We start from the raw sequence: 143,148 nt of genomic DNA, 5'->3' as shown, positions 1-143,148 counted from the left end.
AATTTCCAGGATTCTTTGAGGAGAGCCATGACAGTTAAAATAGTATAAAACTAATATAAGTTTATAGTATAAATATGCTGCGATTCCAGTGGTGATTACAAGCAACTGGAAGTCAAGAACAACAAAGAATGGAGGTTATAAATCTCAAAGAGAAAGAGAAATGGGAAAACCTGGTGGAGTGGTTCAAACTCAACCTATGAAATGTATCCTGTTCAGATTTTTTATGGATAAAGGAGGAAATTATATCAGCTCAGGATTTTTACCACTCAGAATGCAACACTCTTATATCTCAACAGTATTTAATCAACACTCTGTTTGGATTTAGTCTCTTCACTGTGGTTTGGCACTTTATTGAAACAGACTACTGAAAATGCTGAAGTGAAGATGATTAAAAGATGTTAGTAAAATAGGCTTTATTCCAGCTTGCTGCTTGTTGCAGCTAGACAACCAAGCTGTACTGTCCACTTATATCGGAGGTTTCTTGGACCATTTTGGGTGAATCCATTACGTGGAATAGGCCTGTTCTTTCCCATCCTTACACATCCACACAAAGATGACTCATCTGAAGTTGGCTTACACCAGGAGCGGGCAACATGTAGGCTGCATGCAGCATCCACCACCCCCTGCTACCCTCTAAACAACTTTTTTAAAAGAAAGATTCCCCCAACCAACCGCCAAAAGAAAAGTAAAACGGCGTCCATATTGGCTATGGAGTGCTCAAACAGCCAAATTTGCCTTGGCGCTCCGTAGTCACCACGGAGCTCCAAAAGGGTTAAATTTAACTTGAAAATAAGTCAGATTTAACAATCATAGCACTATGTAGCACTGTGGAGCATTTTGCCACTAAAATTTTGGTGGCACACTGGCAATTTCCGCACTTGTGTGTGTGTGTGTGTGTGTCTGTGTGTGGGTGCTCAGTGGACTGTGTGTGCCCCACAGCAGCTCGCACCAGGGTCTGAGGGGTGAAAATGGCCCCCAGACTTCTGGATGCTGTCCACCCCTGGCCTACACACCCATAATAATGCATATAGGCCTCAGTTGTGTGGTCAGCTCTCCAGAAAATTGAGGGTACAATTCAAGCCTATGTGTTTTGCATATTTGCAGATGGTAGAGGTGGGGCCAGTATGAGGGGAGTGGGGGAAGGAAGAAGATAGACACCCTTGCTCAGCTCCATGGGATGGGTTGATCAGCCTATTGTCTGAACCAGCGCCTCTCATTGGTCCTTTTCAGGAGACAGAACATATTGTGCCAAACTCAGTAAAAAGGAGCAGAGTTAAGGCTAGGGATGGAAACAGAGGACAATGTGAGGGAAAGGAAAAAAGGCAGAGTTAAGAAATGAGATGCAGAGAGACCAAGGCTGCTTCCACAGAGAGGGCTCCTAGTGCTAACAATCAAAAGTCCTAGTGCAGTCTTTTCCCCCTTAATGGATTTTTTTTCTGGTAAGAAAAAAGATGGAAGATGCTGTGGGAAAACACGGGAGGGCTGCACACTGAAGATGATGAGATCTCCCTCATCCCATAAAATTCTGTGAATGTGGCGGGGTGACTGCACAATCAAAGCCTCACCTGGAAGCACCCAAAGAGAGGGCAACAGAACCGAGGGTGATGCAGAGAGAAGCATTATGCAGCGGGTAACATGGGATACAGAGAGACTGGTAGCGTGAAACAAGAGGGGGGAAAGAGAAAACAGAGATGGGGTGGAGAGATACCTGTGGGGTGCAAGAGAAGAGAGTGTCATGGGGTGCAGAGAAACAAAGGACAGTGCCCAAGAGATTGGGATGCAGACAGACCTGTGGGTGGAGAAACAGAAAAAGAGTGCTAAAACTGTGGATGCTGAGAGAGAGAGAGAGAGAGAGAGAGAGAGAGAGAATGAGCTATGGGGTGGAGAGAGAAAAGGAAGAAGAGTTAACAGAAGGGTTCAGACAGAACTGTGGCAATGAGAGTACAGAGAGAGAGAGAGAAGAGAAGAGAAGAGAAGAGAAGAGAAGAGAAGAGAAGAGAAGAGAAGAGAAGAGAAGAGAGAGCACACTATGGATGCAGACTAAGAAGGCGGGTTAACGGAGAATGGATTAAAAAGAAAACATGTTTAAAATTGTAGCAAAAAATATGTTCCATAGTAAATGTAGTGATGTGGCTCCCCTGAGTTAGTGAAAGTTAAATTGTGGCTCACAAAGTGTTTTGAATTGTGCACCTTTGCATTATAGGAAAGGTTTGGCTATGACATTCTCTCTCTCTCTCTCTCTCTCTCTCTCTCTCTCTCTCTCAATCTTTCTCATTCTCACAAGCTCCCCACCCCACCCCACCCCACCCCCATAACTCCTCCAGTGGTATCAGTTAAACAGTACAACCCGCCAGAGCTGGTAACCAGCATTTGGTTAAGGTGCGCCTGGCTTCCAGAACAGCCCTTTTCCTGAAGTGTTGTTTACAGGTGAAATAGGAACGGCATTGTTGGGAGTGCTGCTTGCTTAATTGACTGAAGGCAGCTAAGATCAAATGAAACAGAAACATGGCAATATTTGGTTTGATGCTGCCTGTCTTCCTGATTTGCTTTAATATCGGTCAGTCTTGTTGGAGTCCTGATGACTTTGTGGGTGCCAGCTCTCCTGGAGATATTGTCATCGGAGGCTTGTTTGCAATTCATAGCAAAATGTTACATTCTGAAGAAAAGCCCCTGAAACCAGTGATTGGCAATTGTGCTGGGTAAGTAAGAACAATTATGTAATAAGAACGTAAGAGCAAGATGACATGAAAATGAAATGCGGCCACTCAAAACTAAAGGAAAAAAAACCTCTACATTTATTGCATTTTGAATTACTGTTTCTTAAAAGGTTAGTTCTATATAGCAGCCAAATATAGTGTATATATGTGTGAAGTGGGGTGTGGGGTGGGATTTTCCACAGCAATAATATGCATGGATAAAATCTACTGTGACAGATCGTGTGCGATTCATATGTTATGAAATAAAATAAATACTGCCAGTCTCTTTAAAAACAAACATTCTAAGGCTGTGATCCTATACCCAATTTCCTTTGAGAACTCAATGGGACATACATTTGAGTACACATTTTAGGATCATGCTGTAAGAGAGTTAATCCCACTGAATTTAATGGGACTTACATTGAGAAGACCTGGATAGGATTGCACAGTAAGTATCTTTATTAGCTTAGACCTCTTTTAGTATATGATTAACCACTACGTTTTGATTACTTCCCTAGAAGATATACTAATACGGCATGAAACATATTACATACCTGGAATTAGCCTGTATTGGATATCCTCTGTCTGGTACCAAGTATTCAACATTTTCACTTGAAGTGTACTAAAGCCTAACAGTGCAATCCTCTACATGTCTACTCAGAAGTAAACTCCATTGAGTTACATGGGACTTACTCTCACGCTAAGTGTGCATAGGATTGCAGTCTAGATGACTTCACAATTGTTACTCAGAGGACCTACATAAAGGACATTTTTGACACAGAATGATAAGGTTTTAGAAAATGCAGTCATACATTACTTACTGGGATCTTTTTTATCATATGTAAAAGACAAAGGAGATCTTATATTGCAAACCCCTACTATTTGTTTTATGTATGTTAACATTTTAAAAGTGCAAACCAAAAGGCAGTTTAACTGTCTTCCTCAGACTCTTTACATCAATGAAGATCCATTGCAGTTAATATGACTACTTCAGAAGGAAGCGATGTCAGGAGGACTGCAGTGTAACTGCTATTAAAATAGCTGTGTAAGTTATCTGGAAAGATATTAAAGTCATAGTCACATCTAACTAGAGTTTCCACTGCATAGAGAACTTTTAGTGTCATCTGCCTTTCAACAATTACAATTGATTAAGTTACTGATTAATTGCTTTTTAATTGAATTACCAATCAATTGTTTGAATTACTGATCAGAATTTGAGATGACAACATTATAATTTATTACAACTCAATGAACAAATGCTTCCGCTCATTTTTTTAGAAGGAATGGGCATTTCTTATGTTTCTTTGCACAGTAAAACATCAGTACAAAAAATAGACTAAAAAATAAACAGGTGTACACTTGACACTCAACCCCACTGATGAAAATTTGTCCTCAGTGATTGAAATTATTTTTCCCTATTGAAATCAGTGAAAACTTTAAATGGATTGATTAACTACTTAAGGGTGCAATCCTATGGCTGCTAGACAGCGGCTAGACAGCCATAGGATTTTTCCGTTTTCAGGAACCAACCTCAGAGCCAGTGCTCTGAGGTTGGTTCCCAGAAAACCGCCTGCCCTCCCTCGCCTCCTTGTAGGAGGCATGGTTCGTCCCTGGCTCCACGCTCAGAAGAGCAGCGTGGAGCAGGGGAAAGGGGGGCATTCCTGGGGGTGGGGATGGCGGAAGCGCTGGTATGATGCTTCCTATGCGCTGTCCGGCCTCCCCCACCCCCACTTCGAGCTGCCCTGGCTAGACAGCCAAAATTGGCCATCAAGCTACAAATGCAAGGCAGCTGGAGCATGGAGGAGAAGATCCCCTCCACGCTCTCCAGCATTGGTTAGATGGTCACCTCCAAGTTCAGAGGCGGCCGACTATCCCCACAGGATTGTGCCCTAAACCACTTAAGCCGGCAGCCTTAGTTCTAATATATTCTTAATTATGTACTGTATGGGGAGTTGGAAGGATATGTCAGCCACCCTGAGCTTTGCAGAGGTAAAGAAGCATACAAATGAAATAAATAAAAGTGAATTGTAACATTCTAGGAAACAGACAAAGGGCTGGTGCACCATCTAGTCATGTTAAGGATACCTTTCAGCTTGTGCAACCTGAGGATGTGGACAAACTTCTCAGAGGACTGAGGCCTACTACTTGCCCTTTAGATCCTTGCCATCCTGGCTTGTGAAATCAGCCAGAGCTGGGCTGGATATCTGGCCCTCTGAGGTGGTAAATACCTCCTTGAGGGACAGTGAGGTCCTTGCAGCTTTGAAAGAAGCTGTAGTGAGGCCCTTGCTGAAGAAACCAAATTTAGATCCTATGGTTCCAGATAATTACTGCCCTGTGTCAAATTTGCCATTCTTGGGCAAGGTGCTGGAGCATGTGGTACCCTCACAACTCCAAGCCATTTTGGATGAAACTGATTATTTAGATCCATTCCAATCAGGTTTCAGGCCTGGTTATGGGATGGAAACAGCTGTATAAGGCAGCTTCCTAGGCCCCTTCTATTTCATGTCCCCTCCCTTTTTCCAAATGCAGGGTGGGAGCCAAGCAGCTACAAGCTGCATCAGAACCATGGGCAGCATCACGGGTAGGCGTGGTTGGGCACACTGTAGCAAGGGCCCACTGAGAAGAGTCCTCTGGACTCGCTCCTCCTCTTTACCCTTGCAGCCTGCTTGTTGACCTGCCTCTTGTTCTGGCCCAGACAACGGCCAGGTAGTGAGAAGGGGGCAGTAGATACCACGTACTCACTGGCTCTCTACCTGTCAAGCAAGCAGAAAAGTGGTAGTAATAATGAGAAAGAAGATGAGAAGCAATAGCAGCTGAGGACAATGGGGATGAGAAGGCAGACTCACTGAGGACAGTGGTGACTGCCCATGAACGCACTGCCCCCCAAGGCATTGTGCAACTGATTTTGTTGCACAAGCGGCATCCACCACTTGCACAACAGAGATCTAGTGTTTCCGGGGGAAACCTGAAATGAGAAGCAACTCTCATTTCTGGAATGGAGCAGGTTGGTGGAGCTCACCTAAGGGAGTTTGGCCAGCCCGCCCCATTCCAGAAATGAACATTTCCTTTCATTTCAGGGCATGCCCCCAGAAGCACTAAATCTCCATTGTCCAAGTGGTGGGTGCTGCTTGCACAACGGAATCGGTGGGGCTCGCCACTCGAGGAACAGAAGCAGCGGTGGGCCTGGCTTGTGGATGGGCAGCATTGGACACTGCCCATTGGCAAGAATACCTTCAACAATAGCTTTCAGTTTTGGATCTTTCCCTATTGTGAAAAGCAGAAGGGCAAAAGCAAAGGTCGTCACCTTCATTGGGGCCGGCCCTTCCATGAGGCAGGGTGGATCCCCTGCTTCAGGCATGGGTCTGGAAGGGCAGCAGACCCCATGCACCCTGCCATCAGCAGGTCTGTGGATCCCGATGCTGCTGTGGCTGCCCTATGCCTCTCAAAGGGAGAGCCCCACTGGCCACTCTCCTGCTGCGGCAAATGCTGCCACAGGAAAGCAGCCGTTATGCCTCTCCAGGGTACCCGTTACCACCCTATGGCTCACTTTGAGTAAGGCATTGGTGGGCGCCCCCCCCCCCCCGCTGCAGCAAAGGCTGTGAAAGACAGCATTCAGCCATGCCCTGGAGCACTGCCCACCAAACGCCTTGCTCAGGATGAGCTATGGGGCGGGCGGCAGTAGCTGCTCTGTCCCTCATTCTGAGGGCTCCTTCATGAGAGCGAGGCACTGGCAGGAAGGTGGCCCTGGAAATCATCTGTGCTGCCATGTCACAGGTGGTCTCCAGGGCCACCTCCCCGCCAGTGCCTCACTCTCATGAAGGAGCCTTCAGAGCGAGGTACTGAGGGGAAGGGAGGTGGCTGGCAGGTAGGAATGAGGGAAAGGGGGAAGATGGCAGCAGTGGTGGCTCACACTCTAGTTTCTGCCCCTGCACACGTGGCTCCTTCTCTTCTTCCCCACCCCACAACTCATGCATCTCCCCTCCCCACACAACTCATGCTCCCCTTCCCTCTCCCCATGCGGCAGATTGTGCCCCTTCCCCCCCCAGCACAGCTTGCGCTCCCCCCGCCACACTCTCTCCCCTCACAGTTCACGCTCTCTCCCCTCATGTCTTGCATCGGCCCTGTCCACCATCAGCTTGTTGAAAATGAGCCAGTAAAGGCCTTTTGTGGATTGCTAGGAATTTTGTTCATCCCACTCTTTTGGTGATACGATGCCTATTTTTCTGCATCTGCTCAGTGGCTAATAGGGTGTGCAAATCACTTTCCCCAGTGCTGACTTCTGCTTCTGTTCTTCCCATGGCCACATCGCTATAATGTGAGGCTTGGAAGTGCAATGTATGGAAATCTAGAGCAAAACCACTGACAGAGAAAGGTGGTTTCCAGGTCTTCCTCCTCCTTTGTATATATTCTGCAAGGGTAGCAGAACACATTGTCCCTGGGAACAGCCAGGGCGCTCCTCATAACAATTGCTATCGAAGCATAGCTCCCAGTCTCCAGCTTTGGATTTTGGATAGCTGGGGAAATGTTGTTGTGCAGGCTGTGTGCCGCCTAGGCCCTTGCGGTACTTTGCAACATTTTTCCTATGAACTTGGTCTGTGGAAGGACCCTCCACCATCCCTGTATGTGCTTCAGTTTGGGACCATGCTTTATGCCAGTGACCAAGAAGATGGGCAAAAAGGAGGAATTACTGCTGCCAAACTGAGTAGGCTAGCCCAGTTAGTCCTGAAAAATATCCCCCCAGATAAAGACATGAGTGGGCAATTTTGATCAGGGTGGTGGTGGATTCGATTGGTAGGGGAACCCATTCCAGAGTAGCAAGAGGGAGAAAGAGGGATCCATTCTACAGCTGGCCATAGAAAGGCAATGTGATTGGACTTTTCAGTTGACTTCCTTGGAGATGAGCCTTGAAATCTTTTGTGCAACAGCAGGAACCACAGCAGACCTAGAGCCCAAGTCAGAAAGCCGAGTAACAGAACTACTCACTGCACCTAAGCAAGGTGGCCCTGCTCAACAATATGAGGAAAGAACTTGAAGAAACAGGAAGGCACTCCAGACACTAGACCTCTGAATTTGTTTCAAGACTAAATTGTTGCTCTTTAGAATGTTTGCACCACTATTTTTGTGAAAGAGAGAGAGAATGACTGGATTCAGATAACACACGGTGGGTTATTTAATCCATGACAAGCCATGGGTGCCAGGTTGAATATCCAATCCCTGCTTGGGGGTTGTCATGTCATGCCAACCCGGTGAGCGTGGGTTATGTGAGGGCTCTTTAACCCTCAGATCACCCTAAAATAGACCGCATACTTGCCAGGCTCGCACGACATGACAACCCGCAAGGGTTGGGGGTTGTACATTCAGAATGGTGTCTGCATGCATCCCACATATGCCACAGCCTCATGGTGGGCTGTTGTGTCATGTGAACAGCCCCACTGAATGGATGTGTGTGGGTGTGTGCCCATGTGTCCTGGCCTCACCTACTGCCACACCTCTCTCACCACCAGCCCCATCTACTCATTCAGCCCCGAAGGTTTCCGCTGGGGCCAGTGCAACCGCTGACTCCAAAAAGGTTGCCTACTCCTTAAGGTTTCCCAATCATAAGTGAATATGTTTTCCGGTAATGTGGGCATTAGGTCACAAATGGTGCTTCTACATCAAGGTCTCCCAGTGTTCCCAGCCAAGAGGCCATGTGTAGTTATTCTGTCTTTTCCTCCTTAATGGATTTTTGTGGGAATAAAAGAGGTGGAAGAAAGGCTAGAAAAACGTGGGAGGGTTACAAGGATATCATCTGGACCCCCCTTTCCATAAAACTCTGTGTATGGGGCAGGGTGATAGCACAATAAAAGTATCTGAAAACACCTAAAGTGGAACTCATCCCTCATTGCTTATACATGTTAGTGAAACTCATAATCTTAGGAATTTGCCAAGTTATGGGAACTCTTAAACTGTTTGGATTGAGCGAAAAATAGCTTTTCCCCCCAAGAAAGAGGATAGAGGCCTGAAGAGACCTTGCCTTTTATATGAGACATTGAGGTTTTTGAATAAAAACTGCAAAAAAAAAAGAGCAGGGAGGGTTGTTTGGTGAAAGGGGAAATGGCTGTGTAATCTTGTGTTTTGATTTAGCTAACTGTGTATGTGTTTTAAAGTCTTTCTTAACCTATTCACTTCTGTCTTTCACAGGAAAAGCTATTATTCTTTTAAGAAAGGTCTGGAGAAGACCATGTTACTGAGAAGGGGCTGGTTTTGTGAGATGATTGGGGAATTTGGACAGGACAGAGTTAATGGGACCAGAATGACTGAAAAGGTTCCTTAATAGCCAAGGGCAAAGTTGCAAATCACATCTAGCTTAGGGAAGCTACCACTAAATGGTCCAAGAAGACTAGGAGATGGTTAGAGAAGATGACTCATCCATATTTCCCATCCCATGTCCAGAGGAAGGGTTGAGTCCACTGTGAGTGGAAAACAATAGAAGCCGTCAGGGAGAGAATCAGAAACCTAAGTTTTGGGACCATGTAAGCTAGCAGTGTTTTGGGATAATGATGCCTGACTTTCTCTGGAGATCTCATGTGGGGCAGTGGATATACGTTAGAGCAGCTGTCCCCAACCTGCTGCCCTCCAGATGTTTTGGACTACAACTGCCAGCATTTCTGAACATTGCCCATGCTAGCTGGGGCTGATAGGAGTTGAAGCTACTAGTCATGATGGCTATATGCTACCTCCAGTATCTGAGGCAGTTTACCAGTTGCTGGGGAAAACAAGCAGGATGGTGCTGTTGCAATTACATCTTACTTGTGGGTTTCCTACAGGCAGCTGTTTAGCCACTGTGTGAACTGAATGATGACTGGGTGGACCCTTGCTCTGATCCAGCATGGCTGTTTTTATGAAGTCCAAAATATCTGGAGGGCACCAGATTGCAGGAGGCTGTGTTAGAGTGTTGGAGCATAGGTGGAGGCCCAGATTAATCTGTAAATTTGTAAATACACTCAAATATTACCAAATGCTGTCAGCTCCAGTGACCTCCTTCCCAAAGAAGCCAAACCTTGGTAAACACTGCACCCATGGACCTTCCAAACCACTTGGAGAAGTGGGGCAAGTGCAAGAAAACCTATATAGGAGGAAAGTTCAAATAATGTTGATAAAAAGGTGCCAGATATGTGTACATCTTGCAGAAGCTGCAAATGGTCCTGGCTCCACACAGCAGTATATGCTGTGGAACAAGGTACTTCTCCGCCTTACAGGTTACAGGGGACTCTTCAGGTACACTGCAGGCACACAAGGAGTATACATGCTAATTCCGTACTGTGAGATGTGTGGCCCAGTGGAATAACTATGAATGACCTGTCTGTTTCTTGACAGCTTTGAAGTTCAAGTGTTTCTTCAGAGCCTTGCAATGGTACATGCTATTGAAATAATCAACAACTCTACACTCTTGCCTGGAATTAAACTGGGGTATGAAATCTACGACACTTGTGCTGAGGTCACCAGGGCGATGGCTGCCGCTCTGCGGTTCCTGTCCAAGTTCAATGCTTCCAAAGACCTAGTCGAATTCAGATGTAACTATTCAGACTATACACCCAGAGTAAAAGCTGTTATAGGTGCCACCTATTCAGAAGTATCCATGTCTGTTGCAAGAATATTGAATTTGCAGCTAATACCACAGGTAGGTCACTTTGAAAAGTTATTCTCCTTTTCAACCATAGGACCACATTTAGCAATGTCTAAGTGGGTGAGTAATTGGGAGCTGCGTGAGCTGGGCTGGCTGTTATGACAACAGCCTGAACCTGGGAAAGGGACAGTACTATAAAGACAGAATTAACAATATTCTTACTTTTGGATTATTATATTTCTATGTGGCATATATTTTCATTAATATTTTTTTTCATGTGCATGGGATTGCAGATTTACTGTGCAATCCTAGACATGTCTACTCAGAAGTAAGCCCACTGAGTTCAGTTGGGCTTACTGCCAGGTAAGGAGATATAGGATTGCACCTCAGTCTTTAGAATGCCAAGAGGGTTATTACCCTTGTAGAAAAGACCTAATCCAAACAAGCATAAAAAGCACGTGGTACTACGTCAGACTGCAAGTAGGGGTTTATCATGTTTGAATATTTGTCCATGTAAAAACTCCTTGTAAACTGAAAGCTTATATGTAGAAAATATGTAGCATGGTCACAAAGCTGCCAAAGAGGATAACAAACACACATAAAGGCAAAAAAAAAAACACAAGTAGGGATTAGCAGTAAGCAAGGTTTACATGCAACTTCCCCACATATTAATATCGTATTTACAGTTATCAGCATGCCAGCTGATTTTGAAAAGAAGTTTTCATTTCTTTAGTTGGTGGCTATTGGTGTTTCAGGAAATTACAGTTTAAAAATGTAACACCCTGGATTTAAAGACTAAACAAAACTATATAAAGACTTGTGAATATAAAAATGTTTTAAGTTTCTCAAGGGGGGTGCACACATCTCAGCCTGCACACATGGAGGCTACTCTAAGAGCTTTTCTACACGAGGCTGTTACATGTCTAATTTCACTTTTACAATTTCCCACAATTTCCCACATTTTCCCTGCTGTAAAAAAAAGTGCTGTTTAGACACAGAAGCAAAACTGGAGGGTCACAACTGTAAACAACTGTGAATAGGGGCTGATGAGCATATGACAAATGCCTCATGTGGAAAAGCCCTTAATCATTCCACATCATGTTTGTCTCATGCACTGAGCTGTTTATATGCAACAGCCCACTGTTGCAGAACAGGAGATCAGGAGACTTTCCCACACAACAAAAATGGCACAACCCCTAGAAAAGTTCTGTGGCAGATTTGAAAAAGTCGTCCAGCCTGCTATCCTATTACCTACTAAGAAGGGCTTACTTCTGAGTAAACATGGATAGAATTCCATCAACCTGCAAGGTGAGCCACTGTACAAGGACATCTTGCTATGTAGTCAACTTTCTCCACCTGGCAGCTGTAATGTGTGCCTCAGCCTTAAGTAGTAGAGTGAATCTAACCCTTACATTTAATAGAAATTAGGCAAATTGTTGTGACAGTTCAAATGGCATTTTGAATAGTTGGGACTCACCATCTAAACTGATGTCCCTACATAAAAACAAAACACTGCATTAGCCCAGAAGCTTTCATTCATTAGAATGAATGTTTTTCAGATGACTTATCCTCAGGTAACTCTTTCCACATCTCTTTCTCAGCCAGATAATCCCTTTGTGTTGTAGAGGATTTTGGGATGTGTTCCAGGGGCCATGCAGGGAATTGGTCTGTCATGTTTAGGCTCACTATGACCCTGCCCAAATTGAGAGTGGAATCCCAGGATTCCAAGGAACAGAGTTAGAAATCTTCTCTCAGATTAAGGATTTTCAAACTGAAAAAAAATTACATTGTTCACCTAGCAAGATTTTCCTAATCACAAAGTGAGACAATCTGTCTTTAGTTCTTTGTTACTTCCATGCAAATACAAAGTCTTAGTAACACCCCTAAAATATAAGTGAATTTCATTTAGCATGGAAGGAACTTCTCTTGAATTCACCCCACCAAGTATATTGTGGGCAGACAAGGGGAGCAGTGCACGATTTGTAGGAAATCCTCTGGTATGCACTTGGAGGAGAACTTGGCTTGAAAACAATGGGGTGGCTGGACAATCCCCATCTTGGAATGGTAACAGTGGATTGGGGGACCTTCCAAAGACAAATGTGTTGCAGCAGTTCAGCCTTCCCCAACCTGGTGCCCTCCAGATGTTTTGGACTAGAATTCTCATGTTCCCTAACAATTGGCCATGCTGGCTGGTGCTGATAACAGTTGTAGTCCAAAACGTCTGGAGAGCACCAGGGTGGAGAAGGCCATAGTAGCTCATACATGGAACAGGCTATTTGAGGTAGCTTCTAATGCAGCCTGTAGCAATGTGCAGGGTTATTTGTTTGTTTGAATTCAGTAAATAGTCCCGGTGCATTTCACTCTAAAGGAACCAGAGCATCTCAGTAATAAAGCACCAGGGAGGGACACTAGCTCATAATGCACCAGGATTGTGTATAGTGAGTCATCTAGGCTTCTCAGCAGCGTTGGGCTCATGCTGATTTGGTGCTGTTGAGAACTCAGCCCTTAAAGGATGAACAATCACGGTTCCCTTGGTGCTCTTCTCAGAGTTTAATTTCTGTAAACTGAACTGTTTTGTCACCTCCGTAGGTGAGTCATGCATCAACTGCAGAAATCCTTAGTGATAAAGTACGCTTCCCTTCTTTTCTGCGCACTGTGCCTAGCGATTCCTATCAGACAAAAGCCATGGCACGACTGATCCACAGGTCAGGATGGAACTGGATTGGAATCATCGCCACTGACGATGACTTTGGGCGCCTTGCTGTGGAGAGTTTTGGGTTACAGGCCGTGGCAAACAACGTCTGCATTGCGTTTAAAGAAATGTTGCCAGCTTATCTCTCAGACAGCACCATTCATGGCAAAATTAATCAAGCCCTTGAGAAGATTGTCAAGGAAACCAGGGTAAATGTCATTGTTGTCTTTCTGAGGCAATTCCACGTAATGAGACTTTTCAGAAAAGCAATTGAGAGGAACATAAATAAGACCTGGATTGCAAGTGATAACTGGTCAGCAGCTGTCAAGATTAGCACTATTCCAAATATCAGTCGCCTGGGGAAAGTGGTTGGATTTACGTTCAAAAGTGGCAACATGTCATCTTTCCATGAATTCTTGAGCAATCTACATACAACCCCCACTGGAAACAACACTTTCTCAAGGGAATACGCCACCCTAATGTCAACCTGCTCACATATAAATGATCAAGATCTGAGCAAGTGCATTTCTAATTATTCTATTGAAAGATTACCACAAAACTGCACGAGACCAAATAGCCAGCTTTGGAGGGAAGAATTTCTAATTGCCAACATCGAACCAGGATTTATCCATAGCACAATGCTTGCAGTACATGCAATTGCAAACGCCATTCGGAATCAGTGCAAGAACAGAAACTGTGAAGACCCATATGCTTTCGCCCCATGGGAGGTAGGGTTTTATAATACTTCTGTGTTCATTACATGCATTTCCCCCCATTCTCTGCATTTCTTCCTGCCTTATAGCTTATACACAAGCTAGTGGCCAAGTGGGTATTGACTGACCAATGCTGATATTTACATTGCTCTGGATGGCTTCCAACAAATTTATGATATTATACATAAAACATATCAAAATCATATAAACCATTACCAAAAGTCCCAGCAAGATTAAAATATCCCAGCTGAAACCTATACAAATGTAACCTCTGACATTAAAAGTGGGCTCCACTAAAAAGGACTATAACTTCTTATTGACAAACTATCTGCTCAGGAATGAAAAACATTAATAACAACCTTAAAAAGGCATTATATCACTAGTTATGAAGCTAATGGGGTTGTTGGGAGTGGTGGGGGCAACTATTATTTCTACTTTTATTCATGGGAGAGCTGAGGCTGAGAGAAAGTGATGCACCCAAGTCTACACACAATGAATACAAAACTACAAAAGGATTCGGATCATATCTCCCAAGTACAAATCCAGGTACAGCCAGCACTAAGAAACATTGGGTCTTTTGCCTACAGGGCTGATAAACAACCAAGGGGTTTCTTTGGGTATTTTTCCCTCTTAAAACCTTTTCAGCCAATGTTTGACACTATTAAATTACTTCTTTTGTGGTAATGTTGATACTGCATGTTGTAGTATAGTGTATGCCAAATGTCTGGGTATCTGAGTCTTCCTCAATGCTGGTGAGTCACTTGACTCCTAGTGGAGTCTGGGACCAGATATTGCTGTAGTGCTGAAAGGTACCTGACCATATTATGGTGATCACTGGGCAAAATATAACATTGTGCAAGCAGACTTCTGCTCATACAAACAGGACTTTCCACTCCTATCTTCCCCTGAAGTACCCAAACCTGCCCCAGATGGTTCTCTAACCCTCTGGAGCAGAAGTTGAGGGTGATCAGGGGAGAGGGGAAATGGCACTCCTTCCAGGTGACAGAAGCCAGTGGGAGGGATTAATTTGAGTATTTTGGTCTAATGTACATTTAATAACAAAACTAACTCTGTTCTTCTGGCTGAGGCTTTTCCTGACAATCCAGACAACAGCCAAAACACATCACAACAACACTTATATTAGTTGTATGAAAAATTAACTGTCATGACTTTCCCCAAAGAATTCTGGGTATTATATTATGGTGAGGGTGCTGATAAGTTTTTTAAAGAGATTGCCTAGCTCCACAACTCACCCCTCAGAAAATAACACTTCCCAATGCAAATTACCTATGTATAACTTTGTCCCTCAGCATTGTATAGTATCGCAGATCTGCTCTTCAGCTTAAATCTACCGTGTTGCTGCACTTTCACCTAGCTAAAGAGTTCCAAGGCATACATGACACAAAGACACCAAATGTGAATTTTTCAAAAGGTGAAAGAGTGAAGGACTAAGGTGGTTCTTCAATGGCAGAGACCCTTGAGATTGTCAAAAGCTGATTATTAGCATATATACCCAGGTTCCTCAAGCAATTTAAATGAAACTAATTTTCATGCAAGCACTTGGCTATGCTGACTCTAAATAATTTGTCTGTTTACTTAGTTAATATATAGCCACCACTAGCATAATACCTAACCATCTCCTAGCAAGCCGGCATAATGTTCTTCTGGAGAAAGCCTTTCAGAGAGGGAAAAGGCATTGCTGGTCACTCCTCCACAGTGTCATCCCACTCAGTGAGGCGTCAGCTGGCTTCCCTTGAGCCTCAACTTTACACTAGAAGTTGAAGGTAACGAAACCATAATTTTGCCCAAGAGTGAACTGAAGCTTTGTGCCTTTGAGATGGGTGAACTATAACTGCTTGCAAGCCATTTATTTTCCCATCAATTAGGAAAGACACAGAATTGGAGGGCTAGGGGTTGGGTGGGAGGGGGCAGAGATCAGGCAACTAAACTGGAATTGACCTTTTAATGCATAAATATTCTCTTCTGTACTTTTCTGTGAACATGTTTTTTTTAAGCAAACACTGAAGCTCCCTGACCACATGTGACCCTCTATCTTTCTTTGACCTTCTGTCACCGAAGAAAGATCTTTGTTGTTGTTTAAGTGTGTGTGTGTATGTGTGTGTAAACACTATGGTCACAATCCTAGGCAGTCAATGCACATTGGAGATATAAGTGAATGTGTGTATCCAAACAAGTTTGGGAAATGTTTACTGTAGACCAGCTTTCCCCATCCTGGTGCCCTCCAGAGGAGTTGTACTACAGCTCCCAGCAGGGCTGACTGGGGGATGCTTGGAGTCGTAGTCTAACACATCTGGAGGGCACCAGGTTGGGAAAGGCTGCTGTAGACAGTCATCCAGCTGTAGACAGTCATCCAGTTTGAAATGGAAAACAGTTTGCCAGGTCCACTGGGCAATCAGCTGCAGAAAAGGTTTCCAAATAGCTGCACACGCAATTCTGCCCTGCCCATTCTTGGGCTGTTTTAGATTGCGGCTTAGGACTACAGTCTTGAGCACATTTCCTAGGGAGTAAGTTCCTTTCCACTCAGTGGGACATACAGAGTGATCCTAAGTGGGGGATGGGGGAGGGTACAAAGTGGCAGATCATCCAAAGTCCTGACAGCTTAAAACGTCCTGACATGAACTTGAGCATGCTCCGGGACAGAGCGGAGGAGAGCTCATATGACACCATATCCCTATATGTGGGAAGTGTGGAGGGCAGGGTTTCACTTCCCTGTCCTACATGCTTGTGGTTTTTTCTAGATTACAATGGGGGGACTGGTTATGCAAGCTGCAGGCTGGCATGCGTGGGCAATTCTGGGGCCTCTCCACCAAATGAACGGGCTCTGGATCCAGCAGATCCAAGGCCGCCTCCATCCTGCTCCTGCCATGCCCCCAGAACATCCTATTTGGGGTTCCAGTGCCAGCTACCATGAATGGTAGATCACCCACAGAGGATTCTGGGGGCAATTCCAGGGGCCTCTGCAGCAGATGGGTTCCCCACCAGTGAAGATCTTCTCTGTCTCCTCCTAACCCTCTCCAGCCAGTGGATCTGGGGGTCAGGATTCCTCTGTCCCTTCTCAGGAAATTTGCTTATCATTCTGCTGCAAGTGAATGGGATTATTCACTGTATCACCGCTTTTAATCATGCTGTCTAAATGGAACCTCCATATTTAGAGGCAGTATATTTCTGATGCTTGAGACAAACAACATCAACAACAATCACAGACCTTCATGACCTGCTTGTGAATTTCTAGAGGCATGCCAAAAAGGATACTGTAAAGCTGGAAGAAAAGGGCAGCCAAAATTATAAAGAGTTAGAGCATCATCCCTATGAGGAAAGGCCAAAGAGTTTAGAGGACACGATAGAGGTTTATAAAATTATGCATAGTGTGGAGAAAGTGGATAGAAATTTTTCTCCCTTTCCAGAATGGTAGAATTTCATTGGGGTTATCCAATGAAGTTGATTGACAACTGTTTCAGGATCGACAAAAAACATATTTCTTCACATAATGCATAATTAACTGATGATAATGATGGTGGAGTTAAGATGGTGTTCACCAGTTAAGATGGTGAACTTAAGGAATTCACTTGCACAAGTTGTCGTGATCAGCACTGATTTAGATGGCTTTATAAAAGCCTTAAGACAGATTAATGGAGAATGAAGATATCAAAGGCTGTCTCTCCCTCTAACAGTGAACTCAGCTGGTGAGTGCTGGCAACGATTGCAGCCAAACCAGGGCCACTGAAAAACAAGATGGAGGCATGATCAGAGGAATCCTTAGAAAAAAAATCTTTAGGGCAAAACAAAAACAAAGAAACAAGCCCAATACAGCCCAATGGGGACTGAATGTGTTTGGTTACTATGGAATGCTGAGTGTCTATTGTAGGGGGAAGGGGAATGGATGGAATATCCCGGAAGAGGGCATGGCTGGCTGGAACCCTAAGCAGGAGCGCTCTACACTGCAGACATTTTGTTGCTGGTCCCACTTGTTATCCATCATAGTTTAATGGATATATTGCTGAATATCAGTTGTTGGGGCATAGAAAACAGAGGAAGGTTGTTGCCTCCATGGCCTGCTTGTAAGCTTCCACCCTGGAGGCATCTTGCTGGCCACACCTAAAAACAGGATTCTGGACTAGGTGGCCCTTTCTTCTGATCCAGCAAACCTCTTCAGATGCTTTTAATGGGCTATCTGCTCTTTGAAAGAGCAGTCCTTGAAAAGGACTAAACAGACCTTTGGGCTGATCCGATAAGGTAACATTTATGTTCTCATTTATGTTATTGGATTTGCACTCATTTATGCCATTTTAGCCAAAACTTGAAATCTGTCAATGCTGAGCTGCTTCGCATATTCACGTACGTTAACCAGTGTTTTGTCATTCAATGACTCGCAGCGTTGCCCGTGAACTGCTTTCATTGGGGAACATTGTGTCTGAAGTGATAGGAATAGCGTGTCTGTAGTGAGTCATCCATTTCACAAATACATAATTTCATTTGATACTGCAGTCATCCAGTGAGGCAATATGATACATGAACTCTCCCTTAGTGAGCTTTATGTGGAGTCTGAAAACAAATGCAGGCAGTTTTGTTAAGACTTGCCAGATTTTCTACAGGACAGAGCTCTCTTGCCTTTGTTGCATTTGTTCACCTTAGACAGGTTCCCATTCCCTGTCTGATAAATTTGGCACAGGCCAGGAGAAGTGGCTGTCCTCAGAGGGGAGGCTCTGTCTCCCAAAACCAATTCAAAGGAACACACAGAAGTACTCTCCGAGGCTGGATGGAAGGCAAAACTGCCTTTTATACCATTACTCCTATGGCAGTTATTATGCCGATTGCCATACGTGGAAACTAATATGTTTTGAGCCCCTTCCGCTAAAACTAAATACCACTCACCTGCTAGCGTCACCAATTACATCTTGTTTATTCAAAAATTCTCCAGAAAGTCCTCAACTTCTCCCCAAGCATCCTGTGGCTGTACCTTACCGTTTGTCTGTTAGTTAGCTGGAACAACCACCACAAGCTATTCCCTTGTACTTCTTTCTTTCTCCACATCAACATGACCCTTTTAATTAATAACCACTTCCTGAAATACGCTATAGCTCAAGTAGGCCTATAGAACCAATCTTCAACTAGGCCTATAGAACCAAACTTTGGTATGCTTAGATATTCCACTATACTATCTATACTATCTATGCTGCTCCTACTTGTAAGCAAAAACCTTATGGCAGGTGCATGGGTCTACATGAGCAAAGATTCATCCCAAACTTTTGCTTTTGTATGAAGACCAATTTTCATATTATGTTATGTGTGCAAAATAGCAAATCTGAGAATCGTGCCTTTGCTTCTCCACTGACCTCTGAGAGATAAAATATTACCCATAGTTGAATATGTGTCTTCTGGGCAACTAGAACTAACCGTGTGTTAGTATTATGTGGGAATCGGTAGGTCAAAGCCCGGTGTTGGTGATTCTAAGGTATTTTTTAATATTTAATTTTTTAAATGTTTAAAATGTTTAATATGGTGTTATACTGATACTTTTATTGTTGTTTTGTTGTTGTTGCTTTGGGTTTTATGATTGTAAATTATAAATTATTTTATATTATTAATTAGATGTGTATACTGCCCAACGGGCCAATGTACTTGACCAGTTGGGCATTATACAAATCTAATTAATAATAATATAAAGCAATTCTGTAACATTTTCAGTACCGGTGAAATGAAATCTCACACATTTGCAATTTTGTAAACATTTGGAATTCAGATTTTTCAGTTTGAATTTGTTGGGTTTTTGTTTTTTTAAAAAAAGATGTTTATGAAATTAGATTTCGGGAAACTGTTAAAAATACATCTTGAAGTCTTCTTAATTAATTTTAAGGCAATAACATTAGACTGCTAGATGCAAACATTCAACAATTTGACAATGTATTACTCCCTCCCCCCCAAAAAACAGCACATGTGGTGCACTGGTGCCCTTCAGCTGTGTGGGACTGCATCTCCCATTGTTTTCAGCCAACATGACCATTGGCTACTAGCCAATGATGGGGGTTCACACATCTGGAGGGCACCAGGTTGGGCAAGGCTGGGCTAGAGCGTTGGACAAAGACTGGGGAGACCTGGTCTCAAATTTCTCCTCGGCCATGAAGCTCCAAGTGGGTGATCTTGGGTCAGTCACTATCTCTGGGTCTAACCTAGTTTGCAAAGGTATTGTTAGACTAAAATAGTGGAAGGAGGACCATGTATGCCACTCAGAGCTTCTTAGAGGAAGGGTGGGATCCATAATAAATGACTTGATCAAATCCATCAAGATCCATTAGTGGGAATGTAAGGGGTGGGTCAAATAAAGAGAATGTGAATTTGACCTTTTGGAGGTAAATTTGAATTTCTCTGAGAATTTCCCTTAATTTCCCCCCCCCCCAAGCTATAATGAATTAATGGGGAAGCACATTCACAAGTGATTCTTGGGTCTGCTACTCATGCTCATAATGGATATGAACCTGAGCTAGAAAGGGGTTCAGACATGACCCTAGGCCCAAATCTACATTAGCACTGGATGAGACCAACCAGATCAAGGTCTCTTCAGAACAAGTCATTATAGAAAGAAAGCCTTTGTCATTTCCATTTCTATCAGCAATATTTTCTTCAAAATGATGCAATTCAAGTTGTCCAGACAATACCATGAGTGCAGTGGCTTCAATAAGCATTTCTGTCTTATCTGTAACCATAGAAATCCTGAACACTGAAATTACATTGGTCTGTAAATGCAAGTGTACAGTGTTCATCTTCTGGAAGTGCCACTGTTTTCATCACTGTTTGCTTTCATCGCTGCAGTTGCTTGAAGAACTTAAAGAAATACGGTTCACTGATAATGAACGGGAAGTCTATTTCGACTCTCAAGGAGACATTACCACGGGCTATGATGTTCTACTCTGGAAGGAAATCGATGGACGGATGGTGATTACCAACATGGCAGAGTATGATCTAGAGAAAGATGACTTCATCTTTGCAGATGAGGAAGATGAAATCGAGTTCATGAATCTAAAGGTATTTGGAGGCACATAAGTAAATCCAATGGGACTTACACCAAAGGTGATCTATTGTTTTCATAGATAGAACTGAGTCCAGGAGGTCTCCCAAGTTATGCATACGGCCCTTCAGGGGGAGTGCAGTCCCATACAACACTGATCTCATATCTCCATCCAGATCAACTAGTTTCTCCACCTCAGTACTTCTGTCTTATCTGAAGGAAGCCTTAGCTTGCTTGCCGTCATCCATCCCAAAACTACCTCCAGACATCTGTTCAGGATTTCCACAGCCGCCCTGGGACTAGTTGGAGGAAAAGTAAGGTAGAGCTGTGTATCATCTGCGTATTGCTGACACTTTAGCCCAAACCTCCAGATGATTTCTCCCAGTGCCCTCATGTATACATATTCATGTATATGTTAAAAAGAGTGCAGGACAAAGACCATGGGGTGGAATAGGAGTTCCCCAGCACCACCTTCTGGGCATGTCCCTCCAGAAGGAACTGAAGCCATGGTAATACCAGCCCCTCCCCCAGCCCCGTCCTATCATGGCAATACATCCCAGAACAATACCATGGTAGATGGTATTGAAGACTATTGAGATGTTCAGGAGAACTAGGGTTGCAGTCCCCCTGTCCATTCCCTGATGAAAATCACCCACCAAGGTGACAAAGGCTGTATTTGTCCCCCAAAACCAGGACAGACACCAGACTGGAACAGATTCAGATAATCGGTATCATCCAAGACCTTCATCTCTTTACCAAAAAACTATGGGTTAGTTAGCTGAATTTAATTCCTATTGAGATCAGTGGGACTTAACTTACATCATGTCTGATTGATTTCAAAGGAACCTACACTCAACTAACTTAGCCTGGATCCAACACTTTGGTTTGTCTCTAACATAAAGCATATAAAATGTTCCTTAGTTTGTGCCCAATGCATTGTATCTAATATTTACACCAGAGGCATACATTTCAACCAAAATATTATGCAAGGAGGATACTACTCACATTAGACAATGTAAATGTATCACAGCACAGGTACAAATTTAAAAACAGATTTAAGCGTTGCCCCAAAGGTGTGGCTGGAAGGGACCATAACTTAATGGTAGAGCTCTAAGGAGAGGGCCTTCTCAGTGGTGGTACCCCAGTTGTGGAATGACTACCCCAGAGCGGCTCACCTATTCCTACATCATGGTAGGAATGGGGGGTTGTGCCAGGTGAAGATTTCTTTATTTAAGGCATTTCAGTCGTAAAAACATGATTTAATGCTTTTTAGACGTTGGGCACTACTGTTGCTGCTTTTTGTTTATTTTGATGCTGTTTTAACTAGTTTTTAATTTTATGTTAGTTTTGCATTGGAAGATGCAATTAGTAATTGATTAGGGTTTGGGCTTCAGGTTTTGTTTGTCTCTAAGTTGGACTAACATTGGATGCAACTCAATATTGGGCTAAATAGATGGACAAATAGTCTGGCAACTTATGTTGTTTGATTATTTAAACTAATGGGATTGGATGACAGAATAACATTGTTTATTATTTTAAAATGGAAGCTGTAATTAGGAATTGATTATGGTTGGGACTTGAGGTTTTGTCTCTTTGACCTTGCAGAATGTTCAGTCCAAATGCTCCAGGAAATGCAGCCCGGGACAGGTGAAGAAAGTTTCCGCAAGCCCACATACCTGTTGCTATGAGTGTATAAGTTGCCCTGAAAACTACTACACTAATCAGTCAGGTGCGGAATCCACATATGAAAATTAATCAAAGTTTTAGAAGAGCAGAACATTTGCCTTTAAAATACATAACAATAAAAAGAAATAACATTCCAAAACCCATATCAGTGTAATACCTTTATTAGACCAAGCAAAGGATCACAAAAATGTGCACGCTTTCAAGATTTCCAGATCTCTAGTTTTCTCTTCATCAGGCAAGATGTTATATAAAGCAGGTTGGCAGTGCTGGGGGTGGGGGGAAAGCTGGGGGACAAAATCTGACTTGACGGTGAAGTCACATTGTCTGCATGTTCAGAATCCAAAGATGGAATTGGGTGGGGGTGGGGGTGGGGGTGGAGGAGGGGTCTGCAGACATTCAAATTAGGCCATGTGGGTCATGTAATGATTGCTAGACAAACTTGCTTCTGGGATGAAGAAAGGGGGAAATATTGCAAGACAAACATGTGCTTATGAACGGATGCTGGATTCCTTTCTACTCCTCAGGATATAGCCAGGGAGAAGGGGATAGGCTGGGTAGAAGTCAGAGGGTGAGGAAATAGCAACCATCATGTTTATTTCAGAGGGCTTTTGCTTGAATTCTAGCTGCTAACTTTAAGAAATGTTGGTTTAAATTCTTGCCTATATATTGGATATAATAGTTTTGTATGATTGTATTATTGCTGTGTTTAAAGTGTTATTGTAAATTGCTCAGAAAGCTATGCTATTGAGCAGTTAAAACATATGATTATATTATTATTATTATTGTTGTTCCTTAAAGCCAAAAATGCCCCCCCCCCCCGGCTTATTATAATGGATCAAGATTGCGGATTAAATTTCCCTAAGCTGGTGAATAAGACTTATACCACTGATAAGAGCTAATTTTCAAGAAATCTCTGTTTCTCTATGTATAGATATGGATTACTGCATTTTGTGCAACAACAGAACCCACTGGGCTCCTGTGAACAGTTCAACCTGCTACAGGAAGATGGTTCAGTACCTCAACTGGAATGACTGGTTTGCTGTTTTGTTACTGGTTCTCTCTGCTCTTGGAATTGTGTTGATTTGTGCCATTATCATAATATTTACTAGAAACGTGGACACTCCTGTTGTAAAGGCATCAGGTGGCTTAACTGTATGCTATGTTATCCTCCTCTGTCACTTCCTCACTTTTGTCAGCACGGGTTTTTTCATTGGCAAACCCAAACCATACAAATGTAAAACCCGGCAAGCTCTCTTTGGCATCAGCTTTGCCCTTTGCGTTTCGTGCATTTTGATTAAGTCCCTGAAAATTTTGCTGGCCTTCAGTTTTGATCCCAAGTTACAAAAATTACTGAAGGGCCTCTACAGACCTGTTCCCATCGTGTCATTTTGCACTGGGATACAGGTCTTGATCTGTGCAGTCTGGATAACAGCGAGAAGCCCTTTTCTCGAGGAGAACTTCTCCATCCGGAGAGTTATTATCCTGGAATGCAACGAGGGTTCGGCTGTGGCCTTGGGGATCATGTTAGGATATATAGCACTTTTGGCCTTCATATGCTTTATATGTGCCTTTAAAGGCAGGAAGCTCCCCGAGAACTACAATGAAGCCAAATTCATCACCTTTGGCATGCTCATCTACTTCATTGCCTGGATTATCTTTATCCCTGTTTACACAACTACTTTCGGCAAGTACTTGCCAGCCGTTGAAATCATTGTCATTTTAATATCCAACTATGGGATCCTGTGCTGTACATTCTTCCCAAAGTGCTATATCATCCTGTATAAGCAGGAGGCAAATACCAAATCGGCCTTCCTGAAAATGCTTTACAACTATTCATCCAAGAGCGCAGGGAGCCTCAGTGTCAACCAAGGTTCTTTGGACTCTAAGAGCGCGACCCCTCCGGTTTCCAACACCGATGCTGGTAATGCGAAGGGCGAGCAAAACTGGGTGAATGGTAGCTGCCATTTCCAGGCATCTGGATATAGGGAGATAAGAGGGGAAATATGGCCCACGAACATAGCAGGGCCCACAATACCAAGAAGAAGACTCTCTAGCATATGATGAGGAGCTCATTCCAGGACAAGACCTCTAGGCTAGATGTCTCCTCTTCTGATCTCCCTGGTAAGCACTGTTATCAGCATACAAGAGATGCAGGCCTGGTGGAAATGTCATGCCGGCTCCCTGTAAACAATGGTTTGCAAAGTGGGAGTCAGCCTCAGGGCTGCATGCTACTTCCCTTCCCTTCTCCTTGCGCTCTCCAGAACAAATCCCTCCCCTTGTTTGCCTTAGCTATGGTTTAGTACAGGCACAGGCAACCTGGTACTCTCCAGATGTTTTGCACTGCAACTCCCACTAGGCCTTGCTAGTATGGCCAATTGTCAGAGGTTATGGGAGTCGTCGTCCAAAACATCTGGAGAGCACCAGGTTGGCTGTGCCTGGTTTAGTGTTACATCTGCACCACAATTAACCATGGGTAATGCTACCCATGATTTCCAACTTAACCAGTATTTGAAACCAGAGCTTGAAGTTGGTTTGTAAACCCTGGCTAAGAAGGAAACTGGTTAGCATCAGTATGGACATGATACTAGACTATGTTTAAGAAGGAAGAAAAAGAAAAACAATGGAAAGGAAGGGGAATTTGTGTTGGAGATGGGATGACAGAATGCACATTCCCAAGGCTGATTCCAGTTTGCAAAATGCCTTTGGAAATCATGTTCCAACTGTGGGCAGGAATGGGCTACAGAGTAATCAGATAAAGACCTAAAGAACCAGTGTTTCAGACATTTCCCAAAAGACAGCTCTGCTGTTGCATTACTGTTTGCTTTCACACAGATCTTTCACTAGCAGTCCTTCCACAGCAGGGAGTCAAAGCCACTGCGCAGTGACCACAGCACAGAGTTAAGCACACTGATTTCTGTGGGTTTAACGTGAGCTTAACTCTGTTTTGGATTGCAACCACTGAAAGTAAGGAAATGTCCAAAGAAAACCTGCCCATTTGGGTTTTTTAGATGGGCATGTTAAAGGCACAGCCTCCAACAACAAAGACATATCCTACATCCTTACATGTCACTGGCTGAGATGAATGACAGAAATTAAAGGAATGCACACTGCATCATACAAAAAGAGAGGGAGATTGCTCTTAAAGGGAAAATGACAGTTCAGCAGTCCAGACACCTTGGAGTAGTAACTCCAAACTCCTAGGAGATAAATACCTAGTAGTAGCATTTCAGATACTTAATAGTAACTCCGAAGAGTCTCATTAGGAACAATAATGTATGAGGTACTTCGTTTGAATTGCTCTTACCATTAGCCAGCACAGCCTTCCCCAGCCTAGTGCTCTCCAGATGTGTTGAACGACAACTCCCATAATTCCCAGCCAGCATGGCCATGCTGGCTGGGAATTATGGGAGTTGTAGTCCAACACATCTGGAGGGAATCAGGTGGGGGAAGGCTGGTCTACATTATTGCTTGTTGATCACTTTCCATACAAAGTTTCCGCATAACTGCACTTTTGGACATTAATCCTGATTTTCCTTTTGTGTGTGTAAAGCAGGAGTGCATCTAAATCGGGTGTAGTCAAACTTAAAAAACAAACAAAGATGTTATTCAAATCTATATCTAATTAGTTTTACAGTAATTCCATTTATAGTCAGTTGGGAAGTAATTCTACGATAACACATATATTTAAAAATGCCTAGCAGGTTGTCTCTGTTTAAACAGACATCTGATTTTGTTAGTGAATTTGTGCCAACATGGCTTGAATCACATATTACGACACTGATATTTTCTTCATCAGTAGCCCTAGATATGCAACAATAGGGTGAAGTAGTGACCTCATTGAAGCAAATGAGAAAACTTCTGATGACCCTTTTAGGGACCAGCTTTTCATTATTCTTGTTGTAAAACCATACATTATATACACTATATGTAATTTAGGCTTATAATGTAATTCATGCAAATTTAATTTGTGTTTAGAAGATAAGTTGTGAGATTGCTGTTGCAATCCTATACCTCAGAGGTGGGCAACCCCTAAAGGTCGCATTCCTTCATGGATAATCTATCGTGGGCTACATGTGGGTGGCACCAAAGTCAGCAGTGAGTAGGACCAGAGAAAAAGTCAGTGGGTCACCCCTTTTCTCAGTCTCAATCTCTCTCTCTCTCCTTCTCTGGCCCCTTTTCCCTCTCCTTCTTCCTTTGCACCCAGCAGGCTGGCAGGGAAGGGACAGATCGCTTTTGCCACAGGCCTGAACTGATCACATGCAGAGGGCTTTTGAAAGTAAGCCAAGGGTCCCATGACACTAGCCCAAGGGCCACCGGTTGCCCACCCCTGCTATATGTGGGATTAAGCCCCATTGAATTCAACAGGCCTTACTTCTGAATGGATATGTATAGGATTGCACTGTAACTGTGTGTGTAATTTCTGAGCCTTTGAAAAGGAATGTATGTGTATATATACATATGTTTGTAAATATTTGTTTGTAAATACTGTTACCAATACCTCACAAATCCTCAGTGTTAAGAATTTTGCCATTGAAAGTTGGACTACGTGAAGTCTGGCAGTGTTTGTGGGTTCAGATACCTCTGAAAGTAACCAGCCCCCAATATTTTAGTTAAATGCCTACTCTTCCAGCAGTGGGCTACCTACAGCAATGTTGGAATGGATGTTATGTGTACAGAGATCTTCTCGTTATAAAAAGAGTGTAACTACACTGTTGTTACCAATAAAGGTTTAAGTGTATGTTTCTCCAGGACCCCTTTCACGAGCATTCAAACATCTCATTTGATTGGACAGAAAGGTTTCCATCCACAGATTTCAAACAGCTTTATAGTCATTTCAGGTGAAATATCTCTTCAGTCATGAAAAGTAGAATGTCCCACTCAGTGGACTAGGTACTGCCTTGGTGGGATGCGGTGGGAGAAACACGATGCTTCTGAAAAACAAGGCTATTGAAGAACTAAGGAACTGCAAGAGGCCATAGACGTGAAAGTTCAGCAGAGGAATTCAGCGAGATAAAATGACTGATGAGAAGGCCCAGAAGCATCTGCATATAGGCAAATGGACCTACAGCTGAGGAGACATGGGGGCATGGATTGGGGTGGATGGGAAATTGTGCTGAAAGTAGAAGGGCACAGGCAGCTTTATTTTGGGGTCCCAGGGAACGTTCCACCCACATCCATCACTCGCTTGCAGTACTGGCAGTTGGATGGTGGGAGCGCCATAAGAACATATGGAGCTTTCCCTCTGGAGACAAAAAAGGATGATAGTCTTTGATGAGTTTCGGGGAGCCTGAGCTACTCATTATAGACATCACATAGGTGGGCTCAGGTTTCATAGTCAATTCTGCCTGTGTGTGTGTGTGTGTGTGTGTGTGTGTGTGTATGTTCTGCCTGTATGTTCTAACTCTGCCTGCAATTCATAACAGCTCACATGATTCCACAGGGAACACAGCCTTTGTACAGTGCACATAGAAATCAGAGTTTTTCAGGTGTTTTCGCTTCACGGAACCTTTTCACATCCCTTCTTCACCTCTCCTACGGAATCCCTGTATGCTACTTGCAGGGGATGCTGGGAGGTGTTCACACCATTCTAAATACCCTGCTGGGCATGCAACTAAAATAATGGCATGTTCTTTACCCCTGGCTCCATTGCCCTCCCATTTGTTGCCTCCCTTATGTCGTTTTCTAGATTGTAAGCTCCTTGGGGAGCAAGGACCTGTCCTTTCATTCTTTCCAATGTGCCATGTTCATGGATGGCACCATATCATAAATAAATGTTCATGCCACACACAGGCTGCTTCATGTGACTTGAGAGTGGACCCTACTCCAACTCTCTTCTGTGGCTAGGCAATGCAGGGGAAGATTAATAGAGCTGGGTAACATTTCCTGCAGGGAAGCTTGCTGGTTATTATTATTGATCATGCTGAGCAACCCCTGACGTTTTGGAGGTGCCCATTCTTTCCCCAGAACACAGTTTGAACATCAGTGTGTTAGGTTAACAATATAACGAAAATAGCAGGGTCCACTATAAAAATAGTCCACTACGCTATTTGTGGCCCTGTTTTTTCATGCGATGATGCAGCTCCTCTCAAAGTATTTCTATCACATGAAAAAAAAGCAGGGACGCAAATGGCATCCAGTACGCCATTTACAGTTGTAAAGGTCTTAGTTTACGCTAAATGCAGCCATTTATGGCTGCATTTACCTTAAACTAAGACCTTTACGGCTGCAAATGGCATATTGAACGCCATTTGCATCCCCAGTCAATCCCCCTCAGCCAGTGATACGGCAATGGCAGCCATATCGCTGGCGTTTTGGAGCCGGCTGGCGGCTCCACAGAATTGCTGCGGAGCGGAGCCGGCCGAAGAGGATTCCGGGGGGAGGAATGGATCGCTTCCCCCCAAGGGTGGACTCCCAGCTGGAATGACAGGCAGGGAATCCGCCTATCCCTAATAGCTAATACCTTGGAAGACAGAAACAAAATTCAAAGTGTTCTTGATAGACTGCAGCACTGGGCAGAAAACAACAGAATGACATTTAATAGGGATAAATGCCAAATTCTGCCCCTAGGAAAAAGAAACCAAAACACAGTTACAAGATGGGGGATACTTGGCTCAACAATACTACAAGTGAGAAGGATCTTGGAATTGTTGTAGATCACAAGCTGAATATGAGCCAACAGTGTGATGTGGCTGCAAAAAAGGCAAATGCTATTTTGGGCTGCATTAATAGTATAGCTTCCAAATCACGTGAAGTACTAGTTCCCCTCTACTCAGCACTGGTTAGGCCTCATCTGGAGTACTGTGTCCAGTTCTGGGCACCACACTTGAAGAAGGATGCAGACAAACTGGAGAGGTTCAGAGGAGGGCAGCAAAGATGATCAGGGGACTGGAAACAAAGCCCTGTGAGGAGAAACTGAAAGAAGTGGGCATGTTTAGCCTTGAGAAGAGAAGACTGAGGGGGAGATATGATAGCGCTCTTCAAGTAATTGAAAGGCTGTGACAGAGAGGAAGGCCAGGCTCTCTTCTCGATCATCCCCGAGTGCAGGACACGGAATACTGGGCTCAAGTTACAAGAAGCCAGATTCTGGCTGAACATCAGGAAAAATTTCCTGTTAGAGCAATACGACAATGGAACCAGTTACCTAGGGAGGTGAGGGCTCTCCCACACTGGAGGCATTCAAGACGAGGCTGGACAGCCATCTGTCAGGGATGCTTTGACTTGGATTCCTGCATTGAGAAGGGAGTTGGACTAGATGGCCTTGTAGGCCCCTTCCAATCCTACTATTATATGATTCTATAGTTCTATGATTTGAAGTAATCGTATAGTAGCTTATGCTAATATACATCAAGCTGTCCCAGATGCATTGCAAGCCCAAGGGTCTTTGTCAGTGGGATAAAAAGTGTTACCATAACTATAACCCTAAAACATTCAGTTTTGTTAAATTAATTTTCAAAATTGGACCAGAAAATCACTCTTGTCTAGCTTGTCTGTTTCATCTACTTCAGTTGGTTACTGGATGCAACAGGAAGGGAGGAGCACCATTCCCTTCTATCTTATAACCAATGGCTTGCATATGCAGACCTGAAGCATAAATCAAATTTTAGATAAAATCCTGCATATGAAAAGTCTATAAACTGCAGGCTATGGCACTCAAATATTGAGCAATATTATTATTATTATTATTATTATTAAATTTATTAATCGCCCATCTGGCTGGTCACCCAGCCACTCTGGGCGATGTACAGCATACAATAAAACAGTTTAAAACAATAAAATTCTACAATAAAAACATTTTCTAAAATACCCTAACCCACCCCAAATGCCTGCCTGAACAACCACGTTTTTAATGCACGACGGAAGCTCATTAAAGAGGGGGCATGACGGAGTTCCCTAGGGAGGGAGTTCCACAGAGTGGAGGCCACCACAGAAAAGGCCCTCTCCCTCGTCCCCACCAGTCTAGCTGTCCTGGCTGATGGGACACAGAGAAGGCCATCCGAGGCTGATCTTGTTAAGCGGCCTGTCTGGTGCTGCTGGAGGCGCTCCTTAAGATAGGCTGGGCCGGAACCATATAGGGTTTTAAAGGTCAAAACCAACACCTTGAATTTGGCCCGGAAAACAACTGGTAACCAGTGCAACTCCTTCAGCACTGGAATGATGTGATCTCGCCGGCGGCTGCCTTTAATCAGGTGAGCCGCCGCATTTTGTACCAGCTGCAGCTTCCGAACCGTCTTCAAGGGTAACCCCACGTAGAGCGCATTACAGTAGTCTAAACGACAGGAGACCAGGGCACATACTACCGATGGGAGCAGATGGTCGGGAAGGAAGGGGCGCAGCCGCCGTATCAGATGGCGTTGATACAGCGCTGTCCGGCTCACAGCTGACACCTGAGCCTCCATGGACAGCTGGGAGTCCAAAATGACCCCCAGGCTGTGGACCTGGTCTTTCAAGGGTAGCCGTACCCCATTCAACACCAGGTCAACATCCCCCAACCTCCTCTTGTCTCCTACCAAAAGTACCTCGGTCTTGTCAGGGTTCAGCTTCAGCTTATTCCTCCCCATCCAGCCACTCACCGTCTCCAGACATTTGGACAGGGATTCTACGGCCAACCTTGGTGAAGATTTGAACGAGAGGTAGAGCTGCGTGTCATCCGCATATTGATGACACCGCACCCCAAACCTCCTGATGATAGCCCCCAGCGGCTTCACATAGATAGTAAATAGCATCGGGGAGAGGATGGAACCCTGTGGCACCCCACAAGTGAGTGGCCACGGGTCCGAAACCTCCTCTCCCAGTGCTACCCTCTATTTCATTCTAGATACTGCTTTCAGTAGCTTATTTGGCGCAATATTGCCTTGTAATGGTGTATTTATTTTGAATGCTGAGTGATTTTACACAGGAGTGGGTAATCTGTGGCCCTAGGCCCTCATGCGGTCCTAGGCCCAATTTCATGTGGACCACTGTCTAATTTCAAAAATCCTTGCATGCGGGAAGGAACAGATCAGGCAAGAGTGATCTGTCCCTTCCATGACAGTCCACTGGATGGGAAGGAAAAGAGGGTGGAAGAAAGAAAAAGAGAAAGGTATGACCCACCCACTTTTGACTTTGGCCCTGCCCATCCCTAGCTTTAGCCTCACCCACTGCCGATGGGTGGCCCCCAATGACTTACCCACCAGGGAATGTGGCCCTTGGCAGAAGAAAGGTTCTCCACCCCTGCTTTACAGGGCTCTTCCAGGCAATTTACACATACATTTTATTCTTAGCACAGATAAGTTCATGTTGTCTATTCTACACATGTTCATATTTGACTTATTGCTAGCATATTGACAATGCAGTCCTACACATGTCTAGTCAAAAAGTAATGCCCATTGAATTTGGTGGGGCTTACTCCCAGGTAAGCGGGAATACAGTGGGGTAAGTGGGTATAGGACTGCAGGTTCACATTTAAGGTCCATATTTAAACTGAAATGAAACTGCTGTAGGATTTTTGTTTTCTGTGGAGAAGAGCTAGGCACCTCATGAAGAACAGGTTATGCATGTGGTTCCTCTCTTCTTCAGGAAGTTAGAATTATACACAATCAAATCAAATTTAAAGAGCATTACAAATGTAAAAATAACAATGCCATCGTTTAATTTAAACCAGAAAAAAATGAAATCATTAAAAGCCTTCTGGAAAAGAAATCTTGCAAACTTGTCTAAAAACAGGCAGAAATAAACTTAGGAAGGGCCTTTGGAAAGGGAGTTCAATAACAAAGGGGCCACCACAGTAAAGACCCTGCTGTTTACCCTAGCTGGGCGTTTTTAATATTTCAAACTTGGAGCTGTTCCCACAAGGAAACTGGTGACAGCATACTACACCAGCTGAATGGAAACACTGTTTAAGGGCAGCACCATATGAAATGTGTTGAAACAGTGAATCCTCAAGGTTATGAACATATTGGTGGTGGTTACTAACTGGAAAACAAGTCTCAAAGGGCATGTCATTTAGCTGTTGATGGAAATACCATACTGAACTGCTATGCTACAGGATTTCTCCATGTTTTGTTCATCAGCAACTCTTAAAATAGTAGCCTGTGGCTACCAACGGTCCACATCTGGTCACCAAATGGCTTTCAGTAGGTCACTGAGAACATGACAGAAACAGTGAGAGAAAATGAATGCAGAAGGTCTTTCAAGAGCAGCCAAAATGACTGGGGGATGGCGAGGAGAGGCCCAAGGGGCCTAGGCAGCAGTGCAGAATATTATTCGCCTTCCAATTCCCATCAGCCAGCCAGCCAGCCAGCCAGCCTGGTCTGTGGTGAGGGATGATGGGCATAGTAGTTAATCAACATTTGGATGACAGCACATTTCTCACACCTGTCCTGAGGACAACAGGGACCTTGCTGGGGGTGGGGGGCGGTTGACTGGCCTCACTGGCCATTTCTGGGGATTCAGCCTTCCCCCTATGCTAACAAATGGATACATTTTAGCAACACGCTTCGTTTCTAATGAAACATGTCTGATCCAAAACAAATGTTGAACACTTTGTTTTTGGACATTTCACAGGCACCAATCAGGCAATCATGCTTACATGAATAAGCACTTTGGCACTCATTAAGTAATTGCTTTTTTTTTTTAAGGATTTCTTTGAATTTTTAAAAAATGGTTGTGTTAGTTTGTTTATTACATTTATATCCCTCCTTTTTTCCTCCTTAAGGAACCCAAGGCAGCGTACATAATCCTCCTCACCTCCATTTTATCCTCACAACAACAATCCTGTGAGGTAGGTTGGACTGAGAGTCTGTGACTGGCCCAAGCCACCCAGTGAGCTTCTGTGGCCAAGTGGGGACTAGAACCCGGATCTCTCAACTCCCAATCCAACACTCTCACCACTGCACCACACTGGCTCTTGTGTGGTGAATTGGACCTTCCCTTCTGCACCCACAGTAGCTATGTCATGTCCATTGGTGTGGATGGAACATAGCAAGGTATAGGCACAGTAAAACCACAATACCTCGAATAGTGGGGAAAGTCACTTGCAATTCCACTTGTAGCTTACATTGGAAGAGCAACGATTCACATCTAAAAGCGGCTCAGCCTTGACTCACAGACATCTACAGACATGATGCATATGCAGACCTGGAGCATGGTAATGCTACCCGCTACCTAGCACTGTTTCCCCTTTCTTTCTCCTATCTGGCCTGGCCAGTATGTGACCAGAGCTGAGGTTTAATTTGGAAGCCTTTACACAGCCTCCTTAATGGCAGAAAGCAAAGAGGATCTAAAGAGCCTCTTGTTGAGGGTGAAAGAGGAGAGTGCAAAAGCTGGTTTGAAACTCAACATTCAAAAAACGAAGATCATGGCATCTGGCCCCATTACTTCCTGGCATATAGAAGGGGAAGAAATGGAAGCAGTGACAGATTTTACTTTCTCGGGCTCCAAGATCACCGCAGACGGTGACTGTAGCCATAAAATTAAAAGACGCTTGCTCCTTGGGAGGAAAGCTATGGCAAACCTAGACAGCATAGTAAGAAGCAGAGACATCACCTTGCTGACAAAGGTCCGTCTAATCAAAGCTATGGTTTTCCCAGTAGTAATGTATGGCTGTGAGAGCTGGACTATAAGGAAGGCTGAGCGCCAAAGAATTGATGCTTTCGAACTGTGGTACTGGAGAAGACTCTTACGAGTCCCCTGGACTGCAAGGAGGTCACATCAGTCAATCCTAAAGGAAATCAACCCCGAGTGCTCATTGGAAGGACAGATACTGAAGCTGATGCTCAAATATTTTGGCCACCTAATGCGAAGAGAAAACTCTCTGGAAAAGACCCTGATGTTGGGAAAGACTGAAGGCAAAAGGAGAAGGGGACGGCAGAGGATGAGATGGCTAGATAGCATCATGGATGCAATGAATATGAACTTGAGCACGCTCCGGGAGAGAGCGCAGGACAGGAAGGCCTGGCGTGCTATGGTCCATGGGGTCACGAAGAGTCGGACACGACTTAACGACTGAACAACAACAACAACACAGCCTCCTACGCAGGTCGTGAAATGTAAGACAGTGTTGGCCTGCAAAGAATAAAGCAAACTGGGGTCTACCAGACAACACTGAAGAACTGCTGTAAGCAGAGTAGCAGACAAAAGCCAAGATTTGTTGAACGATGCCCCCTTGTGGCATGAGACCATCATTGCTGCTACTTTGGATATAGTCCTCCCCACATGCAAGCAAACTACAGCTAGAAGAATCGAGCCTTTTATAGTGCAATGGACCTGCCTCGTTCATGGCATTTTATGGAGGGTCCAGATGACATTGTCATTTTCCAGTTGTAACCCTCCTGCATTTTCCCACCACTTCTTCTGTCTTTTCCCCCCACAGAAATTCCATTAAGGTGGGAAAGACAGGATAGCAGCACAATGCCTTTTGACTGGGAGTGCTAGAGAAGCCATCTGTCTGCAAGCACCCCCTTGTCACACTCAGCAGCAGTCATTTTCTTTTTCCACTACAGACAGATTTGGTCCAGGCACCAGAGTTCCCCCTAGAAGTCCATATGGGGTGGTACATAATGTCAATTTCCTATACCTTTTCACAATATCTCAAGTCTCCGCTATCATTACGGACTCCAAAATATGCCATTGTCCCTTTTAGCTTTAAAATAAAGATTAGCAAAGATATTCTATAACAGAATCGATATCATGTCCATAAATGAGAGGTTCTGAATTTTTTCTGGGCTGAACAATGGAAACCAAGCAAGTGAATCAAAACATGGCTTCATGTTCTTGAGATTTTTAACCCTCTGTGGAAATTTCGTAACTTCTGAAGAACGCCCTTCTTTCCTTCTCCAGGCCCTAGAGGGATTGTCTTTGTCTTGCACTAACCAAAGCGTGTGAGTCAGCGGGCACTGTATTTGTGCATGTTCCCACACACACACGTCTATTTCTTCAGCATTTACGGTTTCCCTTTGGTTCTTGCTGCCCTCCCCACAAAGTTGTGTTGTGTCAGGAGACACAAACGGAAATACTTCTTCACACTGCGCATATTTAAACTATGGAATTCACTACCACAAGATGTAGTGATGGCCACCAAGTTGGACATCTTTAAAAGTGGATTAGGCAAATCCATGGAGGATAAAGCTATCAGTGGCTACTGCAGTATGCCTCTGTATAACAGTTGCTGGGGAACATGGGCAGGAGAGTCCTATTGTGCTCATGCCCTGCTTGTGGGATTCTCATGAGCATCTGGTTGGCCACCGTGAGAACATAATGTTGGACTAGATGGACTTTTGGTCTGATCCAGCAGGGCTCTTTTTATGTTCTTACCTTAAGATGATGATGTGCAGGCAGAGTGAAGGTTCAGAGTAAGAGTCTCTTTTAAAAAAAGTAGGGTTGAAGAATCCCAGGGAGTAGTATGAGCATGTTGCTTTGCATCTTAGGAGAGTCCAGTGTGAAATGGGAGAATTTTGTGTCGAAGTTCAAACATCCCTTTCCTTTCAGCACCCCTTTCTGGAGCAGGAGCATCCTGAGTATAATAGTTTCCAGGTGAGTAGGTTTCAGATCTCTGTCTGGAGAAGCGAGTGCCCTTACGGGGCCACCCACACCTCCAGAACCAGGAATGGAGGCCAGGGAGGTTGACCATCCCTGGCCTACATCATCCATAAGAAACAGCAATAATAGATCAGAGACTTTTTAGCAGTACTGTTTTAGGTTGTTCGGCCATAGAATGAGTTCACTGCTTTTGCTGAATATGTGATGTTTTTATTGCTTTGAATTTGGCAAGCCGCCTTGTAAAGGCTTATGCTAAAAGATGGGATGATGATAATGTGCATCTCTAAACAAGGCTTCTTTAGGACTTAGCCACACTCATCCAGCAGTCCACATACACTTGTGGCTCTTCAGATGGCAGGACTGGTTCCGGGGGGGGGGGGGATCTAATATGTCATCACAGTGGTGCCCAGGGCCACATTATCTGTGGTGATGTTTTTTCCCCCAAACTTCCAATTTCGCACTAACAGCGTGATCCTGTGCATGTCCATGCTGAGGTAAATCCCACGTTGTTCAATGGTGCTTACTCTCTCGTAAGTATTAAGAATTGCCACCTAAAGCAAGAGAGGCTTCAGTGTAGCAGTTCTTGAGGAGGAGGAGGAGAGCTTCCTGAGGGTGCCCCCCCCCCCCAGCTTAGCCACCCATCTGAAAATCTTTCAAGTGAAGACAAATGCAGGTAGTAACACAGTTTATGAGATTCCTTTTCTTTTGAGCTGGGCGTAAGGGTAGCTGAAAGAAAACCATAAGACACAGTGCTCTGCTGGCATAGAAAGGAAGCACTTCTTGGTGTCACTTTGTAAGGAGGAGAAACACAGGAAAGGAGGAAGGGGGAGGAAGCGCTGGCAAATGATCAAGGCGACTGGAAAGAGCTGCTCCTGTTCCCAGGCATGGAGAGGCGGACACAGAGATGATAAAAGCAGGATGCTGGGGATCTGGGCGTGATTTCTGTTCTCCTGCAGTTTAGACACCGGCTGGCTGTGGTAACTGAGGGGTTTTGTGGCTTGGGTTTGATGCCTGGCTTGCTGCCCTTACCATGATGGCTGCAACTGGGTCCTGCATCCGTCTCAGGGTTGGACGGCTCCTGGCTGAAGGGCAGCAGCTCCGTGCTCCTCTGCGCCGGCCTCTAGTACCTGGGATCTTGGGCTCCGCAGCTTTGTCCTGCACTGGTCAAAACAGAACCTCGGGAGAAAGGGGCTCAGGTGAGTGGCTGGAAAGGACTCTGAAGTCTTAGCAAAGGAAAAAGTTTTTAATGTTGTAAAGTCACCTTGAGTCCCAGTAGTGAGGGAAAGGCGGGATATAAATATAATAACAATAACAATAATAGAAAATCCCTTCAGTGTGGCCCAGGAAGCCTTCCCAAGTGTCAGCCATCACTGTTGACCCCTGCCCCTTAGCTCAAAGACACCACCACCTTCTTGTCCCATAACAGGTCTGTGCCCATAAATTTAAAAACCGCTGCAACCCTATCTTTCCATTCATGTTTTTTGCTGCCTTTAGTGTTTCCAAAGAACGTCACCTAGGGAGAACATCAGACAATCATACGCTGGTGGAAGAAAGGAGCATGCTGATTTAGTTGCCCGCCTTGTGGGTCATATCCAATAGTCTAACTTAAGTCTCATACATTTCAGTGGGTCTGCTCTAAGTAGGACTAACATTGGTTTCAACCCTGTGTCTTGTTGTGACAATGCCACATCAAATGATCAAGAATTGACCAAGTTAGGGCACAATCCTATGCATGTTTAGTCAGAGAAAAGCATGGCTGGCTGGGGAATGCTGTAGACCTTTTCTCTGTCTAAACATGCATAGGATTGCACCCTTACTGTTTTTCTCATTTAATTTCAGTAACTTAACTATCTCACTATCGTGTATCACAGTTAATACCAATAACATGTTCTGATTTATTAACAACAACAACAACAACAACAAACAGCAACAGAAATGAAAAAAGAATGGTTAAGATAACTAACATTAGAACAGAAACTTTGAATTTTGGAAAGCAGATTTGTACTGTGTGGTGCAAAACTATCAGAAACAAAAGAGGCATCTAATAAATTATGTCTGTGTTGTTAAAGTGTTTGACCTCCTTTGAATGACAGAAAATCCAGTATTTTGTTTTCAGCAAGTTAAGTAGAAAAATAATGCCAAAGCAGACATGGCTAGAAAGGAACCAAGAGATGGGGACTGCATCAATTAATATGCATCCCTTGGAATGCAGGGGCTATCACCCAGCTGAAGATGCTGTCTGCTAAACTGCCCTCATGTGTTTTCTCCCAAAGGGTATAATAGACAGTGGCTCTCTCTTGAGGTATGTACCCTTGGAACTCCGCCCACCCCCAGGTGGTTGTCTAGTTTGCCTTGATGGTTAGGCCAGCCTTGGGAACAGCACTGGATCCCAGTGAATCCTGATTTGGGGATTTAAATTGCTAACTCATGACAGAACAATGCCTGTAATCTGAGCAATGTCTGCAATTTAGAGCTGACACTTATTCCTCTAAAGCTATGGATATGCATATGGGCCACATTTTATTTGATGGAAAACCATGCATAGAACGTATTTGCATTTGTCACCAGCAGTTGATAATAGATAATTTTATTTGTAATTGAAATTTTGAGTTGTAAAATTATTTTTATCATTTTAAAAATAATTTTTAAAGTCATTTTTATCAGCACAGATTAGAAGAAAACCTGTAGTGGTCAGTTTGTTCCTGTTATAGTGTCCAATTGGTTTCTCATTTGAAAAATTAGATGGGGACCCCTCAGGGCCTAGAGTCTAGATTGTAGCCTGATTAAGGCTGCAATCCTATACCTATACACCTGAAAGTAAGCCCCATTTAACTCAGTTGGGGCTGGGCTTAAAGTCTGAGAAGACATATATAGGATTGCACTGTAAGCATGTTATTTCTTTGGCTTCTGTATTTTGGCTGAGTGAAGGAGAAAATGTGGATTTATTGATTAGTTATACGCATGAAAGCACTGACACCTGGGTCTTTTCATTTTAATAAGGTGTAAATGTAGACTTAAATGTGCTTAAGTCCGTTGCCTTTATAATAGGTGAAAGGATTTGGAATCAAGATCCAACAAATGGTTCTGTGCCGCTGAAATACTTCTGCTTGGATGAGATGTAACCCAATGGCATACAATAGAACCTCATGTCACCTGTGCCACTTCAAGTCATGTGCAAGGAATGGACCAGGGCAGTGAACAGAAATTATTAAATTAAATTATTAAAAAATAGCATTGTTGTATTCTGCTATAAGTTTGTTATAGTGCTATACCTCTCTTTTATGAAAAAGGAGGTATCGTGCTATAACATAATTATGCTGTTTATTTAAAAAAAAAACTTTCTGGAGGAAGGAGATTTTTGAGTGTGTGTGTGTGTGTGTGTGTGTTTGGTGGTGGCAATGAAGCTGTTACATATATCTGCAAGTGCCACGGGGAAGTCAGACTATAATGGATGACATATCTAAACGTGTGATGACAGATCTAAATGAAAGTGGTGGGGATGAGATTAACCTTTGTTTGGAAAACAAAGTCTGACTATGCCTAGATATTTCTTTCCTTCCCCTTTCCTCCATGCTGTGATTATACAAATTGATGTGATGCTTTGTCTACTGGATCTTTAAGCTGAGAAGATGTACAAAGTGCCGGATGGCTACAAACTCTCAACATTTGACAAGAAAATCCTTTTGTGGACTGGCCGCTTCAAGACAGAAGATGACATCCCTCCAAGGATCCCGTAAGTTCTTCATTTTAGCAGACCACTAGAACTGGGGTCCCCAATATGGTGCCCATGGGCCCCAATGTTCCCATGGACACCTTCCATGATGATCTCCAGGCTCCCAGCCCCTCAAGATTTTTATTTTTGAAGATTTTTTGTAATTAATATTTTATTACTGCCTCCCCAAGCTATCTCCGCTCACCCCCAGAATGTCTATGTGGGCCTGAGAGGCATTCTTAGAAAATAAAAACTATAGGTGTCTAGAGCCCAGACAGTCAGGAAAATAAAGAAGGTAGGCTGAAGGTTATGGGGAGCTGCTCGGAGGGCTAGCGGGTAGGGGCAGCATCCTGGGGGGTTAGAGGGGATGACAGCAAGTGAAAGGGATATTTTACCGGTTTGGTGTCTCTCTCTCTCTGTGTTAAAGGGCTTGTTTGCTTTGGTATGGTGTGTGTTTTGCCTGTTTGTGTTTCTCTGAGCATCACCTGTTTACCTTCTGTGAAATGGGTATTTTGTTGTGCTTTCTGGGAGCAAATATATGATCTGGCATTTTGTACTCACTTTCTTGACCAAGTTACTTGCCTCTGAGTCTCCTCAGTTTGCCTTCTCTGAAATGGGTGTTGGAGCAGAAAACAGTGGGTTCAGGAGAGTGGTTTTGTGTTTTCGACCTCAGACCAAACCTCTGCCTTGTATTTGGGAATGTTACTTTTCTTTTAGCCTCACCCATTTATTTTTGGAAAGCGGGTGTTTTGTAACACCTACCAGGGAGGCCATTTTGATCACGGGCAAGCCTCCCATGGCAGCCATTTTGTGAGAGCACCCAAAGAGAGCACTCTTAAAATTCCAAATATGCCATTAGCCCAGCAAGATTGGGGTCCCCTGCACTAGGAATACTAAGCTGAGGAAGAGCTGTTCCCATATTGCGAAGCAGTCACAAGCTGGTATTAATATATCTTTTGGAGGGGAGAGAAATGGAACTCTTGAGAAAACAATGGTGTCTACCTAGCTTAAAGTTAAGTGTCTTGTCCTACTGATTTCAGTTGGAGAGTTAAATACAACCATTAGGAGGCTCAGCTTGGAGCTAAGAGGAAAACAAACTCCAGGAAAGAGAGGGGATGGAAAATAACATAGCTGAGAGAAGAGTGGGCGGCGGAAACACGATGGCGGGGGGGGGGGGGCGGAGAGCAACCACCAGCAACAGCTGAGAAAAGCAGGTCAGCTAAGCAGCATCTCACAATTAGGAAGCCGGGAGTAAACAACCCCCAAAGATCCTGAGGCAACAACGTTTCTGAGGGTCAAACTAGATGTGATGTCAAAGGTGCATGTTTGGGCTCATCTGGTTCTTTTACCAAACGCAGCCACAGGGACCACTGATCCAGATCAGGACCAGGGCACAGGGGATGTTATCCCTGCTGACGCCAACCCTCAAACCAGGCGAAGCTGCTGTTTTTCCCACTTGGAAAAACTCATACAGATGTAGCTGTGCCTGTAAGCATATCCAATTGGAACAAAACAGTGCGGGGGTGGGGAACAATTTGCAGAGGAAAGTGGCATGTTAGGAAAGGGTTCAGACCCCCAGCTAGCAGATTACATCACAGAGGAGGACCAGAGCCCCCGGTAACCGCCAGTGCTAAGGAACCACCCATGACAGTGGTCCAGGAGAAGCCTGGGCCTTCAGGGGAGACTGCTGAGGGTCCCCCCCACCACCACCCTAGGAAGAAGCAGGTTTCAGTTCAGAGGCAGAGGCAGAACAACCACTGAGTCCCTGGGAATGGGAATGCCTGAAGGGACAGGCTAGAGTCCTCACACTCAGGAAAAATGTACCGTTGCAGCAAGACACTCCTCATGAACAAAGGGCTCCTCATGTGTAGGGTTCTCCTCACAAGGAGGACCTTCCAGAAGTGTCCGATGAGCTACTGCTGAACGATGGTGGGGTGCTGGCAGCTCCTGCTTAGAAGCCTCAGTTCCATTCTGGGAGAGCTGCTGGAACAATGTCTCCTCCCCAACTCTGGACCCATTATACCTCTCCTCCCCAGCTTCCTCTGACAGAACTCCTGTAAGTATCCTGGGCTGCCTTTGGTCACTCCTCTTGCTGAATCACTGTCTGCCACTGTGCTCTGAGAACTTTGCTGGCCTTGACCTTAGACTGGCCTTGACCTTGTTACTTGCCTGCTCCTTACCTGTACTAGACTTCGGAGGGGGGGGGGGTCGGGTCAATTAGCCAATACCCTAGCGCCTCCCCAAGCCCCTGTAAACAGGGCACTAATCCAGATTGGGGGACCACAGCTGCTTTTGTATAATCAAAAAGATGTTGGGAATTTCAGTCATAGACCTCCACCATCACAACCATTTTGATCCTTAAATTTACTCTGGTTTGGTTGATGGTGCCATCATGTTTCTTTCATTCAGTTGGCTCCAGTGCAATTGGCTCTGTGCTGAATTGTGCCCAGTTTTGTTGGTATTGGTCTCAATAGTAAGGAGTACCAAACACATAACTTGTGTTCCCTCAGTTCTGAAAGGCAAGTAGCTCAGTACTTCAAGAAGATAAACCTTGGAATCAAAACGACTAAAGATGGCTGCTGGCTTTAAGAGTTGGTCATACTAAATTTCCACCATGTGTATATTTTGTTTCCTGTATGGATGATATGAGTCTGTAGTCAATCACAGCTTCCCACTGTGTGTACATACAGCAAAATATAAACAATTGTGATGGTCACACATGACTATCTATATACAGGTTGCATGTTATTTCCCACATGGCTGTGCTCTGTGTGTGTGTGTGTAAATATAATGTATGAAGTGCCCATTAGGAAAATTAAAATTCTAGTCAGAAAAAAACAGGATATGGTCTGAAAGATTTTGATACATGTACAAAACAACTTAATTTTGCTTGGGGGGAAATTTTAACATGAAATTGTGATGGAAACTGGATGGTATCAGTATTTGTTTATAAAGCACATAAACAATGTGTTCTCATCAACTACATATTAGATGTTAAGGCTAATATCTTGGTTACAACAACAAAGAAAGGCAGATGAGAAGGAATGTGTGTGGGAAAGGCAGCTAACAAAACATGTTTTCTTGCTTTTTTATGACAGCTTTTAAAAAATGACAAACACTTATGTGAATGTTTAGATTTGGTATCTCATGCTTTCTACTCTGTAAGTGCCATGCACATTGATGGTGCTAAATAAATAAATAAATAAATGCTTAAATGACTTTGCAAGCCAGCACATTTAAATAATGTATATAGGCTGGATATGTGCGGACACAGCATGAGGCAGTTTAGCATAGGTTATGTACCAATGTGCAACTGAATCATACAGTATACGCTGTGTTTCCACCTGACTGCACAGTGTTTGTGTGTCTGGTGTACAACTGAGGACCATATTAAACATTATGCTAGAGAACATGAATCATTCTCTAAACTACTGCTGCCAAAAATGGCCACTGCATGTCCCGTCCCTCCATCCTGTACTTCTTGTAGAAATTACCTTGTGGCATGGTGTTACAACATTTTGTGTTTCCCTACCCCACAGCACTGGCTAGTGCTGACAGGAAGCAGGGGTATGTGGAACATTGATACAATATAGCATGAGGTAAATTCTACTAGTCTATATAGGGCACACAGGTGGGCAACTTGTGGTCCTCCAGATGCTTTGGCCTACAAATCCCATGAGGCCTAGCCAGCATAGCCAATGGTAAGAGATGATGGGAGTTGCAGGCCAAAACATCTGGACAACCACCAGTAGCCCACCCCAGATATAGATGCTACTAGATGACGGTGGCCATTTTTTGTGGCAGCCATGTGTTTACCATAATGTCTAGGCTGGCTGTGTTCAGGGTGATCTCTGATGTAATTGCTCATCTGTGGGGGATCTTCACAATAGAATGAGAAGCTCATTGGAGTATTTTCTGGATTTTCATGGAAACGGCTTTGGTCTGTCAGGGACACACAAAGCAAGATAAGCCAAGTGTACCGTACCTTTAAAATCCGGTTTTCATGGGTCACACAGTGCTTGAAAGGACCATACTTCTGGGTTAGGTGGGCGAGTAGAACTGAATGTCATCAACTCAGCAGGGACTGCTCAACAAATGAGAGAGCCTTGTTTCCCGGCCCATGTTCGGGCTCCCCCCTGCTACTCCATTATTATGAATGGAGAGTAACTAATTCACAATTCTCTAGAAACAACCCAATTACCCAGTGCAGCATCTGAAGGCTCCCCCTGAGAGCATCCCACCTACTCCAGTTTTGCCCCATTCCAGCAAACTGTCATGGAGTTATAACTTCCACCCCTCCCCCTGTTTCCTTCTCTGGGCACTTTCTCCCTGCTCGCAATGACAGGCTCTCCTGATCCTGAGACCTTGCCAGATCGCCCCTCTGATAAAGCTCTTATGCATCAGCGACTTTACACAATATTGGGGACACGATTTAACACAACATCAGGGAAGAGAAGTAATGCAAACATCAGAGAAGTGCATAATCACTGAGGCTAATTACTCCCACTGGGGAAATGGAAGAGCAGGATGATTCTGAAGGCATGAAAGAGTGCTCTAGGGCTTTGATGTGCTGGAAAGGCAGGTGAGTTACTTTAGTTACTGACGTTACCGAGGGCAAAGTCAGGTGAAAGACACACCCCTAGGAACACCTCGATCATATGGAATTTAAAGCAGAGGGATGAGCACACAGCAGCTGAACTGCAGGGGAGCCAAATAAAAGAAAAACAACAGAGTAAAAGTACTCTGCAAAAATGTGGCTTCCTCACAGGTAAATTTTGGGGTGGCTGCAGAGTGGCCACGACATCACGTGCCCCTAATGACTTCAAGCCACAGCAGCATCAAAGAAAACCTCACATGTAGACGGGCCCCTGGTGGCTGCATCCTTGTACAATTCTTAGCTGTGCAGAGCATTGCATTACATTATCTCCCCCATTACCTCTGCTTCACAGCAGGAGCAGTAAAAGTGTAACCAGCAGTACCAGGGAAGTCATCTATAGCTAGAACGAGTTTAAAGCTCACATTTGCCTGAGTTCCACATGGCTGAGAATAATAACGAGCAAAAGTTCAATCCTATGCATGTCTACACAAAAGGAAGCCCCACTGAATTCAGTGGGACTTACTCCCAGGTAAGTGTGTATAGGATTGCAGCCCAAAGGGCATTTATTCATGTATACGAATCCCAACCTCCAACATTCTTTTCCTTGAAAAAATATTGTTTCTATCCTGTAGTTAATATACAAACACTTGCTAGGCTCATGTAACATTTGCTGGTGCTCAGTACTTACTGCTGTACCTTTTATCTGCTTGTGTTCCGGTTTGCATGAAGAGATCTTTGTAACTTTCTGAACTCTGATAATGAAGAATTGTTCTAGCATAGTACTTCCCACGACCTTTAAAAAAAAATGATGAAAGTAACAAATACTTCTACAGTGACAAATATTTTCTTTTCTAACAATGTTAGTCAATATTACTCCCCCCATTTTTCTTCTTTGGGCCAGAACTAGTTCCATTTGTTTTCTACATGACAAAAAATTACAAGGAATACTGAAAATATCACAACAATCATGAAAGAGAACCATTTTATATTTGCCAAGAGGATTACAATATTAGCAACAGGGCTGGCCCATGGCATTTTGCTGCCTGAGGCAAAGGACAAGATGGCGTCCCCTCCATTCTATGTACAGAAGCCAACTGGATCTTACTAACATGTTGGCAATGGGACAGCATCCTCCACTGCAGCTCTGGACAGCAGTCTAGCTTAGGGGGTGGCACATATAGCTCTGTCCTCCCAGCTTCTCAATGCCACTCCCTGTCCCTCAGTCACCTCATTCTGCCTAACAGTAGGACTGATGCTGATGAGTAGTAAACGCAGGCAAAAAACAAGGACTTTGTTTTTTGGAACAAGGACTTTGGAACTTGCTGACAGACTACCATAGCTGCATGAACTTTGATAAAGGCTGTGTTCCATAGCGTGCGCGTGCCAGTGAAGAAAGCCCTGCAAATCTTATTTGGGTGAAATATGGAATTAGAGCATTGCTAGACCTGGGCCCATGGCAGGGCCAGCCCAAGAAATTTTGTTGCCTGAGGCAGAGCAACAAATGGTGCCCCACTCACCCAGTGCCAGCTCCAGGTTTTGGAGGCCCCTTGGGCAAGACACCCCCTCCCTCAGTGAACCTAGCTTCTCGCCACCATTGTCACCAGCTGCTCTTGCTCCTTATTCTGTTTCTCATTGTTGCTACCACTCTGCATGATGTCAATAGCTCCTCCTTATCACCACTGTTGTCTGGGCCAGAGTGAGAGGCAGGTGAACAAAGTAGGTTGCAACGGTGAAGAGGAGCAGCATATCCAGGGGGTTTTTATCAGTGGGCCCCTGTTGTGGTGTGACCAGGCCTATGACACCAGCCCTGCACCTGCCCATGTCAGTGCACCCAAAACCAAACAAGTTATTTTGACGCATAAGGCAGAAAATCTCAAAAGCACTTCTCCAAATCTCTGGCAATAAAAAGCCCATAACATATTTTAAAAAACAAGGAATTTGCCACTTTCATGACACCCAAAATCTGCTGCCTGAAGCAGCCGCCTCACTCTGCCTAATGGTAGGGCTAGCCCTGGCCATAGGCCCCAACCCTGAATCTATTTCCCAGGACTCTGGATCTATTCTCCAGAGCCCTGAGTGTCCATTGGTGCCAATAGAGGGGTTTTTTTTAATTGACAGTTTAATTGTTCTGCAAGGGGTGATTTTCAAGGGGGTTGCAGCTGAGGAAGGAAGGGTTAATTCTCCCCTACCCAGATGGTGCAACACACCCCACAAAATGCCCCTGCATGGTAAATAAGCTTAGAAAAATGCTTCCATTGGTGCTAATGGGAGTTTTCCCCATACGGTTAATTGCCAATCAGGGGATTTCCAGGAGGATCACAGTTGGGAAATGAAGGGTTACGCCTCCCCTCCCAGCACACTATGCCAACCATGGCAATGGAAAAAAACCCTTCCATTGGTGTTAATTGAAGCTTTTTTCTAAGCTTAATTGCTTGGGGTGGGGGCAATTTTCCCCCAGAAGGGAAAGAGAGATCCAATTTGCACTATTAAACAACCCATGGTTTGCTAACTATGGCTTGTTTGGAAGTGAGTGAGCATACTGGCTTCTACCCGTTTCTGCTTTGCTCAACAACCCAGTAACACCCCATTCCTGGGTTGTTCTCCATGATGTCTGAACCTAAGAACAAACCATGGGGTAAAACCCTGGGTTGTTTCTCCCTCAACAATCCAGAATTCTGGGTTCGGGCATCATGGAGTACAACCCAGGTCGTTTAGCAAAGTGAACGCAAGCAAATGGGTGAGAGCCAGCTCACTCCTGCATGCTCCAAAACAATCCATGGTTAACAAAACATGGGTTGTGTAATTGTGTGAACTGGGTCAGAGAGAGAGAGAGAGAGAAGCAGGGGTAAGGGACAGAGAGAGATGAATGGGGAAGAAAGAGAAAAAGATGTCCCTGTGTGTTTGTTATGTCTCCTCTTGATCTTTATGTCTCCCCCTACCTTATACTGTGGTGCCCAGAGAGGTGATACTTAGCCTGCTCTGCTTATGTCATCTTCTGTGTGCATGTGTCTTTGTGCATGTGTTGAAATTTGGGGGGAAAGCCACAAGTCCCCACCACGTTGACAGACAACTCCAGAAACTGCAGAACAGAGAAAGGGAGAGAGCCACCCTTCCACACACTTCTTTCTGCAGTTCTTTCTTTTTAATGTAATGTTGGACGACCTTGAGCATCCCCCTCCTGAAAATCGTTCTAGGGTCCCTGGGACTGGGATATCCTGCACTTTGTAAAAGATTACAGGGAATTGTAACAAGGTCTGTTTTCCTGTTTGTTTTGTGCCTCTGGTTTAAGGAACTGTTCCAATTAGTGTGTTGTAAAATACAATTAGTTGATTTAACCAAACAAGCCCATGTTTTGTTCCTCTCACTAAAAGTGACTTAGATATTAATTGGTTTAATGTGCTTGCCTGGTTTTGATTTGCTCATGTTTAAATGCATTTAGCCTCAATAGCATGAAATCCAGCTGTCCTCAGATTAACTATTATTTCCCTACCAGGAGAAAGCTGGAACTCTGAACCCTCAGTCTTAGTGTTCAAGCCTGCTTTTGCAAGTTTGGCTTGCAAGGCATTACAAAACTGAACAGGGATACAGTAGTCCTAAAACTTCATTGGGAATGCAGCCAACACAAATGTACATCCATAGTCTTGCATTTTCTATTCACTTCAGTGAGGTTTATCATAGGATGAACTCTACGGAAGCAGTTGTTTACTCAAAAGCAAGTCTCTGTGAATTCAACAGAATTCACTCCTAAGTAAGTGCACATAGGATTGTATCCAGCCAGCCCAATCCTATGCATGTTTACTTGCAAGTTCCACAGTGTCCAGTGGGGCTTAACTCCTACTCGTCGTTGTCTGTGTGTTTTAGACTTTTTCTACAATATTCAGAGGACTAGAGGCGTATTTCACACACACGGCTTCTCTACATGAGCAATTTATTGCACACTTGTGATTGGCCATGCGCAAATGTTTGTGGGCCCTTTACATGACATCATCGACCTCCAGGACGTCTCCTGCACTTTTCTCCATTTATCCCACTTTCAAAAAGATCGGGGCTGGAATTTTTTTAAAAAACAGGATATTGTCAGTGTGTAAATTTGGCAGTGCTATAATTCAGCCACTAGATAGCGGTGTTTCATTGAACATATAGCGCATTGCCGAGAGGTGAAGTTTTCAATTCCACATCACATGCTCGCTGTCTGAAGGAGCCTGTGGTAACCCAGCAAAGAAAATGGAAGCAGAAAGTCCTGGTAAAGTTGCTGGATTTTAGCCTGGTGTAGAAATGCTCACACACTTACATATAAAGAAAAGTAGTGTCTTAGAATTCTGTGGAAAACATCAGATTCATCCATTAAGGATAGCATTGCCTTTTGGCTTGTATCCAATGTAGAATAAACTGAAAATAGTTTCATTGTTAAAAGAAACTCCGTCTTCATTCCGGAACCTTAAAAAGAGCACTTTTTTGCCCCATAAAGTTTGGTTTAAATTTTGAGAGGGGTAGCCATGCTAGTCTATGGCAGCAAAACCAACACAGTGTCTTATAAGGTGTTACAAGACTCTTGGTTGTTGATTTCAGTGTAAACAACAAAACTGATTCCTCACTTAAAAGCCAGTTAATTGAATAAAAAAAGTTTAATACGTTGGACAGTCCTAGGGTTAACAAATGTGTCTGAAACATGCAGGCAAAAAATATATGCTTACCCCAACCTATATTATGTTTTATTGTATACGTGTCAAACCTAACATGATCAAATTACTAGACAAATGAAAATTAAAGTCCTAATGTATATTTGTTTCTGCTACAAGCAAGTAAATATACAGCTACTGAAAGCATTTGAAGATATCTCACATTAATTGGGTCCAACCCAATTTCTGTCATAGGCCGGAGATGCTGGATGCTGCAAGGAACAAAGCTCGAGTAAAGGCCTGTTACATCATGATTGGCCTCACAATAGTGGCTTGCTTTTCTGTGATTGTCTCAGCTAAAAGAGTAAGTACTGTCCCATGGGAAACTCCTGGATTTTGATAGGTGTTTCTTTAAAAAACAAACCAACTGCTAGACTTCTATTCTAGCGACCCCCACCCCACGCCTCCGCTGTAATTAGGATTTAAAAGCCTCATTTGCACAGGAAGAGGAAGGGAAATTCTTTATTTCTGATCTCTTCTTGGAAATGCAGGGGGCAAAATGGGGACCCCCTGAAGGCTGTATCTGGTGTGTGGGCCTGATATTTTGCTTCCAGTTTACGATCAAGCCTACATGTTTAGGATGGAGACCCACGGCCTTAGAACCAACTTAAGGTTCTAAGCCATTGCATTATACTCTGTTAGGAGAAGGCTTGTCAGCACTGCTAGGCTGGTAATATGACACAAAAATGGGTGGAGCTGGGTGCAAGCAGCACAGGATTCACCTACCTGCCATCCTAAAGGCATCTTGATCACCACATATCCTCCTCTGTTGGTACAACCAATAGCCTGCATTGCCTTGGGATCCATTGCAACACAACTCGTCCTGTGACACAAATGTCAGAAACTTTGGGTCATATGGAAGGCATCCAAGTTGAGCCCCATCCCTTCACCAGCATTGCCCGAGACATTATAAGCTCGTAGTACAGTAACAGTGCTGTAGGACCATGTAACACAGTGGTACTCAGCTTTTTCTGCATGGGCTACATACAATAGCCCAAATACTACAATAATGTTGAAGTACAAAGCTTGTATGAGTCAACCACGTTCTCCTGTGCCCTATCTCCTTCCCCTATAATCATTTCTCCTCCAGGCAGGATGAGACAATTGCCTCAGATGCTGTGGAGGGCAGCATTGGCAGCCCCCCATCCATTTCCCTGCCTTGGAGGACAGTCTATCCTGAACCTCCTAAACTAGCCTGCTGCCTTCAGGTGTGATGGCCGTTACTCTTGATTCAACTGCCGGCCCAGTTAGCTTCTATATGCGGAACAGAGTTGGGCACCATTTTGTCCTTTGGCTCAGGCAGCAAATTGAATTGGGCTAGCCCTGCCTCCGGGCCTCTTGTATCAACTCAGATGAGTTTATTCACAGCTCCGCCTTTTTGACTATCACTTCTGGTATGAAAGGAGGAGAGCCTGAGCTCTCTAGTAACCCAGAAGGAAATAGGCAATGCAGGGTGACTAATTAGACTGCCCAACCATTGCCTTCTGAAGGAACTTTCTTGAGCTACTATCTGTCCTTGAAAGGGAACTAAGGAAGTGGTGAAGAAAGGTGCCCAAGTGGTCAGATATACTAATCTAGCCCTCCCAGATCCCTGACAGAAGCTATCTAAGAAGAGTCAGGCCCAAGTGGAATTATGCTACCCTTGATCCTTTTGCCTCAATTGGCAGATCACCTCAGCAATAGAAAGGGACCTCTGGGGCCTGAAGCAAAATGTTGTAGTGCGGAGTGCACCTGCTCATGGCTGGCTGGCTCCTTTGCCCTCTTCTAGGATACTCCATTTCCCCTCCTGCCAGGTTATCAATTTCCTCCCTTCCAATAGCCAGTCAGCATTCCATGCCTACTTGGCATGTTCATTTCTTCAGTTTGGGGTTTTTTTGAGGGTGGGGGATGTCCTGCCCCACAAAGATTTTTCCCCTAAACTTTGTGTATTTCAGCAAACCTTGGGGTTCTCTCAAGCCTGTTGGTACTTCCCTCTTGTGTGTGGAGGGTACTGTTTTGGCTACACAAGGACTAGCACTTGAAGAACTGAGATTGTTTTTACTTTAAATTATGATTTTGAAAATAGTGCAGTTTGGTAGAGAGGGGAGTTGGGGGGGGGGCGGATTTACCCATGCCAACTTAAGAAACCTCTCAAGATGTGCTAAAGTGTATAATAAAAGGTTTGGAGGCAACTTAAGTTATTAGGGGGGGTCACCATTTGATTATGTATTGCATTTATACACTGCCCTTCTTCCTAGGTCAGGGTGGCGTACATGGCTCTCTCCCTTTATCCCAGGGATGGGGAAGCTCAGACCCAGGAGCCTGGGGTCCAGGCTGGCCCCTAGGGTTCCCCAAATGATCACACCCCTTTCCTTCAGCCATTGATTGTTTGGTGGTTTCCTGGCTTTTGTGCACTTTTTCCCCATTCTAAGAGGCTGAAGTGCCTCTCCTAAGGCTGTGTTACCCATGGTAAGAGGTTGAAGCTACACTATGCTGGTATAGTTTGTATTTTTGCCCCCACCATTTTCCCCTTGGCCCCGCCCCATTTGCCTTCAGCCCCACCCACTACAGGAATGCAGCCCCCAAGAGCTTCACTGAAACTGAATTTGGCCCTTGGGCTGAAGGAGGGTCCCCACCCCTGTTTTAGCCTCACAACAATCCTTGTGTTAGTTGGAGAGCGACAGGCTGAAGATAAGCTTTGTAGCCATTTGAACACAGATTGCCCCAGTCCTCATCCAGGACTTGAACCACTGCACCACATTGGCATTTGTGAATTGGCAGAATAGGACAGGTGGGCCCTGCTTGCCAGCACATAGCCACACTACAGGGAACCCTGCCTGGCTCTCAGTTGCTTGTTTTGCAATCACACTGCACTACTATGAAGTGGGTGCTGTACCTTTGCAGGCTGCTGACCGCCATGAGTCCCTTACAAGCTGGAACCTGGCAAAGAAAGCCAAGTGGCGTGAAGAGGCTGCAACAACATCAGAGTCAAAGGCCAAATAGAGGTGCACACTACTGGAACTGGAGGTGTGCTGGGAAGGAAGAAAAAAAGCAGCATAGTTGATGAAAACCAGCTTCCTGGGGAAAATTCTGAAGAAAAACTAAATGTGACTTCCTATGAACAACCTTTATTTGCACTTATGTAACAAATACCAAGTGAGATTATCTATTTCAATGTCACAAGTAAGGGACTGAGTAAATTAAAGTCTGTTGAAAGTTTGTTCTGAAAGGTTTCATTCACCATCTGCCTGAGTTTGATTAAATAGCTGTTTATGTAGAAGATAACACAATTCCAGCTACCCTAACACTACGTTTTCTGGTTGGTATTTACTGACCGTTGTCCAACAAACTTTGCCCTAAAGAAACAGTGTTACATATCATTGTTCCTTAGAAAAAAACTTGACAAGCTTGCGTCTTACCAAGGATGAAGATTTTTATTTATTGTTTTATTTCTTAAATAAAAAGCAGGACACGTGTGAGATGGTTTTTATTTTCTCCCATAATTCAAGTAAAGACTTGCAGCTTGTATGGAAAACAATGAATAGCAGGACAAGAACAATATGATGCCTTGGGCATTTCAAGGTCCTCGCCAATCTGTTTGGTAGTATCAGATATTAAGGACCCTAGTGTAGATTATAGTTGGTTCCAGCAGAAAATTCAAGGCGATTCATCCTACTAAATGAGATTATACTGCATTGGAAAATGTTATCACATCATTCAAGTGCAAATTATTTCACTTCCAACACCAAAAACGTATTTCAGGTGTATGTTGTATACATATAAGAGGTTTGCATATCACCCAGGAATCACTCTTACATATTCTAGATGCAACAAGTCCTACTGAAATGATGGGGCTCATTCACAAGTACATTTGCATAGGACTGTGTCTTTGGTGAAAGACCAAACCTGATACGCATCTAACATGTTCATGTAGCATATTTGCTGCACAAGCTAGTAATATCCTATCCATGATGGCGTTATTTTCACAGGCATGTGCATGACACTGAAGATATTCCCTTCAAATATAAGCACCATCTCTCAGTCTACTTTATCATCATGGCTACCTGGAATGAATGCAAAAAGTTGTTCTTTCCACCGAGTTCATAACTGGTATCTTCAAATCCACGAACCTCCAGACTATGAACAAGGTTAACATCATGAAGGCAGACACTGTACATGACTTACAGACAGCTGACACCTGACCCATATGCAATTTAAGAACTATTTCTACATTCATGGTTTTGCCTTGCTTGCACTTCCCAATTTTGTTAAGTGACATGAAAGTTGTTCTCAAATTGAGTTTTACTGCTTTTGTTTAAACTTATTCTAGTTTAAGGAACTTTTTAAAAATTATCCTTCATTACGCCTAATCAATCTCTCCCCCGTAACTCTGTTAATAAAGAAAATGGATGTAATTTTGTTTAATTTACTATTAGTAGGAACTATTCATAAGAGAAGGTCTGATTGAGTGAAGTCAAATGATGCAAGTGCTTGCTCTTCTTTCCTTTCTCTTACTGAAATGGATTCCCCAGATTCATAAGCCACTGAAATATAAATTGAGTTATTTACTGAGAACTGCGGGTTGGATCCAAAGCTCCAGTGTGCAGAGTTCCTCTAATCTTTATAGTTATTGTGTTGTGTGTATTTGGGGGACAGGGTTGAAGTGTATGGTGGATATTTTTACAAATATTTGTATACTTATGTGCAACACTGTTAAATGCCTGAGAGCGTACAAATTCTGTTGGAAAATAGGCCCTATATTGTATTTTTTTCTCTTTAAAATTCTTATCGAATTTATAGTATTTAGCAATGTCATATCAAACTACTATTCAACAAGAAGACTACCTACCCTGAGAGGAATTGTCAAAATTGAGAGTGAATTAAAACTCTAATCATGTGCACAGTTACCTGTGAGTGAGAGCCAATAAACACGGTCGAGTTTATTTCTGAGTAAGCAAGCACTGGATTGGGCTGTAAGTCTTCCATTAGCAATTCCCAACATGGCTTGTACAACCTTCTAAAAAAATTCCTTTTGAAAAAAATATTGCTAGCACTAATGTCAGAAGACACATGCTATGTTTTTGTAAAATGCCTTTATTAGTCTCGTATTGTAGTTTTATAGTAGTAACATTCTCTAATATTGCATACTGTTCGCATTTGTAGGTTTGTTCAGTTAGAGCTTCCAGTTTGTTTTTAAAGATGCAACAAATTACAGATGATCATTTGAAAACACAGTAACAAGAATGAGTAAGAAGAATTGTTATAGGAGATCTCAGTCTTTCTAGTTTTATAATATGCATTTTAGTTTTCCAAATAAATTTGAGGAGAATTTAAAGTAATACCAAAAAGGTAAATAAGGCTTAAGCAAATAAATCCAACTGAGATAATGTGTTAAAATTGTAATTTTCTTTTAAGACATTAACCCATCTAATAATAGCTTTCTAAATGTAAACCTGTTTGAATGAAAGCCCATTACAGCTTTGTATCTGAAATACATACTTGGCATGGTTGCATAGATTAAAAAGTCATGTTAAATTCAGGCAATTATGTGAGAGTCTCACATCCTGTACTAAGAAAACACTGAACTTGCTTAATTTTAAATATTCTGAAAGCTTTCTCAAAACAATTTACAATTTAGCATTGGCTACTTTGTTCTAGAACCCTGTACAGACTGCAGATGCCATTCATACCTGTTCTACTAAAAGGGTAATACCTGGAACCTCACTATATAAGCATGCAAGGCTTTTCAGTCTCATGTGTAAGAATGTTATGGTAAACCAAATATTGATATTTTAAAGTTCAAAATTAACCACAACATTACACAATATGAAGAGTATTCTGGAGTTTTCATATTCATGATATATACTAGATGAAGATATCCTATCAAAACAATTAGATGCATTTTAAATTTGTTTACCTCTGATCTTTTTATTACTTCTAAGATTTGTACATAGTCTTGGATTTGGTTCGGATGAAAATATTTAGATGACAGCATCTACTAGATTTTCAAATTAAGAGCAGGCACAACTGGTACATTTTTTGATACAACAAAACAATGGAATACCCTGTCAACCTGGATATTTTTGTTTACATAATAGAGTAATTCTGATTAATTCAGTTTTCATGGACCATTTTCATTAAACTGTATTTGGAATGAAATATAACATTCAAACACCAAAATTCCCAACTAAAATCATTAATAAGGGGACAAAATCACTCTTAACATTAGGTGTCATCTGTTCAAAGCTACAGAATTCAGAGCTAACTTCACTATTATGCACACTCTTTTACCTTAAGGTACATTTGAATTCCAGCAAGTATTCAAGTGAGGTTGCATTTCTTTCACTTATGTTCCACTATTTATATATAATCTGCAGCTAACTATTAATCTTAAAACATCTTCAAAGGCAAATTTCAACTCCATGGATTGTATATAATGTTAGTTCTACTTAAAGTAGACCCACTGAAATGAATGGGACATAAATGAGACCAACACTGGATACACTCCCACAACCTCACAAAAGTAAATATTGTTATTGCATTGCCTTTATGAAGACTATGGCCATACCGCAATGATCCATGTCCATAGTAGAAGGCTGTGTGTTATTTTCCACACTTCTGTTTTTCACAACTGAGGCTGCGCAGACATCTCTCAGTCTCCACTCTGGTAGGTTTAGAGCAGGAAATGCCTGAATTTGGGCACTATGTGTTCTTGCTCCTGACCTGCATAACATCTGATAAGTACTAAGTGATTTCATTCAGAAATCTCTTAAGGGAGCAATCCTATGGGGAGAGGTGGCCATCTCCGAACTTGGATAGGCGACTGCCTGTCCAATGCATGGCGGGAGGAGCGTAGAGGGGATCATCTCCTCCATGCTCCAGCTGCCCTGCATTCGCGGCTAGACGGCTGATTTCGGCTGGAGTATGGGCTGTGGAGTCCGGACAACACTTATGAACTCCCAGCCCCACCCTTGAGAACACTCCCTTTCCCCCGCTCTGTGCTGCTCTTGCGAACGCCGAGTGCAGGGACGATCTGCACCACCTACAAGGCATAAGCACAGGCTCCAAGGTCAGTTCCCGGGAACCAACCAATCCTATGGCCATCTAGCTGCTGCCTAGTGGCCATAGGATTGCGCTCTAAATTACTGATTTCACATTGAAAAAAACTGGCATTTTGTCAATAGCTATGCAGTATGCACAGGCACATTGCCAGCTATGGCTTTTTTCTTCAGTAGCCTTGTTATGGCAAGTCCTTGCATAGATCATTCACAGGATTGGAAATATGATTGAAAGATCAGTGTTTCAACTTTAAAATTTGAATTTGCTGGCGGATACAAGATATATAGGATTTTTTGGAGTGCATCAATTTTTAAAGCTACACAATACTATGAAAAAGGCAATCAATTGCAATTATACACAACGTTGAAAAAAAGTCGCATAGGTCAGGACATTTTTAGTAAGCAAAATTATTCAGATTACTTTAATGGTCCTACAAAGGGGAAAAAACTATATGGATTCAAATACTGCAACAAAATTGGCTTCAGGTTCTCATTTTAGTTTTTTAAAAAATTGCTTGGCATTATAGTCTTAAACCTTTTGCATACATTGGCAGAGAAATGTCCATACTCAACCACCTACTAGTATTTACAACAAAACCATGTTCTTTTTTCTTCGATTAGCTGGAAAATGTATTTTCCTAATGCAGCATTACTACGAAGTTGTTAAAAGAAATACTTTTGGTGGCCTGTTCAAAATAAAGGTTGTTTTTTTTAAAATGGACAAACCTTGTCAAATAAAATAAAATGATACGCATTAGTGTATTTGGTCAAACACAATACACTGACTATGTGTAAATAAAACATGTAATCAGTGTTTCAAGAAAAGGGAATATTGTGGTTTCACACACTTTGGTAGCATTTAAGTTAAATATGAACATTTCTATTCACAATCCCTCGTAGGTAACTATAGAAACCTTCCCTCATGCTCACAAGAATCCAGTACTCATTATAAGGTAATTATAAATAATTCCCTTCCCCCTCAATTTATCATCAGGTCTGTTAACTGAACACAAAACACAGCTTGGCCTGCTCTTGTGCTTTTAACAGCAATTTGATGGGCTAAAACCAGCAGATAATGCTTTTCATAGAATGGAGATGAACATTAACCTGCTGCACATCAACCTGCTATTAAAGGTACACCTACAGTGGCAAGTAAAAAATTGGCAACCCTATCTGCAATACCACTGAAGAAATAAAGGAGAGGGAACTTTCCTTACATGGCTAGGCAGCAAGGCCTATATAGAATATAAATTGAAATTAGCTACCATCTCTTTTCACGCAGCAGAAAAACATTTTTTTGGCTATATTTTTAATGTTATATCATGTAACAAGCAGTCCACTCCAATAAGTGTTATGCTTTAAAATATAAATATATTTCACCAGTTATCGCAAAGTATCACGCATAAAACTATACTTTCACTATTTCAATAAATAATTTTCACATTCTAAGTTTAGCTTTTAATAGGAGCTTATATGTCACACTTTAGTCTGAAACATCATTTTTGCTCCAATGTAAAGAGGTAGATTTAATGTCAATTGGGCACATGAACCCTACTGCCAGAATTCAAAATATCAACAGCTGTTTATGCATAATGATGCATTTTTAGCAACTGCTTGAAAAACTTAGTATCTGATGTATTACTGAGGTCATTATTCAAGCTTTGTAATATTTTTTAGTCGTGATTCATCGGTATTTCTGGACAAAAGACAATGGAAAACACACACGTATAAAAATAATGAAACACGTAAGTGCATGAGCTGCTTCTTTATCTGTCTTCAGCAAAACATTCCCACCTTTCCTGACTTCGGCCAGCAAGAGGAGGCCACTACCACAATGTACTACTGATTTTGCATTTGTCTGAATAGTTACAACTGGAATCCCTCCATTGGAGCTTCCTGTTGCTGAAACAGAAATTGCTGCTCACTTTCATCCACTTGTGGTACAATATTTGCATCCTCCTCTTCCACACCAAAATAATGTTCAATAAGATCAAACGCTTTTTGGTAGATCTCCTGGTTTTCATGACTTTGAAGAATTTCAATTTTATCTAGTCCTGAATTTAAGAGAGAGAACATGAATTTAAGATATACTTTATTCAATACAAAGCAATTAACTCAATAAACTGGCTTTAATTTAATACATTAAAACCCACCATGTGCATAGGCCACAGGAAGAAATCTGCCTGTCCAACCATCTGCCTCTTGACTCTTGCCCTTCTTGGCTGATTACAGCCAACATCTGAAGACCTGGATCTAGGAAGTTATCAACACTTCTTTGAGAGATGCTGACTATCGATCTCTTTAAAATAGACGATGGTTTAGCCTCTCCTAAAGAAGCTGGGGCTGGATCCAGAGGACCTTAATAACTTTAGACCAGTGGCCAATTTTTCATTTTGGGGCAAGGTGACTGAGTGGTGCTTTTTGGCCAACTTCAGGCATTTCTGGATGATACTGATTATGTGGACTCATTTCAATCGGGTTTTAGGCCTGGTTTCGGGGTGGAGATTGCCTTGGTCGCCCTGTGGGATGACCTTTGCTGGGAGAAAGACAGGGGAAGTGCATCCCTGTTGGTTCTCCTAGACCTCTCAGCGGCTTCTGATACCATCAACCATGGTATCCTTCTGGGTAAACTATCTGAATTGGGAATTGGAGTCACCGTTGTACAGTGGTGTCATTCCTGCTTGTATGGATGGTTCCAGAAGGTGGTGCTGGATGACTACAGTTCTGCTTTGTGAAGGCTGTTGTGGCATCTCTCGGGGCTCTATTTGTCCTCCTTGCTAAACGAAACCGCTGGGAGGTGTTGTCTGCAAGGAAGTGTCATGAAGATGTGGATGATGACCAAACTCTACCTCTCCTTTTCATCAAATGCAGGTGAGGCAGTGGCCATCCTGAACCACTTCTTGGACTCAGTAATAGACTGGATGGCCAATTAACCGAGTTGCAATCCAGACAAGACAAAACCTCTGTTAGAAGGTGGTTCATCTGTCCAATTAAGTGGCATTCAGCCTGCTCTAAATGGGGTTGCACTCCCCCAGAAGGAACACGTTTGTAGTTTAGGGGTACTCATAGATCCAGCTCTGTCACTTGAGGCCCAGGTAACTTCAGTGGCACGAAGTGCTATTTATCAGCTTTGCCTGATATACCAGCTACAACCCTACCTGGACAGAGAGAGCCTGGCTACAGTTATCCATGCACTGGTAACCTCCCACCTGGATGATTGCAACGTGTTATATGTGGAGCTACTGCTGAAGACAGTTCGGAAACTTCCGTTAGTGCAGAGTAGAGCAGTGAGGCTGCTTACTGGGACTGGCCATTTTGAACATATTAGTCCAGTGCTATGTTAACTGCGCTGGTTGCCAGTCAGTTTCTGGGGGCCCAATTCAAAGTGTTGGTGTTGACCTTTAAAGCCCTAAACATCTTAGGACCAGTCTACCTGAAGGAGCCCTTTCTCCCATATGTTCCTGCCCAATTGCTAAAATAGTCTTTGGAGGCTCTTCTCTGGGTTCCACCACTCACAATGGTGCGACCACTGGATACCAGGGAATAACCCTTCTCTGTAGTGGTCCCATCTATAGAATGACCTTCTCAGAGGGATCTGCCTGGCATCCTCATTGAATACATTTAGACACCAGGTTAAGACCATCCTCTTTAAGCAGGCATTTAACCTCTAATCTGTCACTTCATTAATTTTAGTGCTGGCTACTCAATACTCTCAATGTATTAATTGTTTAATATTTTTAATGTTTAAAGTTGTATTTTTGACACTTGTATTGCTATATTATCATCACCATCATCATCTTACGTTATTTTGTTGTTGGTTTGGTTTTAGGATTGTAAACCACCCTGGGGACACTTGCCAGTTGTGGGGCATACAAATCTAATTAATCAATTAATCAATCAATCAATCAATCAATCCATACTTCTAAATACATCTCTAATATTTATACAAAATAATCCCAATACAAAATAACCCCACTGACTTTAGCTAGATTGCTTGGAGTCTGCTTGTTGTGGACTGCAGGAAGTGTGTGTGTGTGTGTGCGCGCACACGCGCGCACATGCATGTATGTTTCCTTGTATATAAAATAGAACACTGCTTAAATAGGAGTAGGAAGCTCAAGGTTTAGTGGCTGCTTACATAAAGAGAAAATCATTAGTCTGCTTGTTGTGGACTGCAGGAAGTGTGTGTGCGCGCGCTTATGTGTGCGCGCACGTGTGCGTGCACATGCATGTATGTTTCCTTGTATATAGAATAGCACACTGCTTAAATAGGAGTAGGAAGCTCAAGGTTTAGTGGCTGCTTACATAAAGAGAAAATCATTAGTCACAGCAAATTCCAACATTTCTAAATTTGAAATGTTAACATGTCAGTACATTATCAGGCTTCCAGATTTTTCGATGAACACACTGCTACCATTTGATGAGCATGACAAGGGAGAAGCAACTAAGTTTCCTCCCAACATTGGAGCTGCAGAGGTGGACAGGGACCATCTCTCACCTCTTCTCCAGCTCCAAGGTTGTGAGAAAAGCTGGGGGATGGCGGTTTGGCTGCTTCACTGCTGAGGCACCTTGGCTGTGGAGCAGACAAACTGACAAGCTCCCTGCCAAGCTTTCCTACATGGAAGGGTGATGGAGTGCTTACTTGACTGCTCCTACGTGATGTCCTGGTACTGCTCATCTCAGAGCAGCCAAACTGGCAAGTGCCTCACCAGCCCTTCTGCTGGGGTCTGCCGTGCAGGGTTAAAGCAGATCCCACCAACCAAAGTGTTTGGTTTGACTAGCAAGGCCAGCCAAAAACTGTGGACCTCTTGATTATGATATGTCTTTAGCAGACATGAGAACTCACACATATACTAAGAACTCTCTTCAGGGACTTGTTAGTAGATTTGCAATTCCTGTCCTCAGATTTACAAATGTTTGTGTAACAGACTGTCACAGAATCTACAAACAGAAACTTGTTTGCATTCTTGAAATAGCAACCACATCAAAGCTTTTCTTAAATCATTTAAAACACATTTCTGGCCAAAAATGTAGATCTCCCCACCCCCGCTACAGAATTCAGAGCCCTACACCCCAATACTAACTACATATATTTCCTGATCCGTAAGTCCCACTCTGTTCAATGGGGCTTACTCCAACGTAAAAGTGCATAGTACTGAAGTCCTATTTCTAAACAAGGGGCAATAGCCAAGACTGCCACTGCACTCCCACTGTTTATGCTGAGCTAGCAGGACCCACTACTTGTATAACAGGAACTAATGGTTCTGACAGTAATCTTGAAAACATTGATTTCTTGAACTGGGCAGGTCAGTGGAGCTCCTTCTGAACATTCAGATGACCTGCCCCATTCCAATCACTGCATGATCCACTCACTTCCTGTTGTGCCAGCGGTGGGTCCTGCTAGCACACAGGCAGCACTGGACACTGCCCAATAATTTCAGCACTACAGAGATAACTTAATTTTTTAATTGAAGTCTGTTCATATTGGTAACTTGGTGGCAGCATTAACAACACAATTTCTTACCATATGCTTCCTCTATACGGGCACAGTACGGATTAACACCAATTCCATTTTGCTTAGATTCTTGCTCTCCATGTCGTAGAATGTTTTCAAGTCCATTCAAGGCCACCTGGACTATTTTAGAATCCATCACAGTCAGAAGATCACAGAGAGGCTTGGTACAACCTAATGCCACCAAGTAACTTTGATACAACAGGAGAAAAGAAGGGAAAGACTCAGATCAGCACATTTTTTGTTGTAACACTGTCCCAAGACTGGTATTTGAGAATGCTTTCACGAGCAACATAAGAGGACAGAATTCTGTCTCCAATACATTAAACACACATAATCCTTGTATAATTAATGTAGCACACGTAAAAGTAAATAAGCCAATGTTAATCTGAACAACATAACTCAAGTACACATCTATTTAAACTGAATTAAATGGTAAACACTGTTTTTCCTTTCCTGTGCACAAGCTTGCCATAAAGATGCATATATTGATCAATCTCCATTTTTTGCTGTAGAAATAGTGTGTTCACACTTTTCCATAGTAGTTAAGGGTGGAGGTGCCATTTCTATTAATGTGAAACCACTAACAGCATTGCTCAATGTGAGTCAACACAGTGCCAGATGTGAGAAATTTAAAAATGTGCTCCAATCTCTTGTGAAGACAGATGCTTTGCTAAATTATTGCTCATGAAAATTTGAGGAGAAAAGTGGGACCCCAACTCCAAATATACACCTTTTCTTTTCTTTGGTGGCTGTTCACACTGATAGTGTTTCCCCCTTTGCTCCCTCTCCAGTGCCATTTTGTCTTCTCAGTCACTGCATGATCCTAGGCAGTCAGGGATCCCTTAGTGAGAGGATGTCACCTACATAGTGGTGTGGAGCCATCAGATCACCTACATAATAGTGTGGAGAGGGGAAGTGCTCAGGTAAGCCACAGGGCCAGCTCAACCATCTTTTTTTCCCCCTCTGCATGTCATTGGGAGTCACACTATATAGCAATGTTCCCAGCACCATTCTTAAAATATTTTAAAGCAATAGGCAGCAGCTAGCTTTTCCTTAAAAGTGAAAAAGAAAGACCACCTCGCTCATCCATCTGAAAGACCTGTGATTTTCACAGGAACCCTGGAAGGGTTGCAGATACGCTTCCTGGACCTTTGCTGCAGGACAAAGGTCCAATGAAGGTGGAGTCGTGTGCAGCCCTAATATGTACTACTCTCTTCTGGTGCTGCCACCATATGGCTTCCCCCTCCTGCCACATTATTATAGCTTTGTTCCTTTCTTAGCAGTGTGGCAGAAGAGACGGTCAGCTAGGCAAACACTTTGCCCTCTTTGCAGGTCCCCTGCAACGTACTGCCAAAAAAGGGAGCCCCTTTTGCAGTAAAAAAAGGCTGCAAAGTCAGGGGGGGGCCTTCTGGCTCAGTCCTAAAAAACATGCAATAAAAATAATAATGTAGCAAGCCTTATTCTGAAAAGCAAATCATGATTAATACAAACACATTAAAGACTCGTTTCAAAGTATGTGGGACCTTTTTCAATCACTTGGAAACATGGAAGATCCTTAACTATGCATTTTAGATAGAAACATTTTATCTAGGAAAGAGACACGGCCGGAGATTTCAATAACCCTTGTGTTAAACTGAACTGAAACTAAAGTTAATGTATGAGGTAACAGTATTAACAGAAGACATTAGCATATATGCAGGTTTCAATGAGCTCCCTTTCCTTGGGTGTTACAGAAACCAGGCTCTGGCAAGCAAGATGAGCCCGAGGCTTCCTCCAAACATGGCGCTGAAGAGGAGGAGGAACCCCGCCCACTCCATAGCCCCAGTGTTCAACTGTAGCCTGGGATCTGTTTTGGCTCAGGGCTTGCCATACAAGCAGAGCTACAACAATCCCCCATCCTGGACTTGCAGGAGGGAGGCAGAGGCATGTGAGATGCCCTCTGCACATGACAGCGCCCGTCAGGTGAAAGAGGCAAAGCAAGCCATCATGCCTCCACTGACCTTGTGCTGCATCTGGGACATGTAGCATGATGTCAGGGACACGATGCTGCCCCTTGGGGGACGGTGGCCCTGGCAACAAGTTTTTGGTCAGTCAGCAAGGCCAGCCAAAATCTGTTGACCCCACCATATGAGAATACTATATTTAAACACATCGAGCATTACCAGGTATACATGCGGAGTGTTGCACTGTGACAAACGGAAAGCACCAATATTTGAATTACCTTTCCACAGCCAACTTTTTCTCTGTCTTTTTTGGTCTCTTTCATCCTCAGCAGCTACTCTTGCTGAACCACAAATTCATTTTTTTCAGACTTTTACATACCTTGGTGCATGCACATATCTGGAACACACAGCGCTATGTATTGCAGCCTACTGGTTTTAGGTCTATGAAATCCCACTGCATCTGTAAGATTTTTGCCAGCTTTGGCTAGCTTGCCAGCTGAGACCTTTCCTCGAGAAGGACTTGCTATTAGTCATTCATGCTTAGGTTGGACTAGTGCAATTTTCCCTCTGTTGAGTTGCCTTCAGAATGGTTTAGAAACTACAATTGGCTCCAAAATACAATTGCAACACTGCTGGCTGAAGCCTGACAGCCACAGCCTATAATTCCCATTCCTTACCAACTACATTGGCTATTTATTTCTAGGATCAATTTAAGCCCCTGGTATTGACCTTTAAACCTTTAAGGGTGCAATCCTATGTATGTTTAGATGGAAAAAGTCCTACAACTCCCAGCATTCCTGAGCCAGCTATGCTGGTTTAGGACTTTTTTCTGTCTAAACTTGCATAGGAGTGCACCTCGAATTGCCTAGTTTACCTCAAAAATGGTCTTCTCTTTTGAAAACCTGCACAAGTTTTAAGATCAAGTTTCGAGGCTTGCCATCTGTTCTGTCTTTGTGGGAAGTCAGACAGACAGGTACAAGCAACAGGCCTTCTTGGTGATCAGTGTCACCAGAAATGCCTTCCCTGGGATGCCCTCCCTGGGGAAAATGCTCTGGCTGCCTCCTGTGTTTAGATACATCTTGAAAAGGTTTTCCCCCCCCAGCAAGCTTTTAACATGTAATGACAAGCTGGTTTGAGATAATGACTGTTTACTGCTATTTTATTTTACTGCCTTGTTTACTTTGTTTTTTTTTAACAATATTTTAATTGTGATGTCATAGAACTGTTCTTTACATTGTAAGTCACTTTGATTTTATTAATACAGAAAAGAATATAAATAATAAACTTGATAATAAACTTAGTAATTTTAAGTACTAGAAATTCAGAATGATTCATGGCATCATACAACTGCTTAGCAAATTAAAAAGCTTATTTTAATATTTTCATTGCTTTGAATCAAGTGTGATCTATTACCTAATCTGTTCAGGAGTCCCTCCTGATGTTGCATTAGTGATGGCCCATGCTGCTTCCTTTATAGTCCGAAATTCAGCTTTCTGAAGAATTTCAATCAATACTGGAAATATATTTGCATCTATAACAGCCTAGGGGGAAAAATGCGGAACACTAACTTAATTCAACCAACCAATGAATGTAATTGAAATGTACGTTTTCAAGGGTATTATGAGAAAGGACACAATGATCAAGGTTGCATGTAATGACAACCCAGAGCATGGGTTGAGTATGGGTTGTTGAATCCTGGGTGGTCGTTACACGTGAACCTGGAATTATGGGTTAGTCATGGGTTGTTAAGTACGAACAACCCAGGAAGAGAACCCATGGTTTCTTGTTCAGTTGTGAACTCTGGATTGTTTTAACTATGGGTTGTCATTCCATGCAAACCTGTAACCCTGGGTTGTTCATGGGCTGTTTTGTCAGGACACAGAGGCAGCGGGCAAGAGTGGTTAAAAAAAAACCCCTGACTGCTCTACATGCCAGTACTACATCACTGCAAAGGCATTTGGGATACAGGGAGGGAGTGGGCAAAGGAGGAGGAAATCAAACAACACAGGAATTGAAAAAAAGCAACCTGAGTTTTACATGATCATCTGACAAACAAATCATGGGTAAACTCTGGATAAGACAACAAACCAAACTCTGGGTTGTCGTTATGTGCGAACCAGGACGATGTTCGGTTTCATGGAAAGTGAAAGCAATCTTCAGTACTTTACTGAAATTGGTAATGTATGCTTAGCAAGTAATCAGCAAAGCTTTGCTAACTTTTCCAAGAGCAGAAGGAAGTTCAGAATGGTCTTTATATAAATCTCCTTTGATAACAGGACACAGAAAGTCTATAGCTGCTTTAGAGAAATTGCCAAATTGTTATCTTGCTCAGGAATACTTCTATTTGTTTGACAAGTAGTGACCCAAGTTCTGTATGCTGTCTACCTTTGGCCAATGGACAAGTGACTTTGAAATAAAGGCTAGTCCTGAGCTGGACTAGAAGTTCAACCCTTTCCCATCAGACCCTGATCAGAGATAAAGCAGAGGAAAGACAAGCCACAGCCCTATTTTGAGAGTTTTGCGGAACTGATGCTTCCCACTTCACAGAGACCAATGGAAATTCCTTGCTGCCTGCTGATGTTGTGTGTCCCTTCAGACACTATACCATGCAACACCCCCGCAAAGCTTAGCAAATAGATTAAAGCCAGGACAGCAGGCGCTCATAAGGCTATACAAGGACTGCTTACGCTGTGGGCCAACTTGCTGGGCAGAAGTTGTGGGAGAAGAGATTTCCCTGTCTTTGTGTAGTCCTCAACATACTAAAGCCTTGACCTTGCCCAAAGCTACTGCACAGGACAAAATATAGAACTTTGGGGAAGGAATCCAGTCAAGCATAAAAAGGAAAGGGAGCCTGATCGAGACACAGTGGCCCTACAACAGTGACAAATCCACACGGAGTGTGCAATTCCTGCCACTTTCCTGAAGCTATCTTTGATCACATTAAAAAAGAATTAAGTTATCTTTCTGGACCTGATTTAAGAATGGTTTTACTGCTGTAGTTAGAGAACAACCAAGTATTCCTGAAACATTTGGATTAATCTTGAACTGGACACCGGCACATACAGGTAGAGCCAGGTGCATCTTCCCACTTGGCAGCTCCTCTGCTGTTTTTGTCCACTCTCATTTCCAGAAGCAATGAAAATATGCAAGTGGTTTATAGTCTTGATTGTTTGCTGTGCAACTATAGCTGGGCACACTGGCTGCAAGTGCATAAACCGGAGCTATGCCAATACGATCGTTCAGAAGAATCATGAGCACACTAACCTGACACGATGCAAAAACATAATTGTTTAACTCTTCTGAGTTAATGAATAAAGTATCTATTTAGGAAAGAGACAAGACCACCTTTCACATACATTCTGAAGCATAGCCCAGGTATTCAGTATAATGCAGTGTGTGGAACAGCCAAAGACAAAAAAAAATTGAGATACAGGAACAGAAGGAGTAGCAGTTAAGTAAAGGCCAACATGGTACAGACCAACACTGAAGTATATAGGACAGGAAGACCAAGTGTTACCTGAATCTGAGCTCTGTTTCCTGCAGTAATATTAGAAACTGTCCAGCACGCTTCTTTCCGAATAGATTCCTTGGGACTACTCAGCAAATGTAAGAGACAGGGTAATGCAGAGCAATTTAGAATTACCTAAAATAATTTGAAAGATGAAAAGTTCTGCCTAAACAATGTAAAATAAAAATACAGTCCATATAGCTGAAATAAATACAACGTTCACATGTATAGTTACTAGCTCAGTGCTATTTATAGATATAATAATAATATTTTCAATGTCTGTGCAGGAATAAGACACAATTTCATGCTTTTGAAAAAAAAGAAGTTCTGTATTGGATTCCAATAAAAGATGACCATGAAGGTGTAGGAAGAAATACACATCCATAATGTAACACAAAAGCAGAGCTGGGGTTTCAGCTCCAACACAAAAAGTACATAATTGAAAATATGGAGTTAAATTGCTGCCTAAATTCAAATGGTTGCATCCAAACAACTGTGAGTGAAAGGAAAATAACTCTAGCCTTGTTCTGCAAGCCATAAAAGAACAGTTTGCACAGTGCTATAATAGGTAGGTTCTACAGCTATTCTCACGCTTCCCATTACACAAGAATATCACCACCTCCAGATTTAATTTCACCTCTCTTGTACAATACTGCATAGCTAATTGCTGTATTGCAACAGCCCTATGGACAATGGAAGACACGTTCTGCATACTAAATGGTGCCCTCAAAATACCCCAAATAAGGTTAGAAATGAACTGAAATTTGTTATTTATTCCCACCACAATTCTGAAGCAGAAGAAACAGAAAAGTATTGAATTTTGAAAAAAAATCACAGACTGGGCAACTTGCTAAAGATACAAGAGAAACTTCTAGCTTTAAAATGGTGCCCAAGATACAACCAGCATGAGAAAGGGAAGCTCGAGGATTGGAGTTAGCACATGTACCCTAATTAGGTTTAGAAATCTTCCAACACACTTAAATCTTATTTTGTTTAGTTCCCCAAACCATCTTAATTCACACTTAGCCACTGAACTGCCATGGCCTATTTTAAGGAGAGCCAGACGCTCAGAATGTTGAAGGTCTGGCTTCAGTCACAGTTACTTTGGCATACAACTGAATAATTCATTTGCTGCCATTTGTTTAAACTCAGCAAAGGAGAAAATATTACTTCACTGCAATTATTACAGTTGCTGGAAAGAATAAGCCCTTTTGATAGTTTCAGAACTGTCCCTTCAGGTGTAACAAGGCAGGCAGATTTCTTTTCAACTGTACACAAGCCTGGATAATACACATACTGGAATCAGTTCAGTCATAGCATCATTTATATCTGCTGCTTTTAAGTTAACATATAATAATAATGTGTAATGGTGTAATCTTTTAAAAATCAGTAAAAATAAACCATTAGATGTGGTCACTCTAGTTTTGCAAGTTAACAGATTCCACTTACCTGTGTTTGAATATCATCACCAGTCACAATATTTCCAACTGCTCTTAATGCAGGAGATACCACCTTGTAGTCATTGTGCCTAAAGAAAATAGAAGTATAAAGCCATCTGAAGTTAAAACCATGTGTTATGGGTGGAAAACAACTGCACGTTTCCTGATGCAATAAACCACTTTACATTATCACATGGGTTAGTTTGTGAATACTACTACTAAGCATTTATGTAGCATATTTGATTTCTTTAGCATATTTGAAGTGTTCAAACCATTTCACATATATTATCTCTGTATAGTCCTGAAAGGTAAGCCAGTATTGTGCCCCTATTGCAGAGGGGGGCTGAAGTGAGAGAATAGTGACTTGTCTGGATCGGTTGCAGGGGACGCAAGCATATTTACTTCCCTACAGAGTTCCCTGCAATGTCTGAACACGTACTGTGGAAACGAGTTCTGCTGGCTAGGAGAGCTCTTGTCTGATGCCTGAAATGTAGCCCTTTTCAGCTGACAGATTTGCTACAAATACAGCCATTTACACCCACTACTTAAGAAATGCTATGCTTTCAGTGGTAGGCTACAGCTCTACTTACCAGCAGACCTACTCATGAGTAAACAGCAAAAGATTCATGTTTTACTTGTGTATTCAAATTCTGAGGTGCATGCTAAATAAGCCAAAACAGTGCGAATAAAGTATTTTTTTCATATGTGATCTAAATTATTAAGTCATTGCACTTGTGCTTAAAGTGCTGGACTTTGTTATCATCAAGACAATATGACGTACTGAAAAAGCTTTTAAGGCCAATATTTTGTTTACTGTACTGCAGTGGTAGGCAGAAGGTAGATTGGGACCTACTGGTAGATCTCTGGGTTACTTGCAGTAGATCGGCTGGGTTTCTAACTGCCAATTATCTAACAATGGCAACTAAAAAGCTCCCCCTGACCCAGCTAAATTAAGTTGCTGAAGAAGAATGCATGGGGAAGAAATAGAATTTTGGGTGAAAATACCTGTGAGCTGGGTTCTGGTACGGATCGCAAATTTCTGGGCTCATCATGTCTTCAGAGGTGCCCTGTTCCCTAATAGTGTATATCTGCCTGCCTGAGCTGCTATTATACACCTGACTCTGGCTAGTGGATCTCAGGGCTCTAGTAAAAAACAAAGTAGATCCTGCAAGTCTGAAATCTGCTCACCTGCTATACTGTATATAAACAAATGAAGGTTTACATGCTAAGCTTTGTTTCACTGTAGAGTACAAGACAGACCCTTCCTACCAGCAATCTCAATCTTTAGTGTGATTGGCACTTATAATCATTTAAGGAAATTCAGTTAGTATGGGTTTGAACTACACAGAGCAAGTTAAATTATTCTCAATGTTACCTTCAGACCATAACATATATTAATCTGTCTGGTCGTATCACATCATTTATGTCTCATAAGATACAGACAAGAACAGAAAATTGAACCCCTGGGCTAAAACACCAACTTCCTGGCTCCTGACTTATAATCCTCATATACACTAATAGTGAACAAGGCACTATGACAACTATGTAGCTAAAATAGGGCTACTGAGAACCAAGAGGAAGGGAACAGGAGGGAAAACCAGTATGGTGGGGAAATGGAACACAGTATCCCAAAAGAATGCCTGCCTGTCTGGAATACTGAAGAGGAGCATTCCACATTGCAGCATTTTCTTGGAGATCCAGCTTGTTTATAGTATACAATCCAATTTGTATCAACAGATTAAATAAGCTACACTGGCTATGTGCCTGTCATTTATCTATAAGCTTGCTTCTCAGCTTTTGGTGGAGTTCCTGCTGAGTCACAGAATATTTAAGATAGGAAAGACACAGAATATAGAAGAGAATAAAGGCAGAAAAAATAGCTGCTACATTATCACTGCAGATAGATTGGGCTGTAGGAAGAAAACTCTCATCAGGCCTATGGATAGAGGGGTTGTCTGCTGTGTTGGAATGAGGTGCTGACATAGTAACTTGGTTCACATGTAATAGTGGCAAATCAAGGATTAATTAACCATGATTTGCTGCAGTGCGTGCTGGTTGCATTCCACAGCCATTTTGAATATTTAATCCTTGATCAGGCTGATGTGATGTCCAAATCTGGACACTATAGGTTAATTGTGGGTTAAACAACTCATAGCTAACTTTAGTAGTTAGGTTCGGACGTCACATAGCAACCTCTGATCCACAGTGGAATGTTAAAAAAGGCTGCGGAACGCACCTGGCATGCACTGTGGTAAATTGTTGGTTAATTAACCCACAATTTGCCATCATTATATGCAAACAGCACCATTGGTTTGATGCTTTTCACAGCAGTCTTCCATTATTTATTTACAAATTATTATTTACAGCCTTTACAATTATTATTTGATTAAAAGGGACTTACATCAGAAGTTCTACTAATCTTCGGCAGACTCCAGAATCAATAACTGCTTGGATTTTATCATTCGGTCCATCTGAAAGGTAAGAGAGGGCCCAGCAAGCATCTGCTAATACATCTGGGTCGCTGCTAAACAACAGTCTTGACAGAACACCTAAGCAAGGACGAACCTTAAGAGTGTTAAAAAAGAGAGGCATGATCAGGTATTTCCTCTTCTTAGAAATTTAGTATCTATTGCAAGCATTTTTCTAAAGAGCGGAAACCATTTACTGTTAAATTATCTCAATGCCATCATCATTTTTTAAAAATATAATCCTGTACATGTCTTGTTGTTGTTGTTGTTCAGTCGTTCAGTCGTGTCCGACTCTTCGTGACCCCATGGACCATAGCACGCCAGGCCTTCCTGTCCTGCGCTCTCTCCCGGAGCGTGCTCAAGTCTTAGGTTGTAATAAAAAAAACCTTGAGTCTGCCTCCCTACACTTTAGGATGATGTATACCTAAATCCACAACCCACTTACTCCACAGCAGCCACACTAACTTCAACTGGAGTATCCTTGAGTAAATGGATTGTGGACTACATATGCAGTAAAGGTCAAACAGCCTGAACAAAAACTAAACTGAGCTTTTATGTTTTTCTAAACTGGAACAAAACCTGAGCCATTCTCTGAAAGTCTCTGTTAATATGAATTGAAATACACCTGCAAAAAACCTTCAATTGTTGTTGTTGTTTTTTAAATCAGGTTACTTGTTCAGAATAATGGTTCAACCAAATACACCTGATGTGATATAACCACTGGCTCTGGCGGAACCAGAATGACCACATAAATATAACCAACACCTGGGAGCATTTATATGTTATAGACTGGTCCAGGCTTCTATAGTCTGCCTTCTTCAAGAGGGCTGGACCTGGGAAGCATTAGGCAGACATCAGATTGGAGGCCTGCTTCCTCTTTAAGGCAGAGGCCACTGTAACAGAGGGAACAGATAAACAGCCAGTTGAAAGAAGGAAAGGGGATAGAATGCCATTGCTGTGCCTTTTCTATGATGCAGTGATTAGCCAGTCTCTGTGGCTGCTAAAGGCTAAGTAGTTGCTGACCAGTTGAAACCTTTCCTCTAAGGCTTCTATACATTATTTTAATTAAACAGTGCATCTGTGGTGGCTAGAAGCAGGGCCTGGAAAAGCAGATCGCAGCAGTCTGCTAGCCTAGTGTCTAGGTGCCAAGAATCAGAGAGGCAAGTGAACAGGCTCTCCCAGGCCCAGGAAGCCTGGAGAAGCCCTCGGAGCAGGCAATGGGAGCATGGTACTCAAGACGAAGGCTAACTCGAGAGGTGTTCCACTTCTAGGCTAGCTCCAGAGCTTTCCAAAATATTTTAAAAAATTAACAATCTTTATGGCAGGTAGTTAATCTATATATAAACCAGTGCATTACACTACACAATCTAGAAAAGGGAGCACCTAGAGAGGATAATGGGAGAGGGTATACCACTGAGTGCTGCTAGGTCAATAGCCCTGATGCCTGCAAGGATGTGAACAGGATTGCAGCCTTAGTCTCAGCAATATCAGAGACTACGATCCAGTGCACAGTTATATAAGCTTAAGCCTAAATAAGATCAAGGGGATTTCAGGGCATGCAGCTGGATTTTATTTATAAAACATATCTAGAATGAGGTGAACAACATGCATTTTTGTAGATAGTCCGTGCCTAAAAAACTGAAAAACATATAACAAAAGGTCCTATGACTTCCAGCATACCCCAGTCGGCATGGCTGGCTAGGGCATGTTGAGAGTTTTAGGACATTTTGCTGTCTAAACATGCATAGGATTGCTCCCTAAATGACTTTTTTTTGGCTGAACTACCTTGATATTAGGCATCCTAATTGCTTACTGTGCTATACCAAATTTCAACTCTGTTATGATAATTTGTTACTTCAAAAGTAAAGTTCATAAATCAGGGAAATTTGAATTTAGTATAAATATTTAATTTCATTGTACAACCAAAAGAACTCTCTAACTGGAAATTAACCCAACAACGGAGACTTTGAAAATGTTAGCTTTGTATGAGAATATATGTTGTATCAAAACAATGTATGTTTTTGATCATTATAGCATTTTTGTTGAGTGAAATGTGGAACCTACCTTGCTGAAATCTGGAGGTGGATTCTTGCCTCTACAGAGGTTTGAAAGCGCCCAGACTGCATTTCTAGTTGTTGTAAGTCTGTTAGAATGCGTAAGGAGTCTGCCAAGAAAGACAACAATTAATTTGATAATTAATCAACAGTACTGGCTACTAGCATAATCTGTTTATGTCAGTAGCCAGCATCTAAATTACGTAACTCAGCACAATACTATATATGTCTACTCTAAATTTACATTGAATACAACAGGGCTTAACCCCAGGAAAGCTGGAATAGGACTGCAATCTTAGAGGAGACAATCCTATCAGATCAGCCCTGGGTACTTGTAAGCCTCTGAACTAGCATTTTAGCTAGACAGGTATTTTCACCCAACTAGCGGAGGATTTGGAGAGGGAAGGAGGCTGGGGACAGCTGGAGATAGTTCAGATCTCCTCCCCTCCCACTGACATGCCCCCTTTAACCCCTCTATGAGCGCGTGTTTGTGAGCTCATAGAAGCAGCTGGCGCAGTTTTCTCTGAGCCAGCTGTGAGGGAGGGGTGGAGAGCTTAGTTTCCTGGCTCCACGGTCAGAACTCTGTCTTCAGCCTCGGATGCAGGAACCTGAAATATCCTATGTCCCCCAGACGCTGTCTAGGGGACATAGGATTGCTCTTTCCCTGATTAAGTTATCAAGCTACCATTGAAAGAATAGCAATTAGGCTTAGACATTTCAACTGTTTAGATGTACATAAAATTCTATTTAATGCCAGAAGTGATCAATACTTACTGTAAGAGTGGGGGAAGTATTCCACAGCTTAACACATAATCTCTACATTCTGCATTGTCTCCAGCAATGTTGCCAAGAGCCCACACTGCCTTAGAAACAAAGCGATAAATTAATATGCATACATTTTTCTAAAAAAGCTCTTTATTCAGTTCATTTGTAACTCTTGTATATTGCAGTCCTTAATAAAAGTTAGCACATTTTGTAAAGCATATAAGATGTATAAAAACTCAAGGATGTATACAATGTTACATAAATGAACACTAGAATGAAATAATGAAAAGCACCACCCTGAGAGCTGACATTTGCAGCCCAATCCTAAAAGCTGTTGTATTATTTCAACAAGACATAATAGGGAGAAAAATTGCAACACTGGTGCAAAGAGGCTACAGCTACTTGTGCCAGCACTGAATCCAAGTCAGTGATGGCACAGGAGCAATCACTGAAAGATTAATGAGCCAGTGCTCATTCCTGCTACGGATAACTGTAACTTACCATCCGTATGGAGATTTCATAGGGGTAGCAGCTATGGTCAGGCACCTATATGACATCGTATGAGTCATTAAAGTGGCCCGCAAATGCCTATTTTATAGGAGGCAGGGGTCACTGGAGAGTGAGTCAAGCTCCACAAGAATATATATAAATAATGCTCTCTGACGCCAAGAAAGAACTAGTTTGTTTAGCCTCAATTACTGCATGCCTACATGAGACACAATAATATTTAATTAGACTAAGCATACACAGTCACAAATAACAACTGAGATAATACTGCTCGTCAAAATCCAAGGTGACTGCTACCCATCAGTAAGTTCCTAATAATGCAATTCTAACCATATTTCCACAGAAGTCAGTACAGGTGATTACAACAAGGTTTGCTCCCAGGTAAGCATGCACAGGATTGCTTATTTAAGTATCTGAAATAAGAGGATTACACTGGCTACCATAGTATAACATTTCTAAAATATGTGAAACTGTAGCCTCAGTTGTGGTTTAGCATTATGTGAATGAGCCTTGGGCTTGTGAGCTCCCTTGTTTTCTGGCACAGATGGGAGCTTTTACTTCTGTTTTAAACAAATAGTGGCTACCTATGTCCAAATCCGACAAATTGGTTAATCTTAACTATAGTTTAGGAAAACAAGCCAGGATTGTAAATTAGGTTCCCGAAATCATAGTTAAGATTAATCACAGTTCTGGGCTCAGACATAACAAACCACGGTTAATTAAAAATGGAATCGGAAGCTTCCAATCTCCTCCTCATGGCCATATCAGATGAGAAGAGGAGAGTGCATGGTTTGTGCACTTAACGGTAACTATAGCTTAGCATTACATCCAGAGCAGATCAGTGTCTTGGTGCTAGGCCTCTTTTACAAGTCTGTACCATTACAAGTACTTCCTAAAGTTCTTTGAAGCCCAACACTTTAGCACTATTAGTGATAAAAATCCACAAAAAGTTACCTGTTCCTGGACATCTTCATGTTCTGAATTCAACAATTTAATAAAAATTGGAACAGCTCCAGTCTCAATTACTACTTTGGTGTGTTGAAATGTTCCAGATGCTATATTTGTAAGAGCCCATGCTGCTTCAAACTAAAGGGCAAAAATATATTAGATAAACAAAACACTGCACAACAGATTCTGTATCTTCTAAACAGTTTTTTCTTTCATATACAATATTTTATAATTGCGTTATTTATTATAGTGAAATAAAATACTGTCTAGCTAACCCTGTATTTTACAAATATCTTATTGAAGGGAATACAAAGTGTTGGGCTTCCAACAGAGGAGAAATAGGTTAAAATCCCTGCTTAGCCATGAGGCTCTGTTGGTAGCCCTGGCTAAGTAACTTGCTCTCAGCTTAACCTACCTCAAAGTTTTGTTAAAAGGATACAAATGTATACTTCCTGGACTTAAATTATTTTATTACAAGTAGAAATACCCTATATCTGAAAACACAGAAGAAGCAAAGAATGACTATGGCAGCAGGATTAGCAGCCAGAAGTCCCAGTCCAACACAGCCTCAACTTACCTACCACTTACAGTGTTCAATAAAGCTTTAACAAATGTATGTGTGTTTCTGTTGCACCTATAACATGTGCACACTGGGGCATGTTCCCAATGGTTTAAGTGGCAGGGAGCTCCTATGTAGCTGCCTAACTGATGTACTGGGACAGAGGTTACAATCTTTCTCCCATCAACAAACTATATCTCTCCCTAATACAGGGGAGAGGACTGTCAGCACCTACCAGAAGCAGAAATCAAACTCTTCCTTCCTAATCCCCAATGCAGCCTTTTTGGTCACTGCACAACTGGATCAGATCAGATGCTGCCTCCCTTTGACCTCACTCTTGTAGTGTCTCTTTTATGCCCATGTTTCCTTGTTCTTCTCTCAAACTCCCTCAGCCTTCCCACTACAAAAGTTATTCTGACAGTATGGACGAACAGCCATATAATTTTGGAACTATAAAAAAGCACTTTCTCTGCAGAGGTGACAAGACTGGAGAAAAAACACACACATGTACACCACCATCTCCCAGTGTATGGACCTGAATTCTTAAAATGTTGACATTTTCCTAAAACCTTAGCACATATTATCGTGTGAACCCACCTGAAGAGTGCAATTGTCATTCTTTTCTAGAAATTTCACAAATCTTTGCACAACTCCTGGTTTTTGTATGACTTCATCTATTGGAGGGTTAGGTTCTGAAAATAAATGTTATTTTGACTGATGAAAACAAAAGTTACATCAAAACTCAGTTCACGAGAAGATTAAAGAAGAGAGCAAATACAGGGGGAAAAAACCCCTAAGCAGCAGAGCTATTGTGAGATAGTTGGTAGAATACTGGGTTTAGATGAAGACATCCAAGTTTAAATCTGTATTAAGCTATAAAGCTCACTGAGTGTTCAGTGCTCACTATGAGCCTAACCTAGCTCATAGGGATATGATGTTAAAATGTTGCAAAGAGCTCCCTGGAAGAAAGGTTAAAATGTAATATGTAATATCTATGTTTTTCTAGCTCATGTAATGAATAAGCTGTCAACCAAGCAGATTTGATTAAATACTGCATCAACCAAAAGGTGATCAATTATATAATTGTACGCCTCAGTGTCTGTGTGTAGATGCTGAGGGTTAAAAATATAAGAGCCCAGCTGGGTAGGACCAAGGACCCATCTCGTCCACTGTTTCCTAGTGACAAGAAGCTGCCTTGGGGAAACCCATAAGCAACAGCTCTCCTCCATTTTTGCCCCTCCCTGCCAACACTAATATTCAGCAGCATAGTGCCTCTAAATATGGAGGCTCCATCGATCTACCAAGGCTAAAAGCCATTGGTAAACTTAGCTTCCATGAATGTGTCTATTCCCTTTTAAAGCCATCTAAGATATGTTGTGGTACTGAATTCCACAACTTAATTATGCTTGTATGAAGGATTACAACCTGGGGGCTTCTGCGGGGTAGGATAAAGTCTCAGAATGGCATAAACACAGCTTGAAGGAACTCCAAGAATTAGCATAGACTGGCAGTAGCATGCAGGTATAAACCTTTATACAGCTGGGACTAGGAATCTGGATGGCTGGAAAGAAGAAAGCATCCCCCAACAGGCTTCTCTTCATCTGAGAACAGTCCTCCGTGATGACTTTGAGGCCAAAAGGAAAGAGACAGTCTTGTATTTAACCACTTGCCTGGTCACCATTAGTGACCAGGAATTCCACACAGGCAAGTGTGTGGAATTTCCTCCATGTGAGCGAGCAGGCTGGAGAGTGCTTTATCTGTCCCTCCTTTGCCAGCCCCCTTGGCTTCTGTGCCGATTATGGAGAAGTGAAGCCCCTTCCTCCATGGACTGGATGGAAATGCAGCAGACTAGTAAAGGAGTATTCTGTTTCTCCTTCACCACCCTACTGCACTTCCAGCCTGAAAGGTTTTTTTTTTTTTTAACGGACTGCTCCTTACTCATAATAGGGGCTACTTTTATGAGAAAAAAGCAGGGAAATCAACATTTTTGCAGGTCAGTAACTTGGGGGGGGGGGGTTAGTAACAAGGCTGGAAGGAGGTACAAGTAAATGCTATTGAATTCAATGGTGCTTACTCCCAGGTACATGGTTAGAGGATTGCAGCCCTAGTTAATTAGGCTATTAAAGCAAAAAAATCCAAGAATAAACTCTGAGGGAGCATGCATCTTATCTAGTTGTACATTATATTAACTAACAAAGGGGTTTAGTAGTAGCAATGCCTTTCACTAATGGTGAAATCCTATGCATGTTTAGACAGAAAAAAGTTCTACAATTCCAGCATGCATAAGATTGTACCCTAAGGGCGCAATCCTATGGAGATAGACATCAGCCTCCAAACTCAGAAGCTGACGCCTATCCAATACAGAATCCTCTCCTCTATGCTCCAGCTGCCCTGCATTTCCAGCTAGAGGTGGGATTTCACATGTTGGAGTGGGAGGGAGGGAGGCTGTGCAGTACACAGGAAGCCTCGTAAAGAGGCTTCCGTGGTCTCCTCCCCTCCCCACCCCCAGGGCCACCCCTTCTCACTCTCTCCGCACTCCATTCCCAAACGCGGAGAAGTAGCCGGCACAGAAAGAAGCAGGCTGGCTGGGGGGAGCGTCATCTCTGGGAACCGTACTCGGAGCCTTGGCTCCGAGCTCGGTTCCCACAAACTGAAAAATCCTATGACCCTCTAGACACTGCCTAGTGGCCATAGGATTATTCTCTAATTATCCTTAAAACAACTGTAACACTAAAAATATCCTGAGAATAATGTAGCTGATATGTGCAATATCAGCTCAAACAATTACTTGTCCTCTTCCCAAAGCAGAGTTTCAAATTACTATTGTGATAGCCCATTTTATAGAAATTGTTTTAAACAGTTGACACAAATACAATTACCACAGCAACAGAACACCCATTTGTGTCTCAAACTTTAAAGTGCATCCAATAAAAGAATGATTAATTTCAAGTTGCTTTACAGCAAACACTAGATAGATTACTAGGGCAGCGAAGTATAGTTGCTGCTTGTTGCTGTTTCAATTTGTTTGTTTTCACAAAGTGATTTTTGGCATTCAGTCATTATATCTGAATGAATACGATTACTCATGTGATGAAAAAGCAAATGAAAATGTTTAACAAGCTATATTTTAAAAATAAATACTTTTCCAATGTAATGTTGAATGTGTGCGAATAACATTTACAGTGTCCATTTAAAAAGAAAGCAAAAAGCACAATACTAACTTACCTTTAGAAAGCAGTTTTCTAAATCTCTGGGTAGCTGCAAGTTGCTGGTTAGGATCGTCTGAGAAAACCATCTGTACCATATCACATGTAATTACATCTTCCTAAATGAGAAGTCATTATCACTGTCTGAAGCTTTAGCCACAATTTTTTTAACATACTTTAAGTCAGTTTGGGGTCATTTACCTCAGGAATAGGTACAGTAGAGCTCACATCAGGATCTTGGATTGGACTTTCTTGCATTGACTCTTCATTTCCCAGTAGAGAAACATTTCTGCGTTTAAATAACTAAGAAAAAAAGTGAAAGAACTCATCAGATGTGTATTTGATTGGGGGGTGGGGGAGTGGAAGAGAACTGTGTTTTAAATTAGCTTATAGAGTTATTTTTCTTAGTTTCTCTCTTTTAAAACCCATTTGATCAACTCCATTTCCTAGCTGTTTAAATGTGAAAATCAATTAGGGAGGAATCCTACTGGGATAGGCAGCTGCCTCTGAACTCGGGAGCAACTGCCTATCCAGTGCAGGGCAGGAGAAGCGCGGAGGGGATCATCCCCTCTGCACTTCAGCCGCCTTGCATTTGCGACTAGACAGCCAATTTCGGCTGTCTAGCTGTGGGAAGGCAGAGCATGGGAAGCAGCAGCCGGACGACATGTTGGATGTGTCACACCGGGTTTCCAACTTCCCTGCCCTGGCACGCCCCCAGGAACGCCCTGTTTTCGCCGCTCCGTGCTCCTCTTCTGAGCACGGAGCACAGGGCCGTTCCGCGCTGCCTACGAGGCACTGTGGGAGGGGGTGGAGGTAGGTTCTCAGGGAACTGACCTATCCTATGGCTGTCTAGCCGCTGACTAGCAGCCATAAGATTGCGCCCTTAATCTATGAATACATGCTCCTAAACTTTGAGAACCACCTTATAAGCAGGATTTTTTTTTAAATGTAGCTTTAGAAATAAATTTATTTATTTATTTAATTTCTATACTGCCCAACAGCTGAAGCTCTCTGGGCAGTTCACAAAAATTTAGGAATGTACCCAGCTGTATTTTCAGCCACTTCAATGATGGTCATATGCACTGCTAAAAACTGCTAGAGAAGAGCAGGATCAGTTTGTGAAGAAAAACATACATAATCTTAAACTTTATCTTGTTTTCTATCTTGTTATCTTGTAGGTCTGAACTGTGCCTAGAAGCTTTCCAGTTTGGAAGCATTACACAAACTTGAATATTTATCATTGTAATTTTGAAGTTATTTAATCTTCATAGACTAGTAGCTATTGTTTCTCATTCTCTGAAAACAGTTCTGGAAGGGAAGCCAGGGCAAATCTATCATGCAACAAGAACTGCTGTCTTGATGTATCATATCTCTAAACCCTTTATACCTCAAAATATCAGATCCTGGGAACAAACAGAGAATGGCTAGCACCATTACGTTCTACTTGTGTCCAGAAGCATCTGTCTGGCCACTGTTAATGAAAAAAATGCTGGACTTGATGGACCTTGGTCTTATCCAGCAAGGCAAGTCTTATGTTCATAGAATCATAGAACAGTAGTGTTGGAAGGGGCCTATAAGACCATCAAGTCTAACCCCCTGCTCAATGCAGAAATCCAAGTCAAAGCATCCCTGACAGATGGCTGTCCAGCTTCATCTTGAATGCCTCCAGTGTGAGCCCTTCACCTCCCTAGATAATTGGTTCCACTGTCATATTGCTCTAATACGTTAATATTTTCCTACTGTGAAAATACAATTCCTACATTAAAAACAAACTAAGCCCATATTGTTTTTTTAAAAAAACAAAGCCCAAATAGAGACACATTATAATCAGTTACTGTAAACACAGGTCTACACCAGCCTTCCTCAACCTGGTGCCCACCAGATGGGTTGGACTAAAACTCCCATTGCCTCAGGTGACTTAGCTGGGGATGATGGGAGTTATAGTCCAATACACCTAGAAGGCACCAGGTTGGGGAAGGCTAGTCTATATACAAGCAGAGGAACATTTAAATTACACTGCAAATGTAAAACAACCCAGCCCCTTGTATATTAACAAATAAGTGTTTTCTATGGGCTAGAAAAACAATTATGATGGTACATCACAAAACTTGAGGCTACATTGGCTCCTTAACACCTCTTGGTTTAGCAAACTATGGACACACATTTCCATATACAGCACTCATATGGTTCCCGTGACTTGAACAATTTAACCTGCTTTATTACAAGCAATCCTATATATGTCTACTGAGAAGTTCACTGGTTTAAACGAGGCTTACTCTCAGTAAGTGGGTATAGGATTGCGGTCTGAATCTTTGAAGACTTACTTGTTCTTCCCTTTTTTGCTTCCGAAGCTGAATACCTTCCTCTTCTCTTCGTCGCCGCATTTCTTGGGGATTTAGGGCATTGTTTTTATAACTTTTCATTCTGTAATGATCTTTTTCGGGGCTTGCCATGGCATCTATGATAAAGTGCAAAAGAGTTTACACCAAACCCAGAACTGATTACATTTTCTTCTTTGGACTGCCAGTCAATGTGAGGAAACAATAAGAAATAACGTATGAATATATACTGTGAGCACATATAGAGGCTCTGTATATCTGCCTGTCACATGGTTAATATCTGATAATATCTGTTATCAGAAAAAACTTCACAAAACCTTTTCTGCTCCAATTACAGCCATCCCCCTTTACTACTGTTGGTAACATGCTAACTACAGCACTAATTCAGCTTTTCCCGCAATTTGTCCAAAGTTGACATCAGTGTCCAGGAAAAATAATGTTCCCATATTCTTTTAGCTCTACACACTAGATGGAGGAAAGAGCATATAAATGCCTATTCATGAATTTATCTCTAGGCAGACATAAATACTTGTTCACTTTCACTATTATTACTATTTATTTTCATTGCACTTCTCATATGCCCAGCACTCTACAGTCTCTATTGTGTTTGACCTCATAATAACCATTATGCAATTCGAGAACTGATATTTTTCCTTAATCAACATCTGTATACCCATAAGCTGAATACCTGTGTGTTTACACATTCCTTTACATGGAGTTTAATGGATGTGTACTGGCAATTCAAATAACACAGAGTGCAATCCTATCCATGCTTACTCATAGGACTCATTTTTAATCGTGCTTACTCCCAGGTAAGTAGGTATAGGACCGCAGTCCCAAAGATGTATGGATTTCCATCCCCCACATCCCTGAGCTCTATTTCTACTTTTCAGCGCAATCCTACAGAAGCATACTTGTGAGCAAGTCTCATTAAACTAGATCTTACCACCAAGTAACACAAACATAGGAATAAGCTGTTTGCCTTCCTGTTGTTTCCTGATGTTTATTGTCTATAACTTCATATAGGATCAACATCTTAAAGTAAAACCCTTTAAAAAGCATGGGATGGCTGAAGAAACAAATATTAGAACATTTGTATACCATGTTGCCAGGTTACCATTCAAAAGTCCACAAGGTACCTATCATTAAACTCCAATACAACATATTAAAAACAATAATTAAAGCAATACAATATAATAAAAACTGGCAGCAACACCACAAAACATAGAAATGTCAACAGGAGGAGGAAATCTAGAACAAAATTAAGCCAGTCACAGAAACTCCAAAGCCCAAAAGAACAATACTGCCTTGGGCAATTGCCTAAAAACCAAGGACAGACTGAGATGTGCACCCCTATGGGCAAATCCGGAAGGGGTGTGGCATATTGTTCATGTTTTGTATGTGTGGATGGGCATCTTCTAGAAATGTTCATAGCTAGTGCTGTGCCAAAAATTTCTCCCACACTTCTTTTGACCATTCTCATTCAATCTGATAGAAGACAAATTGATTTTGAAAAAAAATTAAATGGCGAAGACATTTCAGAGAAATTCTCAGTAGTTGGCTTTGGTTTTCTTGGGCCTACCTTACTTAGAAGGTGGCCGAGGAATGAGCCCAATGTCCTGTCTTTCATTGTACAATCATCACTTTGGCAGCCTGTAGCCTCCTCAGCTCCCTACGCTTCAATCAAAACCCCATGGAAGGCATCATGAGCTCATTCCTCCCTTAGGGCTTTTCAGGTCAGGATGTGCAGGCAGCCTGGGAGGCTAGCTGTGATGAGGTAAGCTCAAAAACACCACCAAAAGAAACTCAACATAAGTGATAGACTGTCCTGAGAATGAGGCAGAGCAACACAAGCCCCTTTCAAGGAGGAAGGAAGAAAACTTTCTGGAAATTGGAGGACAGATTTTGGCAAAGCACTAAGTCCACCTCATCCCTGGAGCTTGACACAACACTGCCCCCCACTCCCCCACCACACACACACCTGCATTGTGGTGGATGAAAAACAGGGGCCAGCCTGCCAACACAGTTGATGATGTTGCAGCGTGAAACCCCCCAAAATCCTTACCAAAAAAGAAAGAAACTGTGCTACAACGGCGAAAGGTGCTACAAGCCCTGCCAATGGGGAGCTGTATCTATGAAAACTGTTGAGAATTCCTCCTTCCCCTGGAGAAATTTGGTGAAATTATCTCCCAAATTTTTCTGCCCACAAATAAGGTGGAAAATTTTGAGAGGCCATTTGTGCACAGCTCTATTCATAGCTCTCAGGTACAATACTTTTCAACTGAATCAATCAAATATTTAGGTGCTGGTCATCAAAGCTACTGGTAGGGCTGCCGATGAACTCGAAGAAAAACCAAGCTGACCTGCTCCTGTATCACAACGGTCTGATATGCAATAATCAGCAGGAATCTTTTCACAGCATGGAAATATACCATCACACGCTAATGTCCCAACTTCAAACTGCTGTTAGAAGTAGGGATGTACGAAAGTGACTTACCTGTTCGCAGATTCTGTTCGTGGGGGTGGGCGCTCCGTCCCTCCCCCTGGAATCCTCGACGGGGGGGGAGGCGATCCGGTCCTCCCCCCCGGAATCCTGCTCGGCAGGCTCTGCTCCGCGGCAGCTCCACGGAGCAGCCAGCCAGGGCCGTCTGCAGCCGGACTTCTAGCTGCGGACGGGCTGCTGTGGTGGCTGCCATTTGCGTCCTTTCAGGCTGCCATGATAGGCTACGTAAGTCTTTACACAGCCTATCATGGCATGCCCCCCCCAAACAAAAAAAACCTGCGTATGCAAATGGCAGCGGCTACGGCAGCTGCCATTTGCGTTCCCTATTTTTCGCTGTTCTAGCCTACGTAAATATTCACGTAGGCAATTACGGTGAAAAAAAAAGGGAACTGCAAATAGCGTAGTGGGCGCTATTTGCGTTTCTTCTTTTTCGCCGTAAAAGCTACGTAAATATTTACATAGGATAAAATGGCGGGGGGGGGGAAAAGAACGCAAATAGCGCCCACTACGCTATTTGCGGTTCCCCCCCCTTTTTTTTGCCGTAATTGCCTACGTAAATATTTACGTAGGCTAGAACGGCGAAAAATAGGGAACGCAAATGGCAGCCGCCATAGCTGCCGCCATTTGCATACGCTGTTTTTTTTATTATTATTGGCTCGCTGTGATAGGCTACGTAAAGACTTACGTAGCCTATCACGGCAAAGACCAGAATGCAAATGGCAGCTGCAGCAGCCGGTCGAAAGACCAGCTGCCACCATCTGGAACATCCACCCCAGGTGAGTCTCGTTCCGGGGGGAATCCGCGGGGGGGCGGCAGGCCGTTCCGCCATGGATTTCGGGTGGCTGAATGCCAGTGCGTTTGGCCTCACTGAAATCCGTGGTGGAAGTCAGAAGGCACAGCAGCAGAAGCTGGGTGAATAGCTGGCAGACCTATGTAAAGTATGAAGGGTGGAAAAATCATGGTCAGACTTCAACAAATCCATTCACCAAGGCAAGTGTGGTGTCACCCTCTGGTGAGCCTGACAAGCAGCCAGACTTCCTATCCAACTTTGAAGCTGCAGAGGTTGTCCAGACAGGTGCACAGTGATCCCCACTGTCTTCAAAGTTTGGAGGAAGGCTGGGAATTGTTTGGCAGTTGCCTGGCCAAGGCACCTGAACAACCCTGGGCCACACTGGGCAAAATCTGCAACCTGCCTCACATATCGCCCCTTCCTTCTCCAGAGAAGAAAAGGCAAGCAGGAAGAAAGGTTGGACACTGCTGTTTGAAGGCGTTCAGGGTGCCTTCAGATGTAGTACCCATCAGCACTCACACCCCTTTTTCCTTTGGGAAAGGCAAGCAGGAGTGATGCTGCCCAAAGGCGCTTGAAGACACCATAGGAAAGGCAAATGGTGGTGGTGGTGGTGGTGGGGAGAAGTTTTGAATGCAGCTACTGCTTTGGATGTGGGGCACTTTCAAACAAGGGTGCCAAAGCTGCCATACTCCCCACTGCACTCCCTGTTGACCCTTCCCTTGGGAAATGTTGGGAAGGGGAACTTGGCAGGGGGAGGGGGGCTGGTAGATCCCTGATCATGTGCTACGTGTGAACTGCTGCATTTGAAATGTCTGTGAACAGACAATTCATTCAATTTAAAAATCACTGTCTTCTACTTTCTCCCCTTGACAAGGGCTGCATTTGATATACATGTCTTAGCATTACTTGTGGAGTAACAGAATACCGGTGTAAGAAGAAATAGCCTTACAACAGGTTATGCGAACTCCCCTTCATACTTTGGCTGAATGCTCAGCTTGAGGGAGGCAGGACCGCAGAATGCCGTTAGTGTCGTCTGAACCCTTTCCTGTTTATCATGAGAACCTATCCGGGTCTACGCCCTCACAGAAATCGAAATCAACAAATCCAAATCAAATCAAACGCTGTCAGGCTCAGAACCCTGAAGAAAGCCCGTTCCAAGGGAATGCGTGTCTAAATTGACGGTGAATTCCACGCCTCCTGGAGGACCACCATTGCCTTGTATGAAAAAAGCGTAGAGGGAGAGCAACTATTCATACATCGCTTATTAACGATGCAGCCCGATCTTACGCATGGTTTACTGGGAGATGACTCCCACCCATTTCAATGCGGATTACGCCCAAGTAAACATACGCCGAATGGCAGCCGTCCTTTGAATTTCTACTTCACACCAGAACGCAAGAGCCAAAAAGATTAAGACGGGGGTGTGTGCAGCCGGCTTTCCCTACTCGTGCTGTGCCTGTGGGTCCGGGGGGCGGGGGGGGGGATAGGTGGGAAACGTGCACAAAGGGGAGGCAAAAAAGGGCCCCTTTTCTTTTTCCGAGAAGACGCTCCGGAGTCGGCGAACGGCGAAAAAGCCATGCAAGACGCCCATCCTCGAATGGGCTTAACTCGGCTGACTAGCCAGTCCCACCAGCCAAAATCTACTGACGTGAGCAACGACGCACCCCGACACCCCAAATACTTCACACCCCCGACACGCTCACGCACCCATTGGAGGCGACCTAGGCCGCCGCCGCCGCCGCCTTCCCCCTCGGAGTAGTCAGGTTCGCAATTCAAGATGGCGGCTGCAAGCCCACCGAAAACTCAGCCGGGCCCGTCCTCGCTTCCCAGCACCGCCCGCGCGCGCGGCGAAGACGGAGCCGAGCATCGTCAGAATGGAGTCAGGCTCCCCGGAGGTCCACCCATGTCGCCCCCATAGAGATAGACGAAAAGTAGAATGACGCGCAGTAATGAACGGCTAGGTTAACTCGGAGCGCTCAGGTGACGCTTCGCTTCACCCCCGAAAACTCAATGAAGCAGCACATTGCGTGCGGTTGAGCTCAGGATTCGGCCGCTTGGGGGCCAACAGCCCCCTACCCCAAGTTGCTATCTTATCCATGGTAGGAAAAATTGGGGGACTCTCATGAGTGCATGGAGGGCTGGGAGGGAACCATTGGGGTCACAGGAAACGTCCGTAGGGAAAAGGCTAATCAGCCGTTTCCCCAAGCGCTGTTGCTTCGATCAGTCGCTGGCTCTTTACCGCACAATATATTTCCTTGAAAAGGAAAGAAAAGCGCTCGGAGCCCTCCGTCTGGAAGCGCCCTCAGATAGCTTCCTGCAACCCTCCCGTGTCTTCCCACGGCTTCTTCCGTGGGGTTTCTTTCCACAAACAACGAGGAAAAGGTGGAATTTGACTGTTAGTGCAGTTTTTCCCAACCTGGTGCCCTCCTCCAGATGTGTTTGACTATAACTTCCATGATCCCGTAGCCGGGTTATGGGAGTTGTAGTCCAACCTTTCTGGAGGGCATCAGGTTGGGGAAGGCTGCATTAGGAGCTCTCGGTCTGGAAGCAACCGCAGACCGCCTCTGATTTTGGGAGGCGGGCATCTAGCCATCCTGACTAGCCTACACAGCCGTTGACAACCTTATCCTCCATGAGTCGATCGAATCCCCGTTTAAAGCCATCTAAGAACTCAGTCTTATTCATGTTGAGACAGGAAAAAAGTCCAGCTGCCAGCGTGGCTGTTTTTCTGCCTAAACATGTGTAGGATCGCTTCCTGAATCGCTGGCCATCGCCACCGCTTGTGGTAGCCAATTCCACAGTTTTAACTATCGGCTGTGCGAAGAAAGACCGTATTGTCAGTACTGGTACAAAATGAGCCCTGCAAAGTGAGACATAATGGTGTTTCTGAGGGCCATGCAGAGGAAACTGAACGTCAGCAAGCAAGCGACTCTTGCACAGAGCCAAGGGAAGCCTTGTTCGGCTGTTCCTGCTCTGAAGGGGGGAGGGAGCCATAGGCCACGTTCAGAGCGGCTGTTTAGAGTAGTATCGGGATTTACATACGGGTATATTTAGTAAGTCTATGAGGCGCAGGAAACAAACGAGGGCGAGCGCAGGCGCTGTCTGCCGCCCACGTGGCTTCGTTTCCTCCCCGCCGGTGTTTGAGTCTCGTGAGCGGCGCTTTCACATTTTGATCGTAGGGCCCAGGAGGGGCGTCGCCGGCTGGCAGCGCGGGGCGATGGAATTGTCGGCGAGAGCCCGGCAGGGGCCGCGGCGTCTCCAGGGGGGCCCTCCCGCTGGGGCCCGGGGCCCTCCTCCTCCTGCTACCGGTGAGTGAGACGCCGAGCGCTCCTTCGGGCACTACCGCCGTCTTCCCCAGCCAGGGGCCCTCCGGGTGTGCTGGGCTGCCTGCAACTGCCCTCATTCGCAGCGGAGTTGCAGCCCCACGCATCTGGAATGCGCCGGGTTGGGGAATGTTGGCGTGTTTCTGGGGCATCAGCCTCGCTTCCTTTTCCAGCGCTGCCCGACCCAAGAATGACTCCATCGGGAAAGGCATTATGTCTTTGAGGCGCAATGGAAGTGCTGCCTGCGGTGTCTGCTCGCGGCCGCCCTTTCACATCTGTACGTCACCTGGATGCTGCAGCGATTAATATGCACGTGTGAACTGTCCTTGGTAGGAAAATCAATTTCCTTACCGAACACCTGCATCTAGTTTATCGGGCAGCAACTCCATCGTCTCCTCCTGAGTTAGGTGCAGCCCGACCCTGACAAATGGGCGATGGAGTGAAGGAAGAAGAAAATGTGTAAAAATGAGACTTTGGGTGAGGGGTGGGGAGCCTTCCGTTCTCCCCTCCACCTCATCTACAGGCACTTGGGGGTAACCTGGGGAGGGCTGCATGCCAGCAATGGGTGAGATCAGAGTAACCACCCCACACTCTTACAAACGTGTGCGTGCATGCACACGCACACAGGCATGCATCACATTCATCCCGTATCCATTCTCTCGTTGTCATATACCTGACACCTGCATCCCTTCATTCACACACAAATACATCTCCCATTCATCAGTCATCCATTCACCCCACACTTTCTCTTTTATTCTCACCCCCCATCCATTCACCCCCCATCTATTCATTCTCACAAAGGTATGCGCACACATGCATCCTTCCATTCTTTCTCCCCCCCCCTTCTCTCCCCCCCCCTTTCTAGCTGCCAGCACCCCCTTGCCTGCATGTAGCAATTAAGCTTTGGAAAAAAACCCCTCCCGTTGGCACCATAGTTTCTTCCTATGTCTAATTGCCATATGAAAAAGGGAGGGGGGAAGGGGTCTTTCTTTTGTGGCAAGTAATTGCCTTTCTGTTGTGGCAAGTAAGCTTAGGGGGGAAAGTCCCATTTGTGAGATTAGGACCTTTTTTTCTTAAGCCTGACTGCTGCACTACAGGACAGGACTGATGAAGGGGGTTGCAGACTGGATCTAAAGGCACCCACCCAGATTCACCACATATGCTCTTTATTGGGTTACTGGCTGAAAGCGAAGGAGTGAACTCTTCTTCCTTTTTGTATGATTATTCTTAAAAACACAAGGTGCTAAAAAAAAAAAAAACCCTACCCCCCACCCGCCCTGCCTACAGGTTTATAATCTAAAGTTACGCAACTCACATATGAGAGAAAATTAATTGGGAAGGAGGATCAGATATTTCTTGAGGGCGATTGAGCTAGTTATTCAGAGAACCCTACCTAATATGGTACAGATGTGTGAATGTGTGGTTGAAGGCTGGAATCATATTTATTTATTTATTTATTTCTATACTGCTCAATAGCGGTATACTACATAAAACAATATAAAATATGAAACCTTCAAACTACAATATAAAGGTACAACCAGAATAAAACTTAGCCGTAATGCAGAGATTTAAAATACAGATTTAAAACAGCAGAATGAAATGACTGGAATGCTAAAATGCTGGGAAAATAAAAATCTTCACCTGGGGCCAAAAGGAGTACAACGTAGGTACCAGGTGAACCTGTCTAGGGAGCTCATTCCACAGCTGGGGTGCTGCAGCAGAAAAGGCCCTCTTCCTAGTAGCCACCCACCTCACTTCCTTTGGCAGGAGCTTCCAGAGAAAGACTCCCTGAAGATGATCTTAGGGTCCTGGCAGGTACATATGGGAGAAGGCGATCCTATCTTACCTCTGAACAGGTGAACTTATGATAGCAATGACTCTTTTATCCTTATCTGGACTGAGCAAGGCTGGCATCAGCACCTGCTGTCATAGAAGGCCCACCTCTGACATGTGCCCTGAATCCCTTTTCTGGGGCATTAAGGACTACCAAGTGGCTTAGAGCCATGATTTGAATTCCAACAGTACCCCTGGGCAATGCTACATCAAGGATGCTCCAGCTTGCTGTAGGACATTTTAAGTGGTGGTTCCAAGCCACCTGCCATGCCTAGGAGTGCTGCTGTTCCTGCTGCTCTCCACAAAGTAAGCGTTCCAGGCTTCATGGGAGGCCCAAGGGCTCGCTCAAACGTGGATGTGATTTTAAGAATCAGAGTATTTTTTTTTTACAGAAGTGATGCCAACAATCTCAAAATGTACCTTGAATACTTCTTTTTTTTAATGTAGAGAATGGTCAGGAGCTGTATGAATGCCCAATGTGTCACCTTGTTTGTACTGATTACCCAGTTCTGCAGGAACATGTTGAATTGCACTTGGAGGAATGCAGCTTTTTAGAAGGTAAGGTGGAAGACTCCAAAATAAGGGATGTACATTTTCTCTGTTGATTAAAAATGTTAGGTAGGATTTAAGAGATGCTGGTTCCTCACAAATGTATGCTTTTATTGAAGTAATGCCATGCAAAATGAAATGCCCCAACTAGAATTTCATATGTCATATTAGCATGTCATAAGAAATGGAAAATGATGCACTGTAACTGGAAAGAAATGCTACAGAACAGGCACTAACTTTGTCTCATATTTGTTTCCTCTGGTGCTGGAGACTATAGCATTATAAACATTGAAATACCATTGAAACACCTGTATCCAGGCTGGATAAGTAATCAGACTTTTTTAAAAGTACATTAAAAATGTAATAGAAGTTTCTCTTTAAGCAAAGTGTGGTTAAATCTGAGTACAAGTATAAGCCTGCCCCTATATAATACCTTAAAGTTGAATCATTGGGCTTCTATCAAGCATGCTGAATTAAGGCTGTTTTTCTGTATACATTTTGAAAAATGGTAATATATTTTTCAGGCCGAGTATTTTAAATATGTACTATATTACTATGGTTTTGATGCAGGAAACCAAGAATTGGAAAGTCATCACAGGCACCGAGATCCAGTCTTTCGTTCTCCCAGGTGCCATCTTGTACATCATTAGTGGATTGTCCACTATGCACAGCTGGGTGGTCTTAAATACTGCTTTTATTCACATTTTCTTTAATTTTGAAAATTAATTTTACCAAAGGGGAAAAAATAATCATCAGCATACTAAACAGCTAGAGTATGCCAACATATCCTCTTCTTTAGATCAACAAAAACGGGCTGTTAATCATTCTAATGTGCTGACTACTCCAAAATTGTTTAAACTACTTCCACTGTTGCTCAAACTTAACACCAAACCTCCTTCCCTGACTAGCTCTAATAATCTGAGTTAAAGAGAAGCCCTATGGTCTCTAGGTGAGCATCCCAGGGACTGTAGAATGGCTCGGATCTCCCTCCCCCCCCCCAGGTCAGTGGCAGTGCTCCAACCTTGGAAGGAGGTGTCAGGGGTCCACCCCACTGCGCCAGCTGGCTCTCCAAGGTTGGAAAATCAACCTCTGAGAGTGGGAAAGGGGGCATTCCAGGGGGAGGGGAGAAGAGACTGGAGAGGCCAGGATATGATTTATCCTGAGTCTCCTCCAGCCTCATCCCTCCTCCTTCAAAGCACCCTCTCTAGACAGGCTGAAAAAAGTGGAGTTCTGAAGATGGGGAAGCAAAGATTGGCTCTGCTGCTCCTCCCGCCCCGTCAGCTTCAGCCTGACAGGGCATAGGAATCTTGGAATTTATTTAGTACTTCAAAATCCTATAGTTTAATGTGCCACCCTCTTATTAGAATTTGATTAGATTTCTATTTTGCACATTCTAGTGGCAACAATCATGATAAAGGAGTGCTTCTTTATCTTTTTTTATCAGCCCTTTAAAGTTTTTGTTTAAAAAAAATCTTCGGGTCAAGAGGTAACTTCCCCCCAGGATCTTGTTAACTGATACTAATGTTTTTTGCCAATATCTCTTAGCTTGCCTACATTGCCACCAACAATTGTAAACATCATCCCCCCTGCCCCCGTTACATTTCCAGCACATCTGAGAATATTCCTGATAAATCTTTGCAATCCTCACTGGAGTTATGTACTACTATACCCACATTTTTACACCTTTTTCTTTTAGAGAAGTAGCTATTGTATATTAATCCATCTGTTTCCAAAGAGTTCCACATCCACTTATATACTATTATGCTCTTTAGCTGTGTGAATTCTTAACTTGCTCAGTTCAATTATGAATATTTCTTCTCCTTAAACAGACATTTATGGTTCATCTTATAAAAATAAACTGTTTTGCTCAGGAAGCTACTAACTTACTAGCCCTTGCTTCTGAAAAATTCTAGGCCCTTATCTTCATAAAGACACACATGTAAAAGATACACAGACTACAGTGAGCAAAAGTTCTGTGTTAGTTACTATGGATTGGATCCTGAATTCTGTTCTGTAAGTGGAAGATGTGCCAACAGAAGGGACCAATCCAGCAGAGGTTTCCATTGGATAAAAAGGATGGGGGAGGCGACTTTCACCAAAGTTTCTCTCTGCTCTACAGCCCCCTGGGCTGTCTCCTATGCTACCCTCCACACTGAAGTCCCCCAAATCTCTAGAGCAGATTTTTGCAGTGTAAGGGCTGCAGGAGGGTGGGGGAATTGATGGAAATTGCCTCTCTCCCTTCCACTGGTAGGAGCATCCTGTGGGTGGAATGCTGCTGAGGGGACACTCCCAGCGATCGGATCCAAGCCTATGTTTTTCTGGGCTAGGGCATAGCATGAGAGTTATGCAATATAGAAGGAGTAAGACAGCAAGCAGCAATGCTGCAAAGAAATACACTCTGCTAGGTAATAAAAATGTTCTAACTGTAAAGTAACATGTTCATTTGGTCAGATTAACCAATTAGTGTGCATCATTATTTTATATGAAGTACAAATGGTTTAAATCTGTCATTTGGGTGATTTTAAATAACTGATTTAAAATTGAATTAAATCTAACCTGCTTATATGAAAGTAATGTACATGGTGAAGGCTGTAATCCTGTGCACACTTCCCTGGGAGTAAGTCCCATTGAGCACAGTTTGCTTCTGAGTACACATGCATAGGATATTGCTGCAAGTTAAAAACCATACGCTTTGCTGAAAAATGTTGAATCTGTTGGGACATTCAATATTCTCAATATTCTCAATAAACGTTCAATATTCTCAAATATGGAGGATCTGCTGTAATTTTTATAATGTGTCATAACAGTAGGAAGAAACTTGAGTGATCTAGAATTGGCACAGCATCTGCAGAATGCGGAAGACAGACAAAGAAGAGAAGAAGCAGTAAGACAAGAAAGAGAAGATTTCCAAAAGCTACAGGTATGGTATTAATGGTCTAATTGCAATGTGTGATAGACATCTCTGCCTACTTTAGGCAAATACAGAGAATATTTTGTAAATGTGCAGTATGTTTGTGAATTTATTGTGTGCGCACAGAAGTAATTTTGATAGATTGACTCCTGGCAGCAATTGATTGAGCAGAGAGTCAAGGTTTCCTTTATAAAACACTGTATTATAATGACACTGACATAGTTTCCTATGAGAAAGATTGTATGTGTGAGCTATCTTTCACTCATACAACCATTGGACACAACCCAATATATTTATCACAATATATTAAACTTTATTTGGATTGGCTTAGGGCACAATCCTATGCATGTTTAGACAGAATAAAGGCCTGCAACTCCCAGCATGCCCCAGCCATTGTACAAACTTGCCAGGAAACAGTTGTTCCATTAAGTTTCTTGGGGTTTGATTGGTTTGTTCTTGACCAAAGTCCTTGGCTGCCTCTTCATCTTCTAACAATCACTCCCCTTTGCTCCCTATGCTTGTTTTAGCAATGAGGAGATAGGGTAGGCTTTCCTGAGGCACATCACCCTCTAGAAAGCTGATCCACGTTCCAAACTTCCCAGATAGAGTTTTCTGCAACAAAGATCACACTTACCTCTTCCACAGGCAGATTAGTATTCCCTCACCCAACTCCCATGGTTCTTTTGTTACCTCCCAGTATGCAGATAGACCCTTCCTGAGGCTGGTCTGCATGCAGTAACAGTGCTGCTGCTTCTACAGGTTACTACTTATACTTCTTCTTCCCTCTTAAAAGTATAATTTATCCTTAACAGAGACAATATGGCTTGGATGGCTCTGGAGGATATAAGCAGCAGTCCCTGAAAAACATGGAAAAGGAAGTGGCTTTTGGAAAAATGCAACCATCTGAATATCACAAGAGAAAAGCTGATATGATGGAATCTCTGGCTTTTGGCATTGATGATGGCAAGACAAAGACTTCAGGTCAGTAATGAAGAAAATGTGAGCTTCCTGACAGGCCCAACTGAGGTGACCAAAAATCGTTATTTAACCAGCCATTGATCATTTAAGTGCTGTGTTCAGTAATGCAGATGCGTGTAGCAGATTACAAAGGGTTTTTTTCCTTGTCAGCAGATAAATAAGAATATGGGTCTTGTGAAATGACCCAGACATAATTCCTACAAGCCATGTTATGGGTAATAGGGCTAAGGTAGATTGAACTTAGTAATACAAGATCTGGGTATACATGATTATTGACTTCAAGCAAGAGTTTAGTTTAGACATATAGCAGACTTTCTTGGTATCTCAGGGTACTTGTACCAAAGTCAAGTATATTGATATTTATTTCGAATCTACAATTTAGATGATCTATAACCTGTTTTTCAAAGTAGGGAATTGCCGGCTTCGAGGTACTTGCGGTCTGTTGCCAAATACTCTGTTTCCGTGAATTGTAACTGAAGACATGTTACAGCTCTCTGGCATGTATAGTAGGCTCACTGTCTGCCTTGTGGGTTAATATGTTTATTCAGGTTCCTTAATAATTTCTGCCAGATGCTGCCTTGCTCCTATTTGGGTTCACAGTATCACAAAGTCTCTCCTGTAAAAATTTGACTGTTTCATAAAGCTAATATGCTGCTTGCCTAGCTGAATAAAGGTGGGAGTGGGAGGGCTCTGAAACAGAAAATGGCTCTGTGTTATGCCACCTGTTCAGACTTTGCTACTTCCTTCAAAAATTGACATTACCTTGTTATATGGAAATTACTACTGACTTCAGGGAGTGACTACTTTGTGGTGACTACTTTTACCACTCTTGTTAGTGCGTCCATGGAAAAATTTAAAATGCAAACATGTTGCTGTGTATTTTTAAATGAAACTTTAAAATAAATTTAACTATTGGTTTGGTTTTGAAATTTAGAGATCCCATTCAATTAACTAAAGTAAAGGTGGTTGAGTGTCATTTATTTAGCACTCTAATGGAAAGTTCATGTTTTCCAAATGCATTTGTTAAACTACAATCGACTCAACCACGTTGCCTCCTTGCTTTCTGCAGTTCTGCAGTGGCATCCTTTGAACTTTGTTTCTTACTGGTTACATCTCGTAAACTACATGACCATTGTTGAAGTATCATCAGTAACTAGGCTTGTATCTCTTTCTTGCCCTCTCCCCACCCCCACCCTGCGCTTTTTTTAAAATTAGGAATCACTGAAGCACTGTGCCAGTATTATCAAAATGAATGTAAAGACATAAAACATGTATGGCTTTCTGCGGGAGCAGATCACTTCCATTGTTCTTTAGGAGACAAAGGCTGGGGTTGTGGTTATAGGAACTTTCAAATGCTGCTTTCTTCTCTCTTGAGAAACAGTGTCTATAAAGACTGCTTGAAAGGTATGTATTTTGGCATAGAATTGTATTACCAACGCCATGTTTACCAGCCTGAACGCTTGCTGAGAATGCTGTGTTGACTTATATTGCAACCAACTGCATAATGTGGTTTAGAATTCATAAAGATAAGTAAGTGTCTGAGACTTTTTTCATGGGATAGAAAATGATGTTGAGCTTAATGGACCAACGTTATTCATTTAAATTCACATGAATCTGATAAATTTAAGGTAACGGCTGGATTGTGCAGACTTGTATACCAGAGCTGCATATCTTGTTGTAGTCGTCGTCATCACTTCAACTGTTCACTTCACAATCATTGTGAACACAATGATGCTACCTTCTGCTGAGGTGGTAAATGTGTGTCTGGGACATCCCACTTCAGATTCATGATGGAGTCGTCTCCCCTGCCCCCAAATACACAGACAAAAAGATGTCTGTGTGTAGGAAACTAGCATGTCAGGAAAAAAGGTAGGTCGTAGACCCACTTTCCCTGAAACCTAGTTTTCAATGTTCAGAAGATGTATTTGTATGGAGGAGCATTTAGTTGTGTGAGGCCCTGTAGGTTTACAGCCTCAGTGAGAACTAGGCCTGAATCAGACCTATCGTCCATCTAGTATAGTATTGTCTATTCTTATTGGCAGCAGCTGTCCAGTTGTAGTAATCTAAAAGTGCTGGCCATTATTATTGCTGCACTGGGGTAGGTGGGTGGGTGGAGGAATAGTGGCTTTCTAGTGAGCTCATGGCAGATACGAGAATTGATCCAGGGACTTACTGGTTTGTACTTCACGCCAGTACACTACACTAGCAGCTGTCAAGGTTATCCTGCTGATTTATAATTAAAAATGTTAATACAGCTTCTCATTTGTTTGAAACTGCAATCCTAAGCATGTTACCTGGGAGTAAGTCTCATTAAACATAGTTGGACTTACTTCTGAGTAAGCATGCACTGGGTTGCGCTGTGGATTAAATTCAGTGGTTCTGGGGTGGGCAGTCTTTTTAGTTTGGGGAAGTGCCTCCTCTTGGTTGATGGAAAGGGCTTCCAACAAGAACAACACCCAAGTGGGGACTTCCTCTCAGCTCCCAGACCAGCCCTGTCTGGCTAGCAGGTTTCTGACATGGCCTGCGTCCAAGCTGTTGTGACACCATTTACATTTTACTTCAGCAGCTTACTCCTTTTGTGCGAGAGAAGTACTCTTTAGACAGGGACTTGGGCTGTGCTTTGTTGTACCCTGACCTGAAAACCTGAAGAAAAGAGCATCGCTGGCGAGTGCGGCAGGCTTCCTTTTCTGGTGTGCTTGGCTTCTCCCCCATCCATGAAGAATGACCAGTACTGAAGCAAAAGTCTGATGAACGCTGTTCTTCTGTACAACTTCTGTTACCTCCTGGCTGGGAGTGAGGCCAAGCTTCTGCTTTGCCACAGCAAACTTGCATGTTGCTGAACCGTGACTTATAATGCTCCGCAGTGCCTCACAACAAGCAGATGCCAATTTGAGTGTTGCAAAGGAGAGAATCTCTCTCCTCAATCACAGCTGGCACTCCACCTGACTTCCAGCCCCCATAAAGTTGCTTCCAGCAGCAGCAACTAGTATTATATGATCAGTAAGTACGGAAAACTGCCTCTGAGGGCTATGCCTTGCAGTTGCCAAATTTATCTAAAGCCGATTTTGTTGCATTTCCAAGTATTTCGTTTCTGTCCCTAACAGCAGCAGATCAGTTTGCTGGATTCAAGGCAAGGTGTTCCAATGGCACTCGATGGTCAATTAGTGGAATCCATAAGAATGGTAATATTCAACCCTTTTGAGCTACTTCGGGCTTTATCACTGTATGAGGAATTAGTGATTGTAGAGGTTTCATCTTGGAGCGACAGTAGTGGTGCCAGGATCCAGATTTTGTGGCAAAGCAGTCTCCACAAATGTTTCCAATATGAAGGTTTTCAGTTACCTCTTTTCAGCCCTGAGGGTGTTCATGTACATTCTTATAGAGTTTATGGCACCCCTTGGCCTGCAGGAGCCAGGTATTTCCCTACCCAGACAATATCCCCCTTAAGTCTTGTCCAGGCTCAGTCTGGGAGCTGGGAGAAGCCCTTGGTGTCGTTCTTGCTGGAAGCCCTGTCTGTCAACCAAAAGGACATGGTTCCCCAAAGTAAAGATTGCTCCAATCTGGAATCCCTGTGATCAGACATTTATGGTAAGTTCAGATATTCTTAAATCTTCAACTAGAATATTGCCCTCTGCTATTTAAATGAAAGTATTATACTATATGGATTTTGGATTTTTTTCTTCTTATGGCCAACTCGGCCACCTTTGTTTTTGTATGCCATTTTTAGATAATTCATCAGTTCCTTGTATTCCAAAAATTCAGTCATCAATTGAAGATGCCTGGAAAGAAGGTTTTGATCCCCAAGGAGCTTCTCACTTCCACAGCAGATTACAGGGGACTAAGGCATGGATAGGAGCATGTGAAATTTATTCACTCTTAACTTCTCTCAGGATAAAGTAAGTATTGCCTCTCAAAGGAAATAAACTTGGCTCTGAGCTAATGCTAACCCATGATGCCAATTCTGTGGATGATTTTATGTGTGCTTCACAGAAATTGGAGTCCTGACTGGTACGATATAGACTGGTACTATTTCCATGAAATACTTTTAGGGTGCAATCCTATGGCTGCTAGACAGTGTCTAGATAGCCATAGGATTTTTGTCTTATGGAAACCAAGCTCGGAGCCAGCACTCCAAGGTTGGTTCCCAGAAACCACCTCTCCGCCCCCTTCCCCACTGGCTTGTAGGCAGCGTGATTCGTCCCCGGCTCCACGCTCATAAGAGCAGCATGGAGTGGGGGGAAAGGAGGCATTCTTGAGGGTGGGGAGGGGACGGCGGAAGCGCCATTGCGACATTTCCTATGTGCCATCCGGCCTCCCTCCCTTCCGATGTGCCCTGGCTAGATGGCCAAAATTGGCCATCTAGCTGCAAATGCAGGGTAGCCAGAGCACGGAGGCGAAGATCCCCTCTGCACTCCCACCACCCTGCATTGAATAGGCAGTCACCTCTGAGTTCAGAGGCAGCCAACTATCCCAGTAGGGTTATGCCCGTAACGAATGAAACTGTGTCAGAATGAAAACCTGTCTAGAACCACCCTCGTTACATCTGTCCTTATAGTTGTCTCTCCTTTTTAAATTGCTCCATTTGACAGTAGTGAAATTTTCGTTCACTAATGCAGATGCTCATTTTAAGAGCTTGGATTCAGTATCAAGAAAAATAAACTCTGGTATGTTTATGAAATTTATATCCCATGGCTCTGTATTTCAACTCAGAGTGGGTAACAATAATAATCACAAAATAATAAACACAACATACAAGTTTAAAATAGCAGAAAGGTTTTTTTGTTTTTAAATAAAAGCAGCATCAAGAGAAAACAGTTCATGATGTTTCTGCTCCAGCTCTCTGGCATTAGGGGCCGCTAAGTACTTGAGATAAGAGGAATCCTTTTGTGAGCACAAACTAACAAATGAGTAGCTGATCTTATGGACTGGGACTAAATATTTGTGGTATAGGAAAACTTAGTGGCCAATACGCTAGTTAAAAATGTCAGATGGCATGTTTTGTTTAACGTTGTATGAAGGCTTAGTTTAAACTATCTTACAGGTGTCAAATCATTGACTTTCACCAGCCAACTGGCCCTTCAGGAACACACCCTCGTTTGTTTGAGTGGGTACTGAACTATTACTCTTCCGACAAGGAAAACAGTGGAAAAGTTGTGTGCACCTCCAAGCCACCAGTCTACCTTCAGCACCAAGGTTAGTACAGCCTTGTACTTCCTTGTTGTTCAGTCGTTAAGTCGTGTCTGACTCTTCGTGACCCCATGGACCATAGCACGCCAGGCCTTCCTGTCCTCCGCTCTCTCCCCCAGTGTGCTCAAGTTCATATTCATTGCATTGGTGATGCTATCTAGCCATCTCATCCTCTGCCGTCCCCTTCTCCTTTTGCCTTCAGTCTTTCCTAGCATCAGGGTCTTTTCCAGAGAGTTTTCTTTTCGCATTAGGTGGCCAAAATATTTGAGCTTCACCTTCAGTATCTGTCCTTCCAATGAGCAGTCAGGGTTGATTTCCTTTAGGATGGACTGATTTGACCTCCTTGCAGTCCAGGGGACTCGTAAGAGTCTTCTCCAGCACCACAGTTCGAACACATCAATTCTTCGGCGCTCAGCCTTCCTTATAGTCCAGCTCTCACAGCCATATGTTGCTACTGGGAAAACCATAGCTTTGATTAGACGGACCTTTGTCGGCAAGGTGATGTCTCTGCTTCTTACTATGCTGTCTAGGTTTGCCATAGCTTTCCTCCCAAGGAGCAAGCGTCTTTTAATTTCATAGCTACGGTCACCGTCTGCGGTGATCTTGGAGCCCAAGAAAATAAAATCTGTCACTGCTTCCATTTCTTCCCCTTCTAGATGCCAGGAAGTGATGGGGCCAGATGCCATGATCTTTGTTTTTTTAATGTTGAGTTTCAAACCAGCTTTTGCACTCTCCTCTTTCACCCTCAACAAGAGGTTCTTTAGATCCTCTTCACTTTCTGCCATTAGGGTGGTATTGTCTGCGTATCTGAGGTTGTTGATAATTCTCCTGGCAATCTTAATTCCGACCTGTGAGTCATCCAACCCGGTGTTTCTCATGATGTACTCTGCATATAAGTTAAACAAGCAGGGCGACAATATGCAGCCTTGTCTTACTCCTTTCCCAATTTTGAGCCAATCAGTTGTTCCATGTCCGGTTCTTACCGTTGCTTCTTGACCCTCATACAGGTTTCTCAGGAGACAGGTAAGGTGGTCTGGTACTCCCATCTCTTTAAAAATTTGCCACAGTTTGTTGTGATCCACACAAACAAAGGCTTTAGCATAGTCAATGAAGCAGAAATAGACGTTTTTCTGGAATTCTCTTGCTTTCTCCATGATCCAGCGAAAGTTGGCGATTTGATCTCTAGTTCCTCTGCCTCTTCGAAACCCAGCTTGTACTTCTGGTAGTTCTTGGTTCACATGCTGCTGAAGCCTAGCTTGTAGGATTTTGAGCATAACCTTGCTGGCATGGGAAATGAGCGCAATTGTATGGTAGTTTGAACACTCTTTGGCATTGCCCTTCTTTGGAATTGGAATGTAAACTGACCTTTTCCAGTCTTGTGGCCACTGCTGAGTGTTCCAAATTTGTTGGCATATTGAATGCAGCACTTTAACAGCATCATCTTTTAGGATTTTAAATAGCTGAGCTGGAATACTGTCATCTCCACTAGCTTTGTTGTTAGTAATGCTTCTTAAGGCCCACTTGACTTCACTCTCGAGGATGTCTGGCTCAAGTTCAGTGACCGCACTATCATGGCTATCAGGGACATTCAGATCTTTCCTGTATAGTTCTTCTGTGTATTCTTTCCACCTCTTCTTAATCTCATCTGCTTCTGTTAGGTCCCTGCCTTCTTGGTCCTTTATCATGCCCGTCTTTGCACAAAACGTTCCCTTGATTGTTTTCCTCCATTTCTTTGCATTGTTCATTTAAGAAGGCCTTCTTGTCTCTCCTTGCTCTTCTCTGGAACTCTGCATTCAGTTGGATATATCTTCCCCTTTCTCCCTTGCTTTTCGCTTCCCTTCTTTCCTCAGCTACTTGTAAAGCCTCATCAGACAGCCACTTTGCTTTCTTGCATTTCTTTTTCTTTGGGATGGATTTCGTTGCTGCCTCCTGAACAATGCTACGTACCTCTGTCCATAGTTCCTCAGGCACTCTGTCTATCAGGTCTAATCCCTGAAATCTATTCCTCACCTCCACTGTATATTCATAAGGGATATGATTTAGGTCATACCTGAATGGTTTAGTGGTTTCCCCCACGTTCTTCAATTTAAGCCGAAATTTTGCAACAAGAAGCTCACGATCTGAGCCACAGTCAGCTCCAGGTCTTGTTTTTACTGACTGTATAGAGCTTCTCCATCTTTGGCTGCAAAGGACATAATCAATCTGATTTTGATATTGACCATCTGGTGATGTCCATGTGTAGAGTCGCCTCTTGTGCTGTTGGAAAAGAGTGTTTGCTATGATCAGCGTGTTCTCTTGGCAAAACTCTTATTAGCCTTTGTCCTGCTTCATTTTGTACACCAAGGCCATGCTTGCCTGTTATCCCGGTGATTTCTTGACTTCCTACTTTAGCATTCCAATCCCCTATGATGACGACGACATCTTTTTTTGGTGTTAGTTCTAGAAGGTGCTGTAGGTCTTCATAGAACCGATCAACCCCAGCTTCTTCGGCCTCAGTGGTTGGGGCATAGACTTGAATTACTGTGATGTTGAATGTTGAATGGTTTGCCTTGGATTCATACTGAGATCATTCTATCGTTTTTGAGATTGTACCCCAGTACTGCTTTTCCCACCCTTTTGTTGACTATGAGTGCTACTCCATTTCTTCTAAGGGATTCTTGCCCACAGTAGTAGATATGATGGTCACCTGAATTAAATTTGCCCATGCCTGTCCATTTTAGTTCGCTGATTCCCAAGATGTCGATGTTCAATCTTGCCATCTCATGTTTGACCACCTCCAGCTTACCTTGATTCATTGATTTTACATTCCAGGTTCCTAAACAATATTGTTCTTTACAGCATCGGATTTTCTTTTCACCACCAGACACATCCACAGCTGAGTGTCCTTTCGGCTTTGGCCCAGCCGCTTCACTCTTTCTGGCGCTACTTGGAAATTCCCTCTGCTCTTCCCCAGTAGTATATTGGACACCTTCCGACCTGAGGGGCTCATCTTCCGGCGTCATATCTTTTAGCCTTGCGATACCTTCCATGGGGTTTTCTTGGCAAAAATACTGGAGTGGGTTGCCATTTCCTTCTCCCGTGGACCACATTTCTAAATACAAAGCTGCATTACTGTTCTTATTATCTTTCTTCCGCACTACGTTCCGAGAATCATACTTCATCTGGTGAAAGAGAGGAATGTAATACTCAGTTCTGGTTGTAGAGCTCAGTGCTTTGATGCTTGTGATTTTCAAAAGAGCAGTTATGTCAGCTTCTGTATTTGAGTAGGAGCTGGCTTACACCTGCATTGAGCTGTCATGAAAAGACATATCCTGTGGGCCAGTTTGGGAGTTTTGTGCTGCTGAAATGAGCCTAATGTGTCCTAATGTGCCTGTCCCTGAGCAGAACCCAGTAAGAACAAAAGCCATGCTGTTGTGGGTGGGGGTAGTTGGCACAGTGGAATTCTGGCGTGCTATCCCCTGCAAATAGGCTCATTCTGGGGGAGGTTGGAGATGACTGCCTTTTTTGTAGGGAAATCTGCTTATGAGGTAACAGCCAACTATTTGGTTAGCTTTTCCTCAGTATGTCCATGCCCTGGGTTGTTTCAGAGTGTTCTGTATGCATTCTTGTATTGTGAGCTGCCCTGAGAACTACGTATTATAGGGCAGTATGTAAATATGATAAATAAATGTTTGCTGACTTTTAGGCAAGATGAATTTCTTGAAAGCTTCTGGTATTTTTAAGTGTTTTTTGCTCCCCCACTTTGGGGGGGGGGGCAGGAGAGTTGGTGTGAGGAGAGTAAAACAAAATTGCCTTGCAGTTTGCTCCTGTTGTGTTACAGAAGGTGGGGAGAACTGGCAGAGAGAGGGAAGCAGGCAGGGGACATCCAGACTGCTTGAGAAGCCTTCTCAAGAAGTTCTAGGGACAACATGGATCCTGGAATAGTATTACAAGTCAGTGCCTAGGATTTGTAAACCGAAGTTCCACTACTTGTTAGTAGTGCTTGTTAGCCACCTTTCCCAGCAGCATAACTTAAAAGTCAGGTTGAGCAAGTTTTCTTCACATCCAATCCCAGTCTATTCGTTGCCCAGATGTTCTCATACTGAAACTGTGTTTTGCTTTTCAATGAAGCCACAGCTTATTTCAAAAGTACTTGTTCGTCCTTGTGCGTGCTGGGATCTGTTTCCATCAACCACCCTGCTGTGTTACCTTTAGGCGTTCAATCATATGCATGTTTAGACAAAAAAAAAAGATCCTACAACTCCTAACATTCCCGAGCCAGTTATGCTGTCTAAACATGTATAGGATTGCACCCTTAATGTTGTTAAATTGCCAACTTGGGATCAGGCTACTTGAAGGACCGCCTCTTACCATGTGGATCTGCCTGCCATTTAAGGTGTATTGATGTGTGCCTCCTCCATGTGCCACTCACTGCCTTCTGAAGCATGTTTGGGGGCAACATACAAGAGGGGTCTTTCTGTGACAGCACCCCATATGTGAAACTTCCTGGCCCAAGAGTGTAGACTTCCTACCTCCTTCTCCATGTTCCGTTAACATATGAAGACACATCCTTTTCAACAGGCTTTTGAGTTTGCTGCTGGTTAAATTGTTATGTGTGGTGTTTCTTGATTCTGGTGCTCTCAGTTTTCATTTTATGCTGTTTTAACTTTGGCCCAGTTCGCACAATCACAGGGTAATTAATGAGGCACGGTGGCTTGTTAACCACCCAACGCATGCCAGGGGGATTAGCATAATTGTCCTTGGCAGCGCAGTTTGTTGTGTCGTGCGAACCCGGCCACGGTGGCCTGTTGCTGTGGGTGACAAGCCACCCAGAACCCTACAACCCATGATCGTGAGAACCAGGTCACTGTGTGTTGCGATATCACTGTATTTTAATTTAATATTTCTGGTCTGTTTTTGTTAACCACTTTGGACTTCACTGTTTGGAAAGGAAATTGCGGTATTGAAATTTTATTATAAATTTGCCTTTAAAGAACAAGTGGTTTGTTTTTATAACTGTATTCCAATTCTACATGTTAGCATTAAGTGTGGCCAAGATATTTAAATGAGATGCAATTCTGTACAGCAGTATAGGGTTTCATTAAGGGGTTCGTGGTTCATAGGCATCCAGTAGAAAAAGACATAATTCTCTAACATAATTTCTTGTTTTTGTCTGGTTTTGTGTGTGTTTAAAATTAGGACATAGTCGTACTATTATTGGAATAGAAGAAAGGAAGAACAAGACTTTGTGTCTACTAATATTTGATCCAGGCTGTCCCTCGCAAGAAATGCAAAAACTCTTAAGAGGCATTGATGGGAACAGTCTCAGATTGCTTCGAAGATTTGTGGGCAGCTTAAAACATAAACAGTACCAAATAGTGGCCATAGATGGTGTGCTGTCCATGGAGGAAAAAGCTGTAAGTATTTCAGAAAAGAGTTCATCTGAATAAATATTTCATTGGGCTAGTATGGCATAAGTAGTTATGCTGCATTCTAACTCTTAACTATTTCTCTCTCATAAGGCTCGTAGACAAGCTTCTCAAGTCTTCATGGCTCAAAAGATTCCTTGAAATAAGGAATCCTGAAGAAGACCAGAAATATATCCTGCAATCTTTTTGTTTTGGTGTGTTCATGAAAACCCTTGAGTGATGTACATATCTTTTAAAGAATTTCAAAATAAATGTTGAAAAAAATTGAAGTGTCTCTGTGTGATCTCTCTCTGGTACCAGATTATGACCAAGTACAGCATCATGTCCTAATTCACCACATCGTTACAGCAGAGTGTCTTTTTAAATCTGCCCGGGGTTGGAAAGAAAGAGTTCGATCTACATGAAAACAACAGTACTAAACTGATCTCTGCTGCTTTCAGTGTCTCAGAGAAAAACTATTCATGCTAAAATAGCACCAGCCCAATGGGAATCTTTGCCAACCCTCAGATTTCAGCATCGCACCCATAATTGAATGTGATTACATATTGTCAGAGGAACAAGAATAGCTTGAATTATTATAGTTTTCAAGGACCTATATTTTAAAGTTAGCCTAGCAACAACAGAGATTGAAAATGCCCCCCATTGGCTGGCATGATTTTGACATGATTGGGTTGCTTTCCCAGTAACTGGAGACATGTGTAGCTTATTTTATTGGGTGGGTTGTCACTCCCTGTTCAGCTTTTGTTTTTGATAACTCTGCTGTCACCTATCAGGACCCCAAATCCTGTCAGACTCTTAAGGTGAGAAAGTTTGAAGTGTTTTAGTCAGGAGGAAGATGGGGAACTCTGTTATTATATCTGAATATATCCAAATTGTTTTTCAGATAGATAGATGCCACAATGATAAAATAAATGAAGCTTTGATATATATGAACATAGAAAAAATATTTAATAGGGTTGATTGGGAGCTTTTATTTCAAACTTTTAGCAGCATTCAATTTTGGTAATAGCTTTCTAAAAGTTATAGGAACAATTTATGCAAAACCCAGAGCCAAAATAACTGTTAATTGACAAAATTCAGAATTCTTAAATTTACATCGTGATATAAGGCAAGGATGTCTATTATCCGCAGTATTGTTTGGTTAGTGATAGTTGTAAGTGCTCAACTAATTCTAAATGTCTATTCACTTCATTCTGTATTTGTGATTTTTAGTAAGATTTGTATGTTTTGTATGCTTTTGTATATTTATAATAAACTGTAAAACAAAAAACACCTTGTTGCCTTTTGAGAGAAGAGGCTTGCAGTCCTAATTTTAATTGGAAGGGGGGCACTGAAAAACTTGCTCTTTCCCCACCCCCAGCACAAGATTCGGGGTGGAATGGTAGAGAGCAAAAGGCGGGGAACGTTATCTGAGGAGAGAGATTTCAGCTTTAAACTGGGGGGCAGGGCGGAGAGGTGTCAAAATGGTGCAGACATGGATGTTGGAAAGTACTGGTCACTGATCACCACTGGAACAACTTGATAATGGTTACTAGCCAATAGATGCCTGTACCACTTGAGCAATCATAATATTTGATAAATTCAAGAGCAATTGATGTTGTATGCGGGACGGGATTTGCATTTTTTCCCAGTAACAAAACATTTGGGTGAAAGTTCTAAGAATGCAGTTTTACTCACAATGGAGTTTCTAGCTGAATTTCCAATGAAAATTTTCATTTGAAAACTTTTGTCTTTATTCTGCAGTACAACTGGGTAAATACTAATGTTCCTAATGGAACAAAGTAATCTGGACAAGTCCTAGGGCGTGATTAGCTAAAATGTCTGGAGTAAGGTATGTTGTGTAAAGGAAGCACTCTATTAGGAAGATCACGGATCGCTGGAGTGCTGCTGCTAAACTTGCCCTGGACTATTTGAGGGCAAGAATAATAAAACAACCGCACTGGCATCTATTATTGCTTCCAACATGGCATTTATTAAGGCAATGTGATGTATGAGGCAGAATACATATGTGTACACTGACAGTATTCTCTTCCTCCAAGCCTGGAAAAAGTTCATGGATTTAAGAGCCAAAGGAAAAAAGGAAAGGATCCTCCTGTGCAAGCACCAGGTCATTACTGACCCCTAGAGGGACGCCGCTTGCACTGGTGTTTTCATGGCAGACTGTAGTGGGGTGGTTTGCCATTGCCTTCCCCAGTCGTGACTACCTTTCCCCCAGCAAGCTGGGTCCTCATTTTACCAACTTGGGAAGGGTGGAGGGCTGAGTCGACCTGAGCTGGCTACCCGAGACCCGGCTTCCACTGGGATCAAACTCAGATTGTGGGGAGAGTTTTGGTTGCAATACTGCCACCTACCACTCTGCGCCACACAAGGCTATAAGAGCCAAACTTATGTGCTTTATTAATCACACTGTTTTAAAAAAAGTATGCTTAATGCTTCCTCTTCAGTTTTGAAGGAAAAGTAGCCCCAAACCAGTTCCATGGTCCTGATCCAAATCAGAGGCCTGTGCCAGTTTCCCACTACAAATACCGCCGCTGCCCCATTCTGCTATTGACATATTTTTGAGATATGTCTATCGCTCAAGGGTTAAGCTATCAGATCTTGGAAACGCACACTAGTCTTATTGCTAAAGAACTATTGGGCAGTAGCCAACGCTGGCCACCCACCAGCAATAAACACATTGTGCTGGCAGGAATGACCACTAACTAGCATAATGGAAATGTAGCTCCTCTAGCACAACGCAAAAAATGATCCGAAATGACTTCCAGAATGGGACAAGTCAGAGGAGGTCCCTTCCACGACCTCTGCTGACTTGCCCCCTTCTGGAAGTGGTAGTTCTGGGTAGTTTCCGGTTGCGCTAGCAGTTGTTTGAGCTAGCCCAACAGCAGCTTTCGATACTACCCATTGTTTTAGCCTACATGGTTGTATTTTGATATCTTGGAAATATATAGGTTATTTAATAAAAATGGATCTAAAGGTTTTCCCCTTACTCATGTTAGTACAAAACCAAAATTGAACCCAATCTGTGGTAATGTTTGGTGTACTTTGTCAGAAGTTACTAAATTGGTATACATAATTAACTGGTGACCAAGGGCTTCCTAAATACAGAACTGTAGCTTGATAACACTCAGCAGAGACAAACCCCTTCACACTCTGAATGTGTTCTTTCTAGTAAACACCGTTGAGGCAAATAATGGGGGGAGGGGGATTTTCAGCAAGAAACTGGTACAGGCTCAGGACCATGGTGCCAGATATGGGCCTTATGGCTGCTTTCCCCTCCAAAGTGGCAGCATAAAGTATGATTTTTTAAAAAAAAAATAACAGTTTGACCCCAAGAAGGCAGCAGGGAGGGCTTCGAGTGAGATTCACTGGCATGTGATGTTTCTACTTGAAAAAGCTTTGTTAGCATTGTCAGTTCTGTGAAGGCTTGATGCTAGTGAGGGGAAGAGCAAAGAGGTCGGTATGAATAGGTAATTTGACTACTCCATCTGCTGGACTGTCAGAAACCTTGCCCAGAAGCAACCTTAAACTGTGGGGAAATTGATTACTGAAAACTACTTGTTTACATTACTTTGAAATGTTCAACTGGGTTGTACATGCTCACCAACTTAAATCTTGCATATGATGCCAGAGTGGCTAATCTTATCAGTAGGGGTGGAGTACTAAGTACGGGTGAGTTTGAAGTCAGTGGGGTAGCATTTCCAGGTTACTACTCTGTTTCTGCATAGCTTAACACTCAAGGACATCACATCTATTGCTTTGTTCAGCTATAATTAAAAGCTACATAAAGGGGTACAATAGGTTAAGTAATACTATTTGCCTAAACTGTTCTTTGTATGTTAGGCACGTGCAGATAACCATGTACCATGCACCTTTCAGATGGTGGTGTATGAAGCATTTTTGGATCCCAGCTGTTTTGCTTAAATGACATAAATACACTAGATTTACTGTTTGAACTGTCCTTGGCCTTCTGTAGTTCAGCCTCTCTACCTTGCTGTCTCTTTGAGCTGGCAACAGTAACCTGCCAATACTGCAAGACTGAGTTGGGCCCAACTTGCTTTCCCCCATCCTGCCTCTTCGTTCTCCCTTTCCTAGTCTGCTGCAAATTAGCTTCCAGGATGATGCTGGTACTAGACATATGCATTACACAAGATAATTCCTATAGTGGTTGCTTGCTATAGCCATGCTGTCACAGCCACCTGTCTGCACAGCAAAACGCTGGAACTAAATTTAGGACATTTGATGTGCAATGCTGGACCTTGGACTACATCTGGCAAGGCTGTTTCTTTAGGGTGTGTAAGGCATAATGGAGCAATGGTTAGCTCTACAATAGGTAATGGGGAGAGCTTTGTCCCCGCCCTCCTCCTAAGGTTGGGCAGGCTCTTGGAGAAGAGTCACTTGCTTCCTTCCCCACAGCCTGGAGTAATGGCAGCCTAAAGCCACTGCCCTGACAGGCCAAGCAAGGGAGGGGGAGGAGATATGATAGCCTGGGCTTCCCAGCCTTAAAGTGCAAGAGTGAGTGCTGCCTCACTGCTTTCACAGGTAAGGTAGCCTAGCCAGTTTGCTCAAGCCTCGCCATCTGGGAGACACACAGTTACAGCCTGTGCGATTCTTTGCAGCTTTCCCCAGAAGTATGTGCCATTGCTTAGGATTGCTGGCTAAGCATCACCCTGCTGCCGCCGCCCCACTTCAAGTGGAAGGACTCCTGTGCCATCAAAAGCTGCACTGCAGGTGAAAATCCAACAGGCTGCTTTTCCCATTGCTGTAACTCCATACGGAGAGAAACTTCTGCAGAATCTCTTCCTTCCCCACACAGCCCGGAGTAATAACAGCCTAAAGCCACTGCCCTGACAGGCCAAGCAAGGGAGGAGGAGGTAAGATCCCTAGTTTCACCAGTTCTTTTATGAGTTACCAGTTTATCAGTTCTCTAGTGGCCTGAGAGCAAGTTCACATGTTTTCTAATGCAGTTACAAAACTTGTATGTACAGGTTTTAACTAGCAGCAATGCATCAAGATAAAAACCTTAATGGAAGGCATGAAAGATTTCATGAAAAAATTTAAAAGGTGAACATTCAAGCAGCTGTGTTGTATCTGCTAACTAAGGAAAACTGTAGTTTTCAAAGGGAGCTCAGCTATTAGATGGATTAGGTGCCACTGGCTTTGCTCTTGCAAATGTATCAGGAACCCTGCATGGGTCAAAAGCAGCTAAGGGAGGGAAGAATCTGTAACAAAAGAATAGTAGGTGGGAAAGGGGTTTAGCCTCCCCTCCCCACTAGCAAAATCACTTCCTCCTGAAGTTGCCTTTCATTATTTTTTTAAAAACCCAACCTCTGGCCCTTGGGGGTTCTGTGTGTATACATGTTATGGCAGTTAGATTACATTCTCCCCCTAAGCCCAAGTGAAAGTTCCATTGATTTCAGTGGACCTTAGTGGGGGGGGGGTTCCCCAACAAATTCACCCATCTCCCCATCTCCTCCTTGTTTATCTCTCCTTCTTCTACTATCCCTTGCCTGGAATGTATTACAGATCATGTATTACATAATACATATTTTAGCCACACATATTACAGCAGATCAGTCTTGTATCAATGGCTGTTAATCATGATGGCTACATATTATCTCCAGTACTGGAGGCAGTGTTGCTCGGTATGCCAGTTTCTCTGACTAATAGAAGTGGGAGGATGCTATTGTATTCATGTCCTGCTTGTGGGCTTCCCATTGGGACATCTGACTGGCTACCATGTGAACAGAATGCCGGATTAGTTGGACTCTTGGTCTTATTTAGCCAGCTATTATGTACTTAGATCATATGATGTAAAGTAGATCTTGTGATGAGCAGTCTGCCTTTTCACATAACAGGAATCTGTCTCCCTTGTTGCTCTGGGCTGATCTTCTAGCATCAGAAAAGGCACTAGCTTCTTGATAAACATGCAGTGATACCAACTGGCCCTGGCCAGCCACTTTGGAAAAAAAATATAGTGTGTTCCACAGAAGCAAGAAACTGAAGCAAAGTCTTTCCAGATATTACAAAACCTTGCCAAAGCAAATCTATTTAATAGTAGTTAGTTACAACTAGTTCTGTCACCTCTGAAATACATGAAACATCCCAGGACTTGGTCTAATAACTGAACAGACTTATGAGGAAAGCTTTCAAAGCTACTATTTTCTGGCAAACATGAAGAAAGGAGATACTGCAGAAAGAGGAGTTAGATTCCTAAGGCTTGAGGAATCATGCTTGCAATAAACCTTTAGTTTCAAAGGAAAAGTCCAAACCCCTTCCTCAAAATGATTTTCAAGCTTGGATATTCCCTCACAGCATTTTTTTTTAAAGAAGTTGAGCAATTTACCAGTCAGGAAAATGTCAACATGGAATTTTGAACAAACAGAAAACGTTACAGGATGACATCCCCATATCCCCATACAGTAATGTATCAGCCTTTTTTTGTTGATTTAGCATAAGCTGGCTGAATGGGTCGGTATACATTGAACTTGCTAGAATAGAGGGTAAGAACCCACTTTGGGATGGTGAGGCACCGAGGGATGAGGCGGAAAAGGCCAGATAGTTTGGGCATCACTTCCGTAAGGATCTCCCGGACCGAAACATAGTTGAAGACATCTCTCCCATCCACATCCTTGAACTGGTAAAGGCGGGCAAGGTCCGGAGAGAGGTGAACCTTACCACTATGGCGCATGACATGGGGGTCAGAGGCCAGGCCAACTACGCACTTCCCACTCACTTCAGGGGTCTCCCCCATCATGGCCAGTCTCTCCTTTAGCATTTTGAAGATTGGTGCAGTGGGGTTCTTCTCCACTTCTGCTTGCAAGCTTTCGGTGCGAACGAGGCCGGGCCACAGTGCCACACAGGCCACGCCGAAGGGACGTAGCTCGACGGCACAGTCTATGGCCATGCGGTCACAGGCAGCCTTGCCCACACCGTAGGGCACGTCGAACATGTACCGCAGCCCCCCAGCCGAGGAGATGATGACTATGAGCCCGTGCCCAGCGGGCACCATGAGGCGGGCAGCGTAGACCGTGCAGAGGTAGTGGCCCCTCAGGCCTGCGTTGTTTATCTGGTCCCAGAGGGAGGTGGCGCTCTCCCAGAAGGGCAAGCCCATCTCTTCGGTGATGGCGCTCACCCCCGAGAAGGCGTTGTTGACCAAGACGTCCAGGCGGCCGGCCTGCTCCTGGCGGATGCGCTCGAACAACGCCGCCACTTCTTCCTCCCGGGAAGAGTCGCACACCACCGGCACGCACTTCCCGCCGCGGCCTTGCACCTCGGCCGCCGTCCGCTCCAGCGCCTCCCGATGCCGGGCTGTGATGTACACGGTGGCGCCCGCCTCCGACAGCTGCAGCGCGATGCCTTTCCCGATGCCCCGCGAGGCGCCGGTCACCGCGCACACCCGCCCGGACAGCGGCCTGGTGAGACCTGCCATTGCAGCAGCAGCAGCAGCAGCAGCGACGGAGCAAAAGGAAAGCCGCAGGAGGCGCCGGGCAAGCCGACTAGCCTAGACCGGGGAGGAGCCGCAGGGCCGGGTGGGGCTCTCGCGGGGCTTGCTTCCACGCCGTTCCCATTCCCCGCGCCGCCCCCGTGTGCGAGCGGGGCCGGGGCTGTCGTAACGCCCCGGTGCCTGAAGAGCCAGTCTGGGCTTCCCCGGCTTACAGCGCATGAGCGAGGGCCGCCTCCCTCCTTTCTCAGATAGCGCAGCCGGCTTGCCCGAGCCTCGGCTGCTGGGAGCCGCGCACGGAGTTGTAGCCTGCCCGATTCTTCGCAGCTTTCCCCAGAAGTATGTGCCGCTGCTTAGGATTGCTGGCTACGCATCTCCCCCGCCCCGCTCAACTGGCAGGAGTCGTGAGCCATCAAAAGCTGCCCTGCAGGCGGAAATCCAACAGGCTGAGCTTTTACCATCACTTTATCACCATACCTGGGGAAGCATCTCCTGAATCTTTCCCCAATCTGCTGTTGTTAGTGTGTTGCAGCAAAACAACAACATAGACATGTGGCTCCTTAAAGACAAACAAATATATCCTGGCGTGAGCTTTCGTGGATACTGTCCAGTTCATTGAATGGCTAACATTATCCGTGGCATAATACAGGGGAGTGTGCACAAGGTTTTTGGGCAAAATCTGGTTTCACCAGGGGGTCTGAAGGCTGCAAGTGAGCCTGCCCCTGCACCCACATATTTGGGTGTGGGGATGCACACACAAACACTTGTATATACTGGGGGCGGGGTGGGGAGGCACACACATATTCAAATTCAATAAACAAAAACCTTTTGTTTTCACAAATTGTATTAAGGGCTTTCAATGTTCATTCAAGCTTCCAAATGCCAGGAAATTACAGCGGTCGAGGACCATGCTCTTAAGAGACATGTTATTTAGGTAATATGCATATGGTATGGTACGGCATGGTGTGGTTCGTTCCAGCTTCACCGCTACCTTGGAGCTGGATGGCTGTCAATGGCAGAATGGTGGGTCTAGATTTGTCTGTTCACTGGAATAGACACATGGAGTCTATGCAACTGAAGCTACCATTCCACATTACAAGTACTTCCAGCTGGCAACCAACACCATCCACACAGAATGGTAGCGTTGGAATGGACTTTGAAGGCCATCTAATCCAACCTCCTGCCCAGTCCAGGATAAACCACATAAGCATTCTACCTGTACATTTTCCACATGGGCTTTTGGTTAGTTTTGTAATCTTGAAACAAAAATTGGATATAGTAAGTTAATGTTTCCTTGTAGCACAGAAAGAGCAAAAGAGTTGAGAGGGCGGGGGAGTCCTGGGTGGGCTACAGCAGTGAAGGCCATCTGAAAGCGAGCTGAGACTAGGGATGTAAGGATCTTTTTATATATCTGTTCTGACTGTGTTTCACCAATTATCAGGTGTTGTTTGGTCTGTCATTGACAGAATCGGATTTTTTTTTACCAGAATTTCATTCTGCTTGCACTAATTTGCATTAGTGCTAATGCAAATTAGTGGAAATCTCTCCCCAAAGTTTAAAACCAGTCTACAAATTCACAGAATCCGCATGACTCAAAAAAAGCCAGTTTACGGGATTGACGCTTCCACTGGAGACCACTTTTCAAAATGAACAAAAACTAAGATGTTCATTCATGGAAATTATTTACAAAACTGAATAAAATGTCACTCCTTCAAATAATGAGATTGCTTAAAGGTTCTTAAAATAAGTATAGTTGCTTACCATTCTTAAGCTGAATCTTTTTAGGGATGGCTGTTGTGGGGAAATCCAGCCCTTTTGGGGCTCTTCAGATTTCTGCAACACCCCCGACTCAGCTTGCATTTGTGAACTAAGCCATGGGCTTTTTCCCGAAATCCGGGAACTTTCTCTCTTTTTTTCTTTTTCTTAAAGATGGCTCTGCAAGCATCTCTTTTTCTTAATAGAAATTGCCCATTTGCAAAGGTAATTTCAGCAAATTAAGAATATTACGGCTGCAATTTAGGTAGAAGTAAATGGCTGCAGTTTAGATAGAAGTAAGTGCTTCAAGGCCGCAAATGGTGTAAAATATGCTAATTACAGCTGTAATTTTCCCACAACAGACTAATAGCAGCTGCCATTAGCCTATCTTGCCTTTTATAAAGCTGGAGAGCTGCCATGTGAAATCTGATGGACAGACAAGGGCTCTGGGGAATTCTGCGGGGCCCCAAGAGGCCTAGATTTTCCCTGCAGTGGATGTCGCGGGGTTTGCCCATCTCTAGCGCTATGCTCCTCAAAATGCTTGGGGGGGGGGATCTCTTTTTCTTTTCTTTCATTTCCTTTGTACAGGTTTGTGTTCCTTTTTGTTCTTGTCATTTGGGCAATACTTTTCTGAAGGAAGCCTTTTCTCTAATAGCATCCTTGATGCTGCTCATTAACCATGATGGTGATCTCCTGACTTCACCTTCTGTTATTGTGGTTTTGAGTAACCTCCAAACATTTTGAAGAGATTTAATCCTCTTGACTGCTCCTTTTAACTTCCTTTTTACCAGTTCCCTCATTTTAGAGAAGTTTCCTCTTTTGAAGTCAAATGTCATTTGCGCTAACTGGTTGGAACACTGAAGCATAGTATCACTGATCACCACCTCAGGTAGTCCAGAAGGATGATACGGTCAGTGCTATAGAAAGATAAAAAGAGGAGGGGAGGCACGTGTGCAGGAAAAAGCAACGGAGAAAAGAAAATAGAGAAATCCCAGGTGCTGATAGAAAAAGGTTTATTGTAGTTCTTTTATATTGGCCTGATGCATTTTGGAAATATTGATTTCCTTCTTCAGGGGCTCCAATAAAAATATATACATACATCATCTTGGGTATTTCATGTTACTCCAGAACATATAAAAACATCTCAAACACTCCTAAAATAAGTAATTACTATAAAAATTATGTAAATTTCACAACCAGTTTTAACCTATACGCAACTAATTCTTCTCACATTCATATAAAAATCAAGAAACCATTATTTTTACCCTTATAAAAATCCAACAAGGCAAAAAATGGGGATGACAAAATGCAAAGATTTTTTACTGGCTGTATATATAAAAAACTTCAAATGAGAACATTAGGATTAGTTTAACCACAATAATTATCATGTTAAAAATAAAACAGCAATATTGGTTTATAATATTAAGAAAGCTTCCTTACATAAAAACAGACCAATGGCTTGTCTACCTTATATTGCACACTTGAAAACGCCCAGCACCTTTTATATAAACATATTAGCAGCAAATTATATAGATCGTGTTGAACTACCTTTATAACAGGGTGGGCTTCATGAAGTAAATTTGTAGCAATGAAAGTGTACCATTTGTCAATAGCTCTCAAGAATGGCATCCCTAAAGCATTCTCTTAAAAGAGAAGATTTACCATAGAAAAAAAACTAAACTCTAATTCCCTTATGCCACCATTTAGTAAGATAATCAGACAAAATAAAGTCCTCACATCATCCTACTGTACAGTTTTATTTTAATTTTATTTTAAAAACAGGCATTTGTTCACCTGTAAAAATCTGTTATTCTTTAAAATTGCCGTAGATGGTTAAGGGCACAACCCTATGGGGATAGACGGTTAAGGGCGCAATCCTATGGGGATAGGTGGCCACCTCCGAACTTGAAGGCAACCTCCTATCCAATGCAGGGCAGGAGAAGCAGAGGGGATCATCCCCTCCATGTGTCTCCTGCCCTGCATTTGCGTCTAGACAGACAATTTCAGCTGTCTAGCTGCGGGATGGTGGAACAGGGAAGGAGGCTGCCAGACGACATATAGGATGTGTCACACCGGCATTTCCACTTTCCCCACCCCAGAATGCCCCGTTTTGGCTGCTCCGCACTCCTCTTCCGAGCGAGGAGTGCAGGGCTATTCCATGCTGCCTGCGAGCCAGCGCAGAAGGTGCGGGAAAGTGGGTTCCTGGAAACCCACATATCCTATGGCCATCTAGCCGCTGACTAGGGGCCATAGGGTTGTTCCCTCCAAAACTTGAATGACTAGGAAGACAAATAGAGAAGGGAAGAGAGGTTAGGAATGTCCATACTAAAAATTGTTTGATATACAACCTAACTACACTTCCTTGCTTTTTGTGCCAAATATAAACAGATCCTGGACTCACAAAAACATATTGTACGAGCCATAGTTTTCCCAGGAAGTTATTTGCTTAACGCCCACAAACTCACCTTATTTTGTAGTCAGTGTATTAAGACAGACAGACCTCATCCATTTGTATTAGCAGAAAGGGTTCTGTGGGCTAGCTTAAATCATTTGAATAAAATGCCCTTAATTGGCTACACTGGCTTAAAACATTGATGTTACCTAAGGAAAACAAAAACTCCTCTCTGCCTATCCTGATTCTGAAAACACTTAAAGAATTATTATCCCGTTTACAACAATGATAAATAATCAACACCTTCATTCAGGCCTATGGGAGAAACACTACCAAGCTTTAAAATTCAAAACATTTCTCTTCTAAGCAGCAGTTTATTATTCGATCCATGCAGTTTTTCTATTACCCCAAAGGTGAGCCCCTCTGGGGACTGGTGCAGTTGTGAAAATGACTGACTAGGGCTGCACCTGATCTCTTGTTCCATATTTTGCTGACATGCTCACTCAGACTTTTCTTAGGTGGCCTTTGTGTCTGTCTGGCAAAGATAAATTTTGTCATAGGCTACATGTAAAGTGCAGTTAGGTTGTATATCAAACAATTTTTTTAGTATGGACATTCCCAACTTCCCTTCTCTATTTGTCTTCCTGGTCATTCAAATAAAGTTTATTAACTGTCTAAGGCAATTTTAAAGAACAACAGGTTTTTACAGATTGCTCTAAGCCACCTTGGGAGGACTTCTGCCCTGAAAGGCAGCCCAGAAATATTTTAAATGAATAAATACATTTTTTACAGGTGCACAAATGCCTGTTGTTAAAATCAGTTAAAAAAATCCGTACAATAGGATGATGTGACAGCTTTAATTTGTCTGGTTATCTTACTAAATGGTGGTATATAATATAAGAGGATTAGAGTTTAGTTTTTTTCTATGGTAAATCCTCTCTTTTAAGAGAATGCTTTAGGGATGTCATTTTTGAGAGCTATTGACAAATGGTACACTTTCATTGCTACAAATTTACTTCTTGAAGCCCACCCTGTTATAAAGGTAGTTCAACACGATCTATATAATTTGCTGCTAATATGTTTATATAAAAGGTGCTGGGCATTCTCAAGTGTGCAATATAAGGTAGACAAGAGGTTTCTTAATATTATAAACCAGTATTGCTGTTTTATTTTTTAACATAAGTATTGTTATAAGTAATCCTGATGTTCTCATTTGAAGTTTTTTATATATACAGACAGCAACAAATCTTTGCACTTTGTCGTCCCCATTTTTTGCCTTGTTGGTTTTAATAAGTGTAAAAGTAATTGTTTCTTGATTTTTATATGAATGTGGGAAGAATTAATTGCATACAGGTTAAAATGGTTGTGAAATTTACATAATTTTTGTAGTAATTACTTATTTTAGGAGTTTTTGAGATGTTTTTATATGTTTTGGAGTAACATGAAATACCCAAGATGATGTATGTATATATTTTTATTGGAGCCCCTGAAGAAGGAAATCAATATTTCCGAAATGTGTCAGGCCAATATAAAAGAACTACAATAAACCTTTTTCTATAGGCACCTGGGATTTCTCCATTTTCTTTCCTCCAGTGCTATTGAAAGCCACTGAGAGGGCCAGGAAAATTAGCAGGGTCACGGTGCCCTTGTCCATTTCTTGGCAAAGTGTATCCATTATGGTGACCAAAACCATGCTGTTCCCCCCCCCCCCCCAGATTTAGACTGAAAGGATCCAGGGGCCCATCTACACAGAGACGATTTCTGAGGCGATTCCATTTAAATCCAGTTTTTCATGAAATTGGGTGTGTCCTCCCATGGCAAACGTAGCCAATAAGGTGGTGTATACATTTTTTAAAAAACAACACACTTTCATGGGGCAAACAGCACCTGAAGCCATGTTAGTTTGGGGTTGGGTGGGCAGAGTCCAATGTGTAGAACTGAACGTCAACGGCTGGATAGGTGTGTGGGGCAGCGAATGAGCAGAGGCTTGGCCCCCCCCCCAGTGAAGTGCAATGGAGGATCAGTTAGTTCCAAGCAGACATGTTAAGCTAACACCTCTCCTCTGTGTCCATCCTCTCTCGGTGAGATTAGGGGTCATTTGGCATCAATCAGTAAGGCTCTGCATACCTTTGCACTTCCATAAGAGCGAGTTTTAAAATGACAGGCTTGCTCTCCCGGCCCCCACACTCAGTGAAGCACAATGGAGGATGAGTTACTTCCTAAGTAGACATGTTAAGCCAACACCTCTCCTCTGTGTCCACTGACACATTATGGATATGTGTACAGACAGAATGAATCCCATCTTTAAGAAAATATAAGTTTGAATTTGATTTCTCATAGAATCATAGAATAGTAGGGTTGGAAGGGGCCTACAAGGCCATCGAGTCCAACCCCCTGCTCAATGCAGGAATCCAAGTCAGAGCATCCCTGACAGATGGCTGTCCAGCCTCGTCTTGAACGCCTCCAGTGTGGGAGAGCCCACCACCTCCCTAGGGAATTGGTTCCATTGTCGTATTGCTCTAACAGTCAGGAAGTTTTTCCTGATGTTCAGCCGGAATCTGGCTTCCTGTCACTTGAGCCCATTATTCCATGTCCTGCACTCTGGGATGATCGAGAAGAGATCCTGGCCTTCCTCTCTGTGACAACCTTTCAAGTACTTGAAGAGCGCTATCATATCTCCCCTCAGTCTTCTCTTCTCAAGGCTAAACATGCCCAGTTCTTTCAGTCTCTCCTCATTGGGCTTTGCTTCCAGTCCCCTGATCATCTTTGTTGTCCTCCTCTGAACCCTCTCCAGCTTGTCCGCATCCTTCTTAAGGTGTGGTGCCCAGAACTGGACACAGTACACCAGATGAGGCCTAACCAGTGCTGAATAAAGGGGAACTAGTACTTCCCGGGATTTGGAAGCGATGCTTCTATTAATGCAGCCCAAAAGAGCATTTGTTTTTTTTGCAGCCACATCACATTGTTGGCTCATATTCAGCTTGTGATCGACAACAATTCCAAAATCCTTCTTGCTTGTAGTGTTGTTGAGCCACGTATCCCCCATCTTGGTTTCTTTTTCCTAGGTGCAGAACTTGGCATTTATCCCTATTAAATGTCATTCTGTTGTTTTCTGCCTAGCGCTCCAGTCTATCAAGATCACTCTGAATTTTGTTTCTGTCTTCCAAAGTATTAGCTATCCCGCCCAATTTTGTGTCATCTGCAAATCTGATCAGCATTCCCTGCACCTCCTCCTCCAAGTCATTCATAAAAATGTCATTCATAAAAATCATTTTTCAAAAAAAAAAAGTCATTCATAAAAATCAGCACTGGGCCCAGGACTGAAACCTGCGGTACCCCACTCATTACCTCTCCCCAGTTTGAGAAGGTCCCATTGATAAGCACTCTTTGAGTCCGATTCTGTAGCCAACTGTGGATCCACCGGATCGTTGTTTCATCTAGCCCACTTTGAGCTAGTTTGCTCATCAGGATATCATGGGGCACTTTGTCGAAAGCTTTGCTGAAGTCGAGGTATATGATGTCTACAGCATTCCCACGGTCCACAAGGGAGGTGACTTGATCAAAAAATGAGATCAGATTCGTCTGGCAGGATTTGTTCTTGAGAAATCCATGTTGCCTTCGAGTAATCACTGCATTGTTTTCAAGGTGCTTACAGATGGATTGCTTTATCGTCTGCTCGAGAATTTTCCCAGGGATTGATGTCAGACTGACTGGTCTGTAGTTCCCAGGTTCCTCCTTTTTACCCTTTTTGAAGATAGGGACAACATTAGCCCTCCTCCAGTCATCTGGCACTTCATCCGTCCTCCATGATTTCTCAAAGATAATAGACAGTGGTTCTGAGAGTTCTTCTGCCAGTTCCTTTATTACTCTAGGATGCAGTTCATCTGACCCTGGAGATTTGAACTCATTCAAAGTAATTAGGTGTTCCTTGACCATATGCCTATCGATCTCAAGCTGCAATCCTGCCCCTTCAGCCTGTACTTCGCCTTTGCCAGGGGGGTCATAGACCCTCTTTTGGGAGAAGACTGAGCCAAAGTAGGCTCCTATCTATCTATCTATCTATCCATCCATCCATCCATCCATATAATCATAACTTTACCACTATAAATATATTCCATTCATATTCTTTTCATTTATATAATTAAAGCTATCAATAAAGATTACAGTGCTATATGACCTTTAAGCTCCTTTCTAAAAGCTGGTTATCTGTCTCTTCCTCTCTTAAAGCCTGCTTAGACTTCACCGTAACTTCTTGTCTTCCTTTTGAAATGTAACATAGTGTGAATCAAATAGAATGCAAAGTTTGACACTGAATGTAACTTGAATTGTAAACATCTGAGTGTACCCTGTTACCCAAAACATTTAAGTGTCAACATCATGAAATGTAAAATTTTAACCATTCTATGTCATGTGCGTATGAACTATTCAGCCCAGGACAGGAAGGGGAGGTATGAATGAAGAAAGAATGGCTTTGTTGCAGGAAGACCAAATGAGGATGCTGTAGTATGTGCTGAAGATTGCCAAAATGTTTTGAAGATTGCCAAAGTATTGGTTACAAGATGGAAATGGGCCAACAAAGAGAGCCATCTGCAGATGTTTTGATAACAAAGGACGGCACTTTATGACCACAGAAACAACCTTGAAAAATGTTAGGGAATCAGAAAGATGCACCAATTTGTCAGTAACGGCTGTCAATCCTGGAATTTGGGACATGATGTATTATCAACAAAGAACGTGCCAAACCCCTCTTTAATGTTATAGGCCCCAATGAAGGAAAAAGGATATAAAACCCCTGAATCTGCCATTGTTCAGGAGGGGCATGGTTGCATATGAATCGTTTGTGTGCACATACGAACAGTACCCTCGATCCATGGGACATGTACTGAGTGCTCTGGCCAAGTACTTGATAGTGTGTGGTGAATATGCGTTGGGTAGAATTCAGGGAAAGGATTTTACTGTCCAGGACATAGACAAGAAGCAGTTATCTTTGTTCTGTCATACTTACTGTTTGGGGTTTGGATACAGGACAGCAGGTCCAAGCTTGACCCTGGCTGACACTGTATCACTATTGCCCAGTGGGCTGGTTGTAGCATGGACCGAGCAAGGAGTTGTGCAACAAATGGGGACTAACTGTATATTTAGTCATTAAATGCACCACATTTAGGTAACTAAGATTTGACCAAGAAGTGTGTAGCTTCTTGAGACTTGTTTTGTGTTAAGCTTGTACCTGAGAAGTGTATAACCTCTTAAGCCTCAGAGAGTGTGCAACTCTCTGAGGAGGCTCTTTTTTTTTCTTGTTCCTTTCTTTCTTTCGTTTGTTTCTTTCATTTCAGTAAATATCCTTTACTTTCACCTGCAGTGGTTGTGTGCATGTTCTTTTTTTTAAAAATCTATTTTTATTTTATTTTATAAATGAAATAAACAATACCAACAACATAATCAAAATCTTCAGTTTCCAACATTACAGTATTCTGAGAAAGAAAAAGGGAGGAAAGCAAAAGAAAGAGAAAAAGAAAAAAGAAAAAAAGGATTATATCTAAACTTCAATAATAGCAAACCAAATATAAATCCAACTGCAGATTATACCTATAGAGCACTCTCCCAAACATTGCAGGTATTATTAAATCTTCAATCTGCTGCACCATAAACGGTGAGCCTTATCTTTCAGTGTTATAACCTCAGTCTTATAGCAAAGGAACGGGAGCAAACAATCCATTTCCATTGGCCATATATTACCATTCAATTAACGCGTATTAATAAACATTAAAGGTTTAACCAGCAAGGAATAGTAATAATCATAATCCCATAATGATGATAATAATAATAAAAAGAAAAAGAAATTTAAGAAAAAGATAAAAAACAAAAGCAAACCATGTGTATATTTTAAGTAATATCATATCTAAAAATATATTTATATGTGTACACACACATACATACACAAACAGGAATTTTATTACAATATAACATAAAAAAGGAGAAAGAAAACAGAAATATGCAAACAATTACTCTGGTATACTGCCTAGACATCTTATCAGTTATAAACCAAACAGCACTTCAGAAAAACAGTAAAATGGCTAAATCCCAATTCAGGAGGCTGAAAGAGTTGGTTCCCTTGTTTTAATTTTAATACCAGTGAGGAATGACTCTGCAGCATCAGGATTTAAAAACCTTTGCATCTGGCCTTCAAAAAGAATGCAAAATGTAGCCAGATATTTAATACGATATTGCAAGTTAATTTGCTTTGCCAAACTTCTCACCTTGGTAAATTGCCTTCTTCTGTCAGCGATTTCTTTAGTATAATCAGGAAAGAGCATAATCTTGTCATTTGCTGGTCCCCACTGAAGCTCACCTTGTTCTCTTGCCAAACGCATAAGATAATTTTTTGTAGAGACTTGTGAAAACTGAACAATAACAGTCCCAAAAGTCCCTTTAGTGCCACGTATTAAACCAGGAACATGATATGCGTGCTCAATATCAAGTAGAAAATCAGATGGTAAAACCAATAGCTCATGCAAAAGTTTGTCCATAAATTCCGCCAGATATATATCAGTAGCCACATCTTTAATACCAAGGATACGAAGATTCGCTCTGTGTGTGGAGGCCTCCAATTGAGAAATTCGAGCAGACAAAATATTATAAGAAGCTTCCATAGCAGTTTCATGAGCAGTAGCCCGATCTTTGAGAACATTAACCTTCGATTCCATCTTTTGAAGAGAGAAATTAATTAAGTCCACAGCCCCTTGAAGGGCAGTGATTGAGTCCTGAATTGTTTCAAGTTTCTTTGACTGCACTGATAGATGAGAAGACATAGTTTTTATCAACGAAAGCAACTCCTCTTCCTCTCCGGCATTTCTAGAAACCTTTGCCAGGGGAGCAACAGGGGGAGCAGGTAGGTGGCATTCCCAGACATTTCTTTTTTCTAGGGATGTATGAACTGTGCTCCTACCGTCCCGCTTGACTTCTGCAGTTTGTGCCCTCTGTCCTATTCTGCTGTCCACAAGCCCCTGGAATCCTCCGTTTTTTTTTCTGCTTCAGAAATTATGTAAATAAATCCATACCGACCGCTGAAAAATCCTCCCCACCCAGCAGCCGTCCGTCTCCATCCACAATTCCACGAACTTCCGGAGGGAACACTATTTTTCGTAAATGTTTCCATATTTTTTGTCAAGGAGGCAATTCCCAAGTAACTTCCATACCTGTTTTTTTCATAAATATTTACGTTTTTTCCATGGCTGGAATTGACCCCCACGTAACTTCCACCGCACTCGCCATTGTTGTAATTGCTTAAGTATTTTTTCCCTTGGCGTGAATCCCCCCCCACATAACTTCCGCTGCATTCGCCACTGCTATTATTATTGTCTATGTATTTTTTCCCTTGGCTGGAACTTTCCTGCTATTTTCGTAATTGTTTATGTATTTTTTCCCATGGCTGGAATTTTTCCTGCCCTCTGTGCGCTCCACTGCTGTCTTGTTTTCTCGGACAGGGACCATGATTTTATTAATTTCTGAGTTTTTGTGGTTGATGTTCCTCATGTTTACTGATCTTGTTAACCTCAGAAAACGCAGCATCTCCCAAATAATAATAAAAAAACAGTGCTGCAGGTCCGCTTCCGCAAAATCTGTCATAAACGTCTTGCTAACTTCCTGAATGCCGTCTGCATCTGCGTGGTGGTGGTTGTCTGGTTATTATGTGTGTAGTTGTGTGGTGGTTGTGAGTGTGCGTGGTGGCGGTTCTCTGGTTATTGTGTTTGTGTGTGTGTAGTTGAGTGGCGGTTGTGCGTGTGCGTGGTTGTCCGGTTTGTGTGTGTAGTTGAGTGGTAGTTGTGTGCTGTTTGGACTTTGGACTGTTTTGAACAAAAAAAATGACTGCAGCAGTGCTTGGGAGGAGGTGGGACTGGGAGGAGACCAAGGCCCTCCTAATAAACATTAAAAACATTGAGGCAGTGGCAGTGCTGTTTGGGAGCTGCTCCTGCCGCAATGAGGCCTACTGGGAGCGTATCAGGAGGCGTATGGAGCAGGTGGGGCATGTGTGGACCACTGGGCAGTTGAGCTCCAAATGGAAGGCCCTGAAGCGCTCCTTCATTAAGGAGGGGATGGGTGCAGCAGAGAGGAGGGCACCGTTGTCCACCCCCCCCCCCATACTACCGGAGGAGCCTGCATTTTCACCGAGGCATATGCCTGGTAAGTTATATTGATCCCATTCCCATCATCAAGCTTGACTGAATATGAAAATAATTATGTGTACGGTCTGCCACTCCTCTTGGACACAGTCTTATTATTATTATTCCCACCATGTCCCTCCAGTCCCAGCCCTTTTTGCAACCACCCCTCCTGCAAAAGCCCACTTGAAAATGAAGCTATCTCTTTGTGGTCTCATGTGGAAACAAACAAATCTTGACATTTAGCCTGGAATCCTATGCTTGTTGGACAGAAAAAGGTCCTACTCCCATCATCTTCCGGCCACTTTGGCTGGTTGAAGAAGGTATGCTGGGAACTGTATTACTTTTTCCTGTACAACCACATGCATAGGATTATGCGGCCCCCTGGCTACAAATCATATTACACACTGACACACTGTCCATTTCGCAGTGCACAGAGAGAGACTGGCACCAGCCTCACAGTGTGTGCACGTCATCCTTATTTATGTAGTGATTCCTGAATTTTTGCACCCCACCTTTCTACCAAGACATTGGCACTCAAGTAGGGATGGCGGAGAATTCCGCCATGGATTCCAGTGGGGCCGAATGCACTGGCATTCGGCCCCCCAGAATCTGTGGCGGAACAGCCTCCTGCCCCCACGCCTGCCCCGTGGAACCCCCCGGGACGGCACTTACTGGGGTGGCAGCGGCGGATGCAGCGGATGCAGCGGCGGCGGCGGAAGGTGCGGTGGTGGTGCGGCAGCAGCGGAGGAAGGTGCGGCAGCGGAAGGTGCGGTGGCGGAAGGTGCGGCGGTGGAAGGTGCGGTAGGGGCGGCACAACAGCGGTGGCAGAAGGGGCGGTGGGTGTGGCAGAAGGGGCGGCAGGGGCGGCAGGTGCGACGGCGGCAGGTGTGACGGCGGCCGGTGTGGCAGTGGGGGCGGTGGAAGGTGCGGCGGTGCGGCGGAAGTTGCAGCGGTGGCGGAAGGTGCAGCGGCGGGGGCGGAAGGTGCGGTGGGGGCGGGGGCGGTGGCGGGGGCGGTAGGTGCAGCGGGGCAGGGGCGGCAGAAGGTGCGGTGGTGCAGCGGCGGCGGTAGAAGGTGCGGTGGGGGCGGCGTGGCAGCAGCCGCGGAAGGTGCGGCAGTGGGGGTGGCAGGTGCGGTGGGGGTGGGGGCGGCGGAAGGTGCGGTGGCGGGGACGGCAGATGCAGCAGCGGGGGCAGCAGGAGGTGCGGCGGCGCAGTGGCGGCAGCGGCAGGTGCGGCGGGGGCGGTAGGTATGGTGGCGGCGGGGCAGCGGTGGGGGCGGCGGCTGGTGTCCTGGCTGGGCGCAGCGTATGTAAATGGCGGTGGCTACGGCGGCCGCCATTTGCGTTCGCTATTTTTAGACGTTCTAGCCTACGTAAATATTTACGTAGGCTAGAATGGCGAAAAACAGTGAACGCAAATGGCAGCCGCCGTAGCCGCCACCATTTGCGTACGTGTTTTTTTTTTACTTTGCTGTGATAGGCTACGTAAATATTTACTTACCTATCATGGTTAAGTACAGGGATGCAAATGGTGGCAGCTACGGCCGCCGCCATTTGCGTCCCTGCTGCCCAGCGGCTGGATGTCCAGCTGCGGGCGGAGCCGGCTGGCGGCTCTGCGGAATCCCCGCGGAGCGGAGCTGGCCAGGCAGGATTCTGGGGGGAGGGATGGAGTGCCTCCCCCCTGTCGAGGATTCCAGGGGGAGGGACGGAGCGCCTCTCCCCCACCGTGAAGCAGATCCGTGAAACGGTAAGTGACTTTCGTACATCCCTACACTCAAGTCAACTGATGAGCAAGTGTTGAACTGGGAGCTTGGAGATCTGGGATCTAGTCCACTCAGCCATGGAAGCTCGCTGGGTGATTTTGGCCCAGTCAGAAAGCCCCAGCCTACCTCACAGTGTTGTTGTTGTGGGGGTTAAATGGAGAGGAAGAGGATAATGTGAGCCGCCTTGGGTTCCTTGCGCTAGGAAAAAAGGTGGGATTTATGCAATGCATAAATAGAATAAATAAATACCATGACATTGCAAATGTCGAAATGCAGTATCAGTTCTGTGGGGTGACTAAAAGTGCAATCCTGTGCATGTTTAAAGAAGTCCAGCAGTCCCCAACATGCAGCCAAAACTGTCAATACTGTCTAATCTGCCTCTCTAATTATTACCTCAATAGACTTTGTGGTGGGAGGACAGAATCTGTGGTTCATATGGTAGTAGGAGCAGGACTTGGAAATGGTGAGAGACAGATCAATGAACGACTGTGGTTTTGCTCACTCATATATAACTGAATTCATTCTGTTACTGTGACATTCCACAGCTGCACATCGTGCATTGCCGGCAGAGGAGGCATTGAGGGCTGCCGAGAGGGAGAGGACAGAGGAGGAAGAGGAAGAGGAGGAGGAGCCCGAGGAGCTTGAACCGCAGCCAGCAGCAGCAGGAGGAACAGCAGCAGCATCTGTGGAGGAAGGCCACCCTTCTTCCACAGATGAAGCCCCTCCTCTGGTACTCCTCAGGCATCTGCTGGGGGACGTCCAGAGGCTCAACAGGACCTGTAAGTACTACACAATGGCACCTGAGCTAACAACTCTGCCTGGGAGATGCATATTACCATTGTGGTTTATTCTCTTTCTACACCAAGGTAATGACTTTCAAAGAAGGGTGGAGGCTATCGAGTGGGCATTACCATGAACTGAGGCCTGCAGCCGGAGACCAACATTTTAACTGTTTTTGTGTTTTGTTTTGTAACTTCTGTTCTGTTTGTTTAAAGTTCTTTCTGCCCTGCCCTGAAAAAAACTAAACAATTTCTTGGTTCAAGTCAAGAGATATAATTTTTTAAATCTAGATCATTTTACACAATGATCTGTGTTTGCATACTGTTCCACAAACCGCAACAACAAGAATGCTTTCCAAGCTAAACAATCCCAGCTGCTGTAAGCTTCCCTCATAGGGAGATGCTCAGTATCCCTGATGTTACGAAGTCTGCTTTATTTTACATGGAGGTGCATATCACATACATGTAAACTAAACACATACCAGAGGGATCTTTTCACATAGAACTCTCGGTGTTTAGGAAAACCTGATACCCCCAAAAGCTGAGGAAGTCAGAGAGAGACCACAACAAGGTCTTTGAAAGCAATTCCATGATTTATGAAAGAATTTAAAATGAATTAAAAGCACACATCAAGGGAATTAGAACTATACATACATTTGGGGAATCAGAATCATACTAACATTCAGAGGGATAAAGATACACATATAGTGCAATAGTGAAATACACTGGGATGCATAGAAAATTGTGTGTGTGTGTAGTAGGGATGTTTGCTGTATAGGCTGCCAGACATAGTTGGACAGTGCAACTGGACTCTGCATGTCGGTGTGAGTTATGCAAAGCACCGCCACATATCGCCACTGCTTTGGGCTCTGCCCAGGCCAGACAGGGACTGCTTGTTTGGACAAAACAAGAACAAGATGGCTACAGTGTGGAATATGTGCACTGCTGGTGGTACAACCACCACTCTGTGAGTTGCCTCTTCTACATGCACATTTGGAAATGGTGTTTTCTCTACCAATTTCCTGCACTGAGCAGGGGGTTGGACTTGATGGCCTTGTAGGCCCCTTCCAACCCTACTATTCTATGGTTCTATGATTCTAATTGAAAATGTGCATGAACTTGGGGTCACACTCACAATCACATGATTCTGCCTCATTGTGCTCAGAACTTTGGGTCACGTTAGCGGCAGTATCATCATCCAAGGGGTCCTCCTCATCACTTGATGACTGCTCTACTATGCTGACAGTTTCAGCTGCTGGTGGTGGAGGGAGGTGCTGCTTGGGAATCCATTTCCTGTTGGAACGTATAAAGGCAAGGGTGGAGACATGTTCTGGTGTGAGTCTACTTCGGCGGGTGGTGACAATGTTGCCAGTGATGGAGAAAAGCCTTTCAGAGGACACACTCGAGGGAGGGCAAGATAGATGCCAAATGGCAACTTCGGTCAGATTTGGCCAAACTCCACGTGTTGTGTCCCAGTATAGGAGAGAATCACTCTCTGGTCTGTGTACCGAGAAACTGTCTTTGGCATAAGCTTCCAGTTCTTGGATAGCCACATCATAAGCAGATCCTTTCCTGGCTCCTTTTGTACAGTTCTCCTGCACAGTTACACCAAGTCCCACTGCCAATGAGGAGTACAAGTAGAACTTTCCACAAGATGTCCCTGTATGTCGTCGTGCTGCAGCTGCTGTGGCGTCATCGCCCCTCCTGCTGGTGATGTTGCTGCTGCAGATATTATCTGTAGGGGAGGTAGTAGTCCTACTAGCCTCACTCTTCCCCAGCTCCTTCTCATCCAGAACATCTCTCTTGTAGCACTCCATGATTTTCTCTGTCAAATAGGTTTTTAGACTTTGGAAGTCAGGGTTCTTGGTTTTGCAGCACCTCCCTCGTTGTGCTATCACGGAACCGTGGTTCAAGGAATGATGAAGCAATGTATTTCTTGTCCCCCCTCATCAAAGTGATGTGTTTGTTGGTGCCAGTCTCCTGCAGAAGGAATTCAGCAAGCCTAACTGCAGGATTGGGGACTTGACTGCCTACAGCACTGGTGCACTTACAAAGCCCAGCACAGCATTTTCTCAGCACCCCCTCTGCAGTCTTCAGCACAGGTAGAACTTGGCCCAGTGTAGCATAGTCTGCACCCAGTAGTGTTGTGCATTCATCAAATATTTTTAAAATGTCAACCAAGTCTTCCATGAAGACCCACTGCTGTGGTGTGACAAAAAATTTGGAATAGTGTTGTTTCTCAATAATGTAGTCATTTATACAGCTCTCTGCTCACAGAGTCTCTGTAGCATATGCAATGTGCTGTTCCAGCATGTGCACACATCCAAGATGAATTTGTGTTGTTGAAGACCACAGCTACGTTGGATGGCGCCTATTGTCTCCATTGCTGAGCAGGACTGCCTGAAGTGGGTGCAAATGGAGCGGGCCATCTTGAGTAGCTTGCCTATTTTAGGAGATGCATTGCTCAATTCCTAATGCACAACAAGGTTCAAACAGTGCGCAACGCACTGAACGTGGTTTAGCCCTGCAATGCGGACTGCGTCCAGGTAGTTGGAGGCATTATCTGTTGCTAAATAGCCCACTGGTAGATTTAAGGGGGCAAACCAGGACTGAACAACACCACTGATTTTCGTTCTAATGCTTTCTGCTGTGTGTGTCCCTGAGAAAATTGTGAGGGCCAATGTCGCTGTTCTCTGAGTCAGTCTGCAGCTCTCATTGACTGATACCCATTGTGCAGTGACACACAGATAAGACTTTGTTTGATTGCTTGTCCATGTGTCACTTGTTAGATGAATACTTCCTCCAACTGCGCATTTCAAATCTTATTGGAGTACCCTTCTGATTTCAGAAGCCAGGGCTGGAATAGTAACGCCACTAATGTAGTGATGAGAAGGGACATCCCACTGAGGACACAATTCCTTCACAAAGTCCCGGAAGGCCTCCTCTTCCACCATGGAGAAGGGCAGCATGCATCGAGCAATGAACTCTGTCAGGGCTCAATTCAACCTTGCTGCCTGGATGCTGTCAGATGGGAATTTCTGTGTCAGCGTAAGGCATTTTTCCACTGACACCTGTCTCTTAGCAAAGTTGCCTTCTGTGCCCGTCTCACCTGGACCACTTTGTGTTAGGTCTTTGCAAGATGAGGCAAAGAAGGCGGTAATGCTCGTTTCGGATGGTTGTAAGAGGGACTTGCCTTTACTATCTTTGGGCACAAGAAGCGCATGATGCACCTCCATGTGTCGCCTCATGGCAGATGTTCCCACTCATCCACAGCTCCCTTCCTTCCCTAGGCTCACGTGGCTTCTACAAACATCACAAACCACAATGTAATGGTCATTTTTTGCATAGTTGAAGAAGCGCCACACATAAGAACTCACCCTGCCACCATCTGTGGGGAATGGGGGTATCAGTTTCAGATGAGGCGGCATCAGGAGCTGCATGTTTCCGCTGATCTCTGCTTGTGGATGGCATTGTTGGTGGCATTGTTGATGGTGATGACGAGCGCTTAGCAGGGAATATTTGTTCCTGAGGTTTGGGATTGCTCCCAAAGAACTTAGCTGGCTGGACCACAGAGTCAGACTCAGTCTCAGCTTCTATACAGCTTCTATCACTGCTGAAATTAAGTCATTTGGCCTTTCCCCCCAAAATTACATGAACCGCTGCCCACTAGGTAATTATCAGCAGGCAGCTCTGGACCTGGTTCATCTTTTGTCCCACTTTTGCTCTCTGATGCAGGGAGGATGGTTATGGGCATTTCTGTAAAGATTCTAAATAGATAGAAGCGGAATTTCATGAGAAATGCACCTTTTACACATGAATAATAGCAAAGAGAATAAAACTGTGTACTAGAAATCTACGAAACATAGCTTGGAATTGTGATCAACATTACACAAAGTGCAGATGTAAGCTACTACTGCACTTAGCACTGAGAAAACAACATACGACACAAGGTGCAAAAAAAATGTACAGACTTCAAAGCTCCATGTAGGGATGTACGAAAGTCACTTACCTTTTTGAAGGGCGACATTTACGGTGGGGGGGAGGCGCTCCGTCCCTCCCCCCGAAATTCTTTCCAGCCGGCTCCGCTCCACGGAGATTCCGCAGAGCCGCCGGCCGGGGCCGCCCGCAGCCGGACATCTGGCTGCTGGGCAGCCTGCAGGGACGCAAATGGCGGCTGCTGTAGCCACCGCCATTTGCGTCCCTGTATTTTGCCGTGATAGGCTATGTAAATATTTATGTAGCCTATCATGGCAAAACTAAGGGAACGCAAATGGTGGCTACTGTGGCCACCATTAGCGTTCCCTTTTTTTTTGTTGCCGTTTTAGCCTATGTAAATATTTATGTAGGCTATTATGGCAAAAAAAGAGAAAAGGAATGCAAATGGTGGCCACTACGCCATTTGCGTTCCTTTTTTTTTTTTTTTTTTTTTGCTGTAATAGCCTATGTAAATATTTACGTAGGCTAAAACAGCAAAAAAAAAAAAAAAGGGAACGCAAATGGCAGCCGCCGTAGCCACTGCCATTTGCGTTCCCTTAGTTTTGCTGTGATAGGCTACATAAATACTTACGTAGTGGCATCCCTGCATTAGCCGTGATATTTAATATCACGTATTAATATTACTATGTATTAATATTACATAGTAAATACTATGTAAGTATTTACATAGCCTATCATGGCTACATGGAAGAAGCTAATGGCAGCCGCAGACGCGGCCGCCATTCGCAAGTCAGCGCGGATGGCAGCAGGTAGGTGCTCCGTTCCGGGCCTATTTTGTGAGGTGGGGGCGGGGGGGCTTCATTCCACCATGGATTTTAGGGGCCCAAATGCACTGGCATTCAGCCTCACCAAGATCCGTGGCGGAATTCTCTAACATCCCTAGCTCCATGAGAGTTATCTAAAACTGTCCTCACTGCTAAAAGTCTGAAAAGCATGGGGGAGGATTGACTGAGTCTTACCAGATTCATCTTTTGGAATGACATAGACTTCGTGACTTTCATTCCGCTGCTGTAGAATCTCCTTGGGAACATTTTTATCTGCTTTGGAGACACTGCCCTTCTGCTTACCATCCATGAAATTTCTTCCTGTTCCTCCAGAGTTGTGGCTGGCTATCCCTGTGCCACTTTCTGTGGCAGTATTTGGTGGTGTGTGCTGCTTACACTTGCGGGGTGGACTGGTGCTGGGGCTATTGTCGCTGGTCACACCTTGGGCTTTCTCCTGTTCCAGCTCCTCCAAATATCATTGAACTGCAACTTCTGCGCTGAACCTCGCCCGGCATCCGCACATCTTTTGAGTGCTGGATTGACGACAGGTTCCTCTTTTCTCCATGTTCATGTGTCGGGCCAGGAGGAGACAGTAATGCATGTGGTGGTGGTGGTGAGAGAATTACTCAGGAACATATTTCACTATAGCAAAGCTGAAATCATGTGAACAGCCTACAATCACAGATATAGTTCAATGTAAAAGTAGTTTGAGGGTGCTGCTGGAGGATGGAGTCCTTCTCAGGCCTAAACACAGGGTGCTGGAGGATGGAGTCGATCCATGCAGCCTGAAAAACACAGGCTGCTGGAGGATGGAGTCCATCCATGCAGCCCGAAAAACACAGGATGCTGGTGGATGGAATCCTTCTCAGGCCTAAACACATGATGCTGGAGGATGGTCCATCCATGCATCACCCCCACACAAGGCCCAAGCCCCCAAACAAAGGCATACATTTTGCATCCCATGGGGAGAAGCTGCCTAGCGGAAGCTGCTGGAGGATGGAGTCCTTTGCTGCTGGCCTTCCCCCACCACCAAAAAATCACTAAATAGGGGCGCATTCATGTAGAGTAAATATATCAAAGAACATACCTTCACCGTAATAAAGGTTGAACTGCAATGCCGTAGAACAGGGACACAAACACACTCCTTTTGCGGCTGGTGGACACGGACACTCTGTCTGCAGCAGCAGCGGTGCATCTGGTCTCTGGAGCAACTGAAGCGACACACCGTCCTATGTATGAAGGCGGGAAAAATGATCGGACTCCCTCCCCTCCCCCTCCCTTGAGTTCCCTCCCCTCAATGACGTTATCTTCCTGGTGGGGTGGGGGAGTGGCCTGGAGGGATCTCACTCACCTGACCTCACCTGATCTCACCTCCACAGACAAAAACAAAGATTGAGGCTTTACGTTAGGGATGTACGAATTGTGCTCATACCGTTCCGCTTGACTTCCGCAGTTTGCATCCTCTGTCCCGTTCTGCTGGCCACAAGCCCCCGAAATCTTCTGGGTTTTTTTCCGCCTCGGAAGTTACGTAAATAAATCCGCACCATCTGTTGAAAAATCCTCCACGCCCAACAGCCGCCCGTCCCATCCCGCCATCCCGCGAAACAGTATTCTTTGTAAATATTTACGAAGTTTCCATCGGCTGGAATTGACCCAATGTAACTTCTGCTGCACTCGCCATTGTTTGTTGTGGTTGCTTACATATTTTCTCCCTAGGGGGGAATCCCCCCGTAACTTCCGCCACACTCACCATTGTTTGTTGTGATTGCTTACATATTTTCTTCCTTGGGGGGAATCCCCCCATAACTTCCGCCACACTCGCCATTGTTGTGATTGCCTTGGCCGGAACTTTCCTGCTATTTTTGTAATTGTTTACATACTTTTTTTTCATTGCCACCTGGAATGTTTCCTGCCCTCTGTGCGCTCCCCTGCTGTCTTGTTTTCTCGGACAGGGACTGTGATTTTATTAATTTCTGTGTATTTGTGCTTGATGTTCCTCGTGTTTACTGGTCTTGTTAACCTCAGAAAACCGTCTCCCAAATTTAAAAAACCCAGGGCTGCAGCTCCGCTTCTGCAAAATCTGTCGTCAACTTCCTGCTAACTTCCTGAATGTCGTCTGCATCTGCGTTTGCGTCTGTGTGGTGATTTGTGGGTGGAGTTCTGTTGTGTGGTGGTGGTTGTGTGTTAGCGGTGGTGCTTATTGGATTTGCTTGTGTCAGTGTTGTTTGTGCATTGTGGTGGTTTTGTCTGGTCTGTGTGTCTGTAATTGTGCATTGTGGTGTTTTTGTCTGGTTTGGTCTGTGTGTGTGTGTGTAGTTAAGTGGTGGTTGTGCATGGCTGTCTGGTGTGTGTGTGTGTGTGTGTGTTTGTGTGTGGCTGCACTAAAATGGCTGCACCAGTGCTTAGCAGGAGGTGGGACCATGAGGAGACCAAGGCCCTCCACATTAACATTAGGAGCAGCGAGGTGGTGGCAGCGCTGTTTGGCAGCTGCTCCTGCTGCAATGAAGTTTATTGGGGGCGGATAAAGAGGAGGATGGAGCGAGCGGGCCACCATTGGATGACGGGACAATTACGGTCCATATGGAAGGCGTTGAAGCAGTCCATCAGGGAGGGGATAGCTGCTGCTGAGAGGAGGGTGCTGCTGTTGAACCCCCCCTGCCTACTACTGGCACATCCATAGAGTGTGGGTCAAGGCAGGCCAGCCCCCATTTTCGCAGAGGCATATGCCTGGTAAGTTATATTTATCCCATCCCATCAACAAGCTTAACTAAATATGAAAACAATGATGTGTACCGAAAATGAAGCTATCTCTTTGTGGTCTCATGTGGAAACAAACAAATCCTGACGTTTAGCCTGCAATCCTATGCTTGTAGAACTTGGACAGAAAAAGGTCCCATCATCTTCCAGCCACTTTGGCTGGTTGAAGAAGGGATGCTGGGAACTGCATTGCTTTTTCCTGTACAACCACATGCATAGGATTATGCGGGCCTGGCTACAACTCATATTACACACTGACACGCTGTCCATATCCAGGGAAATGCTGCTGCCGGTCTCTGCACAGTGCATAGAGGGGGACTCGCACCAGCCCAGCAGCAACAGGACCAGCCTCTCGGTGTATGCATGTCATCCTTCTTCATGTAGTGATTGCTGAATTTTTGCACCTTACCCACCCCACCTTTCTACCAAGACATTGGCACTCAAGTCAACTCATGAGCAAGTGTTGATCTGAGAGCTTGGAGATCTGGGATCTAGTCCACTCAGCCATGGAAGCTCGCTGAGTGACTTTGGCCCAGTCAGAAAGCCCCAGTCTACCTCAGTGTTGTTGTTGTTGTGAGCATTAAATGGAGAGGAAGAGGAAAATGTGAGCTGCCTTGGGTTCCTTGCGCTAGGAAAAAAGGTGGCATTTATGCATTGCATCAATAGAATAAATACCATGGCATTGCAAATGTAGAAGTGGAGTGATTAGAAGTGCAATCCTGTGCATGTTTACAGAAGTCCAACATCACACCAAAACTGTTAGTACTGTATAATCTGCCTCCCTAATTATCACATCATCATTAGACCTTGTGGTGGGAGGACAGAAACAGTGGTTCTTATGGTAGTAGGGATGGTGATAGACAGATCAATGAATGACTGTGGTTTTGTTCACTCACCGCATATATAAATGCATTCATTCTGTTACTGTGACATCCCACAGCTGCGCATAGTGCCTTGCTGGCGGAGGAGGCACTGAGGGCCGCAGAGAGGGAGAGGAGAGAGGAGGAGGAGGAGACCCAGGAGGAGATCCAAGAGCCCCAACTGCAGCCAGAGCCAGCAGTAAGAGGACACCCTTCTTCCACAGATGAAGCCCCTCCTCTTGTGCTCCTGAGGCGTCTCTTGACAGATGTCCAGAGGCTCAGCAGGACCTGTAAGTAGGGATGGACGAAAGGGACTTACCTTGTTCCGCAGCTTGCTTCGCGGTGGGGGGGAGGCGCTTCGCTTCTCCCCCCGAAGTTCAGGCGAGGGGGGGGGAGGCGCCTCGCCCGGCCGAAATTCAGGCCGGGGGGGAGGTGCCCATCCCTCGCTGCCGAAATTCAGGCCAGGGAGGAGCGCCCCGTCTACCCGGCCGTGAAAAAAAAAAGTAAAAACAAACAAACACACACCCGTGATAGGCTACGTAAAGATTTACGTAGCCTATCACGGCTAGATTTCCAAAGTCAGCCGTGATAGGCTATGTAAATCATCACGTAGCCTATCACAGGTGACTTTGAAAGAAAAAAAAAGCACATACGCAAATGGCGGCGCCCATGGGGCGCCGCCATTTCCGTTCCTTAGTTTGGCACATCTAGTCTACGTAAAGATTTATGTAGACTACGGTGAAAATAAGAGAACGCTATTTGCGTTGCCCTTATTTTCGCCGTAGTCTATGTAAATCTTTACGTAGACTAGATGTGCCAAACTAAGGAACGCAAATGGCAGTGCCCCATGGGCGCCGCCATTTGCGTACGTGCTTTTTTTTTTTCAAAGTCACCTGTGATAGGCTACGTGACGATTTACGTAGCCTATCACAGCTGACTTTGGGAATCTAGCCGTGATAGGCTACGTAAATCGTTACGTAGCCTATCACGGGTGTGGTTGTTTTTTTTTTACTTTACTTTTTTATTTTGCAATGGCGGCGGCGGCAGCTGGTCAGAAGACCGGCCGCCGCTGCCGCCCCCGCCGAACCGCCCCCGAACCGCTGCCGGGACCCGCCACCGAGAGGGACATTCACACGAGGTAAGTCCCATCCCGGGGGGGGGGGGCGGGGGGCCGGCGGAGAATTTCTCTACCAATTTCGGGGGGCCGAATGTGTTGGCATTCGGCCTCCCAGAGATTCATGGAGAAATTCTCCGCCATCCCTACCTGTAAGTAGTACTACAGAATGGCACCTGAGCTAACAACTCTGCCTGAAAGATGCATATTACCATTGTGGTTTATTCTTCTCTTTCTACACACAGGTGATGACCTTCAAAGAAGGGTGGAGGCCATAGAGCGGGAACTGCATCCTCCTCCAAACTGAGGCCTGCACCCAGCCAGTGCCCAGCCCAATGTTAGAATTGTTTCTGTGTTTTGTTTTGATCTGTTCTGTTTGTATATAAAGTTCTTTCTAAAAAAAAGTTAACAATTCCTTGGTTCAAGTCCACAGATATATTTTTTTTAATCTATATCATTTTACACAATGATCTCTGTGTTTGCTTACTGTTAACCACAACAAGAATGCTTTCCAAGCCAAACAAGCCCAGCTGCTGTAAGCTTCCCTCATACGGAGATGGTCAGTCAGCATCCCTGATGTTATGAAGTATGCTTTATTTTACGTGGAGGTGCATATCACATACATGTAAACTAAACACATACCAGAGGGATCTTTTCACATAGAACTCTCGGTGCTTAGGAAAACCCAAAAGCTGAGGGAGTCAAGAGAGAGACCACAACAAGGTCTTTGAAAGCAATTCCTTGATTTATGAAAGAAGAATTTAAAATGAATTAAAAGCACACATCAAGAGAATTAGAACGATACATACATTTAGGGAATCAGAATCATACTAACATTCAGAGGGGTAAAGATACACATATACAGTCAATAGCGAAGTACACTGGGATGCATAGAAAATTGTGCGTGTGTGTAGTAGGGATGTACGCTGTTGCATAGTCCACCACACACAGTCGGGCAGCGCAAATGGACTCTTCATGTGAGTTATTATAAAGCTCTGCCACATATCGCCACTGCTTTGGGCTCTGCCCAGGCCAGACAGGGACTGCTTGTTTGGACAAAGTTCTGAGGGACACCTCAGTGTGACCACACTCACAATTACATGATTCTGCCTCATTGTCCCTCAGAACTTTGGCTCACATTAGCAGCAGTATCATCATCCAAGGGGCCCTCCTCCTCGTCACTTGATGGCTGCTTTACTCTGCTGACAGCTGGTGGTTGTGGAGGGAAGTGCTGCTCAGGAATCCATTCCCTGTTGGAACATATGAAGGCAAGGGTGGAGACATGTTCTGGTGTGAGTCTACTTTGGTGGGTAGTGACAATGTTGCCAGTGGTGGAGAAAAGCCTTTCAGAGGCCACACTCGAGGGAGGGCAAGATAGATGCCAAATGGTGACTTTGGTCAGATTTGGCCAAACGCCACGTTTTGTCTCCCAGTATAGGAGAGGATCATTCTCTGGGCTGCTCTGTGTTCCCGAGAAACTCTCTCTGGCATAAGCTTCCAGTTCCTGGATAGCCACATCATAAGCTGATCCTTTCCTGGCTGGTTTGGCACATTTCCCCTGCCTGCTTACACCGAGCTCCGCTGCCATTGAGGAGTACAGGTAGAACTTTCCACAAGATGCCCCTATATCTGTATGTCGTGTTGGTGGTGCAGCTGCTGTGGCGTCATCATCGCCCCTCCTGATGGTGGTGGTGCTACTGCTGCAGATATTGTCTTCAGGGGAGGTAGTAGTACTACTAGCCTCACTCTTCCCCAGCTCCTTCTCATCCAGAACATCTCTCTGGCAGCACTCCATGACTTTCTCTGTCAAATAGCTTTTTAGACTTCGGAAGTCAGGGTTCTTGTTTGGCAGCACCGCCCTTGTTGTGCTATCCCAGAACCGTGGTTCAAGGAATGCGGCAGCAATGTATTTCATGTCCCCACTCATCGAAGTGATGTGTTTGTTGGTGCCCAGCTCCTGCAGAAGGAATTCAGCAAGCCTAACTCCAGGATTGGGGACTTGACTGCCTACAGCACTAGTGTGCTCACAAAGCTCAGCATGGCGTTTTTTCAGCGCCCGCTCTATAATCTTTAGCACAGGTAGAACTTGGCCCAGTGTAGCATAGTCTGCACTTAGTAGCGTTGTGCATTCATCAAATATGTTTAAAATGTCCACCAGGTCTTGCATCCAGAGCCACTGCTGTGGTGTGACAAAAAATTTGGAGTGGTGTTGTTTCTCAGTAATGTAGTCATTTATAGCTGCTCTTTGCTCACAGAGTCTCTGTAGCATGTGCAATGTGCTGTTCCAGTGTGTGCACACAACCAAAATGAATTTGTGTTCTGGAAGGCCATGGCTACATTGGATGGCGCCGATTGCCTCCATTGCTGAGCAGGACTGCCTGAAGTGGGTGCAAATGGATCGGGCCACCTTAAGTAGCTTGCCTATTTTAGGAGATGCTTGCTCAATCCAGAACACACCACAAGGTTCAAACAGTGCGCAATGCACTGAATGTGGTTTAGCTGTGCGATGCGGGCTGTTTTTAGGTAGTTGGAGGCATTGTCTCTTGCTACACAGCTCACTGTTAGATTTAAGGGGGCCAACCAGGACTGAACAACGCCACTGATGCTACTGGTGATGTTTTCTGCTGTGTGTGTCCCTGAGAGCATTGTGAGGGCCAATGTCGCTGTTCTCCGAGTCAGTTGGCTGCTCACACTGACGGATACCCATTGCGCGGTGACACACAGATAAGACTTTGTTTGATTACTTGTCCATGTGTCACTCATTAAATGTAGACTGCACATTTCAAATCCTGTTGGAGTACCCTTCTGATTTCAGAAGCCAGGGCTGGAATGGCAACGCCACTAACGTAGTGACGAGAGGGGACATCCCACCGAGGGCACAATCTCTTCATGAAGCGCAAGAAGACCTCATCTTCCACCAGGGAGAAGGGAAGCATACAGTGAGCAATGAGCTCTGTCAGGTCGTGATTCAACCTTTGTGCCTGGACGCTGTCAGAGGGGAATTTCTGTGTCAGCGTGAGGTATTTCTCCATTGACACCTGTCTCTTAGCTAAGTTGCCTTCTGTGCCCTTCTCACCCGGACCGCTTTGCGTTAGGTCTTTGCAAGATGAGGCAAAGAAGGCGGTAATGTTCTTTTTGGATGGTTGTGGCAGGGACTTGCCATTGCTATCTTTGGGCACAAGAAGCGCATGATGCACCTCCATGTGTCGCCTCATGGGAGACGTGCCCACTCGTCTACAGCCCCCTTCTTTTCCTAGCTGCACACGGCTTCTACAAATATTGCAAAGCACGACATAATGGTCATTCTCTGCATATTTGAAGAAGCGCCACACATAGGAACTCACCCTGCCACGACCATTTCTTCTTTGAGGAATGGGGGTATCAGTTTCAGATGAGGTGGCATCAGGAGCTGCACGTTTCTGCTCATCAGTGGATGGTGTTGTTGTTGGTGTTGTTGATGGCGATAACCAGCGCTTAGCAGGGGATGTTTGTTCCTGAGGTTTGGGATTGCTCCCAAAGAACCCAGCAGGCTGGAACACAGAGTCAGACTCAGTCTCAGCAGGGACATTGATATAGAAGGGCTCCTCATCATCTTTGCTGTCCGGATCACTGATGAAACTAAGTCCTCTGGCCTTTTTTTCCAAATTACGTGAGCTGCTGCCCACGAGGTGATTATCAGCAGGCAGCTGTGGACCTGGTTCTTCTGTCCCACTTCCGCTCTCTGATGCAGGGAGGACGGTTGTGGGCATCTCTGTAAAGATTCAAAATAGAAGCGAAGTTTCATGAGAAATGCACCTTTTACACATGAGTAATAGCCAAGAGAATAAAACTGTGTACTTGTAGAAATCTATGAAACACAGCTTGGAATTGCAATCAATCAACATTACACAAGGTGCAGATGTAAGCTACTACTGCACTAGCTAGCACTGAGAAAACAACACATGACACAAGGTGCAAAAAAAATGTACTGTACAGACTTCAAAACTCCATGAGAGTTATCTAAACGTGTCCTCACTGGTAAAAGTATGAAAAGCATGGGGGAGGAGATATCTGGCTCCCTTGCAAGGTCCACTCCTTTGCATCAGCTCTATTATACCACTGTGTGAGACTCAGCACCTACAGGGCTGGCCCAAAGCATTTTGCTTCCTGAGGCAAAGGATAAAATGGCACCCCTCCATCCTTCATAGAGCGATAGCTGAATCTTACTTGAACAGTGACAATCGGAGAGCTTCTTCCACCACACCAGAGGACAACAAGCTGGCTGAGGAGGTACAAGGCGGTCTGAGGAGCACCCACAGTTCTGTGCCCCAACACCTCACTGCTACCTAATGATAGGGCTGGTCCTGAGCACATACTTGGCAAATCCCACTGCCTTTTTCCGGAGTGCATTTGTGGTCCCCCGGGAGCAGTGCCTGATTAGTCAGGCCCTGTTTTAAAAACCATCCTCAGAAATGTAATTGATTAATCACTTCACATTGCAGCTCTAGTTAAAAGAGATCAAGGCCAAACAAGACAGCAAACTATGATGAATGGCTTTGGAAACAAAGCAAGAACAAAACACTGAAGTGTTTTCCCACCAAAAAGGTGTATCGTTTGAGAAATTATTGCAGTTCTTTTAAAGAGTTGGGGTTTTCTTTAGTACTGGAGTACCATATAACATTTTAATAATATGAAATATGTTCACAGCAATGAATATGAATGAATGTAAAACAGTCGTGTATGTTTTGTGGTGTTGAAGAAGAAGATCCTGCGGGGTAGTCTTCCCCAAATGGTTCCCTCCAAAGGTTTTGGACTTCAACTCCCATCAGCCCCAGCCAGCATGACCAATGGTCAAAAATGCTCGGAGTTGTAGCCCAAAACACCAGGAAGCCTGCAGGTTGCAGAAGGCTAATGTAGGGACTGTTCAAATATTCAAAGATATTTATTTGTATCCAGATATTTACAAGCACCTGTGATGACAGAGTCTTACCAGATTCATCCTTTGGAATGACGTAGACACCTTGACTTTCATTCCGCCGCTGTAGAGTCTCCTTGGGAACATTTTCATCCGCTTTGAAGACACTGTCCTTCTGCTCACCATCCATTAACTTTCTTCCTCTTCCTCTGGAGTTGTGGTTAGCTGTGCCTGTGCCACTTTCTGTGGCGGTAATTGGTGGTATGTGCTGCTTACGGTTGCGGGGTGGACTACTGCTGGGGCTGCTGTCGCTGCTGGTCACACCTTAGGCTTCCTCCTCTTCCATCTCATTCTTAAAATACCGTTGAAATGCAACCTCAGTGGTGTATGTTCTCGCCAGGCGTCCACGCCTCTTTTGAGTGCTGGATTGACTACGGGTTCCTCTTTTCTCCATGTTCATGTCTCTGGGTAGAAGGAGACATAAATGCATGTGGCAAAGCTGAAATCATGTGAACAGCCTACAATCGCAGATGTAGTGCAGTGTAAAAGTAGTTCCCCACCAATCCAGCCATCCAATGCTAACTAAATAGGGGCATATTGTACAGCAGATTAGGCTGAAAAGCCCAGGATGGAGGATGTAGACCATCCATGCGGCCTGAAAAACACAAGCCTACAGTACACACAGGATGCTGGGGGATGGAGTCCTTCTCATCAGGCCTAAACACAGGCTGCTGGCCTGGCCTGGCCTGGCTTGGCCGCTCAGGCAGGCCCTCCCCAGAATCACTCAGAAACACTAAGTACATAGAGGCACATGACTCTTGGAGTTGAAAAGCACATTGATTAATCCTGGAAAGCCCAGGAGGATGGAGGATTCTCAGCATGCCTAAACACAGGCTGCTGGAGGATGCCTTCCCAGTTCCCCCTGCCCCGACCCACCCAAAAATCACTAAACATAGGGGCACATTTAGGTAAAGTAAACATATCAAAGAACATACCTTCACTGTAATAAAGGTTGAACTGCAGTGCTGTAGAACGGGGACACACAGAAACACACTCCTTGCAGCTGCTGGACATGGACACTCTGTCTGCAGCAGCGGCGCCTCTGGTCTCTAGTCTGGACTGGAGCAACTGAGGCTGCTGGACACTCACACACCACCGTCCTATGTGTGAAGGCGGGAAAAATGGTCAGTTCCCTCCCCTCAATGATGTTATCTTCCTGGGGGTGGGGTGGGGGGGTGGCCTGGAGGGATCTCACTCACCTGACCTCACCTGACCTCACCTTCACAGACAATAAAAAAAAAAGATGAGGCTACGTGCACTTCGTGACTCAGGCAGGCTACGTGCAATTCGTGACCCCGTCCCTCCCAGCGAAGAAAGCCGCGTCATCGCAGGAAACTGCATATTTATTAAATACTTTCATAAAATCCCTTTCGCTGTCTATTTCTTTCGCTCTGATTTGCGAAGTTTCTTTCGTAAATACTTTTCGATGGAGGAAAAAAAAAGGGTCCATGTGAGCTCCGGTCCGGGTCGACTGGGCCGCCCCGTTCCAAAGAGGATTCCGCAGACCAGATTTGTCAGAATTCGATCCCATTTAAAATTCGGGCGGATTTCTCTGACAACCCTACTTTTTTCCCTTTGGTACTACCATCCTCCACTTTCCAAAGCACAACAAGCAAGTATAATTGCAGAAACAGAAAAACAAACACTTAAGCAGATTTAGTTGCAAGTCCTCAGATACTGCTGGTAGTTTAACTTCAGAAATTCTAAGTGGAGCTCGTCT

The 143,148-nt window shown here is 43.9% G+C and overlaps 6 protein-coding genes across 17 annotated transcripts; 4 read left to right on the top strand and 2 right to left on the bottom strand.

Moving 5' to 3' along the window:
* The first annotated feature begins 2,505 nt into the window (after positions 1–2,505).
* GPRC6A (G protein-coupled receptor class C group 6 member A) lies at positions 2,506–24,478 on the top strand. Its single transcript, XM_084827363.1, has 6 exons — positions 2,506–2,699; positions 10,053–10,356; positions 12,892–13,722; positions 20,536–20,748; positions 22,337–22,460; positions 23,349–24,478. Exons 1-6 carry the CDS (start codon positions 2,506–2,508, stop codon positions 24,476–24,478), a joined length of 2,796 nt encoding a protein of 931 aa, XP_084683489.1.
* A 6,475-nt stretch (positions 24,479–30,953) lies between these two features.
* On the bottom strand, positions 30,954–86,322 carry KPNA5 (karyopherin subunit alpha 5). Of its 5 annotated transcripts, none has more exons than XR_014786664.1 (18): positions 83,706–86,199; positions 81,194–81,327; positions 79,071–79,172; positions 78,889–78,988; positions 76,261–76,355; positions 75,111–75,242; positions 73,659–73,747; positions 72,895–72,994; positions 70,764–70,927; positions 68,373–68,451; positions 66,933–67,058; positions 64,829–64,956; positions 61,482–61,660; positions 57,883–58,011; positions 51,796–51,931; positions 49,647–49,743; positions 44,938–45,034; positions 30,955–44,342 (listed from the first exon to the last, which is right to left on the bottom strand). XR_014786664.1 is itself a non-coding variant. In XM_084827365.1 (15 exons), the coding sequence occupies exons 2-15, from the start codon at positions 83,902–83,904 to the stop codon at positions 57,824–57,826; spliced, it is 1,815 nt and encodes a 604-aa protein (XP_084683491.1). In that variant the 5' UTR covers positions 83,905–84,640; positions 86,209–86,322; the 3' UTR covers positions 53,976–57,823. The 5 variants fall into 5 exon arrangements, 2 of the variants coding, with proteins under 2 accessions (XP_084683491.1, XP_084683493.1); XR_014786665.1 differs by having other exon boundaries at positions 30,955–43,586; XR_014786663.1 differs by having other exon boundaries at positions 30,954–45,034.
* On the top strand, positions 36,741–52,555 carry FAM162B (family with sequence similarity 162 member B). Its single transcript, XM_084827376.1, has 4 exons — positions 36,741–37,128; positions 39,554–39,665; positions 49,116–49,224; positions 51,804–52,555. The coding sequence occupies exons 1-4, from the start codon at positions 36,963–36,965 to the stop codon at positions 51,900–51,902; spliced, it is 486 nt and encodes a 161-aa protein (XP_084683502.1). The 5' UTR covers positions 36,741–36,962; the 3' UTR covers positions 51,903–52,555.
* Positions 86,294–105,949, top strand: ZUP1 (zinc finger containing ubiquitin peptidase 1). 8 transcript variants are annotated; one of them, XM_084827369.1, is made up of 10 exons: positions 86,295–86,600; positions 87,681–87,809; positions 90,105–90,215; positions 93,014–93,126; positions 93,930–94,098; positions 95,311–95,499; positions 97,823–97,991; positions 99,137–99,288; positions 104,461–104,678; positions 104,784–105,949. In XM_084827369.1, the coding sequence occupies exons 2-10, from the start codon at positions 87,719–87,721 to the stop codon at positions 104,829–104,831; spliced, it is 1,260 nt and encodes a 419-aa protein (XP_084683495.1). In that variant the 5' UTR covers positions 86,295–86,600; positions 87,681–87,718; the 3' UTR covers positions 104,832–105,949. The 8 variants fall into 8 exon arrangements, 7 of the variants coding, with proteins under 7 accessions (XP_084683500.1, XP_084683495.1, XP_084683494.1 ...); XR_014786666.1 differs by lacking the exon at positions 86,295–86,600 and adding an exon at positions 103,103–103,214 and having other exon boundaries at positions 87,606–87,809; positions 104,784–105,385; XM_084827373.1 differs by lacking the exon at positions 86,295–86,600 and adding an exon at positions 89,592–89,680 and having other exon boundaries at positions 87,721–87,809.
* Positions 105,950–107,357: 1,408 nt separating this feature from the next.
* DHRS1 (dehydrogenase/reductase 1) lies at positions 107,358–113,838 on the bottom strand. Its single transcript, XM_084827375.1, has one exon. The coding sequence runs from the start codon at positions 112,117–112,119 to the stop codon at positions 111,118–111,120; it is 1,002 nt and encodes a 333-aa protein (XP_084683501.1). The 5' UTR covers positions 112,120–113,838; the 3' UTR covers positions 107,358–111,117.
* Positions 113,839–124,300: 10,462 nt separating this feature from the next.
* Positions 124,301–136,870, top strand: LOC146359456 (uncharacterized). Its single transcript, XM_084827364.1, has 4 exons — positions 124,301–124,459; positions 126,750–126,983; positions 135,441–135,650; positions 136,720–136,870. Exons 1-4 carry the CDS (start codon positions 124,372–124,374, stop codon positions 136,779–136,781), a joined length of 594 nt encoding a protein of 197 aa, XP_084683490.1. The 5' UTR covers positions 124,301–124,371; the 3' UTR covers positions 136,782–136,870.
* The last annotated feature ends 6,278 nt before the right edge of the window (positions 136,871–143,148 follow it).

This window comes from Heloderma suspectum, chromosome 1 (assembly GCF_057233095.1).
Source record: "Heloderma suspectum isolate Gila_16-S chromosome 1, 16-S_ref, whole genome shotgun sequence".
Classification (NCBI taxonomy): domain Eukaryota; kingdom Metazoa; phylum Chordata; class Lepidosauria; order Squamata; family Helodermatidae; genus Heloderma; species Heloderma suspectum.
The sequence above is the reverse complement of the archived record's forward strand: the minus strand, read 5'-3'. Positions and strand labels throughout refer to the sequence as shown.

Coding starts and splice junctions, on each gene's coding strand:
- ZUP1 (XM_084827369.1), top strand. CDS start 87,719: ATGGAATTGTCGGCGAGAGCCCGGCAGGGGCCGCGGCGTCTCCAGGGG. Junction 90,216..93,013: donor GGAATGCAGCTTTTTAGAAG/GTAAGGTGGAAG, acceptor GTGTCATAACAG/TAGGAAGAAACTTGAGTGAT. Junction 97,992..99,136: donor TTAACTTCTCTCAGGATAAA/GTAAGTATTGCC, acceptor ACTATCTTACAG/GTGTCAAATCATTGACTTTC.
- KPNA5 (XM_084827365.1), bottom strand. CDS start 83,904: ATGGCAGCCACCACAGCAGCCCGTCCGCAGCTAGAAGTCCGGCTGCAG. Junction 79,173..81,193: donor AGCAAAAAAGGGAAGAACAA/GTAAGTCTTCAA, acceptor TTTTTTTCTTAG/TTATTTAAACGCAGAAATGT. Junction 61,661..64,828: donor GGGACTCCTGAACAGATTAG/GTAATAGATCAC, acceptor GTTGTATCAAAG/TTACTTGGTGGCATTAGGTT.
- DHRS1 (XM_084827375.1), bottom strand. CDS start 112,119: ATGGCAGGTCTCACCAGGCCGCTGTCCGGGCGGGTGTGCGCGGTGACC.
- LOC146359456 (XM_084827364.1), top strand. CDS start 124,372: ATGGGTGCAGCAGAGAGGAGGGCACCGTTGTCCACCCCCCCCCCCATA. Junction 126,984..135,440: donor CCAGAGGCTCAACAGGACCT/GTAAGTACTACA, acceptor GACATCCCACAG/CTGCGCATAGTGCCTTGCTG. Junction 135,651..136,719: donor CCAGAGGCTCAGCAGGACCT/GTAAGTAGGGAT, acceptor TTCTACACACAG/GTGATGACCTTCAAAGAAGG.
- FAM162B (XM_084827376.1), top strand. CDS start 36,963: ATGATGGCTGCAACTGGGTCCTGCATCCGTCTCAGGGTTGGACGGCTC. Junction 37,129..39,553: donor CTCGGGAGAAAGGGGCTCAG/GTGAGTGGCTGG, acceptor TGGATCTTTAAG/CTGAGAAGATGTACAAAGTG. Junction 39,666..49,115: donor GACATCCCTCCAAGGATCCC/GTAAGTTCTTCA, acceptor TTTCTGTCATAG/GCCGGAGATGCTGGATGCTG.
- GPRC6A (XM_084827363.1), top strand. CDS start 2,506: ATGGCAATATTTGGTTTGATGCTGCCTGTCTTCCTGATTTGCTTTAAT. Junction 10,357..12,891: donor ATTTGCAGCTAATACCACAG/GTAGGTCACTTT, acceptor TCACCTCCGTAG/GTGAGTCATGCATCAACTGC. Junction 13,723..20,535: donor ATGCTTTCGCCCCATGGGAG/GTAGGGTTTTAT, acceptor TCATCGCTGCAG/TTGCTTGAAGAACTTAAAGA.